Source organism: Schistocerca serialis, chromosome 4 (assembly GCF_023864345.2).
Source record: "Schistocerca serialis cubense isolate TAMUIC-IGC-003099 chromosome 4, iqSchSeri2.2, whole genome shotgun sequence".
In the NCBI taxonomy this organism is placed as follows: Eukaryota; Metazoa; Arthropoda; class Insecta; order Orthoptera; family Acrididae; genus Schistocerca; species Schistocerca serialis.
The window spans coordinates 123,877,331-124,021,509 of NC_064641.1; the positions used below are offsets into that span (position 1 = coordinate 123,877,331).

Below are 144,179 nucleotides of genomic sequence, written 5' to 3' on the forward strand. Positions count from 1 at the left end.
TTACATATTCTTTTATCGAAACTATACAGGGTGGTCCATTGATAGTGACTGGGCAAAATATCTCACGAAATAACCGTCAAACGAAAAAACTACAAAAAACGAAACTTGTCTAGCTTGAAGGGGGAACCAGATGGCGCTATAGTTGGCCCGCTAGATGGCGCTGCCGTAGGACAAACGGATATCAACTGCGTTTTTTTTTAAATAGGAACCCCCATTTTTATTACATATTCGTGTAGTACGTAAATAAATATGAATGTTTTAGTTGGACCACTTTCTTCACTTTGTGATAGATGGCGCTGTAATAGTCACAAACGTATAAGTACGTGGTATTACGCAACATTTCGCCAGTGAGGACGGTATTTGCTTCGTGATACATTACTCGTGTTAAAATGGACCGTTTACCAATTGCGAAAAAGGTCGATATCGTGTTGATGTATGGCTATTGTGATCAAAATTCCCAAACGTCGTGTACTATGTAAGCTGTTCGGTATCCTGGACGACATCATCCAAGAGTCCGAACCGTTCGCCGGATAGTTACGTTATTTAAGGGAACAGGAAGTGTTCAGCCACATGTGAAACGTCAACCACGATCTGCAACAAATGATGGGATGCCCAAGCAGGTGTTTTAGCTGCTGCCGCGGCTAATCCGTACATCAGTAGCAGACAAATTGCGCGAGAATCAGGAATCTCAAAAACGTCGGTGTTGAGAATGCTACATCAACATCGATTGCACCCGTACCATATTTCTATGCACCAGGAATTGCATGGCGACTGCTTTGAACGTCGTGTACAGTTCTGCCACTGGGCACGAGACAAATTACGGGGCGACGCCAGATTTTTTGCACGCGTTCTATTTAGCGACGAAGGGTCATTCACCAACAGCGGTAACGTAAACTGGCATAATATGCACTATTGCGCAACGGAAAATCCACGATGACTGCGATAAGTGGAACATCAGCGATCTTGCCGGGTTAATGTATGGTGCGGCATTATGAGAGGAAGAATAATTGGCCCCCATTTTATCGATGGCAATCTAAATCGTGCAATGTATGCTGATTTATTACGTAATGATCTACCGATGTTACTACAAGATGTTTCACTGCATGAAAGAATGGCAATATACTTCCAACATGATGGATGTCCCGCGCATACCTCGCGTGCGGTTGAAGCGGTATTGAATAGCATATTTCATGACAGGTGAATTGGTCATCGAAGCACCATACCATGGCCCGCACGTTCACCGGATTTGACGTCCCCGGATTTTTTCTATGGGGAAGTTGAAGGATATTTGTTATCGTGATCCACCGACAACGCCTGACAACATGCGTTAGCGCATTGTCAATGCATGTGCGAACATCGCGGAAGGCAAACTACTCGCTGTTGAGAGGAATGTCGTTACACGTATTGCCAAAGGCATTGAGGTTGACGGACATCATTTTGAGCATTTATTGCATTAATGTGGTATTTGCAGGTAATCACGCTGTAACAGCATGCGTTCTCAGAAATGATAAGTTCACAAAGATACATGTATCACATTGGAACAACCGAAATAAAATGTTCAAACGTACCTACGTTCTGTATTTTAATTTAAAAAACCTACCTGTTGCGAACCGTTCGTCTAAAATTGTGAGCCATATGTTTATGACTATTACAGTGCCATCTATTACAAAGCGAAAAAAGTGGTTCAACCAAACCATTCATATTTCTTTACGTACTACGCGAATATGTAATAAAAATGGGGGTTCCTATTTTTTAATAAAACACAGTTGATATCCGTTTGACCTATGGCAGCGCCATCTAGCGGGCCAACCATAGCGCCGTCTGGTTTCCCCCTTCAAGCTAGACAAGTTACGTTCTTTGTAGTTTTTTCATTTGACGCTTATTTCGTGAGATATTTGGCCCGACCACGATCAATAGACCTTCCTGTATAAGCACAGTATACAATATTTCATTATTTGTTGCCATTCTGATAGAATCCTAATTATCTTCAAGTCAACATATCCAATGTAACTCAGAATCGGTGGGATCTAACGAAGAAAGTTTGCTACATGTGATATATACGGTACCATTCACATGTCAATTTTTTGGTGATATTAGCTAAACTAACCCATCCCCAATTATCTCTCCAGCTTGTGGCAACATTTAACAGACGGTTCATTTTCAATCATGCCACCTTACTTACCTCCAAAATCAGTTATATCAAATGACGTATGACAGGAAATCTTCTCAATTTGGGGCAATTCTCATGCTGCAGTACGGGATCTCCCAGGCACCAAACTGCAATAGTTCATCTACTTTTCACCACCAGAGTCAACTGGACCGTGCACTTTGATATTTTCGACGCACGTTATTTGACATTCCACAAATGGACATTATGTTTGGTACAATACTGATACGAAATGTCAATATTTTTGTGTCGGTATCCATACCTGGTACAAGTTTACAACAAGAAGCGACACCGCAAAGACAGTAAACAGTTCAACCATAAATTCAATTTCAGTACGTGTGTTGGCAGGAGAGCCAACACCGGTTATGATAGGAAGCCGAAAGGCACGCGTTTTAGCTCACGTAGGCTGGCATGAGGTCTGGAACAGGACAAGGAATTTACACTTTATAAAAATGGACGTAGCTGGTGGAATACTTAACTTTAATCCATAAATGGTGAACGTCGCTCTTGACGATACATCTTTTACAGTATCAATAGTAACTGGTAATGGCGCCTTGCTAGGTCGTAGCAAATGACGTAGCTGAAGGCTATGCTAACTATCGTCTCGGCAAATGAGAGCGTATTTTGTCAGTGAACCATCGCTAGCAAAGTCGGTTGTACAACTGGGGCGAGTGCTAGGAAGTCTCTCTAGACCTGCCGTGTGGCGGCGCTCGGTCTGCAATCACTGATAGTGGCGACACGCGGGTCCGACGTATACTAACGGACCGCGGCCGATTTAAAGGCTACCACCTAGCAAGTGTGGTGTCTGGCGGTGACACCACAAATACATTCTTGAGCAACATTGTTGTGTTTTTCCTAGAGGCACGTAAATTGTTCATTCTTATAAACATTAGAATTGAATATTGGAATTTTGAGCTGATTTCCCATGCTTGCAGAAAAATGATGGATTATGGATGGCGCCACCTTTTTCCGGGTACAAAAATTATTGTTTTTTTTTTTTTGTCCCCCAAACATGTTTTGCCACAGTTGTGGCATACTCATTGGGTTTTTTAATTATTTTCCTTAAATATATACATAATGTCTATGTATGTATCTCAGGAAAATAATTTAAAAAACCACTAAGGATGCCGCAACTGCGCTGAAATATATTTGGGTGATAAAACAGAACAATAATTTGTGTACTTGCGGAAAAGCGGACCCATCCTCAATTCATTATCATTAAAAGAATGAAGTGTTGTGTCGTAAATAAACGTCAAAAACAAACATGTAAAAAATTAAATAAAATCTTAAAAATCGCGTCATTCTTGAAGAATTAAATACAATATGCTACCTACATGACGAAAAGTGCTAATTATATGAATTCATGATGTCTGTTCTTTCAGACATGTCCGAAAGAACAAACACCATGCCGAATCCAAGCTGTGAAACATATTATGTAAACTGAAGGAGGAGGGGGAAGAAAGGAAAGGAAAAATTGTGCGAATACACAATTACATCTGACCTCCTGCAGGAATCTCAAAGTAGAGCAGTGAGCATGCAGGATGTGGACAAGGACCACGGATAAGTAGCGCTACGTGGGAATGTGGGAGGGACGAGACAGTCCACACAGTTGTGGTAAACACTGTGGCTGGGTGGCGCAGGGGCTAACGCGTCTGTCAGTTTAGCAGGAGATCCCAGGTTCGAATCACGGTCTGGCACACATTTTCACTTGTCGCCGCTGATGCCACTCAAAGTCCTGATGCAACTGATGTCAATAATCCCTTCCCTTTCAATTTCTTTCTCTATTCTCCTTCAGTTTATAGAAAAGTACTAAATTAAATAACATTTCTACAGCCAAAAGATTTATGATTTTAGCAGTGGTGCCCAGTGATAATGTGCTAATGCGCTACAACACACTAAAAATATTGCACTAAAATTATAAGATTTCCAATGCAAGCTGGAAATGTCTCTAAAATTGCACCACTTCTCGTCGAATGCTAGCTGGAAATGCACTAAAATTACGACAGTTCTCTTCATATGAGTGCTGGTCTGCAGATAACATGGACGAAAACGTGTTTTGTAACGCTGTCTCAAATGGTTCAAATGGCTCTGAGCACTATGGGGCTTAACTTCTGAGATCATCAGTCCCCTAGAACTTAGAACTACTTAAACCTAACTAACTTAAGGACATGACACACATCCATTCCCGAGGCAGGATTCGAACCTGCGACCGTAACGGTCGCGCGGTTCCAGACTGAAGCGCCTAGAACCGCTCGGCCACTCCGGCCGGCTAACGCTGTCTCCGTGATAACTAGAAACCAGTGTCAAGTTCTGAGATGATGGTAAGTCACAGTGTGATCAACTCGGAGAGGGGACGTAGCTGTCCGTTTTCGGCTGCGCGTGCTCTAATGTGACATCATCTTTGCGGGCACCGAAGATGCTACGTTGCTCACAGCACCAGGTCAGTATTGAGCAAACGTAGAGTATGAGGGATTTTACAGAAATAGCTGCCATAGTCCAGTGGTCAAGTGCATGAATGGCAATTCTTCAGGTAGGATTTGATTCCTGCTGCAATCATCATTTTTTAAAATTTTATTCTTCGCAACACTAAACTACTAACTATAAAATTTAACCCTTTGACTGTTACAGACATGCTCTCTACATTCTGTGCTGAAAGCAACTTTGTCGTCGCTGTACTGATCGCCCAATGCTGTCACCTGTGCTGAGAAGCTGCGTTCCAGCGGATATGAAATACTTACCATTCGATTTTAAGGAAACTATTCGGTGAAAAAATACGATTTTTGATCATCTTACAGTCTGATATCTTTGTTCGATAAAGGACTGAATTTGTCATATCTTTCATAATTACTATGCTGCATCAAGTTAAGTAAAGCATAGTACGAAATTTTCAAGAATTTGTAGAGGTGGAAAGCCATTGCGGTAACTTTGTGGACGGCTGGTTTTAGCCGCACTTTGAGAGTATAAAATTTAAATAAGGTATAGAAGTTTATTTAAAACTTAGAGCAGAACAATATCTCATTATGGTGTCCAGTAAGTGGTTTTATACACTGAAGAGCCAAAGAAACTGCTACTCCTGCCTAATATCGTGTAGGGCCCCCAACAGAATGCAGTAGTGCTGCAACATGGCATGGACTGGACTAATGTCTGAAGTAGTGCTGGAGGGAACTGACACCATGAATCCTCCAGGGTTGTCCATAAATCCACAAGAGTACGAGGGAGTGGAGATCTTTCCTGGTCAGCATGCTGCAAGGCATCCCAGACATGCTCAGCCGGCCGGAGTGGCCGTGCGGTTCTAGGCGCTACAAAAAATGGTTCAAATGGCTCTGAGCACTACGGGACTTAACATCTGAGGTCATCAGTCCCCTAGAACTACTTAAACCTAGCTAACCTAAGGACATCACACACATCCATGCCCGAGGCAGGATTCGAACCTGTGACCATAGCGGTCGTGCGGTTCCAGATTGAAGCGCCTAGAACCGCTCGGCCACACCGGCTGGAGCCGAGCGACCGCCACGGTCGCAGGTTGGAATCCTGCCTCGGGCATGGATGTGTGTGATGTCCTTAGGTTAGTTAGGTTTAATTAGTTCTAAGTTCTAGGCGACTAATGACCTCAGAAGTTAAGTCGCATAGTGCTCAGAGCCATTTGAACCATTTTGAGACATGCTCAATAATGCTCATGTGTGGGGAGTTTGGCGGCCAGCGGAAGAGTTTAAACTCATAGGAGTGTTCCTGGAGCCACTCTGTAGCAATTCTGGACGTGTAGGGGTCGCATGTCCTGCTGGCATTGCCCAAGTTGTCGGAAAGCACTGTGGACATGAATGGATTCAGATAATCACACAGGATGCTTACGAACGTGTCACCAGTCAGAGTCGTATCTACACGTATCAGGGGTCCCATATCACTCCATCTGCACGCGCCCCACACCGTGACAGAGCCTCCAACAGGTTGAACAGGCCCCGGCTGACATGCAGGATCCATCGATTGATGTGGTTGTCTCTATACCTGTACACTTCCATCCGCTCGACGCAATTTGAAACCAGACTCGTCACACCAGGCAACATGTTTCCAGTCATCAACAGTCCAACGTTGGTGTTGAAGGGCCCAGGCGAGGAGTAAAGCTTTGTGTCGTGTAGTCATCAAGGGTACACTCGTAGGCCTTCGGCTCCGGAAGCCCATACCGATGGTGTTTCGTTGAATGGTTCTCACGCTGACACTTCTTGATGGCCCATCATTGAAATCTGCTACAATTTGTGGAAGGGTTGCACTTCTGCAACGTTGAACGATTCTCTTCAGTCGCCGTTGGTTTGCAGGATCTTTTTCCGGTCGCATCGATGTCGGTGATTTAATGTTTTACCGAATTCCTGATATTCACGGTACATCCCTGGAGTGGTCGTATGGGAAAATCTCCACTTCTCTTCCTCGGAGATGCTGTGTCCCATCGCTCGTGCGCCGACTATGACACCATGTTCAAAGTCACTTAAATCCTGATAACCTGCCAATGTGGCAGCATTAACCCACCTAACAACTGCGCGAGACACTTGTACAACATAGGCATTGGCGACCGTAGCGCCGTACTCTGCCGCCTGTTCACATATCTTGCCTATACCAGTTCCTTCGGCGCTTCAGTGTACACCCGGCAGACGGCCACGTTGTGATGCGCCATTTCCATTCCTGTCCACCGCGAATCATACCGTCACAACAATCGTCATGTTTTCAAGATTTTGGAACGAGGTTTTTTGCAAATGATAGCGCACAAAGAGGCAAGTATGCTATATGATAAATAGTCGAAGATTTTTTATTCAGCGAGATATGGTACTAACGCAAGCATTGCAGTGAGCGTGTCTGCAGGATGGGATGTGTAAACACGTCAGTAGTACTTAAGTTCTCTGAAGATTTGCGCTTAGAGTATGATGGGCTTTCGAGCAGTGGTTCATGTTTGAGTGCCAAATCCCAGCGGTAGAGTGCACGGACTGCCAATTCATTAGCTTGAGTTTGATTCGTGCAACTACCATTGCGGTTTCTTTCTTTTTTCATTATTCCTCTCAATGTTAAACGAGTATTATCGAAATTTAAATATATTCAAACTGTCCAATTTATATAATCAAAATTAATATACTCCATTTCGTTGCGATAACTACCCTCATAATTCAAATAGCTGTAGGCCACCAACTGTAGCACATTTTTTTAAATTTTGCAGAAGCCGCCATTGCGTTTTAGTACCTGTATGAAATGCGCAGCAAGGAAAGAAAGATGACATGTCATCAAACTGCAGGAATTACTAATAAGCTATGATAAAATTAAATGAAGCTCCCAACCGACGGAGTGATAAAACTACTACACATATATGCAGTCCCGTTAAGAAGGATGAGAAGATGAAGAGCTCCATCTGAGAAATGTTGCTTTCCTAGGTAACGAAAAGATCACCCTCCCAGTTCCGACAGCACTATCTGTGCACATCTTCATAAACCTCAAATGACTATTGGTGTACAAAACCACACTCAACAAACTATACCTTCAAAATTCGAGTACTGGTTAATAAACGTCAGGCGCCAGTTTTAAGCAGTGGATTGTGTTGATTCCTTTTCATTTGCTGAAGGGGTACCTTATTTACCGTTTGGCCACTGATGAGTACTTGGCGGCAGCCACACATTGAGTAATGTTGTACGGCAGCCTTCGTTTAGTCGATTTCACAATCACTACTGCACCTAAGCACCACATTTGAGCATGAACCTCTCTACAGTGAGCTTTCACGAAGCTCTGCTCACCGGTACGGTGTAAGAAACAATGCTTCCGCTATTGAATGACGTCATCTCTCAAATTTTTTGTAGTTAACAGTGATATGTAAGTGAGCAGTGGTACAAGAATGCGGTTTACTTGGAGTTTTGTGCCTAGTAAATAGAGAGAAAAATGACTGATATTCGTTAAGTATTTTGTACATCGTAAATGAATTAAAACTGAAAATGAAAGTGAGGGACTCGAGAAATAAACTACCCGCAATGACGTGTCAAAGAAAAGGGTTAATCAGACTCAAATATCTCTTTTTAAAAACCGACTAATTGAAGTCGTAGAGAAAAACCAGACCTAGCCAGTACTTAAGATGCCTTCAGGTGCATTGATGGAAAGGATGGTAGTCACCTGGTCAATATTTATGATGTCTGAATTTAATTGAATCAATGGCGTCCTAATAAATATTATAGTTTCAAGACTGATGCAGATAGTATAAAGAGAACATTTCGATCGGACTTGCTGTCGTTATATCCATGCTTGGTTCATTGATGCCATACGCTCATTTACATTTTTTCTAATGCCGTTAAAGGTGCACTTTTTAAGGTTTGTGTGTCTACTATGCAATGCAATCATCAAGGCGCATTCATAAGCTGGCCATTTACAAATTTCAAAAAGTTTAACGTATCTGCAAAAATGCTTATGACTGCTGAATGGCATAAAGTAATTTTGTTAATGTTGTGATAAGCAAAGAATTACTCGTCCATCAGAATCTTATGAAACTGGTTCAAACTAACAGCGCATCGCTGAAATCAGTTGTTTCTTTCATATTGCTCTGCCCAGTTACACGGCTTGCTTTTAACAGAAAAACCTATTTCAAATGCTGTTTTTGATTATTTATTGCAGTTTCGAGTATAGACGAGTGAAAAAACAGTGCAGAAACTCATTGAAAGTGCCACCCATATTTCTCATAGAACCCGCTGTGTCGTCCGAACAGCCAGGGCAAAACTACTACAGGCACAAAGATGCGAGCTGGTGACAGTGCCATAGGGACTTGCCACTTCTTCGAGCTCCACCAGGGCCACGGGCAGCGCTGAGGATGAAGATATCGACTTCGCCTTGACCAATTGCCGGCCGAGTACAATCCACCAATGACCGGATAATGGACAGAAACCCACAAATAGATTAGGATTAAGATTTTCGGTGTAACCATGAAAACATTGAACCAAGAAATGAAACATGCATTGATCCACAGTTTGTAGAACACGTAAAAACATATACAGGGTGAAAAGTATTTAAACCGACAAACTCTGGAAGGTTGTAGGGGACATCAAAACAAATATTTTTCCCTAATGTCATGTTTTCCTATGAGGAGTATTTAAACCGGTGGAAGCCGTATTACGCTCTTCAGTTGTTAGATGGCGTATCACGCTCTTCAGTTGTAGGCAACTGCTGTCCACCAGTGTAGTAGTGCATTGTGTCTGTTTACTAATGCAGCGATACACCTGGAGTGAGTACACTGATATGCTTGGTGCGTACTACGTAGCGCACCACATCGGACGAGCTGCACAGCGGGTTTATCAGCAACAATATCCTAATCGCCGTATCCCGCATCATGCGACCTTTGCTGCTGTGTACCAACGTCTGCGTGAGACCGGGTCATTTAGCAGGTTACCTGGACAGGGACACTGTCGCACGGTAAGAACGCTGCAATTTTAGGAAGCTGTCTTGCAGCATGTGGAGCGGGATCCTTCAATCAGCACTCGTGCAATTGCACGTAACATGGGGACGAATCAGACGAATGTAAGAACAGCCCTTCGAGAGCAATTGTTACGTCCATTTCACTTACAGCATGTCCACAACCTGGAACCAGTTGATTATCCACACAGAGCACAGTTTTCGCAGTGGTACCTGGGACTCTGTGAATTGCATCCTACATTTCCATCCTCTGTGTTGTTTACCGATGAAGTAACGTTCGGGCGTGATGGAGTCTTCAACATGCACAATTCGCATGTTTGGAGTGAGGATAACCCACATGCCACGGTTACTAGCGCTCATCAAGTGCGGTTCTTCGTTAATGTGTGGGTCAGTGTTGTTGGGAACTGTTTAACTGGGTCGTATCTGCTACCTAGGCCATTAAATGCAGGCACTATTACAATTTTCTCACCAGAGCATTGGCAGAATTCCTGGAAAACGTCCCGTTCCCTAAAAGACAACGCATGTGGTTCCAACATGATGGGGCGGCGGCACATTTCAGTCGTCGTGTGCGTCGATTCCTGGACCGACAGTTCCCAGAAACGTGGATTGGCAGAGATGGTCCTGTACCATGGCCTGCTCGATCCCCAGATGTGTCCCCTCTGGACTTTTTAGTTGGTTTAATTAATTAGTCGCTAAAGAAATCATCCTCTACCGGTTTAAATACTCCTCATAGGGAAAAATGACATTAGGGAAAAATATTTGTTTTGATGTCCCCTACAACCTCCCAGAGTTTGTCGGAGTAAATACTTTTCGCCCTGTAGAAAAATATACCAGAAGATAATAGCAAAGGCGAAGCAGCTATTTAATGAAAGTCTTATCAAGAAGTCTGATAACAAATCTAAACTACGAGTATATGGAAAATTGTAAAAAATGAAACTAATAGTATTCGTGAAGATGAAGAAATAGCACTCAAGAACAGTGAAAACCATAACATAGACAAAAATAAAATAGCAGATTACATTAATGACCACTGTTTAAATGTATCACACACACTAAATTTAAATTACAAAAAAATAATAGACATTCCAAGGGTTGATTGTAACATTAACATACCCCCAGCAAATGAACAAGACGTAATTAGGATGATTAGGGGCCTGAAGCCTAAAACGGTAGCAGGTGTAGATGAAGTACATATTTATAATGGCTCCAGTGCGGATTGCAAAACCAATAGCTCACATTGCAAATCTATCATTTAGTGGAGGTGTGTTTCCTCAGCAGCTAAAGCTCTCAAAAGTGATACCACTCTTTAAAAATGGAGACAGAAATAAAACAAAAAACTACTGTCCCATATCACTTCTTTCTACTTTCTCCAAAATATTTGAGAAACTAATGAAATTAAGAGTCACTAGTTACCTCAACAAAAATAAACTTTGAAACTGCAATCAACATGGTTTTTATGCAAAACACAGCACAGAAGCTATAGTTGCAGACTACATTCAAGAAATTATAAAAAATCTGGAAAACAACAAAAGTGTAATAGGAACGAATTTAGATCTGCCCAAAGTATCTTATTCTGTCTGTCATGAAATCCTCCTTGATAAGTTGGAAGCAATAGGTATTAGAGGACCAGCAAAAATGTGGTTTCAGTCTTATCTCAAGAACACATCTCATATCATAGAGCTCACCACTGTTAGTCTGAATCAAAAAATAAGGCTAGTTTCAGAAGCAAAAGAAGTAACCATAGGTGTCCCACAGGGAAGCACCTTAGGTCCACTCTTTCTGCTCTGTGTGAATGATTTGCATTTACCACAGATTAAAGGAAAACTTATGTTGTTTGCTGATGATGTTGTTGTTGTTGTCTTCAGTCCTGAGACTGGTTTGATGCATGTCTCCATGCTACTCTATCCTGTGCAAACTTTTTCGTCTCCCAGTACTTACTGCAACCTACATCCTTCTGAATCTGTTTAGTGTATTCATCTCTTGGTCTCCCTCTACGATTTTTACCCTCCACGCTGCCCTCCAATGCTAAATTTGTGATCCCTTGATGCCTCAGAACATGTCCTACCAACCGGTCCCTTCTTCTTGTCAAGTTGTGCCACAAACTCCTCTTCTCCCCAATTCTATTCAATACCTCCTCATAAGTTATGTGATCTACCCATCTAAACTTCAGCATTCTTCTGTAGCACCACATTTCGAAAGCTTCTATTCTCTTCTTGTCCAAACTATTTAGCGTCCATGTTTCACTTCCATACATGGCTACACTTCATACAAATACTTTCAGAAACGACTTCCTGACACTTAAATCTATACTCGATGTTAACGAATTTCTCTTCTTCAGAAACGCTTTCCTTGCCATTGCCAGTCTACATTTTATATCCTCTCTACTTCGACCATCATCAGTTATTTTGCTCCCCAAATAGCAAAACTCCTTTACTACTTTAATTGTCTCATTTCCTAATCTAATTCCCTCAGCATCACCCGACTTAATTCCACTACATTCCATTATCCTTGTTTTGCTTTTGTTGATGTTCATCTTATATCCTCCTTTCAAGACACTATCCATTCCGTTCAACTGCTCTTTCAAGTCCTTTGCTGTCTCTGACAGAATTACAACCTTAAAGTTTTAATTTCTTCTCCATGGACTTTAATATCTACTCCGAATTTTTCTTTTGTTTCCTTTACTGCTTGCTCAATATACAGATTGAATAACGTCGGGGAGAGGCTACAACCCTGTCTCACTCCTTTCCCAACCACTGCTTCCCTTTCGTGCCCCTCGACTCTTATAACTTCCATCTGGCTTTTGTACAAAATGTAAAAAGCCCTTCGCTCCCATGATTTTACCCCTGCCACCTTTAGAATTTGAAAAAGAGTATTCCAGTCAACATTGTCAAAAGCTTTTTCTAAGTCCACAAATGCTAGAAATGTAGGTTTGCCTTTCCTTAATCTATTTTCCAAGATAAGTCATAGGGTTACTATTGCCTCACGTGTTCCAAAATTTCTGCGGAATCCAAACTGATCTTCGCCGAGGTCGGCTTCTACCAGTTTTTCCATTCGTCTGTAAAGAATTCGCGTTAGTATTTTGCAGCTGTGACTTATTAAACTGATAGTTCTGTACTTTTCACATCTGTCAACAACTGCTTTCTTTGGGATTAGAATTATTATATTCTTCTTGAAGTCTGAGGGTATTTCGCCTGTCTCATACATCTTTCTCACCAGATGGTAGAGTTTTGTCAGGACTGGCTCTCCCAAGCTCGTCAGTAGTTCCAATGGAATGTTGTCTACTCCCGGGGCCTTGTTTCGACTCAGGTCTTTCAATGCTCTGTCAAACTCTTCACGCAGTATCGTATCTCCCATTTCATCTTCATCTACATCCTCTTCCATTTCCATAATATTGCCCTCAAGTACATCGGCCTTGTATAGTCCTTCTATATACTCCTTCCACCTTTCTGCTTTCCCTTCTTTGCTTAGAACTGGGGTTCCATCTGAGCTCTTGATATTCATATAAGTGGTTCTCTTCTCTCCAAAGGTCTCTTTAATTTTCCTGTAGGCAGTATCTGTCTTACCCCTAGTGAGACAAGCCTCTACATCCTTACATTTGTCCTCTAGCCATCCCTGCTTAGCCATTTTGCACTTCCTGTCGATCTCATTTTTGAGACGTTTGTATTCCCTTTTCCCTGCTTCATTTACTGCGTTTTTATATTTTATCCTTTCATCAATTAAATTCAATATTTCTTCTGTTACCCAAGGATTTCTACTAGCCCTCGTCTTTTTACCTACTTGATCCTCTGCTGCCTTCACTACTTCATCCCTCAGAGCTACCCATTCTTCTTCTACTGTATTTCTTTCCCCCATTCCTGTCAATTGTTCCTTTATGCTCTCCCTGAAACTCTGTACAACCTCTGGTTCTTTCAGTTTATCCAGGTCCCATATGCTTAAATTCCTACCTTTTTGCAGTTTCTTCAGTTTTAATCTACAGTTCATAACCAACAGACTGTGGTCAGAGTCCACATCTGCCCCTGGAAATGTCTTACAATTTAAAACCTGGTTCCTAAATCTCTGTCTTACCATTATATAATCTATCTGATACCTTCTAGTATCTCCAGGATTCTTCCATGTATACAACCTTCTCTTATGATTCTTGAACCAAGTGTTAGCTCTGATTAAGTTATGATCCATGCAAAATTCTACCAGACGGCTTCCTCTTTCATTTCTCTCCCCCAATCCATATTCACCCACTATGTTTCCTTCTCTCCCTTTTCCTACTCTCGAATTCCAGTCACCCATGACTATTAAATTTTCGTCTCCCTTCACTACCTGAATAATTTCTTTTATCTCATCATACATTTCATCAATTTCTTCATCATCTGCAGAGCTAGTTGGCATATAAACCTGTACTACTGTAGTAGGCATGGGCTTCATGTCTATCTTGGCCACAATAATGCGTTCACTATGCTGTTGGTAGTAGCTTACCCGCACTCCTATATTTTTATTCATTATTAAACCTACTCCTGCATTACCCCTATTTGATTTTGTATTTATAACCCTGTATTCACCTGACCAAAAGTCTTGTTCCTCCTGCCACCGAACTTCACTAATTCCTACTATATCTATCTTCAACCTATCCATTTCCCATTTTCAATTTTCTAACCTATCTGCCCGATTAAGGGATCTGACATTCCACGCTCCGATCTGTAGAACGCCAGTTTTCTTTCTCCTGATAACGACGTCCTCTTCAGTAGTCCCCACCCGGACATCCGAATGGGGGACTATTTTACCTCCGGAATATTTTACCCAAGAGGACGCCATCATCATTTAACCATACAGTAAAGCTGCACACCGTCGGGAAAAATTGTGGCTGTAGTTTCCCCTTGCTTTCAGCCATTCGCAGTACCAGCACAGCAAGGCCGTTTTGGTTAGTGTTGCAAGGCCAGATCAGTCAATCATCCAACATCCCTGCAACTACTGAAAAGGCTGCTGCCCCTCTTCAGGAACCACACGTTTGTCTGGCCTCTCAACAGATACCCCTCTGTTGAGGTTTCACCTACGGTACGGCCATCTGCATCGCTGAGGCACGCAAGCCTCCCCACCAACGGCAAGGTCCATGGTTCATGGGGGTAGGTTGCTGATGATACAAACCTAATAGTGAGTGACGTAAAAAGCTCATTACATATTACTTCAAATAACACCTTGAAAAGTACTTAGACTTTGTTCTGTGCTAACAAACTTTCACTAAATGCAAAGAAAACAAATTACCTGCAGTTTGGTAAAATAATTCAGGATGATGACATTACTCTAGGCTTGGATGATAGTCAAATAGAGAGAGTGCAGTTTGCAAAAGTACTGGGTCTCCATATAGATGAAGCTTTAAATTGAAAGAAACCTTGTTGGATACCTTTCACACAAACTTAATTAAGCCTGCTTTGCCTTGAGAGCTATTGCAAATGTCTGCACTTCTGAGGGCATCAGAGTGGCATACTTTGGATATTTTCTTTGTGTTGCTTCATATGGGTTAAAGTTCTGGGCCAGCTCAAAATCTAATTTAAAAGAAATTGTTACCCTACAAAAACGGCCTGTTCAAATAATTACACACAGCTCACTGTAGATCACTGTTCCAGAAACTAGGAATTCTCACTATACATACTCAGTTGTGTACTTGTAACCAAAGCGAACCTACGCAATCTCCACACAAATGCAGACTGTCTCAATTTTAACACTAGGAACAAGAATGGTCTGCATGTAGAATATACAAAAAGAACACGAACTCAGAAGCATGTAAGCTATGTTGGAGTTAACCTTCACGCGCTCGCGCGGGCGGTGAAGTGACCGCCTTTTTGCAATTTCGCGCCATACTTACTCCACAAAGGTAACGAGGCGACGGGAGAGTCATGTATTCTCTAGTTGCACCTTTTGCCGACAGATGCTGCACAAAGTTCGTCCAAGTCGCACCTCTGCCTCTCAGGACAAGTTCAAATAGGTCCGAACACGTTCGGCGGTCAGTTTACCGCCTTGCGAGCGCTTACGGCACTTACAAACACGGTCAGTTTACCGCCTTACTAGCGCTTACGGCACTTACAAAAACGGTCCGTTACCGCCTTGCGAGTGCTTACGAGACTTTGTTCTACTCGTCTGCTTCCGAATGAAAGTATTTATTTCTGTAATTCCCCTATAATTCCTCAATTTTATAGACTCTTCCAATTCTCTAGTGAATGTGCATTACTTTCTATAAATTTTGCCATTCACAAATTCTGTTTTTCTTTCTACTTTAGCACTTCGTCATTCTAAGAAATTTCTGTTGGCAAAAGTAACAATAATTTTTATTTTTTAAAGGGAACGATGACATACGTAGAATCTTGGCTGAATTGGAGAGAGAGGAAGCAGAGGGGAAAGGCCATGAGGAATCCCTAGAAGATGACGTTTCCGATGACCCAGAGGAAAAACCAGCCAATGTGAAACTCGACTGGAAAGTTTTCAGTGTATAACAACTCCCGAAATGGAAGAAGGGATCGTAAGGTACACGAATATTTATATTGAAAGGAAAAAATTGGCACGTCAAGCACTGGAAGAAGGAAGCAGTTAACTCTGAAGTACGTGAAAGGGATTATAAGCTGACAACAACGGCTGAAATGCTAGCATTGTTTGGTGCTCTGTTTTTGATTGCGGTCAAAAGAGGAAACCGTGCAAATTTCTCTGAATATTTCAATAGCAATGGAAGAGGTCTGACAATTTTGCGAGCCAATTTCAGCCTAAATAGATTAGTATTTTTGCTACGAGCTATAAGATTTGATGACCTAAACACGAGACTGGAACGTCAAGCAACGGACGAACTTGCTCCTATACGAGAAATTTTGTCTTCTTTCATTACTAACAGCCAAAAATCATTCAGTTTAGAGGAATTTGTCACTGTTGATGAGATGTTGATTGCGTTTAGAGGACGATGTTCATTCATCCGGTACATGTCTCAAAAACCAGCCAAATACGGGTTGAAAATGTATGCATTGTGTGATGCACGCACTTTTTATACATATAATTTAGAAGTGTACTACGAAAACAAGTACCAGGCCCTAACGTACTCTCCAACAAACCATACGACTTGGTCGCTAGATTGGTTGAATGCATAGAAGGAACAAATAGAAATGTAACAACTGATAATTATTTTTCAAGTTACCCGTTGGCTGAATACCTCCTTAGCAAAGACCTCACTTTTTTAGGTACAATGAGAAAAAATAAAAAGGAAATTCCCCAGAATTTGTGACAGTAAATGTAAATGCAGTGGCACAAGACTACATGTTTGGTTGTCAAGATGACAAAACTTTGATTTCTAAGATTACAAAAAAACAAAAAGGAAAGCTGTAGTAGTGCTCTCCACAATGCATGATGCAGACATCATTGATGAAGATACCAAAAAACCTGTACAAATCATAGACTATAGGCCTAATTCAACCAAAGGTGGAGTTGATACTGTAGACCTCATGTGCTCCACAATTTCAACATAAAGAAGAACACTTGACTTGGCAGGAATAAATTCGTTGCGCATTTTTCAATTGAACACAGGTAATACGAAAGAAAAAACGAGAAGACAATTCTTACATGCGTTATCTTTGGAACTGGTGAGCGAAAACCTGAAAGAAAGAGCTAAACTGAAGCATTTACCGGAAGATTTGTTAGTAGTTTTGGAAAATTACAGAGAGAGTGACGTAGTTTATCCAGCTGAGGAATATGTTATTTGTGTGGCTCAAAAAGGAATATAAAAAGAAAGCGAGAATACGGTGAATGTAGAAGAAACTTCTGTCTACGACATTCAACCACGACAAACAGCAATAGTTGTTGTCAGCCTCAAAACGAAAATGAAATCGATACAGACTGATCAGCATTTTTCATCTGACAGAAATGTTTGTGACGTTTTCAACCAAAATTCTTTTTTCAAAGCAAAATTAGCTTTTCTTGTGACGAGTTAAGACAGTGAATAATTATAGTCTCAAGTGTTACATTATATAATCCCAAAACATGACAATTAAAAAAATGATTTTATATTTCATTTAGGTATTTGGCTTCCTTTTTGTATTCCATTGTATAATTTATTGTTAAATAAATAATTTTGATTACAAATGTGTTTGCAATATTGTGTGAGATATCCTATGTCGATATTTTATGGAAATATGATCTTTAAAAACGGAAAACCTCAAGAGATTAAAGAAAACTCAAAGGGCGGTCGGCCGACCGCCCGCGAGAGCGCTCGCGTGACTATTTCTAGCGCGAGCGCGTGAAGGTTAAACTTTATAATGCTCTACCACAACACATTAAAGATTTAAAAGGTGTTATAAAATTTAGATTAGGACTTAAAAATACTTACTTGAAAAATGTTACTATTCAGTAAATGAATTTTATGAAGATCAAGGTCAAGAAATGGAAAACTAATCATCACAATAAATGTAATGGACTTGTTTGTTAAAAGTTTTGAGATGCCTTTATTTTGTTTATGAATTATATATTCCTTCAAAACTCCGACACTTTACTCTCTATATTATTATTAATTATTTTTAAAACTTGCAGCATCTTCAAATAGAATGTAAATTTACTGTTAATTTTATATAATCTCATTCCTGTAACAGACTAGGAAATTAATCACCACAAAAGAGGACGTACAATTATATGTTAATTGCTGTGAGAAGTTTTATGTTTTGTATTTATTATGTTGCAGTTTATAGGACTTTAGCCTATTATCTATAGTTTATTTTGTATGGATTCTATTTGTGGTAGTGATTAAATTTAACCTGATGTATCATTTGACAGAATGTAAATTTACTGTTTTATTTTTGTATGCAATTCAGTTTTGTTCTGCATTTTTAACCTATTTTTGCTCATGACAAGTCCATTATCGCTTGTACGATGGAATGGATGCTAAATAAATAAATAAATAGAAGAGCAACTCTCTCCTACTTGGTTATAGACCATCGTCCGGGGCTGACTTAGACAGGGACATTGTTTAGTGAACTCTTAGAAGTGAACAGATGGTTGTTGTAAATTGCATTTGTTATGTACTGTGAAGTTTACCTATGATTATTTGCACTCAGCCATTGAGGGCCTTTTTTGTGTTATGTTACAAGCAGTATTGCAGATTTCATTATTCAACAAGTCATAAAGTAAGTAAACATTTTAACTCATTTGTGTGACTTTGTTACTAAATTGTTGGAGTGTTGTGGAACCTTTGTTCTCCTATCCTACTACCTGACCCTGTGGCGTAGCTGTGCAATAGTGGTAGGGAGAAATTGTCTTAGCAGTGCACTGCAACAGAAACCGTTTCACAAACTCAGCCTTCTGTAACGACAATGGCAGCACGGCCTCCACAGCAGTAGCAAAAGACTTTACAAAACTGGCAACAAGGGTTTACAAAAGAATCCAAAATAATTTAGATTCTGAAACAAACTGTACAGTTTTAAGTTATACACATGCTGTGTATGAGCTGGAACAATATGTAGTTACCCCATAAATCAATTTGAAAATCAATTTTAAACCTTGCAGTACTGTAGTGGTTCAGAAGTACAGAATGCAGGAAATGTTATCCATACATAATGTTTAGTGACAGGAAATGCATAAATGGAGAGGACAGAGCTTACAATGGGCAAACAAAAAATAGCATAATTGGTGGAAGAATGTAAAAAGAGGCATTACTATAATCATACTGCTAGCTTGTTTATAACATTGACCATGTAAAAAGTGCAGTGTACAAACCAAGATCAGAAAATAATGAGCAGATAACACTGCCCTCAAAATTTCTAAACCACATGTCTGGTGAAAATATTTTGCCCCTACTGATACGAAAATCTGTGAGGTTCAGTGTTAAACAACATAATGCAAACAATGATGCCTTAAGCTTTATGAGCAAACTCAGCTGTTATTTATTGCCCACTCTGCCATGTGACTGGGAAGTCTTGAAAGACAGTGTGGGGTCAGATTATTGTTCATTCCGATCACTTTAACAGAAAACTTGTCTCCTAGATAACTGTGACAAGACTAATTGAGAATGTTGTCTTCACACCTCACTGGATGGATGGGATAGGACTGGTTTTGGACAATAAAACAGCTTCCCCAACTATTTCACATAGAGCTGTCACTGCCCCTAGCAATAACAGCCTCCAACATAGTGGAATATGCATTCTCTCAGGCTATTGCTTTAAGACAGACAACATAACAAAAATTTGGGCAACAGTCCACAAAAAAATGTTTCCCAAATCTAAACACTATGATAATATTCATGAAACAGTGCAAGGCATGAGAGCCATTCTGTGCTTCACTGGCAGGCACCACTACTGTGAAGTAGATTGTTAAAAAGTTTAGAAATGAAAAGTGTAGTCACAATAAAGGAGATAGAGCCACAAGCCGCATAGCAGGTTTTTCTTACAGAATTGTCCAGCCCATCTGTTACCTGTCAATCAGTTGCACTTGATCCCACATTGAAGAATCACTTTCTTTGCAACCCTTTAACAAGGGAAGAATTTCAATGGCTAATCAAGGAAACCTCTAATCATGGACCTTTAATGAACATTGCAAGACAAACATCAACGGGCAGTCCTCTGCCAAATATCACATACCACATAAATGTCCTGACACAGAAAATTCTCTATCATCAATATGGCTAAGCACATCAGACAAATCTCTTCGGTATGCCAAGCATAGTCTAGATCATGCAATCAAGTTACCTCCCCCCCACACCCCACCCCCAACTATTAAGCTGCCTGCCAGCTGGTTCATACAAAATGGACTACCAGTATCACCTTTCAAATCACAAGTAGTTGCATTTACTCTCAGACGTGTAGAGATGCTGCTGGGAGATCACAAAATATCAGTACCCTTAACTGCACAATTACTGGGACAAACCTAAGGCTCATGACAGCAGAGATATGCTTCCAAGAATAAAATAAGTGATAACTGCTCTCCCCGTATTAGACAGTGCTCCCACCACAATGACCAATGGTGTGACCACAGCTGGAATATGATATGCTAGGCTTTTTTCAATAGACTCAAATCAGCACTCATGTACGTAATTAGATAAGACGCAGGACTGTTGCACTGGTGTCTGTTTTGGAACACTACCTTGAACACTGAGCAATGCTCCGCTCTTGGAAGCAGCAAAATGCATCTTCATATTTGTTGCCTCCTCTTTACTCAAAAAATTATCTTTGCAGAGACTCCAGCCACAACTGTTTAGAAATTAACTAAGCTTTAAGAACTTCCTTCGACAATAAAATAAAATAATAATAATAATGTGCACTGCTGAATGGTAACATCTACGTAACAGAACACTTATGTACTACTCATTTTCCTGACAAATCAGCACTTCAAAATACCTATTTTTCTGTTACTCACTTTATGCAATGGGTGAAACATAAAATATTAACAAAATATTCAGGATAACTGTGTATATGTACTGACCAGATATGTACCATTAAAATGTACACTAACAAATTGAAAATAACTGCTCAACAATATGTTCTTTTGTCCTGATCTCCATGAAGAATGGTCGTTCTCCCTGCCTTAGAATCCATAAGTGTCTGTCCCCGAGGCAATGTCCATCTTTCAGACTCTACAGTTCATCAGACCACTTGGACAAAACAGGTTGCGATCATATCTGACTCATTAATTGTATCATCTGCACTTGGCAACCCAGCAATATGGAAGGACAATAATGTCTGTCTTGTGAACATAACATGAATGATATTCACATTTCAGCTGTATGGGACTCGATTGCAGCAAAGCCTCCAACAAAATGAGTATGTAGACCTCCTCAAAAAGGAACCAACACTCAGTGGACACTTAGCTCAATTTCAGTGCATCTATATCGACATTCTACAAGGCACCTGACAGTGTGTGACAGAAGGAACTTCTGGTACCACAAACTGATTCCCCCTTACTTGCTCCATTCAAGAATGATACTTGGGAAGAATGATTGTCAATAATCCTCTGTATTAGCTCTAAATCTTGTAAGTAGTCTTACTTGGGATAGTCTGTCTATCTTCAAGAGACTTCCAGTTCAGTTCCTTCAGTATCTCTATGACAATCTCCCACGGATTAAACAAACCTGTAACCATTCATGCTGTCCTCCTCTGTATACAGTCAATATCCCCTGTTAGTCCCACCTGGTACAGGTCCACAAACTTGGGCAGTTTTCCAGAATGGGTTGCATGAGTGATTTGCAAGTAATCTCCTTTGTAGACTGATTGCATTTTCCTGGTATTCTACCAATAAACTGAAATCTACCACATGCTTTACCCACTACTGAGACTATGTGATCTTTCTATTTGATATCTGTACGAAGTGTGGTACTCTTATATTTGTGGGAGTTGCCCAATTCCAACTGCGACTAACTGATATTACAGTCATATGATACTAGGGTTTTTTTTTTTTTTTTACAGTGTATGTTTTCACATTTCTGAACATTCAAAGCAAGTTGTCAGTCTTTGTATGACTTTGAAATATTATCAGGATCTGACTGAATATTTAAGCAGCTTCTTTCAGACAGTACTTCACTATAGATAAATGTGTCATCTGCAAAAATTTTGAGGTTGCTGTTAATCGAGATAAGGGTGGTATTGTGGGCCCCTCCAGTTAATTTGCCCCCCCCCCCCCCCCCTCCGCCCCCTAAATATCTAATAAACAATGTGGTACATTCTGTTGGTGAATGCATAAGTTACTAGCACTAGTTCATAGTTTTGCCTGTAGAGTGCCCTAACGCAGTAGATAGTTTTGCCAGCAAACAATGAGGTTATCATCTTTTCACCACTAACAAAAACTTTGTGGGGTAGGCATTTGTAGCAATATTACTATAGTTATACCTATGAAAGTACTCATTATGATATTTTCCTTCTATTGCACATGTGTCAAATATTATGTTCCACTATTAATATTGTAATTTATGCTTAAACTTAGATGATGAGTTACTCTACACAGACATTGCAGTGTTGATATTATGAGCCCCTTCTGTACTGGCAATAAGAGCCCTCAAAACAGAAGGGGCCCCAACTATAATTACACAGAGCTTCTGTTCAATTTGTGTTGCCGATTCCCCGTAAAGAGTTAATGTGTGGGAGAAAACAAAAATTAGAAACATGCAATAAACAAGACATAGTAACAGCTTTACAGGCACCATCACAGAAAAGACTGGGCCTAAAAAAGGGAGCAAAGTCATTTTCTGTGCCTAGAGTAACCCTACAAAGGCTCTTTCATCTTGACTTGCTTCAGAGCAGCAGTTAGTTGAAAAATTGAAAGGAAGCCAATTTTGTCTGCTGATGTGGAAGATGAACTTGTTAAATATTTAATTATAATAAAATCTAAATTCTATGGCTTTACAAGAGATGAGGTGCAGCATTTAGCTTTCCAGTTATGTGAGAAGAATGGAATCTCACATCCATTTAGTAGTGAAGTTGCAGGACTGGTTTGGTTTAACAATTTTATGAATTGCCATAAAGATATTCTGTCTACCTTAAAACCTCCAGCAACTTCACTTTCTCGTGCTAATGGTTCCACTAAGGAAGTGATAAACACATTTTTTAACATTCTGGAGGCTGACCTTGATAAACACAAGTATCCACCTGATTGTATGTGGATGAAACAGGCAATCCATAGTACACAGCAAGGTTCCTCAAGTGATTGGCCTTAGAGGCAGATGGCAGGTTGGTGCTTTAAGTGCTGCTGAAAGAGGAAGTCTCATTACTGTTGTGTGTTTTATGAGTGCTGAGGAACATTTATCCCGCCACTGGTGATTTTCCTGAGGAAAAACATGGTTGAGATTTTAATTAAAGGGGCTCCACCTGGTGCCATTGGAAGATGCTGTCTGTTTGAGTGAATTCAAGGACCTCTATTTACAGACTTAATCAAATACTTTATTAAGAAGTCCAAGCCCACAGCAGAAGGTCCTGTCCTCATTCTTGATGGCCATAAAACACACACACACACACACACACACACACACACACACACACAAAATATTGAGGTTGTTGATCTCGCATGGGATAATCACATTGCCATCATAAGCCTTCCCCTCATACAACCAATAAAATGCAATTCTTAGACAAGATATTTATGGACTCATTGAAACACCACTACAGTAAAAATATTCGACAATGTATGCGCCACAATGAGAAGCCACTTGGGTGACATGACATTTCAGAACTTTTCACAAGGCTTGCCTAATGTGTCAGATTGTAACAATTGCTGCCAGTGGCTTCAGAGTGACAAGAATTTAACCCTTCAACTGACTGGTTTTTGGTGAAGTCAGTTTTGTTTCCTCTGGGAGCAACATGGCACCGTTAGATCTACAAAGTTTCCAACACAACAGAGGAATGCTTTCTCCAAATGACAGAATTACTGTCGAATCTTCTGATGATAAGAAATCCACAAATTCCACTGTCAGCCCCTGATATAATTCCAACCAGAATATTTTGTCATGTTCTAGGGATATAGAAGAAATTGGTCCCTCTGGACACTCTACATCAATGAAACGTAAAGTATCTGTTCACCAGCTGACATTCACTCCATTCCAATGCCCAAACAAAAAATGACAAACAAATGCCCTGAGTCTGTAAAAGCTGCCTTAATAACATCATCTCTACATAAACCACTGTTAGTTACTGCAGAACAGAAGAGAGCAGAGAAATAATGCAAGAAGAAATTCAAAGAAGAAACACAGAAGAGGAAACAAAATGATGTGAAAGAATGTAGGAAGGAGAGTGTAAGAGGAAGGATGTCTCCCATAAAAAAAAAAGGAAGAAGAAGAAGGAGAGATTGTCACAGAGTCCTGCAAGAGAAAATTACTGCTGAGCCCCCAAAGATTCTAATGAGGAGTCATGTCATTCAGACAGATAGATAGGGGCGAGTCCAGTCCTGAAGCTGCATTTGGTGTCTGTGATGACACTGCTTGCCTCTTTTGTGATGCGATATATACAGAGTACTCTGGTGGCAAACTGTGGGTGCAGCATATGCTCTGTGAAATGTGGGCCCACAATGAGTGCACAACCAGTGCACTGGTTGTGAGACTGACACTCGTGTGTGTGATTTCTGTAAGTAGATAAAGTGTTTTTCTAAACACTGAAGCTGTATAATCTCGAGAAACAGGATTTTTTAGATAAAATTAAATATGACGATGATCTCTGAGTATAGGATCGAACCCGAATTTCCCGCTTATGGTGAGCGCCTTACCATTTCTTCTTCTTCTTTTTTTTTCTTTTTCATGTTGTTCATTGTACTTGGTCATAGCGGACGTCGCATAATATCCACTGAAGTTCATTGTTGATCCTTGCACTCAGTTTTTTTACTAGAAAGACCAACTAGGTCTCTGACCGAACACACAAAGTTACCATGCTGGCAACCATTTGGCTATTCGGGCACGACTCACGGCCACACTCAAACTTCCATATGTCGTCAACCATATGTCTATGATCTGTACTCACACACCCATTATGTGAATTCCCATACAGATTAGACGTGCTTGAAAGTTGCATGCCCGGTATCAACAGATAAATACAACATTGCAGCACCAGCGTTATTCTGATGACGGTGACTCCGGTGACCACAGCCATTACTAAACACATCAGATGAATTTGCAGCTGCGAATAATGACAACCATCAGCTGTAGAATGGAATGACGACAATGAAAATTTGTGCCAGACCAGGACTTGAACCCAGATTTCCCGCTTATCGCAAGCGGTCACCTAACCATTTGGCTATTCGTGCACGACTCACAGCCAGATCCAAACTTCCATATGTCGTCAACCATACATCTACGATCCGTATTCGCACGTCCATTATGTGTATTCCTCTACAGATCAGACGTTGTGCTTGAAAGTCGCATGCCCAGTATCGTCAGATAAATGCAATATTCACAATTTCGAATTCATCTGATGTGTTTAGTAATAGCTGTGGACACAACAGTGCATCGTCATCAGAATAACACCAGCGCTGCAATATCATATTTATCTGCCGACACCAAGCATGCATCTTTCAAGCACAATGTCTGATCTGTACGGGAATACACATAATGGATGTGCAAGTACAGATCTTAGACATTTGGTGATGACATATCGGAGTTTGGGTCTGGCCATGAGTCATGCACGGATAGCCAAATGGTAAATGGGAAATCCGGGTTTGAGTCCCAGTCCGACATAAATTTTCATTGTCTTCATTCCATTCTAGAGCTGATGGTAGTAATTATTTACAGTTGCAAATTCATCTGATGTGTTTAGCAATGGCTGTGATCGCCGCAGCGGATCGTCATTTGAATAATGCCGGCACTGCAATATCGCCTTCATCTATTGTCTGCAAGGTCAGTAACATAAAACATGAATAGCAAGGGTCTCCATACACTTCCTGATGCACACTTGAAGTTACTTCTACTTTTGATGATGACTCTCCATCCAAGATATGCTATGTCCCTACCAAAAATTCCTCAAACCAGTTACAAATTTCGATTGTTACCCCATGTGATTATACTTTTGACAATAAGTATAGATGAGGTACTAAGTCAAACACTTTTCAAAAATCACAGTAAGTCATGTGAGAAAAGTGTGAGTAGGGATTTGCATTATCAGTGTTTTTGGAACCCATGCTGGTTGGTGTGGAGGAGGTCATTCTGTATGAGATACTTCATTATATTATCTGCAAGAAAGTCTTGAATCCAATCACAGATCTGGTCCAATACTCAGTAAACTGCTTTTTTTTCCATTAAAATGCAATGCCAGAGTGTGTCAGGTACCTTCCCGAAGTCAAGGAACATGTCATCAACCTGAGCAGCAGTGCCTATAGCACTGTGGACCTCATGGATGAAAAGAGCAAGTTAAATTTTACAAGATCTCTATGTGTGAAGACAACACAGATTTTTACAGATGAGATCTGCTTTCTCCAAAAACGTCATACTACATTAGCATGAAGAATGTTCCCTAATTCTGCAACAGACAGACGTCAGTGATATAGCCCTACAGTTATGTGCATCTACCCTACAACCCAACTTGAAAATGGAAATAACCTGTGCTTTTTCAGTTGCTAGGTACCCTTTGTTGCTCTACTGGCCTACGATAAACCTCTGGTAGAAGTGGAGAAAGTTCCTTTGTGTAACATCTGTAAGATCTTAGTGGTATCTTGTCTGGTCCAGATGCCTTTCCACTGCTAAGTGATAGTAGTTGTTTTTCTATTTCATGATCATTTATCTCAATATCTGCCATTTTGGTGTTCATGGGATGATTGAATGCGGGGATCATATTAAGGACTTTTGTGATGAAACAATTTTGGAAGACCAAATTCAGTATTACAGCTTTCTCTCTGTCATCTTCAGTTTCAATGCCAGTATGGTCATTAAGTGACTGAATACATAATTTCAAACTGCTTACTGAATTAAACTGAAGAGGGTCTTTCCTGTTCCTTCCTCAGAACATACATCCACATCACCATCTTCAACACTGAATAATGACTGTTGAGTACTAAGAAACTTATATCCAGTCACTGTTGCTAAGCAAAAACATTTTACTATCTTTTTAACAGTCCTTATAGTATCTCCAGTCATAGATGCTACCATAGCCTATGTTCACTGATATCCTTCTCGACGTTAACTGATTCAACAAGTACAGGTTTTGCTGTTACTAGGAGGTCTGAGTCATTGTTCTCACAAGTTATCTGTCAACTCATACTAATTTTCGGACAAGACATTCAGAATAATGTCACATGACTCTTGCAAGATAAAGTCTCCCACCATTACAATAGCATGACCAATAAACTTATTCATGAAATTCTGCAAATACTCCCTGAAGCACTGTGTCACTACAGCGGTCTGTAAAATGCTTAGTTTCACAGAGATTATTTCACACTCAGAACCTCTATTAGACTCACTAGAGCTTATTGAATTCTTTACTGCAATAAATAGGCCACCACAACTGATGTCTAAACTATCCTTACAATAAATATTCCAATCTGAATTTAGGATTTCGTTGCTGTTTCCAGTTTCACTGTACATTTTGTTCCTAGTACTACCTGGATATTATTACCTAATAAGTGATATTAATTCTGTAATTTACCATGGATCCTTCTGCAGTTTACTGATATCTTCTCTATTTCCAGTCTGCAGGGAAAAACATTCTTTGAGAATAATCTGCCTCATTTATCTTCGATTTTGACAGATAGTTCATCAATTCCAAAGGGACGCACTGATTCCAAGGAGATGTGTGAACCACATGTATCCCACTACGCTAGTATCCACTTCCTGTATGCAGTGCACACCTGACTTATTAAAGGTGCCCTCAATTCTCCATGTGACAGAGGAGATCAAGACCCCTCCCACCCCCCCCCCCCCCCCCCCCTTCCCAACAAGATCATAGTTTGCTTTCAGCAAGATACCTGACATGTGCGAAGCATCACATCTAGCAGGTAACTTCTGCAACAGACTAAGCCTCTACCTCCCACCCATCATCCACCCTTCCTTCCATCTCCCCATCTTCCTCCTCTCACTAACTCTACCTCACACAACCCGTAATAACCTTAGTTGGACTTCAGTCTCTGGACAATGTAGCTGTAGTGCGCTCTCTCAAGAAGCTATGCTGACTGAATAACATTTATTTAACTGAAGCTGACTAACTATCTTCAATAGTTTCATGTTCTCATTCTAAATTGTATCAAGACTACTTCATGTGTACACAGGGTATGGCAGTAAAAGATGACAACATTTATTTTCGCAATACTATCATTTTATTTAAGAAGTCTTTGGCACAGATAAAGTATGTGTACATCTAACAGAAAACAACATCAAAAATACACAATTTTTCTAAGTCAAACTTCTAACATCCAGCAGCTAAGTTACTCACTGAAGAGATCATGAACCAAGAGAAATGGGAAAATACGCACATAACATTACAATTACACAATATATTTAATGATACATAGTAGGCAATTTTACGTTTTAAAAAAGCAGTCTCTCATTTTTCTCGCAGTTTAAATCATCGTCACACATATACAATAATCCATTTATACCCTACATAACACTGGAAAAAGTATCTTACAAATCTAAATTAACATCTTTAGAGCTCCTTCAGCATTACAAATCTGTTATTAAAAAATCTGCATTCTGATTCCAAAAACGAATTTTTTTAGTTGGATTCTCTTTACCCATCATAAAAAATGTTGTTCCTTCAACCTTTGATCTATATACAAAAGAAAAATAGTTATTTCCTCATAAAACGACAAAATATTTCTATTCTCTCAATATAATCTGCATATTTTAAAATTTGCATAATATTACTGCCAGTTTCTTGTGAAATTAATGGCGGCACTGATAACACAGAAAAAAATAATCTAGTCACATTTTTCCCACATTACCATCTTCCCTAAATAACTTATATATTTGAAAAACTAATTTCGTAAGTCAGTCCTCAAAACTCATACAGGAAATACTTTAGTGGCAGTCTTAATAGTCCACTATATATAGCAACAATCAGTCTTAGAACTACTTTGCAGCAAAGAATCTTGTCACGTGATGGAATGTTTGACTGTATTTGTAACAATACTTTAAAACTCTCACCGACAGTTACTGATACTGTCAGCACTTTAATATAGCACAATCTGTGCTAAGGTACACGATATCATTCTTCCTTTTAACACCTTGTTCACATTATTTCATACTTCTCACTAAAATCTAAACATGTGTCAACATTATCAGACACAAGAAAAATTGTGCAAAGGTTTGCAATCACAGTTAGTTTCCATTTCTGAACAACTGTAAATGAAATTGCAAACAAAAGAAACAGTTTGTACAACTGAGTAGAAACAAAGTCAAGAAAATTACTTTTTGAGTCACTAAAAGCTAGTTTACACTTAAAAATATAAAGTAAAATTTTAAATTCTGCAACTATCCCTTTCTTTCAATCTTTCAGCAAGATAATATGTAAAAAGGGAAAAAATGGATACAATGTATAAGATGGTTAAGCTGGTAAATAGCTGCAACTATAATTAAAACAAAACAAAAAATTAAATGACAAGGAATGGGGAAAACATGGGAAAAATATACATAGAAGAGAGGAAAGTAGTAAGAAAATATGCAGATAAAATCAAGAGACAAATATAGCTGAGAGTGATACCATGAAAAGACATACAGAAATGAGTCAGTTTAAAATTATACAGCTGAAGGTAAACAGACCTAGACAAAAAAAGATGAATTTGTGATGTTAATACTCAGACTGTCCACTGATTATTAAGATTTTTCATCATTATAGAGAGCTAAGGGTGACATGGTAGTGAGATCATTTGAATGTTGCTGTGTCTATTAACTCTTAACTATTTAATTATGGCCGAACCACTACAGAATGTAAGCAGATATCTCATGTGAGTGTCTTTGGTGATCTATTTAATGTCAACAACATTGATTCTATTGGTAATGCAAGAGGATATTTTGCAAAAGACAATGTCACACTGCTTTGAAACAATGAGAAGGAAGGGCAGGAGAGTAATGTCGCAGAAAATGATGTGAGAAGTTAACGTTGGAAATATGTTAAACAGTCCATCTTTTGCTGAATCATCTGCACTGAGACAGAAGAGTCTCAACTCAAGTTATGATAGGATAAGAATTACAACTCAATCAATATGCCATGTTTTGCCCATGGGATCCGGTACCAAGAATGAAGAACATAATTATGTTTGTGATTTTAAGATACCCCTGACCTTACTGAATGTCAACTTTATCCTTATTTTAGACATAAATTAATATCAGAATGTTCACTTATAATAAATTAGCTAGAGCCATATGTTTCATAGATAACAAAGACACTAATTCAAAGGACCTTTTCAATCTTCCTCTAAGGATAAACATGAACCACCACTCATAATGCTTATGATTAGTACTAGTGATGCTGAAAACAAAAGCGGCATTGAGAGTGATGTGAGGGGCAATGGTATAACCATGAGTCTTAGAAGCTGATGCTCTATAAGCACCAGTCACATTGTCAAGTGTCATCTGCATTATCAATGCCAACTCATATTAATCACGTCAGCTAAATAGCAAAGTACCAATGTGGAATTAATCATTAATGCCACTAGTAGATAATCTATGGGACTAAGTCTATGCTTGACAGACACATTGTTTTAGGATTTGATGCAACACTAATTCGTAATACCAGATACCATGCAGGAATTTCTCAGCTTATGGTGAAACATACTGCTGGTAATGGCTCACACTTACTAACAATAACTGTAGATCTTTAACCAAACATGTTTGCCCCTACCAGCATATGAGACTGTGTGTCAGGACATTCATGTAACAGGCAAAGTGAATGGTAGAAACCAATACTTAGATTCTCTACTTATAGGTCAGTTTGTTTTAATGTACCACAGGAAGTTTTGTTATAATTTTCACATGTTGGGTAAAGTGTTTTAGATTTGTTTACTTCCATTTAATTACTGTGTAACAGTAGAAGTTAATTTGACAATACTGTCTGCAATTTTATAATATTATTTGTTAAAAAATGAAATACTGATTTGTAGATTTGGGTTCATGCAGATTCAGTGAAGTAAATAAAAACAAATGTTATCAACATACTGTTACAGAAGGGAATTAACTTCCTTGAGGACTGCTGAAACATAATCAACCAGGACAGGGCTTACAGGCAAGCAGATGACTATAGAGAGAAAGGATTTCTAAATTTCCAAAATAGTTCCTTCCTCACAAGGAACAGGCAGATAAAAAACATGAAAAACTGTATAATGTGATGTGTAGAAAGTTGTTCCAAATACCTCATCAGGAGAGACATGAGGTGCAGCACTTACCTCACTGACTTTAACAAAGTACTATTTATTTATACAAGATGCTAAGGAACAGGGGCATGAATGTTTCTCCCTAAAAATGAAAATCAAGTCAGGTGAAAGAACAATTTGCATTCCTCTGCTAGCGCATCATGCAAATTAGATTAGAAATTTTAACTGTGGGCAAAGTGCGCAACCTAAAACCTGAAAAGAGGGACTTCCACAGATGAAGGAGGTCCATTTAGAACTCAGTGAGTTCCTCAGAAATGTTATCATGACCTATAACAGCCTATAAAGTAATTACACTGGGTGAGAAGTATGGAAATTATTTATGCATGCTATAAGCAAACTGTAGTCAACAAACACCAGTCATCTATCTTTTTTTCTTTATGCATCTTCATATAAATCTTTCACGAACTACCATGTTATTATTGAAGTCTGATAATACTGCAACATGGTTAGAATAAACATCTCTCCCACTGCATTGAGCTATGAAGGCCTATGCTGAAATATGACTCAAATAAACAACCTTGCCACAGCAACAGCTACTAAAAGCTGACTTCTTCCCATACTTCACAGTATGTCTCATAACCAGCCGAACTTGTGCAGCAAAGAGCTAAGAGGCTGACTAATACACTGTGTCTGAGCAGTCCATTTATTTCACAGTTTGGGTTAATTATGAGTAGTAAATAACATAATCTACACAGTTAGCCATTAGCACCATAAAACAACATATAGTTTTGATAATGGTGGGGAGCACTGCAGTTAATTTACTGGGCTGTTCAAATGAAGCTGCATTAAAAAGAAGTAGAGAATATATGACAGCAAAGAGACAGCTAAATAGCACAGATGATAAGGCACCCAAATGTTAAAAATCTATATAATGATGATTATATATACACACCTAAAAATAATCCAGCAATACAAAATATGCAACAAACAGCCTCTGCTGCATAACTGAGAGTGCCTTATGAGGGAAAGGGGGGGGGGGGGGGGGGGAGAGAGAGAGAGAGAGAGAGGGGGGGGGGCAGGGGGGGGGAGGTGGATTCACTGAACAGATACACTTAGTGAGTGGCCCAAAACCACCACAATGTAATTAGCCATCAACAAGCAAGCTATATATTCTCAGTAACTTCATCTACTGGTACAGCTATCAACAAAACAACATATCATCACAGTATAATTTCCTAAATAATTCGATGCTGACAGTTTGAGAAACTTTTGCATATTGAAGGGGGTGGGGGGGGGGGGGGGGAAATCACACACAGTTTGACATGAATAATAATCCCTAGAGTGCAGTACTTAAAATGAGGAAGTAAGGGAGAATTACACTACCTACTGAAAGGGATGAATAGTCTTCTAAGTACAGAATATGTACTGAAATTAAGATGGATGAAAGTACTAAGAAGAAGCACAAATTAGACTCGCAACAAACTTTCAATCAAAATTTTGGATCACGAATAGAAAAAGTAAAAGAATTCTGACATCTTAGGAGCAAGTAATACATGATGGATGAAGCAATGAGGACATAAGAAGCTAACTAGCACAGGCAAAGAGAGCATTCCTTGCCAAAATATGTCTACTGGTACAAAACAATGGCCTTAATTTGAAACAGAAATATTCAAGAAAGTATGTCAGAAACACACCACTGTATGGATGTGAATCATGGAATGTCAGTAAACAGGAAGAGAAGAGAATCTAAGCATCTGAGATGTTGAGGATGGAGTGATCAGAAATGAGGTAGGTTTTCCACGGAATTGAGGGAAAAGCAACATGCAGAAAACACCAACAGAATAGATAGAATGATACGGCACGTATTAACACACCAGGAAATAATTTCCATGGAACTGGAGGTAGTAGCAGAGGCCAAAAATTGTAGGAACAGGGAGAGATTAGAATACACACAACAAATAATTGAGAATGTGGCTTGTAAGTGCTATTTTGAGATGGAGAAACTGACACGGGAGAGGAAATCATGTTGGGCTACATCAAACCAGTCCAAAGATAGATAAAAAAAGAGGAAGAAGCATTACACAAAGGAAAAAGGAGAGACAAGAATGAAAAATTTGCTAACAAGTATAAAATTATTCTAAAAAAAGACATTATTAACACTGTTACTTTCATTAATTCCTCAAATATAAGACTTCATTACTAATGCCAATATTTCATAATTTATCACAATCAAAATGCAATTTAATATGTCATGGCTTATTATTCAAGTGGTCACTGGCTTATTGGACAAGTAGTAAGCTAGGATTTCTTCAAAAAATTGACCACCATGTTTAACAAAAACGAAAACATCCAGAAAGTATAGATCACACATGAAAATGAAAAAGGATAGCATTATAAATATTTCTATTTACCAAATTTGGCAAAATTAATTTAAAATCAGAAAAAACAATAAAAAAATGTAAAAAGAAAACACAAAATGTGAGTGACAATACATCACTAGCAAGAATTTTAAAAACCAAAAGAAAGGAACTTTTATAACAAGAGCAAGAGATGAGCTCTAATGACAGAACTATGGTAAGATAAATAAATTTTAAAGAAAAGAGGTAAATAAGAAAAGCTTAGAAGTGTAATACAGAGAGCTGAATGACAACCTTAAATTTTGTGGGTGATTCAGTCTACAGATTTAAGACCTGATCATGAGTCATAAAAACAGTATTTCTGTTAGTAAATTCCATACGCCCACCACAGCTGGTGGATAAGCAGTTATTACTTAAAGGAACACTCCACAAAGTCATTATCACAAAATCAGGTGTGGCACATTTTCTTGATACACCTGCATCTCTGAAACATGAGTTCAGTACCAAGGAGTTTAAGGTACACACAGAAACGTCTGTTGTACACTGTTGTCACAGGTCAGCTATGCTGTTGAAAGCACCACTGTTTGGATGACTCAAATTGAAACTGCAGGGTGGCTACAGGATAATCATTTCAAGCGAAACTTTTCAGGCATTTCTACAATGAGTTACAACATTTCTGCATCCACACAAAGAGTCAACATTACCTAAAGTTACTCATCAGCTTTCGAATTATTTTTGTGACTTCTGGCCAGTTTTCAATGACAGGTTTCAAGTATTTCATTTTATAGCAGCAATGGAACTGCTTCAAACAGTTAATCACTGCACAAACAGAAATATGCGAGCATTACACATAGAAAGAATTTGTCTCAAAAATACATAGCTAAAAACACAGATTGTTACATGTATAAACATCTCTTCCTAATGTCTGTGTCTGAGCAGTCCATTTATTTCACAGTTTGGGTTAATTATGAGTAGTAAATAACATAATCTACACAGTTAGTTTAATTAATAACCAAAACTTTACGTACTGGAAGTCCTACCATCTTATAAATGTTGTTTGGTACAGAATTTATGCATCAAAACTCTATGACAACACCAAAATGACTGCAATTTCAATTCAATTATAAAAATATACATACTGGTCTAGGCTACTGACCTGATATGTTGGTCTATGTCCTTATAAATTTTGATGGACATTTTGTAATGTAACGCAATAATTCAGTGAATGCGACACATTACTATGTTTTTAAAAAGAAAAAAAAATAGGTGTATATTACTTACAGAAAATACCAAAAACCAATAACTAATTATACTAAGCCCAGAAACTGTCACAAGGTTGCACATATGTTTTCACAGCTGAAATGTTTCGGTCTTGGCAAATGGTCAAAGGCCAGTTTTAATTGTGCATTACATCACAATACCTAAGTACATAATGGGTTTCAGCCACAGGTGTTTCAATACTCGATGGAGATCCTCTTATACAAAATGAGTAAATTGCAGTAGGCTAGGGTAATTGACTAGATTTTCTTTTATCAACAGAGATACTGAAATAAGTGCCCACATTTACGCACTTGGGGGGAGGGGGATACAACTAATTACACCATCATAAATACCTGCTATACAGTAACTGCAACAATAATTGCATACACCATTGCTTAGAATGACAAAAGTCTTTATGGACCTACAGGCCACACACGACAGGTGTGATATGTCATTATTTGGACAATTTTTTGGCAGGATAGAGCAGTCTGAAAATCGCATCAACGTATTCTCGGTCATGAAATCACGTGGCCAATTTCATCAACACAGGGAAGTTGCACTGCCACATTTACATACACAAATTTTGCTTTTTCCTCAGAACTCGCGAACACACAAGCAAACATTGTCCTTTATGTGTTGTCTTCTGCCTCATCATCTTTAGCAGACTTCAGATCGCGGGACAGTGGCTTAACACCGGCAGCTGATAGACGGTCATCCGAGTCGACAATTGATGGAGGAAGACTGACATCAGGAGGTGACAGGTGCTGTGGGGCCTTTATCTCAAAAGGAGCACCCGTGACCTTCTCTGCTTCTACCGCAACATCTGTGTAGCTTCTCATGTGTTGGGGAGCCCCAGTTACACTGCTGATTCCCAACTCTGAGACAGATCTCAGATTAAAATCTCTTGTTACCATATCACTTGACAATACAAGATTACTAGAGTTATCTGCTACCTTCCTTACTACTTCCTCTTCCATTTCTGGTGACTTTATACTCAAAATCTTGTTATCTTTTACAACAGATTCTCTGGACGGATCTTTCGGAACAGAGACATCCTCCACCACTGCAGGCTTTGCACTGTTTTCTGTCGCACTAAGTAATGTGGAAGAATTGTCCCTTTTGTTGGGAGCAATGTGAGGCAGATACATTGAAGACCCATTGTTTTCTGGCTGCTTTACACTGGCTTCTGCCAACACTGTGCCGCCTGACTGTTGAAGATGAGAGCTGGCTGCTTTCTCTGCAATGTCGCAGTTCCCTTCTTCAGCGGCCGCCTCCGTCTCCCGTTTCTCCCTAGCGTGTGCCTCTGCTACTTGCTCTTGTGGTGAGCCAGCTTCTTCTTGTGTCTGTTTTCCTGCACTGTCCTTTTTGCCTGATTTAACATTGCCCTTCAAGCGATCCAAAAGTACAGTGCCTGATGAAACTTCTGCAACACAAATTTAATGCCACACAATACAATACATCTGAAAGTTAAGAGTCTCTTTAACAAAAGTGAACTAGTAATACATAACATAAAAAAACAACTCTATTAATACAAATATAATGAAACAGCAAATTAGTTATTGTCTTACTACTTAGAAAGGAACCAGGGACGAGGGGGTGGGGGGTGGAGCAACGGTAACGCATTTAAATAGCATAAATATCATGAAGGTTAAGAGTTGTTCAAATGTTCTGCTTTATATCAAATATGGCAAATTTTCTTTTGAGTGTTAAGTTTTACACGAGTAAAGTGGAAGGCATCATTTCTCATACGTCATAAAATTCCAACACAATATTGAGAGAGACTCATAAAAACCACTTCATCTGCATCATACATTTAGGTAACAGAAGTAATTGGATAGTAATATGCACTTTAGACATAGCGGTAGTAACCCATACACAAGGTATAAAAGGGCAGTGCACTGGCAGAGTTAGACGCATGGGGCATTCCATTTCAGAAATCGTTAAGGAATTCGAGGAGATACAAACAAAGTGTCAAGAGTGTGTCGAGAATACCAAATTTCGGGCATTAACTCTCACCACGGACAATGCAGTGACTGGCAGCCTTCACTTAACGACCGAGAATATCAGTGTTACGTACAGTTTTGAGCACTAACAGACAAGCCACATTGCATGAAATAATCACAAAATTCAACGTGGGATGTAAGACGAACATATCCATTAGGACAGTGCAGTGAAATCTGGCATTAATGGGCTATGGCAGCAGACAACCAACATGTGTGCCTTTGCTAACAGCATGACATCACCTGCAATGCCTCTGCTGGGCTCGTGACCATACCGATTGACCCTAGATGACTGAAAAACTGTGGCCTGGTCAGATGAGTCCTGGAGTCCTGATTTTAGTTGGTAAGAGCTGAGGGAAGGGTTCGAGTGTGGTGCAGAACCCATGAAGCTATAGATCCAAGTTGTCAACAAGGCACTGTGCAATCTGGTGGTGGCTCCACAATGGAGTGGGCTGTGTTTACATGGAACAGACTGGATCCGCTCGATGTTTGGCTACTTACAAACCATTTGCAGCCATTCATCGACATCATGTAATTATGGATGACAATTTGCCATGTCACCAGACCGCAACTATTCATCACTTGTTTGAAGAACGTTCTGGACAATTTGAGTTATTGGTAAGGCCACCAAGATTGCGAAACATGAATCCCAGCAAAAATTTATGGTAATTAATTGAGAGGTCAGTTCGTGCACATTATGCTGCAATGGCAACACTTTCACAATTGTGGATGGCTATTGAGGCAACATAGCTCAATATTTCTGCTACATTGAGATGCTGCGCTATGTCAGGCAGAAGCAGATTCAACAAGATATTAGGAGGTATCCCACACCTTTTGTCACCTCTGTGCTTATTGTCTCCTATTTTCAACTGGTCTCATTCACAGGGTGTCAGTTAAGCAAATATAAAACATCAATGATAGTGCTACGTAGATGTACGATGTGCACCCCAAAAATACAATACAATACCGTCTTGCAGGAAGTAAGTATGTTCATCAATTCAGACAGGACCGAACTAATGCTGGAAACACACACTGCCTCAGTATGTGGAAGCAATTGTGCTTTCACCCACAGTTGCAATCCACATAAAAATGCTCAAAGTGTGGTTTCACTATGCGTCCAGATTTTAAAGATGTTATCAATGGGTGGAGACCAAACCATTAACATTAGTAGTGTGGAAACAGTTAAACTAGGTTCAAACATGCATTCCCAATATCTTTAACAATTGCCAGAAATCAAGCTACTCATCCAGAATATGAGTGAGGCTGATGAAGATGTTACAGTAGTATGCCATGAATTTGGGAATGTAGCCTAAGCAAAATGACACTTGAGGAATTAGATAAGGCAATATAAATGTGAAACAGATCAATAATAAGGCATCTGGGGATGGCAGCATGTTTCCGAAACATGCAGGTGATGACATAATTAGTAAATACTGACTGACATGGTAGACTCTTTTCATTAATCTTTACCATGTGACTATTAAATACAAAACATTATCAAATGAAACAAAAACTTCAGTCAGTCTACAAATTCTTCCTTTTGTATCACATTGCCAGTTTTCTGTTACCGGTCTTAAACCTTACTAGTTCATCTTCAGAGTTACAGTATTTACGTGTGGAATACACTTCACACAATTTGGCACTGTGGACAGAAACATTGCTAGCACTGTGGTCAGGAACATTGCTGTGTGGATAGAAATCACATCTGTGCTGCACTGGACGCGGTTTTAACAAGCACATACCATTATAATCATCATCCTAAACACTGAAATACAGGTAAAGTAGGCTCAAGCTTACCAATTCGTATTTTCTAGAACTCATGGCAAGCAGGTTACTAATTTTCTTCTAAGAAATTATTTGCAAAATGACGTACATGTCATTTGACATAGCACATTACCCAAAGCGAACTTTTATGGCTCCACAATACAAAGCTAGTTACTCTAAAGTAGATACCCTAAAATACCCAAAATACCAGCTGAAATTGAAATGCTGCTTTTTGTTCACTAATCGTACAAAAGTGGGGGAAGGAGGGTCTATTTTCGTCAAAATTCGCAGCTATTTATTTGTTTCTAAATGATTAGACACACAAATTTGAAAGGTTGTCATGCTAAATGAGTGAAGACAAAGGCTTAGTTCTTTGAAATTAGCAGTTTAAAAAGTGCTGAGTGGGAACTTGTTGCCTGAAATGTTTTCTTTGCAACAACTTCAACATCTTTTTGTCCCAAAACAGCCTTTGTTTTTTCATCTGGCTGTGTTTAAGCTTTCAAAAATGATTGTTAGCAGACCATTTTCCTGCCAGCAAAGTGAATGCATCTCTGATTTAAGGTGTTTCTGAACAATATTTGTTATATCCCGCTCAATTCAATGATTACAAAATCTGCGAACTATTAATTTCAACATTTCATTGTCATTCATAGACATGTGACCCATGCTTGACCATGCTACAGACAGGAACTGACTGCATGGTAACTCTGTTTTGATGTTATGGGAAGAACTTAGGCACAGTGAAAAAATGTTACAGATTCTGTTTTCCAATCACTATGGTGCAGAGAGTGGGCACTATAAGCTATAGTGGATGGTTGTTTTTGGGGAAGGAGACCAGACAGCGTGGTCATCGGTCTCATCGGATTAGGGAAGGATGGGGAAGGAAGTCGACCGTGCCCTTTCAGAGGAACCATCCCGGCATTTGCCTGGAGTGATTTAGGGAAATCACGGAAAACCTAAATCAGGATGGCCGGACGCGGGATTGAACCGTCGTCCTCCCGAATGCGAGTCCAGTGTCTAACCACTGCCCACCTCGCTCGGTAAGCTATAGTGGCAGATGGCTGAGAGTGTAAGTAAACTTGAATTTTGACTGACACATGGGAGACAAGCAGTGCAGGGAAACAAGTCACAAGGATTGCCGATCTCTTCTGGTGTTGTAATGGTTGTAAATTTGTGACGGATTGCGATTAATCGCTTAACTTATTTCAAAATAAGAACAGAAAACAGCATGCAATGCCGAACATAAAGCATTCGGGAACAGCTGCTGCACAACTGCTTGTTGAGGTTAGCAGATTATTGTTGAACAATGTAGTTCAAGCCCAACCTTTAGTGGTATTCGATCCAATCGCAGTTCAAAAGATACACCACGTATTTTGCCACATAAAAGTGTTCCCATTGTAACGTCTTTTGAGTTTTAGCTAAAGACAAACATACATGTTTTTTGTAAGTGGCATACTATGTTGCATTATGCAGTCTGTATTTTAAATAGACTATTTCTGTATTTTAAATAGACCATTCAACCGGCATGGCAGAAGCATTGCACCAGATCACAGAGTACATTAAGATATTGTTGCATTTGTACACTTTTTTTTTTACAAACTGTTTATAATGCACATTATCTTTCCAAATTGGGCTTCGCCACATGATGTACAATACCAGAACTGGAAACTGGTTAAATTTTCGATATTTATATGCAGAAAACAAAGCCATTTCAAACTATATCTGATAAAATAGTTCATCTGGATACAATTTGTTGTGAAATAGTGAGTATTACGTAATTTCACGTTTTCGCATTTTAAGGCAAGCTCTCTTACTGAGTCCCCCTTGGAATCTTTCCAAATTTAATACTTTCCTTCTGATAATATTTGTTTCTGGGTCTAATGTTTTAATGTTGCGTTATTTCTAAATATTTTTCAGGTTCTTGTTAATTTATTTTCTCCCCGAGATACTGGAAGAACTCTTCTGTCAGCCTAATGTCATTCACACTGCATAAAATATCCAAAAAATATCAGTGTAGAAAATGACAGATTGCTACTTACCATAAACAAGACATGGTAAGTTGCAGAATGGCACAATTTAAAAACACTCGCACAACTTTTGGCAACAGCCTTCATCACCAAAAGAGAAACCATTCATACATACAATCAACCACACTTTGCATACACATGACTGCTAACTCTGGAAGCTTGAGCCAGAATGCAAATATTACGTGTGATGCAAGCAACATTCTGGAGGGGTTGCGACGGGGAAGGGTAGTAGTGTATGGTATGTGTGTGTGTGTGTGTGTGTGTGTGTGTGTGCGCGTGTGTGTGTGTGTGTGTGGAGCGGGGTGGGGAGGGGGCGGGCTGTGTGGCAGTGACTTCCATCCCCTCTGTCCTAGTAGTAGGTAGTAGTGTATGGTATGTGTGTGTGTGTGTGTGTGCGTGTGTGTGTGTGTGTGTGTGTGTGTGTGTGGAGCGGGGGGGTGGTGGTGGGGTGGGGAGGGGGCGGGCTGTGTGGCAGTGACTTCCATCCCCTCTGTCCTATCTTCTCCTCGCCACCCTCTTCGTTTGCCGCCCTCTGCCAATGTGCACCCGCCCGTCTTTCCCTGCTCCTCTCCTTTTTTTCCCCATCTCCCTGCACCACTATCTCATGAAACTGCATGTGCTATCATTATAGCCCTCACAAAAAGAGAGCAAAAATGGATTCCAGAAGTTACAGATAGGGGGAGATTGAACAATTTAAAAGGAGCTGTACAAACAACTGAATCTTACGGTCCCACTACAATCATTCATAGCTTATCTGCACACCGTGGCAACACGCCATAAGGGAAAAAACTACAACCTAACAATTTTACAATATTCCAATGCACCTGGGAGAAGCGTAATAAAATGAAGGCTGCCTGGTGCCACTATGATGAGGAAAGTACTGTCACTTTTCACTGGGAGTGGTCCTGCACTCAGTTGACTGACAAACATTGGTAATGCATGACACAAATGCATCCAGAAGTGCTATGTACAATTTATCTCTCACCTGCACCACACACACAGTTATTTAATTTAGAGGAGTATCTGAAGTTTCACGCAGAGGTGCTATGTACAATTTATCTCTTACCTGCACCACGCAGTTATTTAATTTAGAGGAGTATCTGAAGTTTCAGGCAGTCCTCCTTCAGAAGTGCTCTATCCAAAAGCTGAAATATTTCTAGCATTCTCTTTCACTGTGCCTGTATGTGGTGAGTAGCACCCTACCCTTTCTGTATTATTGTTATTCCGTCCTGTACTTTCCGGTGTTTACTTAAGAAGTCAAAATTTTAAAGGTGTTTTTTTTTTTTTTTTTTTGGAGCAGAAACTTAAGAATATATTAAAAAATTAAGAATGCAAAATTTCCTCATGGTTAAGAGCCATGGAACTGGAACACTCGAACCCTATGTGTGAACTAGTGAGTGGGTTTAGTTATTAGCTGACAGCTATAACCTGCTCACCTGCTGCATTCTTCTGGACAACGCTATCGGCAGGCAAAGGTCGCACCGCCTTCCTGCTGTACACAATGTCTGCCAAAGACGGCACCTGCACTCCCCCTGGATGCGCGCTTGGAATCTGGGGTGACTTCTCCTCCTCGTTATGTTTCGCTGCTCCAGCACTTCCCTGTTTCTGTCCTTCACCCTGTGCCTTTGCCACAACTACTTTCGATTTAGTCTCTAGACTTTTTTGATTTGCTGTGTTTCGATTGACAGCTCCTGCCTGTGCAATTCCACTTTCTGCTGCTATCTGTTTTGGTGCATTTATAGCACTGGCTTGCGAGGGCTTAACAACATTGAGAGCCTGCTGGTTTGGGGTTTTCACTGATTCTGCTGGCAGTGGGTTTGCTATGGATTGTGCAGCTTTATTGTTTAATTCTACTTCATGCAAAGTACGTTTCATACCAACATCTACAGATTTCACCATATTTGACTGAGCATTAGATTCCTTAATTGTTTCATCTGCGGATGGCTTACTCTTTTTACTTAGTTTTTCAGTAATATTCTTGGTTTGATCTTTTGGAGAGTTACCTTCGCCCTGCAACAGAAAGTACAATCAGATATTAGCCATAAACTACATCAAAAATAAATTCTTTTGAGAAAACTACAAAATTATCAGACATAATCGTTGACTAGTATTTACCATCAGGGGGCAATATTTCAGTATTTCCAAAAGGCACAAACACAAAGTCTTTAAAAAGCAGAGAGAGAGAGGGGGGGAAAGAGAGAGAGAAGGTTCTAACACACATACCTTAAGAGCTATGCTCATCTTTACTACTATGAAACCAGTACACACAGCTCTTACAGAAAGCACTTTAGAGCTCATGTTTATGTTTACTGATTTTTTCCCCCTTGTTTTGGTTCATACTACCACTTATCAAAAAATAGAAAGCAAACAGCTTGCTGCAAAAGATAAACAAATGCTCATAGCTCTTTTAGAGCCCATGTTTACTGAACATTTTTGTCTTGTTCTGGTCCATACTACCAAGTCACAAAATGTGGAATACTTTCTTTTAGCACCCTGTATAAATGTATGACACTGACCTTGCTTTGGATCTGTATTTTGGCACTTTACCACTGGTCCACACAAATTACCACTATACTGATTTATAGTAGTGTTTATAATAACTGTACCCATTTAAATTGGAAAGAGATTCACTAGTCTGAAAAAAATCTGCTGCGTCCTCATTTCTAGTAGAGAGCGACTGTTTTATCTCTCGCTGGTAGCTTAATATGTAGTTGACTGCACAGGTGATTTCTTTAAAGAACATTGGTAGCTATGCCTGTAACAGGTAAGGCTTGTTTACAGTGAACTTCTACTTTCCATACAGCTTTACAGAAAACACTGCTATTTGCCATGTAGCTAATATAAATCTTTGCATTTAGCTGATAATATAATTTATAAAAGGAATTCCTAATGAGGTAAGTTTTTTATTTCCTTCTGAATCAGTAGGGGTTAACAATTTCTTGTTCTGTGTTAGACAGGAACCTAATTAGTACCTTTGCACTAGAGTAGAGAAGTCCACTCAGAAAATTAAACAATCACAAGTCTGGTTTTATTATCAATAAAAAATCCATCAACAAGCAATATTTAGGAAACACAACATCTTTAAAGAAGTTTCTGCATGATTTTCAGTTAGCTAATTTACAAAACATTCTTAATATTTGCTTCTACTGAATTGGCACTTTGTTTTAGGTACACTGCCCCAAAAGATAATTTCATCAGGCAACAGGGAGCCTATACCTTCATATTTGGGTCAACTTCTAACAGCAAAACAGGCTGAAATGTTCTTGATTAGTTTATTTGTGTTGATTCTATTTTAACTTCTTCTCCAGCTGGGCTGCAGGTATTTGTAGACACAGTGGCTCATTTAGTCTATGATCATTAACATTTACTTCCCAAGCTCGCACAACGTTTTTGCTTCTTTGAAATTGCTCGTCTTTGTGAGATTTAGACTTAAAGTGTTTCCTGTGATGCAATTATAAGCTTATTTAGCTACCCCTTGAGATGTGTCTGGTGAGGGCGAGTTTGGAACCTTGATTAGTATGCTTGTGTCATCAGTTTTTGAACTGTCATTTAAAGTCACTGGAAGATCATTTGTAAGTTAAGAACAAGACTGGACCCAATACTGATACTTGAGAGACCCTAACTGCTACACACCACCATTCTTAGAATGATAATTACATTCCTGTGATACAAATACTATCTATCAAGGTGGTTTTCAATATGAAGGTAAGACCCAATTCATGCATGAGCATGTAATTTATGGCATAAAACTTTAGTCTGACAAGTAGAATTTTGTGATCCAAACAATCAAAGTCTTTGCCAAAGACAGAGAATATTTCAACAGGACTTTTTTTTCTCATTTAGTTCTACCACAACTTTATTTGTGGGGTCTAGTATGACCTTCTCTGCAAAGAAATTCTGTGTTCACTTATCGCCATCTCCATCATTTTCGCATCCCTGTAGGGATCAAAAATGGGACTGAAATACAGTGCAACAATACCAGAACACAGATTTCAGAATTTCAGGCATCATCATGTTATGAATCTTGTACAATCAATGAGTGACTCAACACACAATTTCAACCTGTTAACTGATATTGCTTGTGATCAAATGAATAAATAAAATTCTTCTTTCAAACTCACCGAATGATGATTACATAGTCAGCTTTAGATTGAAATGTCCTGGCAGATTAAAACAGTGCGCAGCACTTGGATTCATACCCATACCTTGTCGTTTTCAAATAATGCTGAGCTATCAATCAGCAGCATAATATCCCACACTCAAACTTTAAATATGCCTATTTCTCTCTCCTATTTCCCAAGCTTCTCAGAAATTCTTCTGTATAGCTAATGGAACTAGCACTCCTGGACGAAATGAGAGCACAGAGAAACAGTTTAACTACAGCCTAAGGGGTTATTTCTAGAACGAATCTTTATCCTGCAATTGACTCTATGAGGAAAATTCAAATCTGTGCACTCAGAGCTGGGTTAAAAGTTTGTTCTGGATGCCTTTAGGTTAATTCTGATTAACACCTCCAATGTAGCACCTAGGGTTTGTGACATCAATATGAGATGTGCCAACAAAGTTATGATACAGTGCAGCTCCTACTGCACACTCATAGAATGAAGTTGAAATTGGAATGCAGTTCGCCTTGATACCACCAGAACTGCATCGCACTCTAGCATTGTCATCTTGGCTGACTTAAAAGTCAAGCAGGACATTGTAACCTCAAATCCCTTGAGCAATTAAGAAATAACAATTAACAATTTTTTTAATGTTAATGAAGGTGCTTTTTAACGGTAGAAACAGAATGAGAGTTTCACTCTGCAGTGGAGTGTGTGCTGATATGAAACTTCCTGGCAGATTAAAACTGTGTGCCAGACCGAGACTCGAACTCGGGACCTTTGCCTTTTGTGGGCAAGTTCTCTACCACCTGAGCTACCCAAGCATGACTCGCACCCTGTCCTCACAGCTTTACTTCCACCAGTACCTCGTCTCCTACTTTCCAAACTTCACAGAAGCTTTCCTGCGAACATTTCTGGAAATATCCCCCAGGCTGTGGCTAAGCCATGTCTCCGCAATATCCTTTCTTCTAGGAGTGCTAGTTCTGCAAGGTTCTCAGGTGAGCTTCTGTGAAGTTTGGAAAATAGGGGACAAGGTACTGGTGGAAATAAAGCTGTGAGCATGGGTCATGAGTCGTGCTTGGATAGCTCAGGCTTGCATGCGAAAGGCAAAGGTCCCGAGTTCGAGTCTCGGTCCGGCGCACAGTTTTAATCCTCCAGGAAGTTTCATATCAGCGCACACTCTGCTGCAGAGTGAAAATCTCATTCTGCATACGAGGTGTGATCAAAAAGTAGAGGTAATTTTTAATTTTGCAGGCTTTATACAACTGATTTTCATTTTTTTGTTTATGATGGTACACATGTTCCTGATTTAAGTTTGCATTTTCAGCTGTTTTGAATATTTAGTTTATTGTTAACAGTAGAAAGGGTTATACATGTTTTCAACTACTCAGCAAATTTTTACTTTCAAAAAAGATGGACCAAAGAATTTGCATTAAATTTTGCTTGAAAAATGGAATAACGTGCAGAATAGCATTCGAAATAGACTGTGGCTTTTGGCAAATCTACTATGAGTAAGACAAGAGTTTATGAGTGGTATTAATGTTTTAAGGAGGGTTACAATGACACTGAAGACGACGACCACCCTGAACACCCTAGCACATCAATTACTGATGACAATGTGGAAAAAGTAAAGAAAATAGCTCTGGAAAATGACTGAATGAACATCAGAGAGGTTTCTGACTATGTCAGGATATCCTCTGGCTCATGCCAAGCAATTTTTTTCGCATGAAACATGTAGCATCAAAGTTTGATCTGAAAATGTTGAATTTTGACCAAAAACGACATGGAATAGACATCATTCAGGAATTTCTAAATGAAGATGACAAAATCAAGAACTCCTTTAGAAGGTTATAAGAGGTTACAAAACATGGTTATACAGGTATGACATTGAAACCAAGGCCCAATCATCCAAATGAAAACTGCTGAAGAGCCAAGATTGAAAAGATAAAAAATTGACAAGTTGGATCACATGTGAAGGTTCTTCCCACTGTTTTCTTCAATTATAAAGGGATAGTGCATCATGAGTCCCTGCCTTATGGTCATACAGCCAATAAGTAATAGTACCTGAAAGTTATGTGCTGTTTGCATGAAGCAGTCACAAGAAAACTACTAAAATTGTGTCAAAACAACTCATTGAAATTTCATCACATAAACACTCCTGTTCACACATCAATGCTCGTTCATGATTTCTTGGCGAAAAACAAAACAGTTATGTTGCCTCAGCCCCCACATTACTGGACATGCCCCCCCCCCCCCGCCCCCCCCCCCCCCCCCCCCGGTTACTTCTTTCTATTCCCAATACAAGACAACCATGAAAGGACATCTTTTTGCCACCACAGATGAGATAAATACAGAATCGCTGAAGGAGCTGAACACCTTAATGAAAAGTGAGTTCCACAAGTGCTTCCAAGATTAGAAAAAGTTCTGGCACAAGTGTATTATAACTGAGGGGTTTATTTTGAAGGGGACAAAACTGATGTGATGCATAAATAAAGATTATTTAAGAGAAACAAAAATTCCCCTTGCTTTCTCATCACACTTCACATGCAATAGTGTACAGATAGGAAAGAGAATATGTTGAAGGGGAAAAGAGTTAATTTTTACTTTGCTGACAATAAATCACGCATCTGACACCAGTGTTACTACTTGATCGGCATGCCCCACACACAGCAGACACCACTGGTACGCACCGCGGCTTGCAGCTTCTCATGCTGCTGCTTCATCTCGTGCAGGATGTGCTTCTGCTCACGCAGCAGCTGCTCTTGTTCCTGCTTGTGGCGAGCCAATGTCTCCAGCAGCTCCGCCTCCTTCCGCTCCTTCTCCGAGTCAGCCTGCCTCTGCGCCTCCGCCAGCTCGCTGTCCTCCTTGCGGATGGCGTCCTCCGCCACTCGCTGCCGTTGTGGACTTTCCTCATGTTTATCCTGCACCTTTACTGCAGCTTCTGCCCGCACCTGCCCCTGTCCTGGGTCTCCAGCTACCGCTACTGCTTCTGCCTATAAATTGAAATTTGTTAACAAAAATGATTTACAATGAGAATCAAATACCAGCTCTTCAGAGCTAAGAAATGCCAAGACTTTACTATCTAGACTTTATGTTAATTTTTAAATGAAGACCACTATGGAGAAATGGGCATAAGTCCATGCAAATAAATTTTGCACTAGGTCTATTTCCAATAAATTTGTCACAGAAATTAATACATCAATAACCTACTTTTAGTTTCGATAGTACACAGATATGTGAGTAATTGTACATCCTTTAGTTGTTATCTGAGCATTTTTATAATAAATATGAATCATGGTGGAAACTAGCTAAAATGATCCTATTCAGGAGCCAAAGAGGTAAAATCAAACTACATGAACAAAAACACATCTTCTTCATGATAGGGTATTAAATATTTATAAAAATATGAAAATAATTAATTTTCTTGCTTACCACAAATCGCTTAAAATTATTTAGTATTTTGAAAGTCTGGATGAGCTAAGTGTAGAGATGGTGAGGGCAGCAGGAAAGGTGGGGATACAATGGCTATATCGAGCAATGAAAATTGTGTGGAGAGAGAAGATGATCGCACGAAACTGGAAGAAGTGAAATAGAAAAGAGTGAAAGAACTATCGGGGGATAACATTGATGAGTCATTGTGCAAAGATTTTTGAGAAAATTTTGGAAGCACGAATTCGGACAAAATTAGGAGGGATGAGAGAAGTGCAACATGGCTTCAGAACAGGAAGGTCCAAGGCAGATCTAATTTTTGCTGTAAGACAACTGCACGAACAGCCCTATGAATATGGAATAGATCTACTAATGAACTTCCTCGACATCGAAAAAGCATATGATAGTGTAGGTAGGATCAAAGTGTGGAGAGCCCTGGAGAACAGAGGAGTAGCAAAATAGATTATTTGGAGGATAAGGAAATGTACTATAGAAGTGTGAGCCATGTGAAAGTGGGAGGACAGAGATCAGCTTAGATTGAACAGAAGAATGGTTGCAGCAGGAAAGTGCATTTTCACCATTACTCTTCATTGTAGTGATGGATGATATAATGAGTACAATAGCACAAGTAACTGGTGAAAGGAAGATGAAAGCTATGGTGTTTGCAGATGATCTGATGATTTGGGGGAATAAGGAGGAGGAAGTACAAGAGCAGTTGGACGTATAGGAATGAACAGTACAAGAATAACGGATGCAACAAGAATGAAGGAGAGAGGAACAACTGGAATAACAATTGGTGGGGAACGTTTGAGGAGAGTGGAGAGTTTCAAGTACTTAGGAAGCCTGATACAGGAGGATGGAAAAAACGACAGAGAAATAAACGAGCAGGTGAGAAAAGCAGAAGCATTTCGAAAGAGTGTCAGAAGCCTGATATGGAGCAAGGATGTACCCCAAATCAGTAAAAAGGTTATATACCGGTCATACTATGTCCCGATCCTGACGTATGCACCTGAAACCTGGGTTATGAAAGGAAGAAAGAAAAGCAAAGTACACGCTAGTGAGATGAAATTCTTGAGGAACAGTATTGGATTGACAAAGATAGACAGGTTAAGAAATGAGAGGATCAGAGAGTTAATGAAGGTGGAACCATTACAGGAGGAGATAGAGAAATCAAGGCTGATACGGTATGGACATGTTAAGCAAATGGAGGAGGATACACAAGATGAAACTGGAAGGAAAGAGGCCAAAAGGAAGACCGAGAGACAGATGGCCGAAAGGAGTGGAGGAATGCGTCTAGAAGAAAAGAAAAGACTGGACTAAGATGAAGATGGAGAGATGGCGGCAAGACAGAAGACAATGGAAAGGCCTATGTTCCAAACAGACATGGCCAGAGGCTGGAAATTGTCCAAGATGTTGAGTATTTTGAAAGTCACAATACATGATCATATAGTACTGAAGAGAATACATCATTTACATGGTGGTGGCACATAATAGTTTTGGGCTTTGGAGGGGCAAATCTGTAAGTCAATGAGCTTATCTTGAGAATCTGAATAATAAGCACTCTCTGTTGAGCCTAATAAAATGGCGGTAGCAATCAGAAAACACTGGAAGTGTATGATTCTTACTTTGGTATGCATTCTGAGGAAGTAACATTCTCCTTTTTAGATTATTTCATCAGTTTCTTCCTGAGACTTCTGATTCTTTGTTGTTATTAGAGAAGCTATCTGTGGTCCAAAACAAAATAACAAACACAAAGTAACTGAGCATATCATTTAAGATTACACAATGGAAACTCCACGTTGGAATATCAACTATATCAGGAAAAGGGAAGATTGCTAGTCACCATAAGGATGACCCATTGAGTTCCAGACAGGCACAACAAAAAGACTGTTACACATTATAGCTTTCTTGGACACATGAGATGTACTTGCTCATGTGAATGTGTGAATGTGTGTGTGTGTGTGTGTGTGTGTGTGTTTTCTTTGTCAGGAAAGCATTGGCCAAAAGCTATACAATGTAATAGTCTTTTTCACAGTGCCTCTATTGTGGCTAGCAATCTTATCCTTTTCCTACAATTGGGACAGAAATGAGAGTGAAACAGTTGCCTGTCTAACTATGTTCAGTTTGCCCAACTCAAATTAAAAAAGATTCCGCTGTTGGTATGATGCTGTGTCACAGTTATGAACGTATGTCTTTATTCTTCCGTTTTGCCAGCACACATGTATTAAAACAGTCATATTATCTGTTACTTGACACTTTCATCGCTGAAGCATTTGTGCACTGTAATACACAGAACTTAAGCTCCACAAATGTAGCATAAAAAGAGTCTGACATATAAGTAGCCTCACCTCCTTTTTCTCTCCTGGTCTTCACACAGCCTTCTCACTACTTAAAATTTTGTATATTCTTGTCTTTTTCTGTGATGTTAACATAGTTATGTTTCATATTATAACAGAGTGCACATGTGGAGAAGAGAAAAACATTCCCAGATTCTTCCAGGTTAAAAATACACTATATGCTGTGTGAAAGTACATTTTTTTCCATGTTAAGTGACAATGTACTTTCCCTTGTAGCTGTAATACTTATCAATGCTAAAGGTTTGATACACCAGCAGAGAACTTCTTGACACTTTAGGAAATTAAACCCATCAAAACCCAATGCAAACCCAGCAAAACCCAATGCATTTTGGAAAGATCATTGTTGTGCAGCAACATGTACACCACATATTTTTGTATCATGAAAGTCTACATACGAATTCCACCAAATACAGCATGGTAGCTTCAGAAGCACTGAAATCGAAATTGCACTGTGTGATGCACTTTTGTCAGCCAATTGTAGCTAAGTCATGTGATCTTCCCAACCAATGACAGCACATATTCAGAATACAGGATGGTGCAGTCAGCCAATAGCAACATCACTGTTAAGTAGCGCGAACACACAAATAGGAAAAGTTAATGGTTTAAATTAATATACAAACAGTATAGCTACAAGAAAAGCTAAGCTTTTACATATAATATTGATCTTTTTTTTAGCATGTGTTACCCTTTAAGATATATCAAAAACAAATGTGCCTGTATAATAAAGCATGTAAATTTCTGGTTAAGAATTATGAATTATTTAGGAACAAAGGAGATGACTCTCCGAAAGACTGAACCATTGCGTCATCAACAGATACACTGTACCTGAACTGAATTATGATTCTGGGTAATTTTCATCATGAATGCATACAATGAGTATCTGATGGAGGAATATATCTACGACTACATAATACTTCGCAAGCCACTGTACAGTGCATGGCAGAGGATACTTTGTATCAATGCTAGTTGTTAGCCACTTGTGGCTGCAGCAATGGATAAACAGTTTCTCATATACATCTGTACAAAACCATAATCCACCTTATACTGTGGCAGCAGAATCATTCTACAGTCCATCGCAATGTTAGCTCTTTCAATTTTCCCAACGCCAGTCCACAAAAGATCATTTTCTTCTCTCCAACATTTCCCATCTAAGCTCACAGAGTATTTCCATAACAGTCTCACACAGATTGAATTGACCAGTAAACTATCCAGCAGCACTTCCCTGAACTGTTTCGAAGTCTTCCTTTAATTCAACCTGGTGTGGAACACAGACACACTAGGAGTAGGCCTACTCAAGAATGGGTCACACAAGCATTCTGTACATCACGTAGTTCCAGCTCAAGAGCTCACCCATGGGTGGCAGTCGGCAAAGCTATGCAAACAGTTGGTGGATGGGCAGCCAAACAACCAAGCCATAGCCTATGTGACCGTACTAGCCTGGCAGGGGTGGCCAAGTGGCTCAAACATGTGCAGAATGTGCACAATAGGGTCACTTGGCTATCTGGTGGGCTAATGGGCACCATGCCACATGGGCCGGCTTTGGAACAGCCTACTGTACATGATCTTCTTCATACACTTTCCTCGAACTATTCAAACAAACTGAAGTCCACAATTTACATTTCCTGCAATTCACTTTGTGTGTTCATTCTACACTACATCATTTCGCAACATTACACACAGATAGTTACCTAATGTGACTGACTCATGCAGTATGTGATAAATATTATATTTGAACAATAAGGAATGTTTCTCCTACCCATCCTATATGTATGATGAAAAGGAAAAAAGACAATGGTCATAAATACCAAGCTTACCTGGAAAGTAAAGATAAAAATCACAGAAAATATTTCTGATGGATCATAGTTCCGCATTTATTTCATTTACGTGGTCAACTTAAAAAGCACTCAATCAGCACAGATGTCCATACATCCTGTAAGATTTTTTATGCCAACACCTTAAATGTGTCCTACTTGACTTCTCAACCAAGTTTACAATCTTACCTCATGACCACCACCACCACCACCATACGCAAAAGTTTTCCACCAACATCCTTCCTCAACATAAGAAAAGATGCAATCTATTCGGTGTGTTATTTGGATATCAGAATGGATGCACAAAATGTCCCACCCATACCATTGCAATTGATCCTAGGTGGCACTATGGAGACAAAGTAAATAAAATCACGGTGCACAATTCCAGTTGCCACAATCTGTCAACAAAATGTTGCATTTTGGATTTTTTTGTGTAGAGCTCAAAAAACACTGTGGTTATTTTTCCTGTTGTTCAAAAATGTTCCTGCAATATTACTAAAAACATCGCCACCATTCAATTCCATTTTTATGGATCTATATCTCAACTGGTAAACACAGAACCCTTACAGGATTACTTTAAAAATCTATCTGCCTGCCCCCTTTACTGCCCCTTTTACTCAGGAACAGGTAGAGGCATCAATTTGAAATTTATGTCGAATACCAAGGTCTAGGGTCATTTAGGGTGTAAAAAATTATGCTTCTATGTCAATGCAATTAAAAGATACAGCCATTTATGTCAATTATCTTGATACTAGCAAACCTACTCATAAAACAACTATACTTAAACTATCTAATACATAATTTAGTTTTTACGAAACCCGGAGTGAGTGTCCTACTTACACTTGTCCATTTCTATCTTTCTTTTCTTTTTTCCAAAACATGTCATCATTACAGCTTTGAGGAAGTGTAGTTATTTCAAAGGATCACGACTCTTCCCTTTGTTTTATGTGTCTACATCATCTACATCTACATTGATACTCCGCAAGCCACCCAACGGTGTGTGGCGGAGGACACTTTACGTGCCACTGTCATTACCTCCCTTTCCTGTTCCAGTCGCGTATGGTTCGCGGGAAGAACGACTGTCTGAAAGCCTCCGTGCGCGCTCTAATCTCTCTAATTTTACATTCGTGATCTCCTCGGGAGGTATAAGTAGGGGGAAGCAATATATTCGATACCTCATCCAGAAACGCACCCTCTCGAAACCTGGCGAGCAAGCTACACCGCGATGCAGAGCGCCTCTCTTGCAGAGTCTGCCACTTGAGTTTATTAAACATCTCCGTAACGCTATCACGGTTACCAAATAACCCGGTGACGAAACGCGCCGCTCTTCTTTGGATCTTTTCTATCTCCTCCGTCAACCCGACCTGGTACGGATCCCACACTGATGAGCAATACTCAAGTATAGGTCGAACGAGTGTTTTGTAAGCCACCTCCTTTGTTGATGGACTACATTTTCTAAGCACTCTCCCAATGAATCTCAACCTGGTACCCGCCTTACCAACAATTAATTTTATATGATCATTCCACTTCAAATCGTTCCGTACGCATACTCCCAGATATTTTACAGAAGTAACTGCTACCAGTGTTTGTTCCGCTATCATATAATCATACAATAAAGGATCCTTCTTTCTATGTATTCGCAATACATTACATTTGTCTATGTTAAGGGTCAGTTGCCACTCCCTGCACCAAGTGCCTATCCGCTGCAGATCTTCCTGTATTTCGCTACAATTTTGTAATGCAGCAACTTCTCTGTATACTACAGCATCATCCGCGAAAAGCCGCATGGAACTTCCGACACTATCTACTAAGTCATTTATATATATTGTGAAAAGCAATGGTCCCATAACACTCCCCTGTGGCACGCCAGAGGTTACTTTAACATCTGTAGACGTCTCTCCATTGATAACAACATGCTGTGTTCTGTTTGCTAAAAACTCTTCAATCCAGCCACACAGCTGGTCTGATATTCCGTAGGCTCTTACTTTGTTTATCAGGCGACAGTGCGGAACTGTATCGAACGCCTTCCGGAAGTCAAGAAAAATAGCATCTACCTGGGAGCCTGTATCTAATATTTTCTGGGTCTCATGAACAAATAAGGCGAGTTGGGTCTCACACGATCGCTGTTTCCGGAATCCATGTTGATTCCTACATAGTAGATTCTGGGTTTCCAGAAATGACATGATACGCGAGCAAAAAACATGTTCTAAAATTCTACAAGAGATCGACGTAAGAGATATAGGTCTATAGTTTTGCGCATCTGCTCGACGACCCTTCTTGAAGACTGGGACTATCTGTGCTCTTTTCCAATCATTTGGAACCCTCCGTTCCTCTAGAGACTTGTGGTACACGGCTGTTAGAAGGGGGGCAAGTTCTTTCGCGTACTCTGTGTAGAATCGAATTGGTATCCCGTCAGGTCCAGTGGACTTTCCTCTATTGAGTGATTCCAGTTGCTTTTCTATTCCTTGGACACTTATTTCGATGTCAGCCATTTTTCCATTTGTGCGAGGATTTAGAGAAGGAACTGCAGTGCGGTCTTCCTCTGTGAAACAGCTTTGGAAAAAGGTGTTTAGTATTTCAGCTTTACGTGTGTCATCCTCTGTTTCAATGCCATCATCATCCCGTAGTGTCTGGATATGCTGTTTCGAGCCACTTACTGATTTAACGTAAGACCAGAACTTCCTAGGATTTTCTGTCAAGTCGGTACATAGAATTTTACTTTCGAATTCAATGAACGCTTCACGCATAGCCCTCCTTACGCTAACTTTGACATCGTTTAGCTTCTGTTTGTCTGAGAGGTTTTGGCTGCGTTTAAACTTGGAGTGGAGCTCTCTTTGCTTTCGCAGTAGTTTCCTAACTTTGTTGTTGTACCACGGTGGGTTTTTCCCGTCCCTCACAGTTTTACTCGGCACGTACCTGTCTAAAACGCATTTTACGATTGCCTTGAACTTTTGCCATAAACACTCAACATTGTCAGTGTCGGAACAGAAATTTTCGTTTTGATCTGTTAGGTAGTCTGAAATCTGCCTTCTATTACTCTTGCTAAACAGATAAACCTTCCTCCCTTTTTTTATATTCCTATTAACTTCCATATTCAGGGATGCTGCAACGGCCTTATGATCACTGATTCCCTGTTCTGTACATACAGAGTCGAAAAGTTCGGGTCTGTTTGTTATCAGTAGGTCCAAGATATTATCTCCACGAGTCGGTTCTCTGTTTAATTGCTCGAGGTAATTTTCGGGTAGTGCACTCAGTACAATGTCACTCGATGCTCTGTCCCTACCACCCGTCCTAAACATCTGAGTGTCCCAGTCTATATCTGGTAAATTGAAATCTCCACCTAAGACTATAACATGCTGAGAAAATTTATGTGAAATGTATTCCAAATTTTCTCTCAGTTGTTCTGCCACTAATGCTGCTGAGTCAGGAGGTCGGTAAAAGGAGCCAATTATTAACCTAGTTCGGTTGTTTAGTGTAACCTCCACCCATAATAATTCACAGGAACTATCCACTTCTACTTCACTACAGGATAAACTACTACTAACAGCGACGAACACTCCACCACCGGTTGCATGCAATCTATCCTTTCTAAACACCGTCTGTACCTTTGTAAAAATTTCGGCAGAATTTATCTCTGGCTTAAGCCAGCTTTCTGTACCTATAACGATTTCAGCTTCGGTGCTTTCTATCAGCGCTTGAAGTTCCGGTACTTTACCAACGCAGCTTCGACAGTTGACAATTACAATACCGATTGCTGCTTGGTCCCCACATGTCCTGACTTTGCCCCGCACCCGTTGAGGCTGTTGCCCTTTCTGTACTTGCCCAAGGCCATCTAACCTAAAAAACCGCCCAGCCCACGCCACACAACCCCTGCTACCCGTGTAGCCGCTTGTTGCGTGTAGTGGACTCCTGACCTATCCAGCGGAACCCGAAACCCCACCACCCTATGGCGCAAGTCGAGGAATCTGCAGCCCACACGGTCGCAGAACCGTCTCAGCCTCTGATTCAGACCCTCCACTCGGCTCTGTACCAAAGGTCCGCAGTCAGTCCTGTCGACGATGCTGCAGATGGTGAGCTCTGCTTTCATCCCGCTAGCGAGACTGGCAGTCTTCACCAAATCAGATAGCCGCCGGAAGCCAGAGAGGATTTCCTCGGATCCATAGCGACACACATCATTGGTGCCGACATGAGTGACCACCTGCAGATGGGTGCACCCTGTACCCTTCATGGCATCCGGAAGGACCCTTTCCACATCTGGAATGACTCCCCCCGGTATGCACACGGAGTGCACATTGGTTTTCTTCCCCTCTCTTGCTGCCATTTCCCTAAGGGGCCCCATTACGCGCCTGACGTTGGAGCTCCCAACTACCAGTAAGCCCACCCTCTGCGACTGCCCGGATCTTGCAGACTGAGGGGCAACCTCTGGAACAGGACAAGCAGCCATGTCAGGCCGAAGATCAGTATCAGCCTGAGACAGAGCCTGAAACCGGTTCGTCAGACAAACTGGAGAGGCTTTCCGTTCAGCCCTCCGGAATGTCTTTCGCCCCCTGCCACACCTTGAAACGACCTCCCACTCTACCACAGGTGAGGGATCAGCCTCAATGCGGGCAGTATCCCGGGCAACCACAGTCGTAGTCCGATCAGGGGATGCGTGGGACGAGCTGGCCGTCCCCGACAAACCCCCATCCGGACCCCCACAGTGATGCCCATTGGCAACAGCCTCAAGCTGTGTGACCGAAGCCAACACTGCCTGAAGCTGGGAGCGAAGGGATGCCAACTCAGCCTGCATCCGAACACAGCAGTTGCAGTCCCTATCCATGCTAAAAACTGTTTTGCAAAGAACGTCTGAACTAATCTACAGAGAGCGCAAACAAATCGACAAAATTTAAACGGTTATTAAAATACAAGATTGCCTAGTAAATGCAGTAATGCTGCTACTTGCGCACTGCTGACACTGCTCGGCGGTGGAAGGAGATATACTCTAAGACAAAAAAGAATGACACACCATCGACGAATTATCCCAATGAGATGCAAACTGGTAGACGTGATGTACATGCAGAAAGGCAAATTAATACAATTTCAGGAAAGTTTGACGATTTGAGCAAGTCAATAACACTTTAGTCTACCTCTGGCCCTTATGCAAGCAGTTATCGACCTGAGATTGATTGACATCATTTTTGGATGTCCTCCTGAGAGACATCGTGCCAAATTGTTTGACTGGTTCATTAGATCATCAAAATCATGAGCTGGTGGGAAGGTCATGCCCATAATGCTGCAAACGTTTTCAACTGAGGAGAGATCCGGTGGCCTTACTGGCCAAGGTAGGGTTTGGCAGGTATGTAGAGAAGCAGCAGAAACTCTCCCCATGTGCAGCCGGGTGTTATTTGCTGAAATGTAAGCCCAGGATGGTTTGTTATGAAGGGCAACAAAACAGGACACAGAATATTGTCAACATTCTGCCGTGCAATAAGGGTGGCATGGATGTCAGCCAAATTGGTCCTGCTATGAAAAGAAATTACACCCCAGACCAACACTCCTGGCTGTCGGGCTGGCATCCCTCTGCTGTCCAAGATATCTCCAGACACACTTTCAGCCTGGAATCTCACTGACTGGAGTACAATTGTGTTCAGTGATGAGCCCTGTTTAGACCTGAGCCCCAATGGCCAGCAAAGACATTGCTCCATGTTCTGCCAATATAACACTGTCTTCAGTTCAACTTCAACACAACATTTTCTATATGATCGGTTCCATTTCTAATTGTACCTAACTGTAATCCCCAGACAGAATGTAAATAATTTAAGAGTACTTGTGCTTTTCTGAGCTACGCAAATGGGATATATCCTTGCTTCAACTTCTTGCTCACACTATGCTTGTTTGCCCTCTTCTACGACTGTTGCTGTGTAGTTCAAGTTCATTACCAGGTAGTACTGACAGAGGACATTCAAAAAGCTCAACAATGAGTAGTTCATTACACGCTATTAGTACAAAAGGGAGAGTGTGTCACGGATATGATAAGCATGTTGAGATGGTGTGACCTTTCTTTCTGCGTGCACCACTCGACTATAGCATTGCACATGACGCATCATCATGTGTTGGGATAGTTGGGATCAGGGTAGGTTGCAGATGGGATGGTGTGCATATCACAAGATATGCTTACCCAAACACAGAATTTACGTGTAAATTCTGGGACTACTTGACCTTCTGCCACCTCGAACACACGATATTTTAAAGATATGTGAGAGAGAGAGCCTATTTACTGCACAAAACATGTCAGTGTGTGTAGGATTACCGTTTATCGCGGGAAGGCAGGAGCTGCGTCAGACGAGCAGCACCGACAAGTGTTTGCCAGTCGCACCTTGGAAGTTGTATTAAAAGGACAAGAAGTGTCTGTGCATTATTCTGTGGTTTTTAGTACTGTGATTATTGTAAAAAAAGACAAACGAACAATTAACTGCTCAATGGAGTATGGCAGATGCCTAAAGTCATGTTCTCCTAATTCTTTTGAGCAATGTGTTGTAAAATTAGCACATCACCAAAACACAGGTTATCTATTTTCTTCCTTCTTCAGTTTACTGCAATTTAATAATTTCAGAAAGTCAACATTTTATTTTAGTGTCCAACTTGATTCCTTGAATCAGGTGTCCATTTTGCAGTGTATAATATACATTTTGTAATTTTTTTTTTTTTTTTTTTTGTATTTAATTTAATTTTGATAGTATAGTCATGAGTTAAAAAGTTGTTTAGCAATTTATTTATTTATTTATTTATTTATTTATTTTCATGATTATTTTTGCAATGAATGTTTTTACTGATTTTTTTAAAAGTAATCATCAATAAGATGAGTAAGAATAGTTGTTTTTCACAAAGTCTTACGAAAGTCTGTTAAACTGAGTAGTTGTTCCGCACTGAGTTGTTTCTATAACAACTTCTACTTTTTTTTCAAATTTTTCCATTTCTATAACAACCTTCCTGTCTTTTTTAAAAGTATTATTAACATCTTTAAATGAGGTAGGTTATGCATCAGTGGGATGAAGACAACACTTGCACAAAAGTTGCCCAGTGCAAATCCAATGTTTACTTCATCACCATCACTCATCACAACAAAACTACTGAATGCAAGCATAGCTGCGCGTAACAGCTAGTCTGTAATAAAACCACTTTGCAGTAATAAGTGGATATCACATTTTAAAAGAGATTAGTCACAAAAGTTTACAAAGATACAGCAATTCAAAATTATAGCAGAACTGATCTTCGAGTCAGTTGTGCTGGGACCACCGTAAGCATCAGACACAATAGAGTTGAAGGGTGGCCTACTTCAGAGTTGGATCAAATAACTGAAATGTTTAACTTCAGACAGTTCGGTCTTTAATACGTGCGCAAGTCCAGTGTAGGATCTTGTATGGCTTTTGAGCACTGCAATGATGATGATGATTCTGGGTATTTTGTGATTTACAATGGATCAGTACAGGATGCAATGCAGAATAAAAATATTGTGCACAAAAAAGTAATATATTATGCACTGTCGAAAAACTGCTTATCAGTCAAAGACATACATGAAAGTCATTTGAGAACAACAACATGTCCCAGAACAACGAAACAGATGTCACACAGTAAGTGGCAAGAATAGGGTAACATGGCAGTTTCAGCAGAAAGTGTTGAGAAGTACATGTAATAACTGTGGTAGGTACCAGGAACATTAGATACGGCATACATTCTCCTCGCGGGTCACACTCGCGCAGTGATACCTGAACGCGCGAGGTATTATAACGAGTGTACAGACCTCCAATTAGTCAGTCTGCATCAGTCTGCATTAGTCTGTACCAGTCTGCAGTCAAGTTTCAGTCTGCGCCTAATAAGATTATCATATTCCAGTACATAGTCATGAAGATAAATGAATAGTCACTTTGTCAAGTATCAGAGATCTGTGAGAATAAGATTAACGTACCAAGACCAAAGGAACTTCAGACTGTCAATTGCAAACAGCATCCAGAACCAAGTTAAGTTATTTCTATGCTTTTTATTATTTTAATAAATGTGTGTGAAAATTAATCAAGTTCTGCTTAAAGTTGGTCACCGTCAATCTGCTACTCTAAGCGTACAAGTGGCATTTCTATCATCTGACCTAACGGCAGAAGATAAACATGCCACAATAAGACCACGAGACATATTACTGACACTTGCCTATTTCGCTAGAGCGACAAGTCAAATAATCTGATGGTGTGTGTACCGAAGGTCTTACAGTACACACACTTCACTATCGAAGACAGCTAGTTTTCACTGTGGTGAAACAATTGCATGAAATTCCAAGCCACAATTTTCTCCTCCAAGTATCAAAATACTTTGTTTCCTTCCATTTACAGATGGGGAAATGATAATCATGATAAAATAAGACAGATCAGTATTCACACAGAATGATTTGAGTTGTTCTTATTCCTACACATTATTCAAAAGTGGAATGGTAAAGATATAGTTTAAAAGCGGGTTTGTACATCCTCTGCCAAGCATTTAAGTGCTAACTGCAAACAAACATGCATACTAATAAGGAATAATGAAAATTAGCCAAGTCCTTCTCACAGGAACCAATCTGGCATTAGCCTAAAGCAATTTAGGGAAATCACGGAAAACCTTACTGGGTAACTAATGTCTTTTGCCTGCCCAATAAAGCAAGAGCATTATTGGGAGGCATCAAAGATTACCTCGGTTTGCGCAAGGCAGACCTATATCAGGTTATTCGTCAATGTGAAAAGGCACATTGGAGAAACAGTGCACACCATCGAAGTTCTTTGTTGAGAACACCCGAGGCACACATGACTTACATATCTCCTGCCCAGACTTCCAAATACTGGGACAACATCATTAGAGAGGCCACAGAAATTCCCACCAGGGTTGATCTCATCAACTGAAATTGTGGCTATAATCTTAGCAAGGATTGGGATCCAGCAATGAGTTTAATTAAGAAGACTGCCGACAAACAAAATGATCTGGCGACTACGGCTGACAGAGCACCTGCATCAAAGCAACCACAGACACCAACACTACCGTGTCTGCGACTGCCGACACACAACTGTGGGCATGGACTGCAGTAAGAATGGTTCACGAGAGGGGGGGGGGGGGGGGGGGCTATAAGTCGGTCGGTGCCCTCAGGAGCTCAAGGAGCTCAGTTCATCAGTGCACCTGACAATGGCGACAGTCTGATCCCCAAAATATTGTGCCTGTCAGACCCTGTGAATTGCCAGTACACCAGTGGACTGTTCAATCGGCAAATATGCAGGGAGAAACTGAAGAATCACATTTAAAATTTTGTTCTCTGAAATGTAAACTCAGTGTTTTACAACTGCATAACCTCACTCAGTGTAAATTTAAGGCATTTGGCTTATCCGCCAGCACGCAATACCTTTGGCGGTTCCTCAACTGCTGCTGCTGGTGCCACATCCATGTGGACAGCTGCCACTGGCGCGGCTTCCTCTTTTGGCGCTCCAGCTGTCACTGCCTTCAGAGGCGCTGCAACCGGCACCTCTGCCGGTGCAGCAGGTGGCTCGACGGGCACCGGAGGCTCCTGGCGGGCTCCGGGCACTGGCGGCTCCCGGCGCACTTCAGCCGCTGGAGGTCCTGCCTCAACAGCCGCCTGCTTCGCATCTGGAACCACCAGCTCCTCGGGAGGTTTCTTATTGTTGACAGCAGCTGCCGGATCCACAGCAGCCTGTGCCTTTGCCAGTGTGTCTGCCACCTCACCTGCAACTGATCAGTCATTGAAAATAACAAATATGTAACAGCCAATAGTACACAATTTTGTTAACCCTATACAGGAATCTATATTAAGTATTGATCAATTTGTTAGTGCTCCACTGCAAGTTAACTTTGTGGTGATGGATTTCATACATTGCAGAGCTTTAGGAAGTAATAAAATTTAATTGCGAGTAGCGGTTAGTTTTCTTTCTTAGTTACCAAGCTCAACATTAAATTTATGCTGTTTCTCTCTCTCTCTCTCTCTCTTTCTCAATGCAATGTCAGAAGACAGTGTTAATGATTGATGGTCACACATAATGCTATGATCTTGTCTTATTTACTGGCTATTAGAGTATGCTTGGAAGGAAAGTTTGTGGCTAAGTATTACATTTCTGGTTCAATCTGTCCTATAATTGTGCCTGTCTGCAACCTGACATGTCTTTTTTACTGTAAGTAGCAATCCTACATTGCAGACAGAGAATTTTGTTATAGGTAATACAGACCACAAGGTTATTGCACGAGCTCTTCGAATGGCACTTCCATTGTACTATTAAATTGACTGGGAGACAAAAACACATCAAGGGTGCCCATCCGACCTGTCCCTTAAGTACAAGGGGGCTTGTGGGACCTCCCAGAACATCCCCATCTGCTGACTTTAACTGGTTGCCTGCCTGTCTGTCTGTCTTTCTGTCTTTGCTGGTGACCAAGGGCCCTCTTTTATATACACAATACAGGCCCTTAAATTGAAATGTATTACACATCATCAATTATTTTGCACCTTCCAAATCTGTGATATGTATAACACATACTTCATTATTTTTTGTATTCTTTCCAAACATGAGATGGCTTGCAAATTAATGAAACAATTTTCTGGAGTAGAGCAGACAAATATGACACTGAAATTTACAAAATTTCAAGCTTACAGAATAGAACATTTCTTCCTCTAGAGCTATGAGGCGAGATGAGAGGGATAATGTGTAAAATGTTGGAGAAGGATGCGAGAGACACAAAATTTGTGCAGAACTCTTATGTATTAGAGACATAAGTATAGTTTACAATGAAATGAAATCTGCCAATATCTCCCTCCACCGCCCCCTCCCCCTTTCCTCTTCTATTACCTATTAGTATATTGTCAGTAACAATGAGAATGGAAGATTGGTGTCCCATCAATGAGGATGTCATTTACAGACTGGGCAAAACACTAGACTGGGGAATGATGTGGAGGGCAACCGGTAGTGTATCTTTCAAAGGAACCATCCTTGCATTTGCTATATTCCGTTAATAGAAACCATGGAGAGCCAATATCTGGATGGCTGTGCAAGCCCTTGAAACACTCTCGTCCCAACAAGAGTCCCACATCTTAACCATTGTGCCTCCTAACTTGGGCACCATCAGTTTATTGCAGTCTAATATTTGTATAAAATATTTCAGAGGCTAGACATGTTGAAATGCATCAGTCACTAAGAAAACGTGTATTACAAGAACACATACACTCTAATTATGCTGATAAATAATTTGCTAAATTACAGTAATCTTTTACTCATTGTGCGATTTCTTCTTTTGTAAAGTGGATTTCCTATAAAAAAATTTGAGTGTTTTTGGGTGTTTTATGTCGCTAATTATGTAGCTTAGTATTTTGTATCTTTCCTTTCCATACCTCATGATTATCTGATCTCATCACATCATCTTTTCAATAGTTTTCAAAATGACTGAACATCGAAATTAATAATACACAGTTCAGAAATCAATTTTTATATAATCTTGTACTAGTCCTTATTCACAGTCTAGGAACATGTCCATGTACTTTAATCAGTGTAACTTGTTTTTACACCAAATATTGAAACAATTTTTTGTTAATTTTTTTTCAGTGTTATTGAAAATGACTGATACATCAAAATTAGTTATGTCAGTGAATTATTTTATGCAAGCATTTGATTCCAATAAATCTTATTGTTAACCATGATATACAATCTTGTGTGTCCGCACTGTGCTTGAATCTGATCACTAACTTAATTTTCCTAATCCACATGCCTCTGGTCCCCCTATGCCTTAAGTTCACACATTCTGGCAAGAATGCTGCATCCCACGTTGTAGTTCCTCTGTTCTCACACCTAAGGGGATGCTAAAAGATGCATTACACTTCTATAAGGACTTGCACAGCAAAATGGCAACAAATGCTTGCAGAAGATAAGAAAATATGAAAGGACCAGGACTGTTCAGGGATTAAGTGAGAAAGACATTAATTATACTGACACAGGTGATACAGCAGACTAATGGGTAAAGGGGGGGGGGGGATTTCCCTTTTATCCTCATTCACTGGTCCCACTCTTTCTCTTTTAACTTCACTCTCTGGATAACTTCCCAGCTTAAACCAACATGAGTCCCATTTCGAGAAAACTTCCTTTTCTTCTTCCATATGAAGGAACACTTGCTCCATAGTTTAATTTGAACTTAGTCACATCTGCTTAAGGTTGTCTACATTTTATTATGTGTGATTGTTATGTTGACAGTATGACACTTTCAAGTACAATCAATTTGTGCTGTTGCACAGTGTAACTTTATGAGCTACTGGTAGTACAAACTATAGCTATTACATTATATTTTACAAAACAAGAAAAACTACTAATATTACAGATATAATAGTTCCACACATTGTTGCTTGCATGCTCTCTGCTGGTAAGTTGATGTATTTACAGCATTACTTTAATTGTTGCTTTATTTTGGAGTTTCTTTACAGACATTAATCCAAATTATGACACCCATTATTAGTCATGATCATCAAGTGCACAGGATAGATTTCTGAGCAGTCCACCGCACATAGTAACAACTTCAGAGGAGTATTGTAGAAAAACAGCATAGATCAAGAAATGCTGAAAGCCTACAAAACAGGTGAGATGTTTATTAATCTGAAACCAACAATCACATCTCACTGAAACTCTTCAGGTGCATACTATTTGGCATATGCAATCTAATCGTGGTGCACTGAAAGTAAACAAGCATGAGAGACACTAACAAAACCATAAGGTTTTAAACTGAAATGTCCCAGAGGGCTATGCGCTGATGATGCATCTATCCAGGCACGACTCACTAACTGCCCTCATAAATTCACTTCCATCAGTACATCTCTGCTACTTTCTAAACTTCACGGAAGCTCTCCTGCATTCCTTGCTGGACTAGCATTCCTGCAAGAAATGGCATTTTGGAGAAATACGTTGAGGGCCATCAGATCGCTCACAGGGGCAGACGCATGTTGTCAGCTACCTGCAAAGGGGCATTATTTTACTGCATTAAAGCCTCATTCTGTAGCATGCACACAGCCTTTCTCACTGACAATGGCACATCATTAAACCTACATCTTTATCATTGTTCCGCAATTTACATCTAAGTGGTTGGCAGAATGTTTAGAGAACCACTTTCAGACTATTTCTCGACCATTCCACTCTCAAACAATACGCGGAGAAAACGAACATCTGAATCTTTCTGTGCAAATTCCAATTTCTCTTAGTTTATTACAATGGGCATTTCTGCCTACAACAAAATCTTTTCCCATTCACATTGTAGGACTGTCGGTATTTTTAAAAATATCAGGAATCCGATAAATCAATATGTAAAAAAATATTATTATCGTCAACCGATGTATCGAAAAAGGTATCAATATATCAATATACTGACGGAAAAAATATCAACCTAACTGCCTACAGAAATATAACCTGCACATCTAAATATACTGCTGGTTTTAGAGCTGTAAATTTAATTACTGATTAATAATCAGATATTCTGTACATCAACAAGCTAGCAGCCTGTGTCTCCCTCTCAGGGCAAGAATTGAAAGGAAAACAATGCATGCCCACACTTGGCAATAACCACTTAGCCAACAATGGTAACTTCATGTACGTGGCACGGTAAAAGATGGGTCTGTCGTTAGGTTTTGTCACATATCGAAATTGTCTGGAACACCTTATGTCGACTTCCTTGTTTTTACATTTCTGCCATTGCCAGTGACCTAGCTGTTGTAGCGTCAAAATTGTGTACTTAAGCTAAATGTTGCAGTTTCTGTTGGTAGTGGCGAGTGCCGATTACGTCAGCATTTTGCCTCACTCATCTCCACCCACCGTAAAGACCAGTCTTGTCATTTAGATTTGTGTCCATTTTTTCAGTAGCTGTTTTTGAAAAATGTTAATGTGAAGAAACATTAAAAGCAGCTTTTTTTTTAAAAAAAAAAAAAAATGGAACTGGATTGCTATTTCTTCACCACCTAAGTATGACCTGTCTGCCCATCCCTGCCCACCTCTATTCAAATGCACTTGAGGCCTAGGGGCTTGTTAGCAGAATCAGTCTTTGACCTGGCAGTGGAGTGTACATAGTTACACGACATTAAGGATGTGTCCTACATGAGCAACAGTCCTACGTGAGCGACAGAAGCGAGACAGCTTCAGGCGACAAAACACAACCGCAGATGTAGTTAAGGAAGTGTCCTACGTGAGCGACATCTGTATTGCAGCCAACTGACAACGTTTGAATTCAAATGTGTTTGAATCTTGCCGCTGCAGCATGTGCGACAGAGAGCGACAGCCACATGTCTTCTCGGCAAAGCAGTGGAGTGGATGCAACGGCAACTATGAATTACTTAACATCCGATTTTAAGAAAACTATTCGGTAAAAAAATTTGATTCTTCCTCAACCTATAGCTTGATATCTTTAAAAGAAAAAGGTCTGAATTTATTTTTGTTATTCGTCATAGTTACTGTGCTGCGCGAAGTTGAGTACATGGCTGCACAAAATTTGTAAGAATTTGCAGAGGTAAAATCACACTGTGTAGACTTTCCATATAGTTCATTTAAGGCCATACGTTATTGCATATGAAATGTAACCAATATATCTAAATTGTATTTAAAGTTTGAGACTGGAATGATATCTCTTTTAATTCTTGAGGTATTGGTTGTTATATCTGCGGATAGGTTGCTTGCGGTGCATCCAAACCTTTCCTGCGCTTCAGGAATCAAGGGTCGTAAAAATTGTCGTATCTCATGAAAGGTTCAAGATATCAAAACGACGAATTTTGGAAATGACAGCACGCAGAAAGGACTATTTTATCATATGATTAACACTTGATACATTTTTGTAAATGCGTGAGCAGAGCGAAACAAGACTCCCTATAACTTACACCATGAGGTTTTGTCCAAATTTTCATAGTCAAACGAAGGGAGAGAAACAGGTAAACGGGGTATCAAAGCGACCAGCTTGAGGTCTAGTTTGGCATGAAAATATTTAACTGCTTGAAAGTAATCAGGGTAATTAATGAAAACTTAATTAATAAGCTGAGGAAAAATTGAAATATTTCACGAAAAGCTGCTGCCAAGCTATGTAAATGAAGTGTCAAAAATTTCATCTGTTCAAGACCTACCTATTTTGCACATAAAAAGATACACTGGTGTGGTATTTAAATGTCAATAAGGCTTCCTTCGAATCAAGTACGTTAGGAAGGCAAACGAGGAGTCAGTAAGATCATGCTTTCTGAATAAAACTTGAAATTAAAAAATGAAAGAAATCAGTCAAATATTTTATGAAATGATTTGTGTAAAAGAACTAAGTAGATCGGAGAAATGTTCTACGTGCCTTTGAATGATGCTCAAAACATGAACAAAAAATGAGTTGCACCAAACTTACAGACCATTTAGAGTAATTGAAACGCTTAGCCTCAACACTGACTGCTGATGAATTACGTTCGCAACATCAAATATCTGTAAAATTTCATGGTTCATTGTAATTTATTAAGAATTAAATGTGTGTGATATACTGGGATTGGTGTGAAGATCAAGTTCTTTGGCAAGACCTTAAAAATATACTCAGTGATGCAGCGTAAACAGTATACATAAAACTTAGTATACAGAATTGTAACTGAGTCAGTAAAAAAGTAAGAATGACCCGGAATCGAACCCAGAAGCTTTTCCCAAAACTTCTCATGAACTGCATACACTACCCCTACACCACAGCTAGCTTTTGTTCATTGGTAACAATCTGTGTACTTATATTTGTATTTAGCATAGTTAGCCATGTAGTAGTCATTCCTCCGCATTTATTGGCTGTTAAAAGTTCTTGTTCATGTAAAAAACATTTGTATTTAATGTATTGATGAGATAGTCGAATGCTCCTCTGCTCATTCACGTGTATTCGAAGATTCTTCCCTTTGTAAATTTCATGCACAGCATTCCTTTTCACTTTATTTTCTTAAGTAAACCTAATTCTGTAGCCTTACTCTCCAGCTACAGTATTCTACAGGTTAGGGATGCTGATTTATAGTAACAGCTGGTTTGCTCTAACCAGCCATCTTGTAGCACGACACGGTCACTCGCACGCAGTACACCCAAGTTTTTCGCCCGATGCTGCTGCTTGTGGAGTGTCACGTATCCAGAAGTTGCTCACTTCTGTTGCTCACGTAGGACACAGCCTAAGACTCTGCCTCAACCAGCGATTTCTAGTAGTGGCGACAGAAAAATCTGTTGCAGAAAATCTGGAAGCTAAACCCACAGTGATAAATAAGTCATTAAATTAAATGAATTTCCCAACAGATATCATTGAAACTTCTTGTGTGATCACTCTTTTGCTTCGAGTGAGAAGTAAACAACACAAACATCATTATTGGGTTCATCCAACAAAAAATCAAAGATTGTTGAAAGGGCAGACCTACTCTAAAAGAAACTCATTCATGAAACAATGTGTGTGCAACCACAGAATAAGTCATGCTCAAAGGCTGCTGGAATGTACTTTTGACATTTTGGCCAATAACTGGCACACCTTTCACCATCCAAACAAAGTTAGCAGACGACACTGCAAAATCATGTTGTGTAGTTCATAACTTTGTCAGAAGAAAAGATGGGAGTGTCTGCTGGAAGGAGTCTCTTGTCTTGGTTACGGGCTGACTTTTTAGGTACTGAAGTGAGAGACTATTTTGCAAATTACTTCAGTTCACCTACGGCTTGGCACTACAACAGCCTCTAACCAGTGGGACATGAATTCATTCATTAGATAACAAATATAAAATAACAATGCTCTTAATAGCAACATATGAATTATTGTAACTATACATGTCTTCTTTATTTTGGGTTGCAATATTTTTTATAACAACAAATTTGTTTATTTATTTAAACTTACCTTTAGTTTTCTTATCTTTTGTTGTCAGTTCATTTCTGTTATGAATCATTTGTGTACAACCTTCAGCCCACAGTTCATTCTTGAAATTAGTATCATTAAATTCTTTTAATTGTTTGTTGTAAAGATCTGGTCTCTTCTTAGTTTTAATAAGTAACTCCGTAGCAGTCACTGTTAATATACGTTCATCACATCCAGTAGATTCCTTGTCAGACATTTTAAAAAAGCAAAAATAGCGGAAAAATCAGGAAAGATGATGAACAAAACAGTACAAGCCAGCTTCAAGACATGACTACATTATCACAAGTGGGTGATTGTCTGTGCCTGATCACGCGACTCATTCAGCAAAGTGATAGTCACATTGCAGCTAAAACAGGACATGTTGTAACTTTTTAATCACTAAGATTGCTTAGCTGCAAGTGTGTGCACTTGCATTGGAAACAAAGACTTACATTATTGTGACTGAAAAATTACACAACTAGAAATTGCTAGTGGAGAGCAAACCTAATTCTTGAAAAGATATGTGAAAAATTGATGTTTCTGATCGTAATACAAGTTTCTAACAAAGTAGAGTACTTATTTCCACAGACCTGTAACCACTTTCAACCTGCACTCCATAACTGATATAACCAAAGACAACATGCAGGTCCCAGTTCCAGAAGAAACTTGATAAAAGGAAGGGATCAGTTGATAGGACACATTCAGGGACATCAAAAACTCGTCAATTTAATAATGTAGGGGAGGGGGGGGGGGGAGAGGGAGGGAGGGGGGGGAGGGAGAGGGAGTAGTAGTAGTAGTAGTAGTAGTAGTAGTAGTAGAAGGGGGGGGGGGGACACAGGAAGACAAAGTGTACAGAGATATCAAGGTACAAATACAGTAAAGAGGTTCAAAAGGATGCAGGATGCGTAAGTTATTCAAAGGTGAGAGATTTGCACATAGTGTAGTAGTGAGGAGAGCTATATCAAACCTGTCTTTAGACTGAACATCTCAGCAGCAGCAGCAAGGTTAGCAGCAGCCATTATTAGTAAAAATCTTAGTGAGTTTCAAGAAAGATTAAAAATATAAATAAGTCATGTAAATTAGTATTAAAATAATAAAAACACAGAAATAAACTCACTATTTTTGCCAAGAAGCTTATTTTTGATAACTCCAGATTGTCCTTCATGAAGAAGTTTCCCTGACTCCAGTGGCACATCCAACTTGGTCGAAGCTGCCTCTGATGCTGAATACAATGTAGCATAGGTACCAAGAAAGAGAATAAGCACCCCTGTAAACAGTACTGCCTGAAAACCACAGCATTCACAATTAAAATCTGTAAAAGGCAAATCAGTCAAACATGTACCATCATCAAGTAATCTGCATCTCCATTTACAATACGAAATGCAACAAAAGCTGAAATTGTTCAAGTAGGCACAGTTTTAGGATTCTGTTAAAATTTTTACAACTACTCAAGCGACCTTATTCATGGAAACGGTGAGAGCAATGCTAACTAGCTGCTGTTATAGAAAGGGTGAATAACAGAACCACATTTCATCATTAAGGATTCAGTCAAAACCCTATGACTGGTGTTTACTGATAACCAGAATTTCCAGTAATGATATTTTTGCTTTTATTTAAGAAGACCACCACTTTTAATGTGAGAAAAATGCCATTCATTCGAAGTAACAGTAGCCAGTTACCACTGTTCTCACAATAAGATGACATGCTTGTTGTAAATTATTTAATTGTTTCCCATACATCACACTGCATTCCCACCTTCCTCCCCTTTGTCTCCATCCCTTATTCCTGGTAATCACATTCACCAGCCTCTATATTTTTGTCCATATACCATAGTATTGTGAATCAGTGTTCACTTTATGCACTTTTTTCATTTTTATATTAATGAACTTTTAATCTTTGAATACAATTTAATATAAAAAACTTTAACTAATATCTGATTATATTGTGTAGCACAATATGTTTAGGTCAGTCAAACAGTGGGATTAAGGAGTTATACCCATGTGTTTACAGTCTAAAACATTCAGTACATCATTACATACTATTTCTTCTTTTCTAACCATACAACATTGAAGTATCACAATTATGTGTTCCTCTTATGAATAAATAATCTTCAAATCATCCTATACCTTTGCAAATAATAGCCATCGTGCAACTACAGGCTCTCATTGGTGTGTGGACTGTCTAGTCAGTCTTAAGTTGTCTGATAATGTCCAAGAAAGCTGAAATATACCTCACAATAAAATATAAATAGCTATTGTGGAACATCAATATCATGCATTTCAGTTTTTAATATAGCTAAGTAATAATGGCATATTCTATTTGGAAACCAAAGTTAGTCTCCCTGAAATTGGCATGCAGATTCTTTTCTCTTATACTCAGTAATTCAAAATTGATACCTCCATTTATGAAGATGATTATGTCATAATATATTTAAAAACAAAGATGATGTGACTTACCGTACGAAAGCGCTGGCAGGTCGATAGAAACACAAACAGGCACATACATACACACAAAATTCAAGCTTTCGCAACAAACTCGCGCACACACACACACATATCCACCACACATATACAGACACAAGCAAGATGTCTGCTTGTGTCTGTATATGTGTGGATGGATATGTGTGTGTGTGCGAGTGTATACCCGTCCTTTTTCCCCCTAAGGTAAGTCTTTCCGCTCCCGGGATTGGAATGACCCCTTACCCTCTCCCTTAAAACCCACTTCCTTTCGTCTTTCTCTCTCCTTCCCTCTTTCCTGATGAGGCAACAGTTTGTTGTGAAAGCTTGAATTTTGTGTGTATGTATGTGTCTGTCTGTGTTTCTATCGACCTGCCAGCGCTTTCGTATGGTAAGTCACAGCATCTTTGTTTTTAAATATATTTTTCCCACGTGGAATGTTTCCCTCTATTATATTGATTATGTCATAACATATACTCAATGGCTGCTTTTACTGTAGTTCAAGCATTGCTGTTTTATATATTTAGATTTTCTTTTTCTGTTTTATGAATGACACATAAACATGGTGGCATTACAAACGTAAGTTAAATTACAGCTGTGATGCAGCTTTAGTAGTCACCAGTAACAGTACAGCTATAAGAGAAAGGACAAATGGGAGACACATGACACTACATGCAAAAACAAGCGAGAAACTACACAAGAATCAAATGTGGTCAGTTGCTCAATACAAACAGAGAAATGTACAAACTGATGGCCTCACAAAAAGCATAAACACTACTGCTTGTTTTTTGTTTGTAATAAACCTAAAGAAGTTCCTGTGGTGAATGTTGGGCAGCAAATATAATGAATGCTAAGTAGCAGTATAAATACCTTAGGCTTCACTCAATGTTGCTACGCAAAGAGGCTAAGCAGCTGACAGGTCTGTGACAACATGCAAAAGTACGTATAATTTCACATTTCGGCACAATGGCCTGGAAAAAGTGCCAGCTGTGCGAATAAGAGTTCGTTACAGAAGAGAGTCTGGCAGCTGTGTATCATCCTTCATCTTGTGGGCTCTTATCGATGCTCCTAGAAGCTTCTCTAAGATTCAGGAACACATGTGAAAGTGAGACTGCCTTCAAATAGCAACTGAGTTTGTTTTCAACTAGGGAGGGGGGAATGGAATATAAAATAAGTGCTTTCATGCATAGTACCAATAAGGATACCAGAACAAGAGCAGTAGCAACAGCTAGTCATCAGCAGTGAACAACAGTCATCATCAGAAGCCATTGCCACCATCGCAAAATGAAGTTTTGATTGCCAACAAGTAACAACAGATTAAGTTCAGTCCATAGTGCTTGATAATGCTTGACATCCATCTATCCACAAGAGGAGGTGGAGATTCCCACTTGCCTCTAAATGTTATTTAGAATTACAAGGTTGAGTACATGGGTGCAAACATTATCTATAACATCACCATTTGATTAAAATAAGTGGAAAAGTTAACCTCATGACACTTGTTTCCAGAGAAGTCACAGAACTGTAAATCAGTTGCAAAAACAATAAATAGATTGCAGTTCTTAGCTGAACTGTGACTTGTGCATTCTATGAGCAATCAACCAGAGAAGAGTATATGTAAGGCAGAACAGAGCACTCAACAATATGCATTCAGGAATCATGGCAGGCAAGGGAACAGATAGCAACTCCCTTCTGATTAATTATGAAATTGCTTTTGTTACCCAACATTTTCATTCTTAAGTCTTTCTTAACCTTGTCATCAACAGTAGATGAGAAAACTTTCTCCTTCTCATTCATTACACTCTGCTTTGGTAGTTAAATCAGCCTAAAGCTGCTCAATCTTGACCTATATCAAGATGCAGTTATGGATGATCACTACACCCCATAGGCAATACCAGTTGTTATGAATGTTTCACTACTACAACAACTAATAATAATGAAATGAAATGAGCGTATGGCATTGTTGACCAGGAGGCCCCATGCGGGGGAGTTCGGCTGCCGTATTGCAAGTCCTTTTTTTAGTTGACGCCACTTCAGCAACTTGCGGGTCAATGATGATGAAATGGTGATGAAGGACACACAACACCCAGGCCCCTGTGTGGACACTAATAATAATGATTTGGTGTGGCTCTACGGCCTGGAGCAAATCTTTCTATTGGACACCACTTCGGTGTCTTGCATGTCCTTAATCTATTCCGGTTATCCAACCGGGAAAAGAGGATCTACAGTTCAACATGGAATTCGAACCATATGTCATTTCTGGAGACTCTTCACATCATGGAGAGATGAAGGTTACGTTAAAATACAGACCAAAAAATCTGTTGTCTGATCAGGATTCAATCCCATGACCTCTCGGTTTGCAGACAAGCACCTCATCACTAGACTACCAGGTCAGACATTTCACTTACTATTCTGCACACCGAACAGTGAACAAGACGAATTAGTTATCACAGAGAACTGTCATCAAGGGACTGTGACATAGAACGGAGGTCACTGAATCCATGCTAGGAGGAGACTATAATGTTATGGTCAGATAGGGATGTCTTCCAGACTCTTTAGACTGTCAACTGTTTATAATTGTCATTAATAGACAAATAGTGTATTTACAATTGAGAAAAATAAGCCTCATATCTGTTCGAGTGTGTGGTTTGGTATTTGAGATGTTTGTTTCCTAGATCTGTATATTCCATGTTAGAAAATTAATGTTGAGAATTACATGCCTATGGCAGAAACACTGAATTCAGCCTATTGGCAGCAAACAAGACAATATGTATGTGGACTTCACACACAATGCTGCATTACCCCATTTAGCCTAACTGAGCACCTGAAATAAGTCAAGTTGACAGCCCTGCAAGAAGGTTTTTTTTTTAGACCCACTGGATTTTTCCCTTTCAGAATACCTTTTGCAAAAATAATACTCCACAAAACATCATTTGAATCCACTGGCATCCAAGATTATGAAGGATTGATAGCTAATCTTCAAATGAAGCACTTGTGAAACTGAATTCTCAACATCCAGTGACATATGGCACTGTACAACACTATTGTTTATTTTGAGAGATGTATATGGGACCTGAAGATGGCGTAGTGGAATGCCGAAACTGGTAGTTGACAAAATTAAATAAAACAAAATTGCAGAATTTCACTGATATTGACAATTAATCGTAGCTCATGTCATGAGGTCTCCCCAGCCAGTGACAGCAGATATCACTGTTAAGTAGTGCGAACACACAAATAGGAAAAGTCAATGGTTTAAATTAATATGCAAATAGTATGGCTACAAGCAAAGCTAAGATTTCACACATAATATTGGTCCTTTTTACATGTGTTACCCTTTAGGATATATCAAACACAAATATGCTAGTAAAATTTTACATAATGAAGAAATGGCTGGTCTTCTGGGCCCAAAATTTTTCTAAGTGGCTGAGCCTCAAAGTGTTAAGTTTTGAACGCGAGGCAAACGATCTGCTATTTAAGAAAATCATCGGACCTTCTCACACATAATGTAATTCATCTTGTGTAAAAGGAAATTTACTTTGAAAGCAACACTTCTCAAACCATCATTTGCAATACTTCCCAACGACCTGTTACAAACAAGTCCATTTGAACAGTTATCAGGGTGACAGAAAACAGGTGTTACTGTGCAAGCATAACTACAGTAATGTAGGAAGCCCGTGCTTGGTGTTTTCTCTGTTCATATGCCTTTCGTCGCATTTTCGTTCGGAACTTTGTGTGTAGTGGGGCATCACGTGACCATGTGCAGCACTGCAGCATGTTGTTTGGAGGGGATTTACAGAGTTAGTGCACTTAGGGCAATTATTTTATCATATCCTATATGGATAAAGAGTGCAAAATAAGAAAGCAGTCCTTGAATAATATTCATTTCGAAACTAGACTATACACCTCAAGGTACCTTAATATTTTCCCTTGTGGTGGCTTTAATATAGATCTTTTTTCATTCATGCTCTGCAGTACTGTTTTCTAACATTTCCTATCAGGTTTACATCCACACAGCACTGCAAAAAGCTAGTAAGCACGAATACAAATTTCCTACAAAAAAAAAAAAAAAAAAAAAAAAAAAAAAAAAAAAAAAAAAAAAAAAAAAAAAAAAAAAAACCTGTTGTTTGTATATGCCAGAACTAAGGGCATTAAAAATATAAGTTTTTCACGACTTTTTCAAATGGTATAAAAAATCAACAAGGTTTCTGTGAAGCCAAGAAACTGTATAACTGGCAGTTTATATTCTAATCCAGGGTAAATATAAAGCCTTGTGGGGAGTTATAATGATACAACACAGTGTGCCGCCAGTCTATAATTTAACAAAGAATGACACATTGTAAATTTAAGACTAAACAACACAAATTCAGAAATAACGTCAAGCCTACAGGAGATAGCAGACAAGTTTTGAATTATGTCTTGTGATAAAAAAACATTGTGTTTCATGAAAGGTAGATTCGTAATACCAGTACTGTATTATCTCAGGCTTAGTTTCCTATTACGGCAGTATGCCATACATGCCACAAGATGAAAATGTGCACTTGAAATTCTACCAACAGTTGAAACATGCCAGTAGGTGGAATGAAACACTTCGTTTCAAATAAATTGACTGTCTGTGCAGAAAGGATTAATAAAAACCACGTTTCTTCAGCAAGCCAACAAAACTAACTTCATTGTTCTGCACGATGATTAGCTTGAGTGTCAAAAATTTGGAAATAAAATAAAATCGTAAGACTGAAACTAACAACATATTTTAGTCCTCTGTAGTTAACAGCCACATTTCAAGTAGCCAGAAGTGGGAGAAGGCGCTGCTCACACGTGACTTCAGCTCTGCGCTTTCTGTGAGCCCACTGGCAACTGATCAAGCAAAACTAATGTAAACACCTGTGATATCACGCTCATCAAAAGCAGTTTGTTGTTACGAAGCACTGCATAGTTTTCGTCATAAAGCCTCTGACACATTTTGTTGTAGGCAGATGCTTGAGTGTGCACTGTGTTTTGTTGTTGTAAATGACACACTTTCTTTGCAATTTAAGTTTTATTTTGGTGTTTTTCTCTTGTTTATGTTTTATTGTGACAATATTATTCTGCAGTAGTGGGCTTCTATAAAATTCTTTGTTAAAATATCAGTTTTTACTAGTCAACATTAAAAAAATTTAACTGAAAACTGAAACAATGAAAAATTCTCCTGGATGAAAAAGTTCCCAGGTTTTCTCCCAGATTTCCCGGAGCATACACACCTGTCAATCCAGTCACAAATTTCACTTGGATACACGATATGATTGTATAAGGGCCGTTCAAAAAGAAACGAGCCAGAGGCATAATTACAGAAACCAGTACCTGTATGTTAGAAGTATTGACACTGGCTGTTGAGACAACTGTCCCACTGTGACACAAGGTGGTGAATGGTTGTCTCATAAAATTCCCAGGGCTGCGATGTTAACCAGTTCCGCACGCACAGCTGGATGTAGTCATCCGAGGTGAATCATGTACCCTTCAAAGCCTTTTTAAGGGAACCAAAAATGACATAATCACAGGGAGAGAGGTCCGGACTGTACAGAGAGTGGCTGAGAACCTCCCATTTGAATTTCTGCAGGAGCACCACGACTGTGTTGGCCGTACGAGGCTTTGCATTGTCATGGAGCAGAATGACCCCACAGGTGAGATTGCCCAGTCGTTTTGATTTGATCGCTTGGTGAAGGGTGGTCAAGGTTTGCATGTAATGCTGGGCATTCACTGTTGTCCTGAGCTGCAGCAAGAGAATCACAAGGGGGCCAACTTGGTCAAAGAAGAACATCAGCATAACCTTTCCTGAAGTCGTGTGGATGGCCTTGGCTTTTGTTGGTGGTGGTGACCCTGGATGCTTCCACTGGAGACTTTGTCGTTTTTATTCTGGTTCGAAGTGATGACACCATGACTCATCTCCAGCCAGCCCTTCTTGAGCATAGTGTTGCATATGATCAAGACAGTGGGCCGTTCAACATGTTTTCTGGTGTGGTTGAAGATTGTGGGGCACCCATTGGGCACACACTTTGCATATGTGCAGTCGTTCCTTCATTATTGTGTGAACACTTCCGATGCTCAATCCAACCACGGCGGCTATGGTTTTCACTGTCACTCGACAGTCCTGGGTAATGAGTGCATCCACCAGCTGGACAATGTCATCGGCAAGGAAGTGTGGTTCTCCAGACCGTGTATCATCGACTAATGACACCCATCCTTCCCTGAAGCACTTGTGCCATGCCTTGACCCTTGCAAGGGACATGCAGTGTTCACTGTACACTTGTAACACTCGTCAATGAATGTCTGTTCTTCCTACTCCTTCCGGTGTCAGAAAACGAACAGCACCTCTTTGCTCTTCTGTTGATGCCTCCATGTCTCTGTTCGCAATGCAACTGGCAGCGTTGGACGATTGATGCACGTTGCTGCTAGCTCTCTATAGTCATGTGACATGCACACGTGCCCTCTGGTGATGAGCTGTGAACTTCCACGCTCTAGTCAGAACCACACCTCATTTCACAAGCCATGATATTACCCTCCTGTCATCGGTTTGCACATTCCAGAGTCCGGCTCATTTCTTTTTGAATGCCCCTTATACTTTTAACAGTAAGCGTAGGTGTGGTACAGAGTCAAATGCCTTTCAAAAATAAATAACTACTGCATCTATATGACTGCCTCAATCCAAAACTTTCAGTACATAATGTGAGGAAAGTGTGAGCTGGGTTTTACACATAGATGTTTTTGGAATTCATGTTAGTTGTCATGGGGAAGGTCATTCTGTTCGAGATGCCTCATTATGTTTAAGCTCAGAATTTTTTCTAAGATTCTACAACAAATCGATGTCAAGGATACTGGACAGTAGTTTTGTGGCTCACTTCCGTTATTCTTCTTGCAAACGAGTGTGATCTGTGCTTTCTTCCAACTACTGGACAAGGTTTCTTGTTTGAGGGATCTATGACAGATTATAGTTTGAATAGCGGCTAACACAGCCACAAATCCAGTGTAGAATATGACAGGGATTCCATTGCAGGGTGTATATGACCCGGGACAACCAGGAAATCCAGGAAAAACATGGGAATTTTTTCATTCGGGAGAAAACCGGGAGACACCCGGGAATTTTTTGGAATTCTGGGAATTTTTCATTGTTTTAGTTTTCAGTTAAATTTTTGTAATTTTGACTGGTAAGAACTGATTCCCTTGCAAAGAATGTTACTGTATCCTGCTACTGGAGAATGATACTGCAACAATAAAATGTAAACGAGAGGAAAAAAAAAAACTTTATTAGCAAAGGAAATGCACCATTACCGTGCACGCACAAGCATCTGCAAATAGCAAAAATATGTCAAAGGCTGTAGGGTGAAGACAATAAACTGCTTGCTATGAGTGTGACATCACAACTGTTCACATTAGGTTCGTTTGGCCAGTTGCCAGTGGGCTCATGCGCATGCGCAATTGACTTGTGTATGAGCAGTACCTTCTCCCGCTTCCCGCTACGTGAAGTGTGGCTGTTAGCTGTAACGGCAGTAGCAGCAAGCAGCCAGATGCAAATGAGAAAAATTTTTCTCGCGCACCCTAGCTGCCAGATTCACGCATGCACAGAGTTGCCTGAACTATAGTGGGGAGGGGTTAGTCTCCACGTGACCCATGTTTGCGTTAAGTTATCTTCTGCCATGTATGGCATTATGCCATAATAAAGAACCAAAAATGAGATTGTACAGTACTGGTACTCCAAGAAAATTTACATCCCAAAAACCACACTAAAACAGCTTGATATCAGATGAGACCTACTTCATTGTGAATCTGGAAAAAACCAATGTGCACTTCAAGCCGAATTATGCATTTTAGTATAGTTTAAGGAATTCCAGTGCTCTGCGGAGTATCCTCTGATGCCCTGTTTCTTTTATGGTGTAATGTAAGCTCTCTTAGTGCTTTATACATATAAAAATGCGGGTTTCCTACACCACTACAGCTGCACACGCACAATAATGCCCATTTTCTGGTGCTTTATGGCAACTACTACATCAAACCTATTTCTAACCATCTCCGGATAGTATTGTGAACAGTGGTTCAAAAAGCATTACTTTCAAAATAACTTTCTTTTCACGAAAGATGAATTACGTTATGTCTGGGAAAGTAGGATGAATTTCTAAATCACAGAGCGTTTAAAACTGAACACTTTCAAGACCAGCCACTTACAAGAATTTCGAGCCCAGAAGACCAGACACAAAAAAAAATCAATATTACATGTGAAAGCTTAGCTTCCATTGCAACTTGTTAATCTTAGAGACCAATATTATATGTGAAAGCTTAGCTTTTCTTGTAGCTATACTACGTACATTAATGTAAACCGTTAACTTTTCCTCTTTGTGTGTTCACGCTACATAACCAGTGATCTTGCTATTGGCTGACTATAACACATGTCCTATTTTCTGAATATCTGCTGTCATAGGTTGGCGAGATCACATGGCATGAGATATGATTGAATTACAAAAGGACATAGCAATCACGGTTTCAATGCTCCGGAAACTAACGCGCTGTGTTTGGTGCAATCCGAATTTATACTTTCGTAATACGAAAATATGCAGCATATATGCTGCTGCAAATCAAAGGTCTGTCCAAAACTTCTCTTCCTTTTTTTTTTTTTTTTTTCATTAAAAGTCTTTCCAAAACTTCTCTCCCCTGTCTTCTCTTTTTCTTCCGGGAAGTTCTATGCAAGTGTATAAAATGTTAACCATTCAAAGGATTGATAAGTTCTACCATTCCGAGGGAAAATCTACGGAAAACCTACTGTCACTCATCACAGAAAAAGTGTATTTTCACCTGGGAAAAAGCATATTTTTTAAATGGGATATCCGGGAAAAATCGGGGAATTTTTTTCCTTGTCCCCATACACACCCTGCATGGGGTCCTGGAGCTTCAACTACACTAACACTTATTTCACTCACGTTTCCAGTGGTACAAGGATTAAATTGGGACAGTTCTCCTAAATTTTCCCTAGTAGGGATTATTTGAAAATAGGTTTAAGCATTTCAGCTTTTGCTTTGCTACCCTCAATTTCAGTTCCTGTCATTTCCTAGGGATTAGACACCAACTTTGGTGCCACTAGCCGTCTTTACATATTGACTGCCCACCACTAATAAAACTGCAATTTCCACAATTGATTTCTGGATGATTTAAGTCTCCACCAATGATTACAGTATGATTGGGAAACTTATAAGCAGTGAACTGAGATTTTCTTTTTGGTCACATCAGGAGAAGAGTCTGATGGGCGATAGAAGGCTCCAGTTATTATTTTATGTCACACCTGATACTGGGTGTTGCCCAAACAACCTCATGTGCAGCTTCAATTTCTTTCTCATCGGATCTGAGTGTCTTGTCTACTGAAACAATTACACCACCTCCGTTTCCTATTAGCATATCCTTTCAATATAGTTAAATTTTCCCCAAAAGTCTCACTGCTATCAATGTCAGGTTTCAAAAAGCTTCCTGTGCTTTGGGTTATGTGAGCTTCCCTGCATTTCTGGAGCATTTTTAACTCTGGTACTTCATTGTGAATGCTTTGACAGTTAACCAATAAGGGTTTAATACTCGTCACCTCTTGGAAGCATTTCTTTCTATTTTACGCTGATACTTCTGTGTTTCCTACAACTCTTGTTATCTGGATTGGATGCAGAGTCCCCTAATATAAAAAATCCTTGTATGCACCTCACACACAGTCAGTTACCTAAGTAGCAGCCTCCGATGTGTACTGCACACCTGACCCGTTTGTGGTGACCCTACCATTCTCAACCCTACGGTGCAACTCCAGGAAGTCACAGCCTAGATTGACACAGAACCTTCGCAGTCTCTGTTTCAGTCCTTCCCCTCAACTCAGAAACAAGAAGCCATGACAAATTCTGGGTGTAATGCTGCAAACTGTGAGCTTCATTAAATCTCCGTGCAGAAAGTTGGACTTCTCAACCTTCTCCGCCAGTTGCTGGAATGACCCAAGAATGACCTCGGAGACCAGACGACAGGCATCATTTGTTCCAATGTGTGCCACAATCTGCAGCTGGTTGCACCCTGTTCCCTCAATAGCTGCCAGAACAGCCTTTTCAACATGTTGAATGAGTTCCCCAGGCATACACACTGAGTGCACTTAAGTTTCCTTTCCCGTCTCTTGCTGCCATTTCCATAAGGGAAACCATTGTTCATCCGAACTGCCGATGATTAATAGACCCTTACCCTTTTTCGTTTGTCTCCTCTTGACATCAGACAGAACAGGTGAAGTGAGTCCCACTGTCTCAGTTTCACTTAAAGAGTGCACCTCAAACTTGGTTAAGGGGATTAGTATAATACCCCGAATCCTCCCTACTCCCAATCCACCCTGTTCAGGGCGCCTAGGCCTACCACTGAAATGGTACTCACAGTCAAATGGATGAATAAAGACAGATTCTATACTTCCTGCAGCAGGGACAGGATCCACAGGTGAGGATAGTACTTGAGGTACCTTTGGTACTGATATCACAGGTACATGGAACTCAAGGTGATTTGCAGCCACATACAAATGTCAACCAACTCATCCCATTTTCAAGAACAGCACTCACTGTGAGGCTGCCTTTTGGCTCATGCAATGTACACACATCAGAAAATTTTTTTGCATCACCTCAGCTCCGAGAGTTTTGGAACCTGTACAGAAAATTGGAACAGAGATCAACATAAACACCATTTCTGCCCTTTTTATTGCTCATGAAAACCACACATTGCATGTTGTACAATCATACAGCGAGACCTTCAGAGATGGTGGTCCAGATTGCTGTAAACACCGGTACCTCTAATACCCAGTAGCACGTCCTCTAGCAATGATGCATGCCTGTATTTGTTGTGGCATATTATCTACAAGTTAATCAAGGCAGTGTCGTTCCAGATTGTCCCACTAATCAATGGTGATTTGGCATAGATCCCTCAGAGTGGTTAGTGGGTCACATCGTCCACAAACAGCCCTTTACAATCTATCCCAGCCATGTTCAATAGAGTTCATGTCTGGAGAACATGCTGGCCTCTCTAGTCGAGCGATGTTGTTATCCTGAAGGAAGTCATTCACAAGAAGTACACGATGGGGGCACGAAATGTCATCCATGGAGACAAATGCCTCACCAATATGCTACCAATATGGTTGCACTATCGGTCGGAGTATGGCACTCATGTATCGTACAGCCATTACGGCACCTTCCAGGACCACCAGCAGCGTATGTCGGCCCCACATAATGCCACCCCAAAACAGCAGGGAACCTCCACCTTGCTGCACTCGCTGGACAGTGTGTCTACAGCATTCACCCTGACTGGGTTGCCTCCAAACACGTCTCCGATAATTGTCTGGTTGAAGGCATGTGCAACACTCATCGGTGATGAGAACGTGATGCCAATCCTGAGCAGTCCATTCGGCATGTTGTTGGGCCCATCTGTACCACGCTGCATGGTGACGTGGGTGCAAAGACTGACCTCGCCATGGACGTCGGGAGTGAAGTTGCGCACATTGCAGCCTATTGCGCACAGTTTGAGTCGTAACACTACTTCCTGTTACTGCACGAAAAGCATTATTCAACATGGCGGTGTTGCTTTCAGAGTTCCTCTGAGGCATAATCCGTAGGTAGTGGTCATCCACTGCAGTAGTAGCCCTTGGGCGGCCTGAGCGAGGTAGGTCATTGACAGTTCCAGTCTCTCTGTATCTCCTCCATGTCCGAACAACGTCTCTTTGGTTCACTCCGAGACGCCTGAACATGACCCTTGTTGAGAGCCCTTCCTGGCACAAAGTAACAATGCGGACGCGATCGAACTGCGGTATTAACCGTCTAGACATGGTTGAACTACAGACAACACGAGCCGTGTACCTCTTTCCTGGTGGAATGACTGCAACTGATCGGCTGTCAGATCCCCTCCGTCTAATAGGCGCTGCTCATGCATGGTTGTCTACATCTTTGGGTGGGTTTAGTGACATCTCTGAAAAGTCCAAGGGACTGTGTCTTGTGATACAATATCCACAGTCAATGTCTATCTTCACGAGTTCTGGGAACCGGGGTGATGCAAAACTTTTTTTGATGTATGTGTTGCAGGTCAATGAACAAGTAACTTTGAACTAAGCCTACTGATTACCTTTTAATCCGTTCAGCTAAAAAATTACTAATTCCCTGTAAGAATTGAACCAAATACACAAAACATCTGTCAACTCAACAGAAAAACCTGTGGTACAAATTACTAGTTTGGTTAGTCAATCATGATAAATGATATATCTAAAAAAAAGATTCATCATCAACATTAAAGAGCAACACAAATGAAGAAAAGAAGAAGAATAACACAAGAAAAAATAAATGTGTGCCCCCTAGTGAAATGTACTCACAATTAGAGAATTAAAATTTTACATCTGTACCACTGATCAGCCTCAGTGTGGTTTCCATACAGATCTTCACAACTATTTATAGAAATATTTCCTATTCACAAAGTTACACACAGAAGCACAATATCTCCCCTTGCCATACAGCTAATTACTACAGATTAATCCACTCGTACATGCAACATAGGATTGAGCTTTGGAGTGGGGCATCTGCAGTTTAGGCTGATACAGTATACAGGCTCCAGAAGAGGGAAGTTAAGAGTAAATGCCACTGTATGTGAATATCAATTCTGTAGGGACTATTTTACTGGTTATAATTCACTAACTGTGAACACTGAGCATGTTTGTAAAATAATTATGTTCATAAAAGAGAAAATAGCATAATGCACCATATAGCGGAGACACTGAGTTGCAGATACGCATAACAAAATGACTGTCACAAATACAGCTTTCAGGTCTTCGTCAAAAATAGACCACACACACACACACACACACACACACACACACACACACACACACAAGACTGCCACACTGTGGCAGTGCGGCTTCAGTTGCATGACTGCAATCACGTGAGTGTGGGTTGTGTATGCGTGAGTGTTTGCATGTGCGTGCATACACGCACTTGTGTGTGTGTGTGTGTGTGTGTGTGTGTGTCTTCTGTTTTTGATGAAGGCCTTATAGGCTGAAAGCTTTATTTATGACAGTCTTTTTGTTGTGCCTATCTGCGACTCAGCATCTCCGCTAGATGGTGAGTGGCAACTTTCCTTTTCATAATATTGTTTGAAAATAGCATAACATACATATTCATCATCATGAGACATAAAGCAGTGATAATTATCACATGAGGAAAAAAAAAAGAAATAAGAAACTTTTTAGTGGAAGTAAGTTACTACAGGTTTCCGAAAACTGTAAAGCGCTATATGGAAATATTTTTTTGGCTTTCATGGGCAAACGTTTTAACATCTGAGCCATTCAGGCATGGCTCACAACCCACCCTTACAGCTTCACTTCTGCCATTATTATTGTGAAGACAAGTGGTAATATGTAAGTAATAGCATTTTGTGTGCATAATCAAATTTTGTTAGTATTAACATACCTGTGCTGCAAGTCTTTCACTGGAAGCCTTTGGTGAAACTCTGATGAAGGCAGCAGCAGGAAAGATCACACAGATGAGAACACCTATTGTTGATCCAACAAGTCCCAACACAAGTTCTATGTTAGGGATAAGAAGTCCAACACCAAGTGACGCACCGACTAGAAAAATTGTGATCCATTTGAATCGATTTTCTGGAATATGACTGCTAGCACCCTCATGGTATACTATGGCCTACAAAATAGTGAAATTACAAGAGTGTTACACAATATGAAAGAGCATAATTAAGTGAAAATAACATTACTTTGTTTCCTCCACACTTAAAATAGCCAATATCAACAATTAATAGTGATATAACAGTAACTATACACTTGCCCCATAGTTTCCATAAGTTTCATAATACTATAAACAACACATACAAGAACAGAAGAGGAATGAACAAATACCTTGTAAAACATGAGAAGAAAAACTTTAAAGAAATGTTGTATACCTGTGGTGAGTTGCAAACAGATATACGAATGTCAAAGGGAGGAATGTTAAGAGCTCACCCTCCTATTGATATCATGGCTTTTACAGATGACAGCACTAGCAAAGTGGAATAAAGATAGGAAAGGAAATCACCTATAAATCATTTAAGGGAACCAATCCCACATTCCTATGAGGTGATTAAGAGAAATCATGAAAAACGTAAATCTGAATGCATTGTGCAAATATTAAAAATTTCCTTCAACATGTATCAATACTTTAAATCCTAATCAAAGACAATGTCTGGCACATTTTAAAGTGTAATTTCAATCAGTAGCAATAGCTGGCTGTTTTATAGATATATTCTACACCATACCTCCTAAATATATGTGCAAACTATCAATTCTTGTATAAGACGTACATTAATTTAAGTGTGATGTTTATTACATATTCAAAATGTGCTGATGATTTCATTAAACATACCCTTTCATTCAGTAACATGTAGATGGTATACATTACACAGGAGGTTTCTCAAAACAATTCAATATTTAGAATTTGAAAAAAGGACTACAGAGTGGTGGGAGGAGGAGAGGGAGGAAAAGGGAGGAAGGAAGAAAGAGGGGTAGGGGGGAAGGCTATATGGTTATCACATACTGCAGATTACGAGAAGCTACTGCAATGTTACTGCACAGTATTGAAAAACATCTTATTTTCATTCATTAATTATACAAATACTAACCCTGCGAAACAGTAAAGAATAGAGGCTGGCACGACAAGGGAAGATGACAAGTGGGAAGCTTACAGCCACTGACAGGACAAATCCCAATTTGAAAATCTCACTTGAAGTCGTAGGCGCAAAACTCATAAGTATGTTACCTGTAAGAAAAGGATAAAAAAAATCTTAAATGTACGTATCTTATGAAAAATAACATTAAAGCTAGGACCTTCATTCAGTTAAAATATGCATTTTAAATGTTTTAAGGTTTTGAAATTAAGTGCACATGAGTAGAAAACATTACAAACAGAATTCCTTTGTAAACAGTCTTTTGGTTCTAAATATTTATAATATGGATAGAGAAAAACCTATTCATGAACTGATAGCAGATTAAAACATGTAGAGAGGCATAAAACTCTAGCTTTTGGGATCAGCAGCTCCTTTATCTGGCCAAAGAGACGAAAAATGTTTCTCTCCTATCCTCTGTGGTAATCCTCCTCCGACTCGGGGTCATGGGTGACTAAATCCTGTGACATTTCTTATATTCTTAAGCCTCACCAGTCTTTCTTCCTCTAACTCCTTCTTCTTTACTGCTAAAATAATAGTTTCCTGATTCCAAAAGATAGCAACTTTATGCCTTTCTGTAAGTTTCAAACTGCTGGCACTTGGTGAGTAGCTTTGTCTCTTTCCACATCATAAACATTCACAATGTCTTTAATACTCAGCAGAACCACAAATTTACAAATGGTCAAAAAAATAAAAAAATAATCTCACAAACTCACCTGTAAAATTCTGGGTACAAAATGCAACATACCCAAAGAAGCCAACACAAATGTAGACTCCGGTGCACATATTGATGGCAGCCTTTATAACATCATTCATGCGGTCCAGTGAAGCATTATAAAGAGATTCATAAATTTCAAATAGTTGCCTGCAAGTGAAAGGCAAATATTTCTTTAGTGAGTAGTTGAGTGATGTATAACAAAATAAACAAACAACTCTGAGGTAAACTTAAGTTATTTTGCAGAAACCATGTGAAAATGTTATTTAAGGCTTTTAAAATGTTTCATCTATGTTAAGTAGGGGAATTAAGCATACTTATTGATAGTTTGAAACACTACGAGTGCATCCTATATACTATCTCCACATCAGCATTATGATACAAATACTGCCTTGTCTGCTATTTTTATTGTTGTTTCACTTATTTAATCAATACTTGACTGCATGAAAGAGGACAACTTAGAAAGAAATACATATAACATTAAAAACAAACTTCCAAAAACCATGCTACAAGAATGAAACACTGGACTTTAAAGCAGGAACATGAAGTAGCTTTTGGTTCATAGTAAGAACTTGTATAAAAGTCAGATAAAGGTATGAAGCAAGAGTCATTAAAGTAGTTAGAAAGTAATTACTAAAAATTAGCCGACTAACCAGACAGGAATAAAAATAAAGGAAGGAGTAATGGTAACCATTCATCATATGGTTGAGGCAACGAGCTGTCGACATGCCCATAACCATGATTTAAATTGTCACTAAGTTTTCAGACAGTGTCGTCCTTTAGAGCTAACAAACTAACAAAAATACAGCTACACTGTCTCAGCACTGCAGAAGGTGCTCATCAGACTCTAGTGACAGATGCTATGAGGTTGGTGTTGTGCATCAGGGAGAGATTTATTGCTAAAAGTTGAAGAATGTACACACCAAAAAGATCAAGCAACATGCTACTTTCCCCTACAGACACATAATGGTCATGATGGTACAATCAGAGATGCCTGAGTTCACATAGATTTTTATCTGACGATTAATATTCATGCAGACCATTTGTGAACATAACACGAGAGGAAGTAAATGACAGGATACAGTAAGTAGTCTCTGTCACATATCATAAGGCAAAACTACGTAACAGAGATGTAAATGTAGATCCTATTTCCTCAACCATTTCAGCTGGGAACTCCCCATTTGCACCCCCCACAGATTTAGTGGTAAGATGGCCCTGTGCACTTAAGAAATGCAATATCGACAGAAATTGAACATCAGTTGTGCCTTGGTTAAGTGGTTATGATGTTGGACTGTAAACTGGACGAGTTATTTCAAAACTCGCTCGTGGTTTTTATTCATTTTTTTTTAATTTTTTTTTTTTCCTCATAACATTACAAACTGTCTGTCCGGTCCCTGAAACATTTGTTCCCTTTCTGTAGCCTTGGCAGTGTTATACTGTACACTGATATATGAGCCTTATGGTAAGAATAGATTACCATAACAAGTAAATGTGAAAAATAGGGAGAGCAGGTGAGATACCACCTAGACATGTCACAGAAATGAAAAACACAAATACATGGGTGTGAACTCCATTACAACAAAGGAAATCAAGAGTCAAAACTTCCAAAATGGAATGCACCTTCAAAAACGTTAAAAACATATGTTTTGACACAGAAACTGTGTGACTGTGAAACTGTTACATTCATTTGTTCCAGCTTATGTGGGTGTGATCACATTCATACAAACACCTAAATTGGGCAAGAAGTCATATCTCACTCACTTACCAGTCATACAAATTAGATGCAGTGATACGAGATTCCTATCATACGACTCACAGACTGTCACTAATGCCATGTATGACACACCAGATGCGTTTTCCAGAGAAGGGTTTGGTTGGCTTGTCGCCTAGCGTCATCAAATGTTTGTGGTTCCCATTTGAAAGCCACTTCCTTTCGGCTGTGACAGGGTAGTTGTGCAGAATCAACTGTCATTATAGGTTCCTACCTTACACCTCACTGTTGCAAACTGATGTTGCACTATGACACAGACACCAATTTCAATACAGCAAAAAAATGGCACGAGGGAGATCTGAACACAGCTAACCAAAAATCTGAATACAGAAAACAGTGGAGAAAAAAGAAGAAAGAACTGGCAAGAGGGAGGTTTGAACATGGCTCGCCGCTTCGCAGTCCAACACCGTGACCACTTAAACAAGACGCCATTGCTGTTTCAGGCTGCTCTACAGTGCACTTGTAGTTCTTGGACAGTTCACTGTTTCTATTTTGCTTTTTTGTTCACAGTCCAGTACACCTTCTTCCTGTATCCATGCTTGATCTGAGTTCAGTTTTTGGCAGGCTGTCCACTGGGCTCTCTTGGCACTAAATCCCACAGAGGTGTAACAGGGAGTTTCCCTTGTTACAATGGTAGGCACATTATATTAATAGGAATCCCAGAAGATGGTCCAGAGCTGAGGTATAAACTTAACTGTACACAACCTCCCCACTCCAGCCTTTCAACAAAAGAATACTAAAGATAATATTAATTGAGGAATTTCAAATTTAATTCAGGACTTCAAGAATTCTACAAGTTTTTCATACAATATTTTTGAAGCTTTTATAAGAACACAATATGCGTAACTGTTTGACTGCAAATGATCTAAGAAACAGAACACAGCAAGATTTTAAAATACGGATACAAAGTGAACTCACTCACGTTTGGCAGGACAGTGCCATAGAGAATATAGGAATGCACTGCATGATCCCAGATGGCCGCCAGAGATGGACTTTCTCCATCCAGTCTCCAGCCAACAAGTGAGGCAGTGCTTCAACAACAACCTATAGTAACAATTAAGTGGTTAAGTAATAGGTAACTACAAATAGTAAACACTGAGCATAAGTTACAGTAATTGCATACATAATATAATGGAAGGGCAAATTTGACAGACCCATAGGAAAATATGGTTCTCTGAAAGACTCAGCAAGGATTCATTTCACACCACTTCTTCCACATATCCTATCTAGCAAACAACAGACTTAGGTGTACACCTTTAGTCACTCCTTGAGGGAATTCCGAAAGGCATCTCACACAATACCATACTGTTGGCTGATAAAAAAGACGTGAACATCTAAAGTAACACAGTAGATACATAAATGGCTTGAAAACCTCAAGACTAACTGAATGCAGTAGTTTCTGCTACACTGCCTGACAGAGAAAGTGAAGCAACGAGAAGACATTATCTGATGTCACTGTAACTTCATACACATATGCACCATCGGCCGGTGAGTAAATGATTTGCAGTCCACCAGGATTGGCAAACAAGCACAAGAGTTCATTAGTGTTTTTTGTGTTTAGTGTTGTTACCAGGCCTGGAGGGGTTTATAAGTGGCATGAACAGCATCAGATATTTAGTGATCACTGTGAAGGACACGGAAATGCCACATACTCGTGTGAGACAGCACTTCTTAGCAACTGACACAAGTTTGAAAGAGGCCTCATTGTGGGTCTCCATTTGGCTGGCTTGTTGAATCATGCAATATTCAGATTTGGAAAGTGTTTGGATGTAACAGTGGCTAATGGCAACATGAGGGCAGGCACACTTCTCAGCTACGTTCCGGTCAACCACGTCTGACCACCATAAGGGAGGATAGCCACACTGTGCACCGAGCACATTGTAACCACTTCACATCTGCACCTGCTATTGGATTCCTTGATACATTCTGTGTCATTCTGCACCATTGGTTGGACACAAGAAACAGTCAGACTAAGAAATTACTGTCCCATGCATAGGCTGCCATTAACACTGCAACACACCAGCTGCATTTGGAGCAGTGCTGTGACCAGGAAGCACAGACTGCTTATTAACAGTGTCACACTGTTTTCAATTAATTGCAGTTCTGTACTATCCTGGATGACCATCGTCAGCAGGTGTGGCAGCAACCTGGGGAGATGTCTCACTCTTCCAACATTTAGGAGGGACACCACAATTTTACTCCTGGTGTCATGGTATGGGGAGTCACTGGGTTTAACTTCATGGCAGGTAGTGACACAGGGAACTCTGATAGTACAATGGCAAGTAATGGACATCCTAATATGCTGTCTTTCATGGTGCCATTTTTTGAACTGTCTGCATGATGTTGAGGTAATCCCATGGCTAGCACAATCCCCGTATCTGTCCCCAACAGAATATGTGTGGGACCAGCTTGTGTTTAACTCTGCTGCAGCGTCAGTATCCAGGATGTCAACATCCAGTTACAGTTGTGATCAAGCTTGCCTCCGAAGAGGAAACAACAGCTTTATGAGATGCTTCCCAAACAAATAGTTGATGCATCCAGGCCAGAGGGGGTGCAACATCATACTAGTACGTGGGCTCATACTGCCAAGTTCTTTGTTAATTTGACCCGATTTTGTAATCACTGAAATAATGTCACATACTCTCTTAAACTGTGAAATTCCTTTTGTTTTCTCCTCCCCTTCTGGGTGCTTCACTTTTTTGTCAGGCAGTGTAGATGGCCAACAATCAAAGGAACTAAAAATAGAATTAAAAAGCAAGGATGGAGTTTAACATCGTGTTGACAATGGGGATTTTTGAGTACAAGCTCGGATTAGGAAAGGAAACTGACCATGCACTTTTAACGGGACCATTCGATATTTGCCTTAAGCAATCTAGGGAAACTGGAGAATATCAAATCAGAGTGGCTGGATGGGGATTTTAACTGCCATCCTCTCAAATACATGTCCTATATCTTCTCACTGCATCATCTCCAACAGTAACCTAAGTGAGCACTACTTAAGTGTAAAAAGTCCAGTAATGCACTGAATCTCAATACATGGTTTATAAGACAGTGGCAGTTGTACTCACAGATTTTTCAGTAATGATGCTGCTTTCTACTGGAGAGTGTCATCACTGGATGACTATACAAAACAACATAAACAGCTTTTTTACTTCATATTAAACAGCAGCTGTTTTTAATGTGGAAAAATGCAAGTTATGGTCCATAAACAATAGAACAAACTTGATAGTAACCAATTGCTAAATTAGTGGTAAATTTCAGGAATCTATCACATTGTTTAAACATTTTGAAATGATTAAATGAAGTGGTACGAAGCAGAAAGAACATGTAAAATCAGTAGTAGGTAAAGCAAACAGAAGACATAGATTTGAAGAAAGCCTCCTGGGAAAACAAGCCACATCTGTTAACAAAACTTCATACATGACATTAGTGCGGAAAATTACAGAGCACTGCTCTAGCCTTTCTAGTCCGCAGCAAACAGGTATGACAGCATATGAACAAATTCAGGATCAAACACATCAGCAATATAGAGGTGTAACAGAGATGGTCAGAGAACTAAACAGAAATTTTTAAACACTTCCACACAAACCAAACGAGTAAATTTACAAAACAGTGACAGTGATACAAGATAAACAGTGCAACAAATTTTCTATTTGCATAAAATGTCACACAAAGGAATCTTCTTACTACGTAATCATTACCTGAATGCAGTATATAGATATTTTTCCCTTGCTAAAACTACATACAGGACAGAGCAGAGAGTGGCTACTCTTGGTATGATGTACCTTCCTCCACGCACAGCACAGCAGCTGGCTACATAAATCCTCAGCAAGTCATTGTACAGTTCATACTGGAAGCATGAGAAAACTTTGTTACAAAGCATCATGTTGTAGCTGTTCTGTTTCAATGTACATGTCAACACATTCACTTCTGTGTGACACCACTCTTTGTTTGCAGGTAGCTTGGTGAGATTTACAATGAATGTGAGCCCCTGAATCATTCACATACAGACAGGAATGTGATTCATCTTAGCAGATAACATTTGGGGTGCCCTTCATGGGCTGCTGTTGGTGGCTTTTCATCCTCTGCAAACTTTCTGTGGGAAGGAGGAAACATGGATCTCTCCATCGCATATGAAACAAATTCCTCCACAGTATTCATTGAAAAACAGGATGGGAGGCATCAGTGCTGAAGCCTACAGGCATTTTTAACTCAAAGGGACAACAGTTTTCAGTGCTCTCTCAAATTCTGTTCACAGTATCATATTTTCCATATCATCTTCACCCACTTCCTCTCCCATTCTATAATACTGTCTTCAACTTCATTTCCCTTATATTGCCCTTCTATAAATTCCTTCCACATTTCAGCTTTCCCTTCTTTGCTTAGTACTGGTTTGCCATCTGAGCTCTTGATATTACTTAAGCTGCTGCTCTTTTCTCCACAGGCTTCTCCAGTGTTCCTATAGGCGTTGTCTACCTTTACTCTAGTTATGAATACTTTTACAGCCTTGGATTCTCCTCTAGCGATTCCCGTTTAGCATTTTTGCTCTTTCATCAATCTCATTTTTTAGACATCTGTATTCCCTTTCACCTGCTTCACTTGCTACATTTTCATACTATCTCCTTTCATCAAATACATTCATTATCTCCTGTGTTATGCGACGATTTCTACTATGTCTTGTGTTGTTACGCATTTGTTCCACTGCTGCCTTCATATTTCATTTCTCAACTTTACCCATTCATATTCTGCTAGATTTTCTTCTGTTTCAGTCAAATGTCGCCTAGTGCTCCCTCTGAAACTTTCAATAACCTCTGTTCTTTTAACTTATCCAGGTCTGATTTCATTAATTTCCTACCTTTCTGCAATTTCTTAAGTTTTAACTTATATTTCAAAACCAATAATTTATGGTCAGAGTCCGTGTCTGTTCCTGGAAATGTCTTACAGTTTAAAATCTGGTTTCAAAATCTCTGCCTTACCACTGTAAAATCAATCTGAAACCTTCCAATGTCTTTATATCTCTTCCGCGTGTGCGACCTTCTTACATGATTCTTGAACCCAGTGTTATCAATGATTAAATTATGTTCTGTGCAAAATTCTAACCTGTTGGTTCCACTTTCATTCCTTTCCCCTGTCCATATTCACCTAAAGTTTTTCCTTCTCTTCCTTTTCCTACTATCAAATTCCAGTCCCCCATCATGATTACATTTTCGTCTCCCTTAACTATCTGTATAATTTCCTTCATCTCGTCACACATTCTTTCAATTTCTTGATCACCCACACACCTAGCTGGCATATAAACTTGCACTACTGTGGTTGGTGTTGGCTTCATGTCTATCTTGGCTACAATAAAGTGTTCACTATGCTGTTCAGAGTAGCTTATTCGCACTCCTTTTTTCTAATTCATTATCAGACCTGCTACTGTGTTACTCCTGCACCAGAAGCCCTGTCCCCATGCCACCACTATTCTCACTATACCTAACTTCCACTTATCCACTTCCCTTATTATTGAGTCTTCTAGCTAGTCTACCCAATTAAGAAATCTACCATTGCACACAGGAGGCTACTTTTGTTTTTCCTGATGACAACAGCGAATGCCATCAATGTCATCATCTTTTAAACATGCAGTACAGCAGTATGTCCTCAGGAAAAAACAATATCTGCAGTTTCCCCTTGCTTTCAGAACTTCACAATACCAACATAGCAAGGCCTTGTTAGCTGATGTTACAAGACCACATCAGTCAGTCATCTAATCTGTTGCCTCTGTAGCTGCTGAACAGGCGGCTGACCCTCTACAAGAACAATGGATTAGTCAGGCATCTCCACAAGTACTCCTTTGTTGTGGATGCACCTATGATATGGTTAACTGTACAGATGAGGCACATAAGTCCCACCCCTCGGCAATGTCCATGGTTCATGGAGGATGCAGCAATACAACATCCAAAATCCATTACTTAATTCACTAGAAGAGCTTCAGTATAATGGAAGTAATAGTTCTATTTTGCCACACTATTAGTTTACACTGCCACAAGGCATACAACACAGGGAATGGACAATGGTCTAGACTTCCTGTACAGTTGCCTCCCTCCACCCCATTCCAGGCAAAAAAACAAGAACAAGAAGTTCAGCTTTGAAAAGCCAAGCAACTATGTTTTTTCTTCACACAGCTGAAATCCTCTGCAGCAATATTGTAAACAGTGCTGTAATTCAAAAGCTCACCAAGACTCATCTCAGCACTTAAGGGTCTTCTTGAAATCACATGCCAAGTCATTTTCAATACAAACCTGCTTTCCTCTCCACCTATCAACACATAAAGCTGCTCTGCACACAGCATGGTTGGTTAAAGCATAGGATTACTGCCTACATCTTATTAGAACATTCTATGGATAACTGCCCCAACCCTCACTCCATGAACTATGGACCTTGGCATTGGTGGGGAAGCTTGCGTGCCTCAGCGATATAGATAGCCATACCGTAGGTACAACCACAACTGAGGGGTATCTGTTGAGAGGCCAGACAAACGTGTGGTTCCTGAAGATCGGTAGCAGTTTTTTCCGTAGTTGCAGGGGCAAAGGTCTGTATGACTTATTGAACTGGCCTTGTAACATCAACCAAAACAGCACTGCTGTACTGGCACTGCAAATGGCTCAAAGCAAGGGGAAACTACAGCTGTAATTTCTCCTGAGCGCATGCAGCTTTACTGTATGGTTAAATGATGATAGTGTCCTCTTGGGTAAAATATTCCCAAGGTAAAATAGTCCCCCAATCGGATCTCCAGCCGGGGACTGCTCAGCAGGGCATCAGGAGAAACAAACTGGTGTTCTACACATTGGAGTGTGGAATGTCAGATCCCTTAATCAAGCAGGTAGATTAGAAAATTTAAAAAGGGAAATGGATAGGTGAAAGCTAGATATAGTGGGAATTAGTGAAGTTTGGTGGCAGGAGGAACAAGACTTCCAGTCAGATGAATACAGGGTTATAAACACAAAATCAAATAAGGGTAATTCAGGAGTAGGTTTAATAATGAATAAAAAAAATAGGAACACAGATAAGCTACTGCAAACAGAATGGTGAACGCATTACTGTAGCCAAAACAGACACAAAGCTGATGCTTACCACAGTAGTACAAGTTTATATTCCAATTAGCTCCGCAGATGATGAAGAGACCGAAGAAATGTATGGTGAGATAAAAGAAATTATTCTGATAGTTAAGGCACACAAAAAATTTAACAGTAATGGGGACTGGAATTCGATTGCAGGAAAAGGAAGAGAAGGAAAAGTAGTAGGTGAATATGGACTGGGGGTAATGAATGAAAGAGGAAGCCACCTGGTAGAATTTTGCACAGAGCATAACTTCATCATAGCTAACACTTGGTTTAAGAATCGTGAAGGAAGGCTGTATACATGGAAGAGACCTGGAGACCCCGGAAGGTTTCAGACTGGTTATATACTGGTAAGACAGAGATTTAGGAACCAGGTTTTAAATGGTAAGACATTTCCAGGGGCAGAAGTGGACTCTGACCTCAATTTATTGGTTATGAACTGTAGATTAAAACTGAAGAAGCTGCAAAAAGATAGGAAGGAATTTAAGGAGATGGAACCTGGATAAACTGAAAGAACCAGAGGTTGTAGAGAGTTTCAGAGGGAGCATTAGGAAACAATTGACAAGAAAATGGAAAAGGAATACAGTAGAAGAAGAACAGGTAGCTCTGAGAGATGAAACAGTAAAGACAGCATAGGATCAAGTAGGTAAAAGGATGAGGGCTAGTGGAAATCCCTGGGCAACACAAAAGATATTGAATTTTATTGATGAACAGAGAAAATATAAAAATGTAGTAAATGAAGCAGGTGAAAAGGAATACAAATGTCTCAAAAATGAGTTCGACAGGAAGTGCAAAATGGCTAAGCTGGAATGGCTAGAGGAAAAATGTAAGGATGTAGAATCATATATCACAAGAGGTAAGACAGATGCTGCCTAAAGTATAATTAAAGAGACCTTTGGAGAAAAGATAATCACCTGAATGAATATCAAGAGCTCAGATGGAAAACCAGCCCTAAGCAAAGATGGGAAAGGTGAAAAATGGAAAGAGTCTACAGAAGGGCAAGGTACTTGAGGGCAATATTATCCAAATGGAAGAGGTTGTAGATGAAGATGAAATAGGAGATATGACATTGCATGAAGAATTTGACAGAGCACTGAAAGACCTAAGTCGAAACAAGGCCCCAGGAGTAGACAACATTCCATTAGAACTACTGATAGCCTAAAACTCTTCCATCTTGTGAACAAGATTTATGAGACGGGCGAAACAACCTTAGACTTCAAGAAGAATGTAATAATTCCAAGCAGGTGCTGACAAGTGTGAAAATTACAGAACTATCAGTTTCATAATTAATGGTTGAAAAATACTAACATAAATTCTTTACAGACGAATGGAAAAACTGGTAGAAGCCGACCTTAGGGAAGATCAGTTTGTATTCCGTAGAAATATAGGAACACGTGAGGCAATACTGACGTATGACTTATTGTAGAAGATAGGTTAAGGGAAGGTAAACCTACATTTCTTCCATTTGTAGACTTAGAGAAGTCTTTTGACAACGTTGACAGGAATACTTTCTTTCATATTCTGAAGGCGGCAGGTGCGAAACACAGAAAATGAAAGCTTATTTACAATTTATACAGAAATCAGATGGCTGTTATAAAAGTCGATGGACACAAAAGGGAAGTAGTAGTTGAGGAGGGATTGACACAGGGTTGAAGCCTATCCCCATTGTTATTCAATTTGTATAATGAGCAAGTAGTGAAGGTAATAAAATAAACTTTGGAGTAGGGATTAAAATCCAGGGAGAAGAAATAAAAACATTGAGGTTTGCTGACAACACTGTAATTCTGTCAGAGACAGCAAAGGGCTTGGAAGAGCAGCTGAACAGAATGGGCAGTGTCTTGAAAAGGAATGTATTTGAATTAAATCAGGTGATGCTGAAGACATCTGACTAGGAAACGAGACACTTAACGTAGTATATGAGTTTTGCTATTTGGGCAACACAATAACTGGTGTTGCAAAAAGTAGAGATAATATAAATTGTAGATTGACAATGGCAAGATGGGTGTTTCCTTAGAAAAGAAATTTATTAACAACAAGTATAGATTTAATTGTTAGGAAATTTTTTCTGAAGGTATTTGTCTGAAGTGTAGCAATCTGAAACATGGACGATAAAGCGTTTAGACAAGAAGAGAACAGAAGTTTTTGAAGTGTGGTGCTACAGAAGAATGCTGAAGATTAGATCGGTAGATCATGCAATGAATGAGGAGGTACTGAAGAGAGCTGTGGAGAAAAGAAATTTATGGCACAACTGGACTGAAAGACGGGTGATAGGATGCATCAAGGGATCACCAACTTGGTATTGGAGGGAAGTGTAGAGGGTAAAAACTGCAGAGGGAGAGCAAGAGATGAATACAGTAAGCAGATTCAGAAGGATGGAAGTTGCAGTAGTTACTCGGAGACAAAGATGCTTGCACAGGATAGAGTAGCATGGAGAACTGCATCAAACCAGTGTTTGGACTGAAGGCCACCAACACAACAACAACAACAACAACAACAACAACCTGGATAACTGAATTAAGCATAGTGAAAGGAGGATGTACCTTACTGTTTATTCAATGAGGCTATTCAGTTAACACATTAAGATAAATTACTTGGATGAAATTTCAAGACGGTAAAACATATGTGATCTGATCATTACTTAACATTAACATACCTTACTGTGCATGTCACTCACCTTCAAAACCAAACATACATAAAACCCAATTGTTGCCATGGAAATAGCTGAAAGACTGTCAACGTTTCTTAGCAGTCCAAGAGGCAGTACCACAAAGAGAGCCAGACCTGGGCACAGAAGCATAAAGATACAAACTGTTTTCAGTAGATTGAGCTAATGACAGCATGCTTGACTGTAAAGTGGAGTACCTGAATCATAAATATGATAACAGGCACCAACATACTATATATTACTAACTAACTAATAATGTATGGAAAGTTCTGGTTGAGAATTATGAATTATTGAATAATAAAGGAGACAACTCACCGAAAGGCAGAAGCACTGTGTCGTTGATAGGTACACAAACAAAAGGTACAGAGCTTTCCTACCTTTTGGAATGAACTTCCTTTCTCAAGCTTGTAGGGAAAAAACACAAACACACACACACACACACACACACACACACACACACACACACACACACGTCTCCCTACATTGAGCTCAGTCAGCTGCCAGCTCTTTCCTAGCCCATGAGGAGTGTACTGGCATGTGGCATGAGGTGGGGGTGCAGGGTGGGGTGGGGTGGGGGATGGAGAGAGGCAGGGAGGGGGTAAGGGGGGAGGGAGGAGTACCTAGCAGCTTGGGGGAATTGGGGAGCTGTCTGTGGGCTAGCTAGGGATGCAGGTAGAGGGGGTAGATAGCAAGTTACCTTAGGTTTAGGCCAGGGAGGTTATGGCAGCGAAAGATATGGTGTGATGATAGCTCCCATCTGCGCAGACTAGAAAAGCTGGTGGTGGTCGGGAGGATCAAGATGGCATGGGTTGTGAAGCAGCCATTGAAATCTCACATGTTGTGCTCTGCTGCATGTTGGGCCACCAGATGATCCACCTAGTTCTTGGCAACAGTTTAGCAGTGGCCATTCATTCTAGTTGACAGCTGGTTGGTTGTCATACCAATGTAAAACAATGTCCAGTAGTTGCAGCAGAGTTGGTATATAACATGGCTGCTTTCACAGGTGGCCTGGGGTCTGGTGGGGCAGGATAAGGTTGTGACAGAACTGGAGTAGATGGTACTGGGTGGGTGGATTGGACAGGTCTTGCATCTGGATCTTCCAGAAGGCTATGATCGCTGTGGCATGGGACTGGGAGTGGGAATGGCAAAGGGGTGGATTAGGATATTGTGGGGATTGTGGGGGCGGCAGAACACCACTCTGCAAGGGGCTAGAAGTAACTTGGGTAGGATGTCTATCATTTCAGGGCATGGTGATAGATAGTCAAAGCCCTGATGAAGGATGTGGTTCAGTCTTTCCACTCCCAGGTTGTATTGGGTGACAAGGGGGAGGCACTTCTTTGTGGTTGGTTCTTGGGATGGATGTCAAGATCAGGTGTGTGGAGATATGGCATGGGAGATATGTTTGTATATTAGGTCTGGAGGGTATTGCCTGTCTGCAAAGGCCTTTGTGAGGCTTTCAGCATACTGGCCGAGGGAGCTCTCATCACTGCAGATGTGTCTTCCACAGGTGGCCAGACTGTACAGGAGGGGGTTGAAGTGGTGGCAGTTATCAAAGTGCAGGTACTGTTGGTGATTGGTCGGTTTGATGTGGACCGAAATGTGGATGGAGCCATGTGAGAGTAGATCGACACCTAGGAAGGTGGCACGATAGGTAGATGAGGACCAGGTGAAATGAATGGGAGAGAAAGTGTTGAGATTGTGGAGGAATCAGGATAAGATGTTCTGGCCTTGGGTCCAGATTATGAAGATGTCATCAATAAACCTGAAGCAGAGCAGGGGTTTGGGGTTTCGGGAAGCTAGGAATGTTTTCTTCACGTGGCCCATGAAGAGGTTGGCGTAGGAGGGTGCCATGTGGGCGGCCATGGCTGTGCCACGAGCTTGTTTGTATACCTTCGCTTCAGAGGTGAAGTAGTTATGGGTTAGGATGCAGTTGGTTAAATGCATGAGGAATGAAGTGGTGCGTTTGGAATCTGCAAGGCGTTGGGAGAGGTAGTGTTCAATCACAGCAAGGTCATGGGCATGAGGGATGTTGGTGTATAAGGAGGTTGCATGAAGAGTGATGTGTAGGAACCGAGGAGGTAAGGTTGTGGCGATGTTGGGGAGCCAGTGCAGGTGGATGGTATCTTTAATGGTGGAGGCAAGGTTTGGAAAATTGATTGCAGATGTTGGTCAACAAGGGACGAAATTCTTTCAATGCGGGCACAGTAACCAGCCACGATGGGGCATCTAGGATCGTAAGGTTTGTGGATTTTGGGGAGCATGTAGAAAATGGGTGTGTGGGCTGTTGTTGGGGTGAGTAGGGAGATAGATTCAGGCTCTGGGAAGGACCTAACGATTTCAGCAGGTATTGGAGGTTGTTGGACTCCTGGGAGGGGGTCACTTTGGCAGAGCTTGTAGGTGGAGGTGTCGAACAACCCCTCAGCCGGGTAATCCCTCCAGTTCATTACAACAGTGGTGGAACCTTTGTCTGCCGGGAGGATATTAAGGTCAGGATCCATTTTTACGTTGCGTAAGACAGTCCTTTCTTCTGCTGAAAGGTTGTTATTGTTGGGGAGAGACCTGGGGAAGGATGGTCAGGCCAGGTTGGAAATCAGGAATTCCTGGAAGGTGAGCAAGGGATGGTTCTGAAGAAGCATGGGAGGGTCACAGTTGGATGGTAGTAAGAGTTCGGACAGGAAGAGTTCAGTGTTAGGATTAGATAGGCTTTAGTTGGAGGGGTTGGTGGTAAAGAGTTGTAGATCTTTCATTAAGTCGAGCATGGTTAAATCTGCGAGTAGGGCTAAATGTGCAGCCTTTGGATAGAAATTAAACTGTCGTGGGGCTGAAGATTTTGGTGGAGAGGTTAACAACAATGTTCTGGGATTGTTTGGGTTCTGGATTTTGCGGAGTGTTGGTAGATGGCTTTGGAGGATGTGGTAAGTTGAAAAGGTCAGCTAGGCACGGTCTCGGTGCTGTGAGGGGTTGATGAGGAGGAACACCTGGGGTTGGATGATGGTGTCCCAAGGTGGGAGTAGGATTTCAACAGAGTGAATAACATGTGGAGGTGGTGTTTAGAATGTTCTTCTAGATGTTGGAGTGTCAGGATTTCAATTTGGGTGATGAAGTATAGGTAGTGGGGACTGCATGGTAACAATATTTTGCGGATGGAGTGGAGGTGGTTCAGGGATGGCTGTGCTATGGAGATGTGTTTTTGTAGAATCAGGTTTTTGAGGGAATGGGGCTGGCGGAATCTGAAAAGCTGAAGGTCATAGTGGAAGGAGAGGTGCAATCCAGAATTAGGGATTTTTATGGTTAGGCAATTGACCAGGGGAGGGGGGGGGGGGGGGGGGGGGGAGATTGCATGACTCAGGCAGCAATTGGCTCTGAGCACTATGGGACTTAACATCTATGGTCATCAGTCCCCTAGAACTTAGAACTACTTAAACCTAACTAACCTAAGGACAGCACACAACACCCAGTCATCACGAGGCAGAGAAACAGGCAGCATTTAAGGAACAGGATATGGGACAGGGTTTTGGCTAGGGGTAGGGAAACTTTTCTGAACTGATGCAGATAAATAGAGCAGGGGTCCAGGGTCCACTGCGTTGGGGGAGAGGAGAGGGTGGGTGGGGGGGGGGGGGGGGATGGCACTGGGGAAGGAAATGGTGCTGAAGTGGTGGGTAAAGGTTTCAAGCCATTGCAGGGGGAGCTGAATAACGTTGACAGGTGTAAGGAGTGAAAGAAATTGTGTTGGGGGCACAGGTCAGTATTGTGACAGGTATATCTGGCCACACATGATATATTGTCATGTGCGCAAAATAAATTCAATAGCACATGATTTATCGTCACGCATAAGAGATAAAAAGAAAACAAGAACAGGCAGATTGGGAGCGATATGTGAGAGAGGGAAGGATTTTGTGTTGCTAGAACTGTGTGATGCTGTTATCGGGAGTCACATGGCACGTGGAGTTGTGTGCGTGGCTGTCGTAATGGGTTGTGTGCATGGCTGTCATAATGGACGCAACCGTAACTGCAGGGTGTAACGAAAGTCATGTGCAACCACTTGTATTGTGGCAGTTACAGAGTGTGTCATAGTGACAAGAGCGAAGAAATGTAAGAGAAAGAAATGGACAGACAATAGAAGGCATCTAAATAAAGGAGACAGTAACGAAGGATGGACAACATGAGATTTGGATGGAAGTGAGCCACTAGATGGTATAATAATGTACAGAAAGTGCTGGTTGAGAATTATGAATTATTTAAAAATAAAAGAGACAACTCACAGAAAGACACTAGTGTTGCATTGTCGGTATGTAGACAAACAAAAAGTACTGAGCATTGCTAACTTTCAGAATGAAACACACTTAGATGCACATACTTGTTTCCCCACATTGTGCTCAGTCAACTGCTAGCTCTTTCCTGGCCCACCATCAGCTTTTCTGAGCTGCACAGATGGGACCTATCCTTACAGCACAGCCTTCACTCCCATAACCTCCCTGACCTAAACCTATAACAACACACTGCTTCTCTCAAATAGTGTGTGTGTGTGGGGGGGGGGGCACCGTCCTCTGCCCCAGTATCCCTGCCCAATTCATGTCAGCTGTGTGCTGCTACCTTAGTCTGTGAAATCACATGTCCAGCTTTCTGCCACCTGCCCCCTCTACCTGCAGCCCTAGCTAGCCCACAGACAGCTCCCCACTCTCCCTGGAGCTGCTAGACACTTCCCCCCCCACCACCCCTTCCTTGCCTCCTGCCTCTCTCCATCCATCGCCCCACCCCAGCCTGCACCCCACTACACTCACTGTGGGCCAGGAAAGAGCTGGCAGTTGACTGAGCACAATGTAGGGAGACACGTGTGTGTGTGTGTGTGTGTGTGTGTGTGTGTGTGTGTGCGCGCGCGCGCGTGCTACATGTGTGTGTGTGTGTGTGTGTGTGTGTGTGTGTGTGTGTGCGCGCGCGCGCGCGAGCGCGTGCTTTTCCTACAAGTTTGAAAACAGGAAGTTCATTCCGAAAGCCTCCTTTATTCTTAAATAATTCGTAACTAACTAACTAACACATTAGTGCCCAAATAAGCTTCCACCAACAGCATGGATAACTACTTGACGAAACATTATGTCTAGCATTTTCAATAAATAAACTGTAGATTTTAAGAACATATAGTAAAAGTAGTCACTGCTGTTAGTTTGGTAGTATCATTTCAGGACTCTGTTTCTGGTTTGTTTTCTTGCTAATTCGTCTTCTTGCATCTTTTCAACAACCGCTTGCCTCGAGTCATCTCACCATCATCAAGGCTGCTTCGAGGCATGATGAAGATACTACAAACACTCTAGAATTCACAAAGTGACAAGCTGTAGGTAATCTACAGTTATCTCCCAGAAATAGTTTCCTAGTGACTTGGATTACAATAGCATACCATAAGTATTTGTGAGTTTCATGAACCACAACTCTGACCTCTGGCTATGATGCGGAACATGTCATTTAATTTACAAATGTAATGCACTTTCTCGGTGAAAAACATGGCAACATGTTGATCACCCAATGTTTCTCAGAGTGTTCCAAACATTTGGAAACAGTTCAAGGTAAAGATAAAGTGTGTATGGTGGGTATATATGACCCTCAAACACCAGGTCTGAAAGTGTTGCACCAGCCATATGCGGCCATGCATTATTATTCTGTAAAAGAACACCTGCAGACCACAATCCATGTTGTTTCAATATGACTGCAGGTCGAATTGTTTCAATGTGACTACATGTCGAACTCCTAGTTGACACCTTTTCCTCCCTAAAGACAGTCAGCTCACCTGTCTTCACAAATTTAAATAGTTGTGTTAACTAATTGACAACGAGAAACTGAGTCAAAGGCTTTGCAGAATTCAAGAAACTAGTGTCAGCCTGTCTGTCAGTCTCAGTGTTATAACTTCAAGTTGAACAAATATATTTCAAGGAAGATGCAATACATGAAAGTCACAGATCAAGTAAACAGAGTGTACACTTTAACAGTCAAATCATAACTGAGTCCAAGTCTAGCGGCCGCTGGCTGGCTGCTTAGGTGGCGCTGCTGCTGCGTGGCTGGCAGACAGCGTCGCATGTAGAGGAGGCGCGTAACTGCGCGGCGGCACTTTGAAAGATCGGCGAGTCACAACACTCAGCCACCTACTAGACACTTCGAATGGAAGAAACTGCTCTGCATTACCACTCCTTACAGAATCAAAGCTGGTGCTTATAAAGGAGGTGCATAATCTCAAATGGAGTGCTGATACAGTCCCAATCACAGTTTATCATAGTTTTCAAGGTTTGCTGTGTTATAATCATTCCACTTCTGGATCCAGCAATATGCTGGAATTTCCTATAAGATTTGATACATCAAGTGCACCATTCTGCAGAGCAGGAGGTAAGCTTGACTCAATAGAAGTCATGTTCCAGATTTAGCGCAGCCAGTACAAAGCAAGCAAGATAAGGCTGAAGCATGGAGGACAGATAAACAGAGGAAAGACACTTTATGATAACATTATGGAAAGAGAAAATGAAACGCATGAGAGAATTTCACAAAACAATAAATGGTGTAAGTTGAACCTGGAGGAGACATTATTCCTTCAGAATTATTTTGATCCTTTGGACAATCAAACACTGCAAAACTCTTCCACCCAGTATGCAAGCTATATGTGAAATGAAACGCAAAATATCCTCCAATTACAAGAAGAATGTCGTAACCCCAATACCAAGAAAGGCAGGTACAGCAGGTATATTAACAAACCTTTAGTTTAGTAATTCATGGGTGTAAAATGGTAAACTGAATTATCTACAGACGAAAAACGAGGGAAGATCAGCCTCAGCTCCAGGGAAATGTAAGAATATATGAAGCAATATCACTTACATTGAAATATAGGCAGAGAAAAAGTTAAATCCACAATTATAGCATTTGTAGATTATGTTAAAGATTTTGGCACTGCTAACTGGAATACACTCTTTGGGTTACAATACTACCAAGGATAAAATACAGGCAGCAAAAGATTATTTACAATTTGTACAAAAATCAAACTGTATTTGTACGCGTCAAAGGACATGAAAAAGTGGTAGTGCTTGAGTATGGAGTGATAGAGTTGTAGCCCAAACCCATGTCACCTAACATATACAATGAGAAAGCAGTAAAGGGATTAAAGAATAAATTTCAAAAACAAATTCAAGTTCATGGAGAAAAAATAATTCTGTCAGAGACGGCAACAAATCTGGAGATCCATTGAATGAAATGAATGGCATTTTGAAGAAAGAATGTGTGTGTGTGTGTGTGTGTGTGTGTGTGTGTGTGTGTGTGTGTGTGTGTGAGAGAGAGAGAGAGAGAGAGAGAGAGAGAGAGAGAGCTCTGCATGAAAGGGGCTGCAGTGACCAAAATTAAAGTTCCTGTTTCAATTCTAAATCATATTTCTCCACTTAAGAGCCATTCATTCTTATGGTGCTCTTGTTGAAAACAACTCAATCAGTTTACTGGAGTAGGTAGAATACAGCACACCTGGTTAGTGCCAGTTTGGTAAAATCTCTTTGTGTCAGGGGCTGCTCAGTTTCACCAGGAATCGTCAGCACATATTTTGTCATGTTCCCCATGACATGATCTATCACTCCTTTATGTTTCATGCAAAGACTTTAAAACATGTTGTACATACTCATATATTAGGAAACATCTACACCTATACTCTGCAAACCACCATGAGGGGCATGGCAGAAGATACAGCCTATTGTACCAGTTACTAGGATTTCTTCCTGTTCCATTCACATAGGGAGCACAGGAAAAATGATTGATTGAATGCCTGTGTGTGTGTGCAGTAATTATTCTTATCTTACCTTCAAGATCGCTTTGTGAGCAATACGAAGGAGGTTGTATGTATTCCAACAGTAATCATTTAAAGCCAGTTCTTAAAACTTTCTTGGGATAGTTTATGTCTGCCTTAAAGAGTCTTCCAGTTCAATTCCTCCAGTATCTCTGTGACACACTCCCATGGATTAAACCAGTCTGTGACCATTCGTGCCGCCCTTCTTTTTACATATTCAATATCCCCTGTTAGTCCTATCTGATATGGACCCCACACACTCGAATAATATTCTAGAACCAGTTGAATGCGTGATTTGTACGAATCTCCTTTGTATATTGACTGCAATCCCCCTGTATTCTACCAATAAACTGAAGTCTACCACCTGCTTCACTCACAACTGAACTTACGTGATCATTCCATTTCATATCCCTACAAAGTGTTACACCCACGTATTTGTATGAATTGGACGATTTCAACAGTGACTCACTGATATTACAGTCATCGGACACTAGGGTTTTTTTGTTTTGTGAAGTGCAAAATGTTATATTTCTGAACATTTAGAGCAAGTTGCCAATCTTTACACCACTCTGAAATCTTATCAAGATCTGACTGAATATTTATGTGGCTTCTTCCAAATATTACTTCATTATAGATAATAACTGCATCACGCACCATGCACTGTCTGCAAGGTCATTAACATACAAAATGAACAGCAAGGGTCCCAACACACTTGCCTGGGGGACACCCGAAGTTACTTCTACATCTGATGATGATTCTCCATTCCAGATAACATGTTGTGTCCTCCCTGCCAAAAAGTCCTCAATCTAGTCACAAATTTCACTTGATATCTCATATGATCATACTTTTGACAATGTGTATAGGTGTGGTACTGTTTTAAATGCTTTTGGGAAATCAAGAATACAGCATCTATCTGATTACATTGATCCAAAGCTTTCAGTATGTCATGTGAGAAAACTGCGAGTTTGCTTTCAGATGATCAATGTTTTCGAAATCCCAGCTGGTTGGCATTGAGAAGGTCATTCTGTTCAAGATACCTCATTATGTTTGAGCTCATAATATGCTCTAAGACTCTATAGCAAATCGATGTTTTGTGGATCACTTCTACTACCCTACTTGTAAGCCTGCCCAGCTAGCCACACGGTCTAACATGCCGCTTCCTGAGTGGGAAAGCATGCAGGTTCCCGGCACGAATCTGCCCGGTGGATTAGGTTCGAGGTCCGGTGTGCCGGCCAGCCTGTGGATGGTTTTTAAGGCGGTTTTCCATCTACCTTGGCGAATGCAGCCTGGTTCCCCTTATTCCACCTCAGCTACACTATGTCGGCGATTGCCACACAAACACTGACTGTCTCCATGTATGCGTACACCATTATTACTCTACCACACAAACATTTGGGATTCCATTCGTCTGTATGAGACATTCCCCCGGCGGTTCACTGGGGGCCGAACCGCACAATAACACTGGGTTCGGTATGTGGAGGTGCGGGGGGGGGGATCCTGCTGTGGGCTTGTGAACCACTGGGGGCTACAACCACTGGGGGCTACAGCAGGACACACACACACACACACACACACACACACACACACACACACACACACACACACACACACACCTTCTTGTAGACAGGTGTGACCTGTGCCTTTTTCCAAGAACTGGGCATGGTTTTTGTTTGAGGGATCTACGATAGATTATAGTTAGAAGAGGGGCTAACTCAGCTGCAAATTCAGTAAAGAATCTGACAGAGATTACATTGGGGCCTGGAACTTTGTTCAGTTTTAATGATTTCAGCTGTTTCTCAACACCGCTGACACTAACACGTACTTCATTCATCTTTTCAGCAGTATGGGGATTAAATTGTGGCAATTCTCCTGCCTTTTCCTTCGTAAAGAAACATTGAAACAGAGTTAAACATTTCATCTTTTGCACTGCTACCTTCAGTTTCAGTTTCTGTCTCATTCATTAGGGACTGGAAACTAATTTTGGTGCCGCTAACAGTCTTTATATAAGACCAGAGTTTCTTTGGGTTCTGTGAAAGGTCACTTGACAACATTGTGCTACAGTAGTCATTGAATGCATCACGCATCGCTCTCTTGACAGCAAAATGTGTTTCATTTGGCATCTTTCTATCTATAGCTGTGGACTTTGTTTTACACCTATTATGCAGTAGTCTCTGTTTCTTTAGAAGTTTCTGTACATTCTAGTTTGGTGTGGTGATCACCATCAAACCTGTCTTAAAAATGATGACAACCTATACATTTTTATGGTTGAATCACAACCACAACCACAATCACCACTAGGTGGGAAGCATCTTTAACATAGGTGTTTCTAGTAGCATGTGTCAGCAATTATTTGCAGCAGCTTGTGAGGAAACAGTTTTGGTTCTCAAAGCTCAGTCCATAATGGACCCAGTGGGACTGAAGGAAGACATCAAAGCAATCCAGAGGCAGGCTGCTGGATTTGTTACTGATAGGTTCAAACGACATCTAAGTGTTAACAGAGATGTTTCGAGAATTCAAATGGGAATCCCTGGAGGGAAGACGATGTTGTTTTCAAGAAACATACGTCACGCATAAAGACCACAAAGATAAAATAACAAGAAATTTTGGCTCATACAGAGGCATGCAGACAGTCATTTTTCTCCTGCTCTATTTGTGTGTGGAACAGGAAAGAAATGACAAGTAGCGGTACAGGGTATCCTCTGCCACACACCATATGGGGCTTGCGGAGTAACTATGTAGATGTAGAATTGTTAAGTGCGTAAAGTGAAGCAAATCATCACACTGAAGCAAAGTTATGCCATCTGAACAGACAAACAAAAGAAATTTTCTCGTATATAATGCAGAATTGTTCAGGATATGTGGGCTGGAAGCTATGCTACGACACAAAGTAATTAATGTTAACTTGTCTTTTGAGGTGTGATTACTTACCAACAAGAACAGAGGATCTCAGTCTGGATGAGTCATCAACTCCTAGTGTCTTTGCAACAATTGCAGGTCCCAAGTCACCAACCACCACAAAGAAAGCAATACATGTGCCCATCAGAAAACCTATAATGCAGAGCTCAACCAAAAATTTTCCTGTGGGTCCATATGCGTGGAAGGCTGAAAAAAGTCAATGTCAAAGAACAGATATATTTTGGCGACGTAGAAAAAATAGCGCAGAAACATAATGTCATAACATATGTAAAACTAGTTTATTATTTACTGATAAAACCATAGCTACCACTGACTTTTATCCCCCAAGCAAAAATTAAAGTAACTCAGATAATAGAACATATATCGTATCATATTCACTCTGGTTCATTTATATGCGGGGTTATTAAAAAAAAGACCGTGCAAAAGTAAGCTGATTTAATTTGTACATGACCTAAAAAGTATACTTGATAGAAGACGTTCATGAGTTTGTCATATGTATAAAGAGTAATAACTGATGAAACAATCAAACAGATAGAGGTGCCACATAGGATCACACAGCAGATGTCTGCATGGTAATTTACTTCTTACTGGATGTGTCCCATCACACTGTAAGCACACCACATACACTCACACTTAACTGTAGCAGGCTGATGTACCTTTTCTTTCTCCAATGGCAGCTGCTCAGCTGATGCGAGTCTTGGACATTGATGTTTTGTGGAATGACAACACAAGCTTTGGAGTTCAGCACATATTAGCATTGTAAGAGGAGAGTCAGCACTGTGCATATCGTGTTAAATATGTGATACTCGTATCACTAGAGTAGTAAGTGTCACACAATATTTCCATTTTGGTGAAGATTAATGCCCTACTAATATATTGTGAAGTGTAAAGTATTGCAACTGCATAAAGGAGAGAGATTTTATTGGAATTATTTTAAGATTTTGTTGAAATACATGTAGCAAATGATATTGAAGCAGGTTGTTGAGCATAGAACATTGTGACCATGACAAATTTCATATCAATTAATCTGAAATAGCAGCTACACTGACACATTTGCATACTACCAGTAATGGAGTAAACTGATGTGGAAGACAAAGACGTCGTTTTAAAACAAAGTGTGCGACATTTTTCGGAAAAAGTAAAATTGTTTTTTGTACAATGAACCTGGAATAATCAAATTTAGCTTACACGCTTTCTTTCATTTCAGTCTTCTAATAATTTAGTCCAATGTTTTATTCTGGGGTTTTAAGCATAATCCTGTTTGTCTATGGCACATGATACTTTGTTAGGCATTATTACCCATAACGGATGTAAGCTCTCTTTATCAACAAATAACCCAACTCGTAATTTTTGATAAACAGTATGTCATTTCTGGGATGGGGCTTACAATATCACCAGTTATCTCCTCCATTTTGCATGAGAAACAATTTTTCAATTTATCTATGGCTTGTAGTAAAGACAAAACAAACAGTATCACTGACAGCTCCTAACAAAAAGAAATTGCTTGGTGTTCAATCAGATAATGGTACAAGTCAGAACAGCACTGGGGCATCCACCATTGCTGACAGGGGTAATCCACTGCTCTAGAAGGCATGAATTCAGGCTTCATGAACCTTAAATAAGCAAATGGATAAGCTTACACGGAATGACTTGAGGAATAAACGCTGTCACAGAAAGGGATGAAGATTACAGTTTACAATCTAGTCTATGATGAGACCATTATGTTTATTGTGTTTCACTTAGGAGACACGAGACTAGCAGTCAACTAGCAATCAACACGATATATTAATTTAAGGTATGCATGGAACATATAGGCCTACTTACCTAAAAATTCGAAGTTCCTCCTCCTGGCCATTATTGCTGCTTTAAGGAGGTAGTGACAAGCGTAACGTGACAGCATACTACTTAGCAGAAGCATAACTATTGACAAAATTATTCCGCACTGCAAGGAAAAGAATTGCCATTTTATTTCATTTTTCATTTTGGGCGGTAAAGTTTTCCACAAACTGATTAAATATCTCACCTGTTTGAAACAGAAAGGCATTGCTAGGACACTAACGCCAATAATACTGTTGGCTAGCGTCATCGTTATGCCCATACTGGAAGTCATTTTTAATATCTTTTTGAGAACCCCACAACTACTTAATACAACTTTAACAATAAACTTCCTCGTAGATGCGCACAAGCAAGATTTTTGACAGCTTGGGGGTTATGTGTACAGTTCTCATTCAAACTTCTATTTGCAATATCACAGTTACAATGACCAACCGGCCTCACTTATGGTTTCACATAATGCACTGGGAAAAAAGTATACAAAAACGTTGCCACATCACAAATTGCAAGCAATACAATACGAAGAAGGTCACAACACGTTCTGCTACTCTGTCATTTCGTTGTGTTGTGGTCGGAGTACCAACAAATGCATAAACAAATATACTTTAAGTGGCATCTTACTACTCTTAATCCGTGCTCCACGCCACCCCGTCTCGCGTTAACCCCGTCCGTTGCCATGACAATTTCATTAGGCTGTCTGCAACAAGTTACCATTCGTATTTTGTTTCAACCGATGAGTGGCTTGAATTTGGTGCGTATTGTGTCTACAGTGTTGGCTGCCGTGAGTATGTCCGGGAGTTGCAGTCATTTGCACAATTTAAAGCGATAAACAAAAAACGCACCGATTAAGCTTTAATCGGTAGGTGTGAAACGGTTTATATTATCATTATCGTACATATTAACTTACAAATCCTGTCAGTACTGACAACTACGTTGTTATTGCGCGTATTTTTTTATTTATGATTTGAGTCAATAAAATTCGGCGAAAATTCAATGTATCTACAGGTTATGTGTACATCACTCTTGACAATGGAAACACACCAACAGTTCAGGTAATATACCGAACGTGTATATATTGTCGCTTATTCGCTTTGTAGAATATTGATCAGTAAATGTTTTCTTGAATCAACTAGTTATTAGCTGATTTATTTGATTATACGGACGTAATTTGCGCCCCCCCCCCCCCCCCTGTTATGCGTATTGCAATATTTATACAAATTGTAATTTTCACTTGTACCAAATTCATATGTAACAACACACAACGGAATTTCTGGGACTAATTAAATTCACATCAAATCAGAATATTTGCTTATGCCAAAATGTAACAGGGCACACACTTTTTATTGATTTTTTTTTTTTTTTTTTTTTCCCACTTTTGTGTTTTCAACTTTGCTGTGACCAGAGATGATTTAGAATTTTTGAAGGTTTAAAGTTGGATTAAAGTACTGTTGTTACTGTATTGACGGAAGATATATTTTGCTGTCGTTTAGCAACCAGTCTACCTAATGGGGATACAGTCTTATTCATTGATCTATTAGAAACACTGCTTAACATTCTTTATTTTAAAAGAGCCACTGTAGTTGTCTGTGGGGATTTCAGCATAAATCTTATGAATGAAAGTAGGCTGAAACCAGTTCCTAAATCTGTTATGTAGTTTCAATCTGTTTCCACACATATACAAACCCACAAGAATAACCTATAATACACACAGTCTTATCGGTAATATATTTTCAAATGTACGATCCACAGAAGTAGAAGTAACAAATACTGATTTGGGATTATCAGACCATAATGTTCTTATCCTCATAATTCCTTCAGTGCCACTGCAAGGAAAAAAAGTGTACTTCATGTATGAAAGAAAATTTTCCTCTGAAAACTGTGTAGAATTTACAAATATCCTAACTAGTGAGTCCTGGGGGGAAGTGCTATCCCTAACAAATACGAATGATGCATATAACACTTTTTCTTCAATTTTCATGGGATACTTTGAAATGTTCATTCCAAAGAAGCTGTCAAGAATCACGTCACAATAAAAAGCCAAGTGCTTGGATCACAGCTGGAATCAAAACTTCTTGTGGAACTCTAAAGTAAATTAAAAATTGAATACATCTACAGATCCACAGTTCATAGAAAATGTTAAGAATTACAAGAGGTTATATTGAAAAGTAATTGCCAAGGCAAAATTTATAAGTAATGACAACTTGATAAGACAGTCTTATAACAAACCGAAAGCCATATGGGGTATTGTGAAGACTGAAACAGGAAAGATATGTGAAGACCAGGATATCATTCTCAGAAACACAGAAAATGTCAATATTAGAATACAAGATTTGCCAAATTACATCAACAATTATTTCATAAATGCAACAACTTCATTAAGGTCGAAATTACTTTCCAAAAGCTGCTCATAGCATGAGGATAGATCCAATAGATAAACATGAAGTGTTCAAAGTAATAAAAAGCTTGAAACCTAAAATGTCAGCAGGAGTAGATGAGGTGCCTGTTTATATCATAACAATGACAACTGCACAAATGACAAGGGCTGTGGCATACATAGCTATCTTATCATTTAGTGAAGGAGTGTTTCTGGAAAGGTGGAAAGGATGAAAATGTCAAAAGTGAAACCATTATTCAAAAATGGCAACAAGCATAAGTTAGAAAACTATCGGCCAATATCCCTCCTTCCAGCATTTTCCAAAATAATAGAAAGTTAATGAAACACAGAGTCAACAAATATCTAAATGACCATAAATTACTAAATAGAAATCAGCATGGCTTCCAGGCAGGTAAAAATACAGAAACAGTACTAATGTGCTACACTGAAGAAATAATCAAAAATCTAGAAAAATACAAGCGCATAGTAGGAATAAATTTAGATCCCTCCAAAGCACTGTCAATCATGGCATTCTTTTAGAAAAACTGGAAGCATTAGGTATTCTTGGGGCAGGGAAAAAGTGGTTTGAAGCATACCTACAAAACAGAACACAGATTGTAGGACTGATGTCAGATTACTCCAAACACAAAATAAATTTAGTATCAGATGAAAAAAAAAAAAAAAAAAAAAAAGTGGAAATAGGAGTGCCACAAGGCAGTATTCTAGGTCCCCTATTGATCCTTATAAATGACTTTCACACCTCAGATGGAGCAGCAAAGGCCATACTGTTCACAGATGACACTAGTCTGATAAGAGGTGCACCAAAGCAAATGCTGCAAACAACTACTGATCAAGTAATAATGAATGTCCACACTTAGTTCAGTGCAAACCTGTTGACAATGCAAATAAAACAAATTATATGCAGTTTGGGAAAAAATATGTCAAAATGTAAATCTTAATCTGTTGTTGGGTGACAAGGCTATAGACAGGGTGGCATCAACAAAATTTCTGGGGATTCATGTAGATGAAAATCTTAATTTTAATGACCATGTAATGAAACTTATGCACAAACTTAACTCAGCCTGTTCTGCTCTTAAAATTATTGCAAATGTTTGTACTGCAGAGGATGCCAGGATGGCATATTTTGGCTATCTTCAGTCTCTTGCAACCTACTGAATAATATTTTGGGGTTCCACCACTTGCCATCTAAAACAAATCTTTCTGTTACAGAAGAGGGCTATACAAATAATAACACACAGTCATCCGCAGAAACAATGCAAACCCTTATTCAACAAGTTTAACATTCTAAAAATACCATAAACGTGTTTCATTTGTTAGGGCCTACCTTGCAGATTTTCAGACAAATGTCAACTTGCATAACTACAATACTCGAAATAGAACAGCACTCCATACTCAGCGAACAAAAAGCACACGCACAGACAAAGGCATGTGAGCCACATTGGTGCAAAACTCTACAACTTACTGCCAGCCAACATCATAAAGCTAGAAGATGAAAACAAATTTAAAGTAGAATATAAAGAATTTCTACTTGAACAGTGTTTTTACTCAGTAAATGACTAGACCAATAAATAATTCCGATAATGTTTATATTAAGGCAAAATTGAAAACACTGTCTTTCATCCCTCAAAGTTTCTATTAATTTTATATACCTTATGGACAGCTGCTGAGTGTGGTAAAATCTGTACTGAAATGTTGTAGTGAATATAATGGCTTCCTGTTTAGGGAAGACAAAAGTAAAGCCTTAGGGCAAACAGACTATGCAGTTACAATACTTCTAGTATACATGTATAAAAAGTTGTATTACTGTGTCTTGTATGAGGGTAATCTCAAAAGTAAGGTCTCCTATTTTTTTTATAAGTACGGGACACTGTTTGTGTGGCAGTTGGTCACACTGTTATGAAGAGTGCTTCACGCGCTGTATGTAAATATGCGCACGCTGCGCTGAGGTGCTCAGCCTTGGCTTGGCAGCTGTTGAGAATGGAGCTCCTGGTGGATGTTACCGCCAAGTGCGAATTGCGTGCAGTTATTTGGTTTTTGAACGCAAAGGGTACTGGGACCACAATTAATGCTGACAGGTACTGTGAGACTCTGAAAAACTCAAACGGACAATTCAGAACCAGAGAAGAGGAATGTTGAGCAAGGGCGTACACATTCTCCATGACAACGCTCGCCCACACATTGCTCGGCAAACCGTTGATCTCCTGCAACAGTTTCAGTGGAACATAATCACCCCCACCCCTCCCCACCCTATAGTCCTGACTTGGCGCCCAGTGACTATCACCTGTTCCCTAAGTTAAAAGAACATTTGGCCAGAAAGCAATTCAGCTCTGACAACGAGGTGAAAGAAGAGGTTCACGACTTTCTCTACAGCATGGCATACAAAAACTGCCACAGCATGTACAAAAATGCATCGACAGAAATGGTTATTATGTCGAAAAATAGCTAAATGTTCAAGCTGTAAACTGATGTAAACCATTGTAGAAATAAACAGGTCTATGTACTTATAAAAGAAATAGGAGACGTTACTTTTGGGATTACCTTTGTATGGCCAAGTATTATTCTTTGTACATTTTTTTGTACAATTTTGTATGTATTATTCTTTGTACTACTTAATGTAAAAAATTGTATGCTCCTTTTGCTCAAATTGTTTCCCATAAATTTACATGAACTTTTGGACAACACCCATACAATATTTATTGTCTACAGATGGATAAATAAATAAATAAAATATTTAACCACCCACCCCCTTTGCATGGTTCAATATTGCGTGGTTTATTAGTAGTAGTGTCACTACTGAAGTTTGGCAAGAGGCACCCGACCATTTGAGTAAATGACTTCTTGATGAACACCTACACCATCAGAAACGTGTTTAATGATCAAACTGTAGAACCGTGGTGAATCTATAGTTTTTTATTGTTTATTTAGTTTTTGTATAGATGTAATTTTTGTGAAGAAAACTATGTCTTGATAGGGGTATGAGAGGGGAGGAAGGTTAACAGAATTTTTTTGCTGAATACACATTAGTCATTGCAAACACAATTTTTGAGAATTTCTTGAGAAGGGAAGTACATGGAAGATGCCAGGGGATGTGGCAAGATATGAGATGTCATTTTGATAAAATAAAGATTTAGAAATGAAGTTCAACATTGCAAAAGCTAACTGGGTGTTGACATTGATAGCAACCGTAAATTAGTAATAATGAAGTTCCAGTTGAAGTTAAAGACAAAGCAGCTGAAATGTTCTAAACTATACAAGTTGGAAAGAAGCATAAATTCACCCTATTTTGGAAGCATATGTCACAAAAGATAGAGTGATGTTGCAAGGAATTATTGGTGTTGAGGATCAATGGAAAAGTCTTGTGAGAGCTATTGTAAATGCTGCTGAAAAAGTAAGCTTACTAATATTAAAGCACAAAATTTGCATCACAGTTTTACAATAAACTGATGCCAATGGAATACTCCTGTAGTTTGATATGTGAGTCATATGACATTTATTGATAATGATGTGGTATACTTTTAATTCCATGCAATGTTTTGCTGCTTTATTTGTCCCTGCTTACCAGCAGAATGTTGAGCAATGTTGGTTCTCTCGCACACATTAAAAACCTGGTTTTAATCTCTCTAGTTTCTTAGCAGCTTTAGAAACCAGTTTGTGTAGTTTAATGTGCAGCATCAGCTTGCCAGACAGGGAGGTGAACCAATCCTGCATTGAGAACGTGCAGCAGATTGATGGCGGCAAGTATTGACCACTGACCGGCTGGAATGTGGCTTCTAGGCAGTTTTGTATGCATGTTTAGGCAAATGCTTAGCTGGTCCTACATCCCTACTACAGAAAATACAATAAACAACCAGTTAAAAATATCACAAAACAAAGTTTACATGATTCACAGACTGATGGTGCACAGGACCTCCTGTCCTTAGTTTAAGTGAAGGCTGTGATGACAAGCCACAAAGTTAAATTAAATAAATATTCCCAATCAAGAAAACTTTTGACCACGTATGACAGAATAAATGCTAGGACAGGGAGAGCAACTGTAGAATTTAATGCAAACAGGTTTATTAATGCTGAATGCAATTTAACAGAGAACTCATCAGATCTGCTGTGGCACACTGTGTCTGTGGGCTTTAACGTGTATCAGTTTCAAACATTTGTATCTCATCTCATAGGAAATAGAAGTACAACTGTAATTAGCAGATGAATTATGAAAATCTGAATTCAGAACTCCCAACAGCTGAACAGATTATTTTGCTCCTTTGGCTGATCACGTACACAACCACAATTTCATTGAATGTTACCAAGTGGGGCACTGGGTGACATAATGGGTTCACATTTGGTCAAATCCCTATCTAGCCATCCAGATTTAGAGTTCCCCTGGTTTACCTAAGCCATACAACACATTCTGGGATGGATCTGTCTGAATGGCTGTGGAAGGTTTGTTACCTCATCATTGTCTAATCTGAACTTGTGCTCAACCTCTAATGTCATCCTCACCAAACTTGACTTTAAGCAGTAATCTTCCTTACTTCTCTAATTGAGTTGGTGATCCCTGTGTAGCTAAGAGGTTCTTCCACAGCATATTGGCCAAGTTAAAGCAGGCCATGGTTCAGACATTGAAGTAGTATCTGAAAGGTGCACAGCTAATCACACCGTCCAGCCATCGCAATGTAGGTTTACCATTGTTGCCCTGGCCAACAGCCTTGCCGCAGTGGTAACCCCAGTTCCCATCAGATCACACGAAGGTAAGTGCTGTCAGGCCGAGCTTGCTTTTCTGTGGGTGGCCACCTCGGTCTGTCAAGCGCTGTTAAGTGGTGTGCACCCAGACCACGTGAGGCCAATTGAGGAAATACTTGATTGAGAAGTAGCAGCTCTAGTCACAAAGACTGACAACAGCCGGAAGAGCAGTGTGCTGGCATGCCCCTCCATATCTTCTTCGAGTAATGCCTATCGGCTGAGGGCTGAGGATGACACAGCAGCCGGTTGGTTCCGTTGGGCCTTGGAGGCCTGTGTGGACAGAGAGAGAGAGAGAGAGAGAGAGAGAGAGAGAGAGAGAGTGAGTGAGTGATGGAACAAGGAGGGAGGAAGAGGGAGAGATTATTGTCCTAAATCTTCATTGGTAAATTATTTTGGAATTGGCCCTTTATCAAGAGTTTCCACAAGCTTGCGTGATTAAGATAGTGCTTGATCACTGATTTTACTTTATTTGAAAAGATAACTTTTCCAGTTTTATAACTATAGTTATATATATATATACCTGTGTGTGTGTGTAAAGCCAAAACTGATTACTTGCAGGTAGACTTAAAGGTGCCCAAGCCTGTGAATTCTACAGTTTCTTTAGATGATAGGGTTACCATTCTCCTCCTAAGGTCAAAGCGGCCTCATGATCTGTGACTCACTTAATTTTGATATGATTAATTCCTTTTTAAAAAAAGAAGAAGAAGAATACAGATGAAGGGAAATTGCAGAAACATTTCATTCTCAGTTTAAATATGTTTTCACTGATTTAATTGTTTCTGACAGGACTTCAATTTTTATCAGTCAGTACATTTTGAGAAAAGAAAAAAAACTGTACTGATACTGAATGTAGTCAGATTCTTTTTTGGCTGAAAATCTTGCCAGTTTCTAGCTTCACTTTAACAAGCAAGTTATTAAACTATTAGAACTCGTGGCATTTCCCCTTCACTGGTGTTATAAAATCATGATTTTTAAAGCCATTTGAAAATTCTGTACTGGTCACATATGTAAGACCCATACCAAATAGGACTATCAGGGGATGTAGAATGTATAAAAAGAAGAACAACACATACAGTCACAGGTTTGTTTGACCCATGTGAGAATGTCACTGAGATTTTTGAAAAACTTGAACTGGTAGACGCAAAGCCTACTTAAAGTGTTTCAAGGACCACCATTAAATGAAGAATCTAGAAATATATCGTAACCTACTATGGATCACTCCTGTGAGGGCTGTGAAAACTGCACTAGACTACTTGCAACATGCACAATGACATCATTTAAGTTGTCATTCTTCCTGCTCTCCACACATGAATGGAATGGGAAGAAGCACTGTTAAGTGAGCCAGTGGAAAGTACCGCCCATTGTGCATTTCACAGTGGTTTACAGAGTATAGGTGTAGTTATAGATGCAAGACTCTGAATTAGATTGTTGTTATTGTCATTATTATTATTATTGCTACTGCTATTATTTTATACTTGGATTTATTTTAAAATTCAAATAATGGTCATGAGACAGTAAACTCTGTGCATGTGAATTCAAGATACAGGAAACAGTTTTTGCGTGAAAAATCCTAAAGTTTTTGGGAAATTTTTAAATGTTTCTCACTTAAAGCAATGAATCAATGTGTTTACTAATTTTGTTGTTGAATTTAGTTGTCTTACTTTCCCTAGCACCATCATTATGTTGTTCCTGATTCAGTTTCTTTAATGTGCATTCCAATCTCCTACTTTTTTATATGTACATTTTACAAAATTCACAACCATGTATTTATCTGCACTAATTTTTTGCATGTTTTTCTGTTGCAGACATTTTTCCCTGTAGATGGCCTCATCCTGTTTTGTAATACATAGAATGGTAGCATTTGCAAATGCTTCTGTGTATTAATTATGTGGGTTTGCCTGGATATTTCTTAATGCCAATGGTAGGCACAGTAATAGAAGTGTGGCAGACTCCATAATTTATTTCCTGTAGATTTACTATACAAATGCCTTCATACTCAGAGGCTCTTATTAAGGTAAATGATCACAGGAAATGCTGTACTGCTTCAACAGGAAACTGAAGTTAAATGGCTCCATTTGGTGATGGCGCCATTTGGTGATGAAGGAAGTGTTGCTTCAGCATGATTTCATGCCAGTACAGTCATTTGGAGGTGTTGCATTATGAACTGCTGTTGCTACCCCCTATTCCCCTGACCTTGTTCTCATGAAATTTGATTGATTACAAACATTAAAAATGTGGTCATTGTCAAAACATAAGTCTATTCTAGAGCCCTTGACATTTCCTGTTTCTTTAAGGGGACGAGGTTAAAAGTGATCGGGGTTTGGGAAAATATGTATCTGTAAAATGGGACTGTGTTGAAAAATAATTTGTTTATGAAGGAAATTGCATCTTCATTCCTAACACAGATACTTACTGAACCACCCTCATGTATCATCCATGGCATACTTCTATTCTCTGATACCTTTTGGAAACATCAAACCACATTTAGTGTATTTGATGCACATATTGTAGCATGCATCATACCCCCATTTTTTGTAGTTGGCTGCATTTACAACTTAAATTCAAGATATGTTTCCAAACATTGTAGATAAATTTGATTTCTTTTAAAATAATTTATTTATTGCAGTAATGAATACTGGTACATATTTTTTATCTGTATCTTAACATCCGAGGTTTACAGAAATTAATCTAACAGTTGTGATAGAGAAGGCAAATCATTCTCCATTTGCAGCTATCACTCTCTTCCTTATCATAGTCAGTTGATTATTAGCAATATTATTGTGCCAAAGAAAATATTAACGATCTCTGTAATTGTCTTTTTAGACTCTTTCCATGACACTGTTGATGGTGTTGATGTTGGGAAGTTATTTAGAGGGACACTCCAAAGACCATATTAACTTACAAATTGCAATATGACATTTAATTCTAGAAATAACTCATTTTCTCATCATTTGCATAGCTTGTACGTCCACATCCATACAGCTTGCATGTAAACACCAACACCATCCTAGAAACAGGAAATTAAAAAAAAGAGTTCTGCTGCCATTACAGGTTGAATTACGCCCACACTGCCCACATTGTTGCATGTTACAGTCCTTTACCAGTTTGTACATAGTTGAAACCTCGATCCTTGCACCTAATGCTTATTGCAGAAACCTGTAGGTATCAGTATAAATAGTTTATGAGTAAAATTCACAACTCACATGATACAAAGAGTGTTCAAAAAGTTTTGTACAGTCGTCTCTAATTTTTTATTTTTTGCAGAAGGAGTATGCAATTTTTTGTGAACTTACTTGGAACATTTAACTATACATTGAGCCTACTCAATGTAGCCTCCATCAGCTGTGATGCATCTGGCCCAACGTTCTTTCCATGATGTAAATGCACTTTGGTAAAATCCTGGGGATTGGCTTTTACAGTATCGCTTGACACAGGAAATAAGGTCTTTCTCACAATCAAATGTTTTACCATACAGGTGGGCCTTCAGACGACCAAAGAGGTAAAAATCAGATGGAGCCAAGTCCGGACTGTAGAGGGGATGGGGTTTGACATTGTCACGGTGCAATCTGATGAGCTGACCCTGAAGCTGTGGTCTGTGGGTCTTAATGGCACGTCGCAGTTTGTCCAGTGACAAACAGTAATGGTCCTGGTTAATTGTGGAGCCAGATTCCAAAAAGTCAATGAAAATGACACCACACTGATCCTAGAAGGAGGAGGCCATCACCTTTTGGCTTGCTGTTCATGAAAGTCTTCATTTCTTCTTCCGAGGGGAACCTGGATGACGTCACTCCATGGATTGGGTTTTGCTCTCAGGTTTGGACAAAAACAACCATGTTTCATCTTGGGTAATGATGCCATCAAAACATCGCCAGTCTTGAAGAGGAACTCCATCATTGACCAGTGTCGCAACCTGACATCCACTTCATGGCCCATTGTGGCTCACCTGTAAATAAAAGAAAATACTTTTGTATACCAACTTATAGCTAAATGTTCCAAGTATGTTCACAAAAAATTTCATTCTCCTGCTGCAAAAAATAAAAAAATTAGAGACGACTGTGCAAAACTTTTTGAATGTCCTTTCTACTAGAGGCACTGAGTCATCAATTGGAACTTAAACAAGATGGAAAACTCTGATACCTTTGAGACAAAATTTTGTTTAAGTTGGGGGGGGGGGGGGGGGGAGGAGAGATCCTCCATCCCTGCTCTACATGTAATTTGACATGATCACAAATAATCTGTCGGTATTGAATGACTCGTGAATAAAGTAGCAAGGGCACAGAGTCATCTGAACTGGAATCAGTAGCCATGATGTGTACTGTTTGTCATGCTTGCTTAGTTTGTCACTAATAAATCAAGTCTTGTCATTGGTTAACATGGAATGAGTGAAGCACAGTTCACAGGGTAAACATCCCTATCTGATATTAAAATACATGTCTGGTGAATACATAAGCACGTTAAGTGCCCTACTGTTTCTCCCTTTGTCCATTTTATGAGAAAGAACATTTCAAAGACTTGAAGCTGACAAACATTGTATCTCCCATCTTACAGTCACTTGGATGAATAGTGAGAGCCAGCTCTTGGTGTTATTAAATTGTCATGATTTGGGATCTGAATCCCTTGTAAAAATCCTTACATTTTTCTATTCTATTAATAAATCTTAACTTCACAGTGTTTTGAATAAAAATAAAGATATCTTACACTGAAGCACCAAAGAAACTGGTATAGGCAAGAATACTCAAATACACAGATATGTAAATGGGCAGAATATGACGCTGTGGTCGGTAACTCCTGTACAAGACAAGTGTCTGGCATAGTTGTTAGATCACTTACTGCTGCTGCAATGGCAGGTTATCAAGATTTAAGTGAGTTTGAACATGGTGTTATAGTCGGCACATGAGCGATGGGACACACCATTCCCAAGGTAGTGATCAAGTGGGGATTTTCCCGTACAACCATTCCACAAGTGTATCGTGAATATCAGGAATCCAGTAAAGCATCAAATCTCCGACATCGCTGTGGCCAGAAAAAGATCCTGCAAGAATGGGTCCAATGACGACTGAAGAGAATTGTTCAATGTGACAGAAGTGTAACCCTTCCACAAATTGCTGCAGATATCAGTGCTGGACCATCAACAAGTGTCAGCGTGCGAACCATCCAACGAAACATCATCAATATGGGCTTTCAGAATCAAAGGCCCTCCGTGTACCCTTGATGACTGCATGACACAAAGCTTTGCATCTTGCCTGGGCCTGTCAACACTGACACTGGACTGTTGATGACTGGAAATATGTTGCCTGATCGTACAAGTCTTGTTTCAAATTGTATCAAGAATTGCTATAGAATGTCTCCAGGAACATTCTTTTGAGTGCAAACAGTTCCACTGTCCACCAAAATCCCCAGACATGAACAGTATTGAGCATATTGGGTTGCTTTCCAATTTGCTGTTCAGAAGAGATCTCCACCTTCTCGTACTCTTACAGATTTATGGACAGCCCTACAGGATTCATGGTGTCAAATCCCTCCAGCACTACTTCAGACATTAGCAGAGTCCATGCCATGTTGTGTTGTGGCACTTCTGCATCCTCGCAGGGGCCCTACACAGTATTAGGCAGCTGTGCCAGTTTCTTTGGCTCTTCAGTGTATATTGGGTTAATAAACTAATGCAAGCCTGTTCAACACAGTAAGTAATGTAAAAGATGGAACTAAAATTTGAATCCACAATGCAAATAAAACGTATTACACCCTGCCAAAAATCTTTAAAAGCAGAAATACCTATCAGCAAACCCAAATGTGCACCTGTTACTTATACAACCAGTTCTAACACATACGTGTGAAAACTGGACTCGACAAAAAGATGAGGTCTTTGGGAGGTTAGAAAGGGAAATGATCTACAACATATGTAAGTAGTTAAATGCTGTGTCAGTGTATAATGGTGAAACTGGAAGGAAAAAAAGAACCTAACATTGTAGCAAAGCAATTAAGTACATCCTACCCTACCTTCACCTAATCATATCCTATTTTGTATATGTATATGTACGATGTCTGTTCGAAACATTCCAGAACATTCATAATTTTGTGCCAATGGTGTGTTGGAGCAAAATGTGGTTGGCATCCCTGCACACACCTGTGTTTAATGTGTAACTACTGTAAGTTTCATTGTTGTATACCTGTTAGTTACTGTTCAGTGCTGTTTTGAGTAGAATATTGTATCACACAGTTTGCGAATTTTGAGATTGCAGAGTTAAGAGGAGCAATTTGTCTGCATTAAATTTTGCATGAAACTCAAGGAAACCTGTACAGACACACACCAAATGATGCAGGAAGCCGACGGTGTTGAGTGCTTAGACCATACTCGATGTTACGAATGGTTCATGTGGTTTAAAAATGGCCGGACAAAAGCTAAAGATTATCCTTCAGGATGCCCTTCAACATGTACCGACAATGCTTGTAACAGGAACATCATTGAAATTGTGTGTGCCAATTGAAGATTGACTGTCTGAGATATTGCAGGAGAATGTAACATTTCAGTTGGGTTATGTCATGAAATCCTGACACAGCATCTTGGAATGCATCGTGTTACTGTCAGGTTCATCCCATGGCTCGTGAGTCAAGACCAGAAAGACCTTTGCCTTGCAGTCTGTGAAGAGCTTTTGGATCCCACAAATGAGAACGAGATGTTCCTTAAGAGAATCATAACTGGTGATGAGACATGGGTCTTCAGTTATGGTGGTGAAACCAAGGTTCAGCATTCACAATGGGTTGGGAAAGGTTTTCCAAGACCAAGAAAAGCTTGTCACATCAGGTCAAATGTCAAAACCATGCTGATAATTTTCTTTGGCTTTGAAGAATTTGTTCATCATGAATTCATACCACAGGGACAAACTGGTAATTGCTGGTACTATTGGGTCGTGTTGCAGTGCCAGCAACAAAATATGAGAAGGAAACAGCCTGAAATGTGACACGACAATTCACGGTTCTTGCATCACAGTAACGCACCCACACATTGGTGTGCGACTATTGCACAAAAAACAAAATCACTGTGTGCCTCATCCTCCGTACTCTCCAGACCTGGCCTGTGCGGAACTTTTTTTTATTTCTAAAGTTGAAAGTTCCTTTGAAAGGACAAAGATTTGCAACGATAAACGAGATAAAAGAAAATCCACACGTGACGCTTCACATGCTCCAGCAAGAGCATGCCAAGATTACTTCAGGAAGTGGAAACAGCATTGGGCGCAGTGTGTCATTTGTGGAGGAGAGTATTTCGAAGGAGACCATGTTCAACGAATAAAAGGTAAGCCTAGGAAAATGTTGTGTGCAAAGTTCTGAAATTTTTTGAACAGACCTCGTATGCATCTGCTATTTCTGTTATGTATTAAATGTGTGCTATATTGTTGTGCCAAATGGTTGAACGACAAATAAATAAATAAAATAAACAGATTCATCAAGACAGTGCTAGAAGAATACTCACCACAGGTAGGCCAAGAATAAGAAGAAGTTTAGATAATGTGGACGAGAACAAACATATTTGAAAGTTACTTTTTAGGAAGGCTATTGTAATAATATTCAACTTGTGCTAAAATATTGTTAAGGCAGCAGCAAATAGCTTACAAGTCTTTTATGTGTTTTATGATAGAAATTGCAATAAAATTAAGAAGTGGAAGAGTTCTGAGATAAAACAGTTCCAGGAATGTAGCGAAGAAAACGGTCAGCAGAAGAGAGGAGACAAAAAAGTGAACAGATATAATGGAATATAGGAGAAGGCATAAAGATAACTTAGCAGCTTACAGGTGGCCCTTGGCTTGCCTGTAACAAAAAATAGCAAAACAAGAATAAGAATGTACAGAAAATAATATAATGTGATTGCAACACAAAATCTTACATGAATGGAATGTGACTGTAAAATTCCAATGAATACTTTCCTCAGTTTGCTTCAATTAATCCAATGGAAATAGTATTTTAGTCCAAGTTCATTGTCATTCACAGCAAAAAAAAAAAAATTAAAAAAATGAACTGTGCCCACACCACCATTTGCATCTTTTAGAGCAGAAGAACTGTACAATCATCTGATGAGGATTGGCTTTTGGCGGAAGCCACTCCCATTGAGTTTCTAGACTACAGTCAGTTTTAACGTGCTTACCAACACACGTGACACTGTTTGGTCTCTAGCTAAAACAGTTTCGTAATGTAGAAATGTGTTTATGTGTTATGTCTGGTGCTGCTTTTTGTTTAGAAGCATGTTAGACACTTTTAATGCCAAAAGAATGCTTTTCTTGTAGCATAAAAATGTTGTCCCAAGCTAACTTAAAACTAGAGATCTCAGCAGGATATCACAGCTACAGCTGTAATTTGCAAATCTCTCTGTCAGAAACTACTGCATTGTGTTTGTACAAAATGGTGCTGTATCTTCATGAAATAACTGAAATACTTAAAAGATTGTAGAAAAACTTTTTTCAGATAATATTACCTCATCCAGTCTCCCCTGTGAAACTGAAAACTTAATTTCAGCATGAATTTGTAGTGACACATGAACATTTATGCCAGACCAGGATATTGTGTCTTCTTTAGTTTCATCTTCATTCACTTTATCACAGTGCATTTAATTCATTTCATGAATTTTGCAGTTTGTTTGTACCAATGCTGATCAGCACTTTAAATATGGTTGTGATTTTGAATGCACCAAATTTGGTGTATTTAAGTATATGAGGCATGTTAAGAAAGTAAGTATACTGTGACCATAATGGGATGTGGTTTTTATTGTTGGCGACACCAGCGTTAGAGGCGGTTTCTATGACCTGAGCAAACAGTACAGGAGCAATAGTAAGTAAACTCATGTTGGGTCCAGTTGTGTGAAAGATGTCAGTGAGAAATCTTATGATGTGTGAGCCACATGCTGTGATGCACTTCCTTCCTGTGTAAGGAGTAACGCTTGCCAACATTGTTTCATGAATCAAAAAAGTTTACAGTGAATGTGCTACAAACAGAATGACTGTGTTTAAACGGTGTATCGAGTTTAGTGGAGGTAGAACAAATGTTCATGATGAAGAGAGGAGTGAAAGACGTTCCATTTTGACTGATGTGGGAAAAAAAAAGGAAACTGTTTGTGAAGATTGTTGTTTAACATTGGATGACATTTCTGCGATGTTTACACAATTCTCCAAAACTCTTTTGTATGAGACACTAACAGAAATGCTGTTTAACTGGAAACTATGCACAAGATGGGTCCCGAAACAGCTGACAGAGCAGCACATGAAAACTCAAGTCGGTAGTGCCAGTGCATTTCCTGAGCGACTTGAATTGGAAAGTGAGGATTTTCTGAGCTGTGTTGAGACTGGAGATGAAATGTCGGCAGCTCGTTACACAGCCGAGGCAATAAAACAGTCATCATACCAGTTCCCCGCCTGCTAAAAAATTCAAAACCACAGATTCGGACAAAAAAAATCAGGGCCACAGTGGTTTGTGATCAAAAAGACATTAGTTTGGTCGAATTTCTGCCTCAGGGGCAGACCATCAATGCACAGTGATGTTGTGAGACCCTAAAAAACTCAAAAGCAGCATTCAAAACTAAAGGATGGGAATACTGATAAGGGGAGTGTGCTTAGTGGATAACAACGACTGTCATCACACAGCCTTAGCTACCAAGTTGCTCTTGGAATCATTTGGGTGGGATGTTTTGATCCTCCCCCATATTCCCATGACTTTGCACCTTCAGATTATCATCTTTTCACCTTCCTGAAGGCATACAAATGAAATTAAATTTTCAGCCAACAAGCAGGTGCTGAAGGAGGTTCGAAAATGGAGGAAGCAGCTGCCAGGAGAGTTCATTGAGGAGGGCATAAAGAAGCAATAACACTATTACTGGCGTTCACTTGCATGTGCTACACTGTTTCCAAACAACGGAACTTACAAGCTTGCCACAAGGAAGCCAAGTATAACACTACCACTGCAATTTGCCTAAATACGACTTAAACGCACAGTATGTATTACCCTCTGGAAGGAATTTTAAAAGTTTGACCATGTGTTACCTAACAGACAGAGGGAATCGAACATGAAGTTCATAATAGTAGCAGTTGGTAGATAACAGAAAGACTAAAATTTTGTAAGTTTTACAGTAACAGAATTCCGGTAAATAAATATTAAATGGTCGCCAGTCTAATGTGGAAACATCATTTTTAATGAAAGGAGTAAATTCATGGTTCGAACACAAAGTTCAGCAGTATTTGAATTATTATTGCAAATTAAATCCCACAAACACTCTGGTTCATACTGTTACATACAGTTCTAACCTCTCGAATCTGATGAAGTGGTGGCGAGCACGTGTGGCTACCTGGTCTCTCCTTTGGCAGTAATATGCTCTCTTTAGTTCTTCTGGGTGATGTGAATATCATTTTTATAGAGCCATTTCCAATGCGAGAGCACCATTTTACAGCCACAATTACACCCACAGGCCATTCCATCTCAATTTAGATACTGAACGCCTCGCTCGGCACCTGCGCTGTTGACTGATCATCTGCTGGCTGCTGACTGCCTACTGTGCTCTCTCGCTTACCACCCCTTTGGCAGTAATATGCTCTCTTTAGTTCTTCTTGGTGATGTGAATATCATTTTTAGAGCAATTTTCCAATGCGAGAGCACCATTTTACAGCCACAATTACACCTGAAGCCATTCCATCTCAAATTAGATACTTAACGCCTCACTCGGCACCTGTGCTCTTGACTGATCAGCTGCTGGCTACTGACTGCCTACTGTGCTCTCTCGCTTACCACCCAGATTGAGCGCCATTTCCACCTTCTAGCTCGCGCCACACCTCTTCTGTAGCAGAGGGGAATCACTAAGTCTTTTATATTATACAATACAAAATCCCTAAGTATGAACCAGTTTTTACATTGCAGATTTTCATACATAAACAAACATATTTAATAAAATTCCATTATTTAAGCACACAGTTATAATTCAACAAAACATATTTCACTAAACTCCACTTCCTTACAGTAATGCAAAGACATTAAGCAGTAAATAGTAAACACTTTACACTTCACATAATAAATTACACTGTATAAACTACTCACTATCAATCATGGTGTTACACAGCTTATGGCACAGCTTACTATATGCATTGAACGGCATTGTGATTATGTGGAAAATAGTCAACAGGTGTATCTACATCTCCATGTACATCTACATAGGTACTCTGCAAGTCACCATACAGTGCATGGTAGAGGGTACCCTGTACCACTACTAGTCATTTTCTTTCGTGTTCCACTTGCAGGTAGAACAAGGGAAATAATTTCTCATATCTTATCTTCTTGGCACTTTCACGCAACGTATGTTGTCGGCAGTAGAATCGTTTGACAGTCAGTTTCAAAACCGGAATCTCTAAATTTTCTCAATAGTGTTTCCAGAAAAACATTGCCTTCCCTTCAGGATTCCCATCTGATTACTTGAAGCATCTCTGTAACACTCACGTGTTGTTCAAATCTATCAGTAACAAATATAGCAGCCCACCTCTGAATTGCTTCAATGTCTTCCTGCAATCTGACCTGGTAAGGATCTCAAACACTCTAGCAGTACTCAAGAATAGGTCGCACCAGCTTCCTATATGTGGTCTTCTTTACAGGTGAACCACTCTTTCCTAAAATTCTTTCCAATAAACTGAAGTCCAACATTCGCCTTCCCTACGACAGTACTCACATGCTCGTTCCATTTCATATCACTTTGAAACATTACACTCAGGTATTTAAATGACTTGACTGTGTCAAGCAGGACAGTAGTAATGCTATATCCAAACATTAAAGTTTGTTCTTCGTACTCTTCCGCATTAACTCAGGTTTTTCCACATTTAGAGCTAGCTGATATTCATCATAACAATTGGAAATTTTGTCTTAAGTTGTCTTGTATTTTCCTACAGTCACTCAACTTTGACATCTTACTATACATCACAACATCATGAGCAAACGACCGTAGATTGCTGCCCATCCTGTCTGCAAAATCATTTATGAACATACAGAACAACAGCAGTCATATCGCACTTCCCTGGGGCACTTCTGATGATACCCTTGTCTCTGATGAACACTCGCCATTGAGAACAACATACTGAGTTCTATTGTTTAAGAAGTCTTTGAGCCACTCACATATCTGTGAACTTATTCTATGTGTAAATCTAGAAATATTGAAATCTGTCTGTTGCCCTTCACTCATAGTTTGTAGTATATCATGTGAGAATAGGGCGATGCTTTTTTAAACTATGCTGATTTGAGGACATGAGCTACAGTATCCTGTAATTTTTTTTTCAAATGCACTTTTCCTAAAAAAAATATAAACATTTAACTTACTGTTTGAACATGCACCATACATAGAAATTTTAGTGATTAACATAAATGAAGACAGAAGCAGGGGAACGAAATTATAATGAACATGCATGGCCTCCAAAAGCTTACGTCTTAAGTATCTCACACTCAGCTGTGGGTTATAAAATTGGGTAGATAATTTTATTTGCTCACAAGTCTGGTTGTTGCATTGGTGGTGAATGACATTTGTTTATCACATGATTGCATTAAACCCATAGTATTATTATACAGCAATTTACCACTTACTGGATTAAAATAAATTCATTTCCATAGGATATGTGAAATGTGCTTTCCCCCCCCCCCCCTCTCATTGCACACTGTTTTCAAATCATTTGAGATCTTGAATATTCTTCAGGTATTCAGCTGGGTAGCATTGTTCAGAAGGCGCAATATTTTGGCAAGCTGACTTCTTGCCCTCTTCAGGCATTCTTGATGTTTGCCATCAGAAACACTTGAAGATGGCAAGACATTGGCTTGCCAAAATATCACACTTTCTGGACAATGCCAACTGGCTGAATACCTTGTAAATATTCAAAATGTGCCCATGTTTGTAAAATCTTAAATAGCACATTTATGATTTGATGTATAGGAGACATGTCAAGTTTTACAGTAAGAACATTTTTAGGAGGAATACAAAAGTTTACATTATTGATAAATACTCGAATACTTGACTATGGTTTTCAAGACCCAAATGAAATATATAATTCACTTGTTCAAACTGACTGGCTTAAAAAGAAATGGAATGGATGTTTAGGGTATCCAGGTGACGCTACAAATAAAATAATGAGTCTACCATATAATATTGCAAGCACATAGGCAGGGTGTGATTGTGACATGATCGGAAGGCATATCAGGAGTTTAGAGATCTTGCAGCCACAGAACAGGATTCGTGCTATGACGTATTTACTATCTGGTAGTTTATGCGTGACTTATGAAGTTGGCATTGGTAAGATGAACTGTCTCAGGATTTCAAACATAAATAGTGTTAAATGACTGTGGAGTCAACTAATAGAGGGTAGGTACTGAACTTGATGAGGTACTCGTTAAACTCTCATATCATCTCTCCCATCAACAGTTCAGTATAAATCTTAGGAACAATGGATTCTGGTATAAAAAATATATACAACAGAATATGTATTGCACTCACATATGAAGTTTTCAACCATTCTGTAAGAAACAACAAGGCTTTCACAAGAAGCAGTCTGTCAAATACAGCTTTCTCTTCTTGTTTTAAGTAGTCTTTAATATTCCAATAGCTTTCACACTAAGACCGTAAGTGTATTTTCAACTCTCATATATCCTGCATAATGGCTATAGGATACTTTAATTTACTTAGAGCTAAACAGCCTATTTTTTTAATACAGCATATCAACAGAATATAGTGCAGTAAACTTAAGAATAGTTTGACAAGAAATAGACCCTGGAATCTAAGGAAGTTTGTGTTATTGAGAACTTCCCCAACCACAGAATTCCATTCATGGGTTTTTATTGTGGCATTGCATGCTACAAATTTGAATTTTATTGGGCATAATATGTATAGCGTAGCATTTTTCTGCACACCTTATCTGTGGAGCAACTCACACTATCAGTGTATTGTAACACTGAAATTCAGGTTGACACGGCATGTACTCAATACCAGAAAACACACCTTTCCATTTATGTCAGTATCAGACAGTCTCTTCCAAAGTGTACTGTCATATATCTGAACAGTGCAAACAACAGATTCATGTTATTTTACATCATTCTTTGGGGGGAAGAATCACTTCAGAAATCTGTTGCTAACATATCACTAAAGAAAAGTTCTGTATACACTGAAATGGACTGATATTGCAGAGAAAGGTATGTCTTTCACTTATTACAATATTGTAATAAAAAGGAAATCTGAAGCAGAGTTATAGCATTTTGCAATTTGTATGCGTAATCTGAATAAGTGTGTGTACTAAAGTTTTAAAAAAAATGGAGACAAAGATGAAGACTTGTATCATATTCCACAACAGTTATTGAGAGGCTTACTGTTCAGAGGTATTTTATTGGTATAAACTGTCTATTCAATAATTATGAGCAATTAAAATATTGTGTAGAGTACTAAACCTATTCAGAGATTTTGGAACTGCTCTATTCATTAACCAGTGCATTTACTCTACTCCTTATTGTATTTACAACTAATAATAGGAATCACTTTATGGTGAACTTGAGTTTACACAACAACAGTATAAGATTTCATCCATATTTCACTTTTGTGAATGGCATTCAGAGTCTGTTAGATTTGTGTTACGGTCTTCAATTAGCTGTCAGCAAGCTCTAAAGCCAGAAATGGGGGATAGTTGCAGTCTTGAAAGAAAGTAAATCACAATTATCTATATTTAGTCACTCATACAATTTAACCAAAGTGTCTTTGCTAAGATGATGAAAAGTAATGTATTATACTGACTATAAGGTGCTATGGTCTATAAGATGCACTGTAATTTTTAAGCAATTTTTTTAAATAACATTTTTATTATTAGATTTCAAAACCAGACTAAAACAAATTCTTTATAAAATCGAACTTATCTTTAAAAATCCCTGAAAATCACCATCATAACTTTCTCCTCGTCGTCGTCGTCCTCCTCCTCCTCCTCTTCATTCTCATCATTGTCCTCTTCATGTATGAGATGGTCTTCACTGCCATCAGGAGAGTTACCTATGCCACACTTGAAAGATTTAACTGTAATGTCTTCTCTAATTTTTCAAATGACTACTAAACTGATCTAGCACAAGAAGAGAACTCTTTCTTTATAAAGCACTTTTCCTTCTCTCCCACAGTCTGTTAACCCATAATTTAATATCAGCCATTTCCATCCAACACTTGTCTTGTACATGTACACCACCACTTGCCGGTATTTCAGAAGGTTTTGGCATTATTTTGCACTTGAAAATGATCATTGGATTAAGTTAAGTACCATCAGCACAACATGAAGAGACAGCAGTGTAGTACATTTTTTGATGTCCACTTGTTTTTATAGTTAAAACTTCAGCACCTTTCATGGCAACAGTTCTGTTATTCGCCACATCAAATGCCAGAGGAGTTGTCCATATTCACTATTTGGCTTACTTCCACATTGGTTTTCTTTCGATGTTGAATAATAAAGCTATGAAAGTATTCTTGTTATACTCTTGTGGCATTTTCTGAGATATTTTGGTTTTGGTTCACATGCTAAACCCCTAATGCTACATAAACTTGTAGCAACAACCAACTCCTCACTTGAAGCCCATTAAGTTCCATAGTAGCACTATCTTCTGAGCATGTATTTGAATCATTTTTGTATTAATTCCAGTGCAATTTTTATGGTGACCTTTAATCTATGTTAATACATCATCTTATAGTTTTGGCTGTTTTGCATTCTGTCCTCTATTTGCATATTTAGTCTTCCTCAGTTTTTTTCAGTTGGTGGAGGACCAAAATGCTGCTCAGCTGCTCTGGTTTCATGGTCTTATGGTTGTGCTATTACTTTCAGTTTATAGCACGCAATGTATAAATACCTTTTATTTTTTCCATTACTAAACTAGTTACTAACAAAAATATTGTACTGTTCTGGATAACACAAATCAGTTTCAATTCAAGTTCATTGGCGCCATAGACTGCAGTGACGCATCATGGGCTACACAGTGTTCTGGGCTTGTGATAGTGGGGCAGGAGGGAGACAGTGTTAGCAAGCTTATGAATCCCAACAATTCATGTTCATCAATTGATGCACTGCTGCTGCTACTTGAATCCAGTGTTGCGAGACAGAGGAAGATTTCCCTTGGCAATGAATAAATGGTCTTAAGACTGGCAGGATCAGACAGTGGACATTTTTATATTAATTTGAGTACAAGAGGCACCTGAATTTTGGAGGCAATTTTTCAAAAAAAAAAGTGCATCTTACTGTCTGTAAAATATGATAACAATTTTCTTTGTAAATCTTTATTGGTGAAGCTTTTATAGAACTGCTATGCTTTGTTAAATATCAGTGTAGTGCTATTAACATTAAGAAAGATGTAGTAAACAAACAGTATGTACTCAGTATAAATGAGGGAGCACCAGCTCCCCCTTCCCCTCCACCCCCTTTCCCTTCCGTTCCCTTCTTGGTAATTTTGGTCACTCTTTATGTGATACATGTAACCACAACAAAATTATAATACCTTAATGATAATACCTTAGTACATAATTAGTTTTTATTTTTCTTATTCCACAGCCATGAAAGCTTTTCTTCATGATGGACTCTAAAGATCATGTACACTCATGCATGATTGAAATACACACACTTATCTAGTTGCATGTAGCACCCGTTTTTCCTTATTCTGACATATACATATTGTTGCATGGTAATCAATAGACATGAGAGCACCAAGGTATCTATACATTCATGTATGCTCAAGTGGCAGCCACAGATTGCGGGGAATGGTCAGAGCTGGTATCTCATTCTGTGGGTTCTCAGACATTCTCAGTATGATTGAGATCAAGTGACCTCGGGGATCACACTGGCACGATGTCATCTGTGGATTGCTCTTTGAATTACTCTGACACAATTCAGCTGTGATGGGGTGGTGCGTTCCCTGCAGGGTGCTGTAGAGAAGTAAATAGGTACATTTAATTTGACAGTAGCTGAATGGGTATTTCACCAGTGAGACATGATGACAGATGTAGCAGCAATCCCAATTCCTCTTGTGCAGTTCCCCCCCCCCCCCCCCCCCCCCCATACACACACGAAAATACCTCCACCACAGTGTTTCTCAGCCTTTCTGGACCATAACCTCTGAACAAAGTTAGATGTCAGTGAAGGCCCTGTAAGGAGTTTTTACCACGTAACACTGGAAGAAAGTAAATAATCGATCTAATTTTAAAATTGTGAAATATAAAGATAAAAAGTCAATGTTTAAATAAAGCAAACTCACATGTGTTTGTGAGTGTTTTATTAAATAAAGAAGCAACCATTACGTGAGACAGTTGGTACGGCTGATTTCTAACACTTTATTTATATTCAATTTGGTCTCGGCTAATGCATATCATATAAAAATCTACTTTCACATCTTGAAGTTGTGATAAGTGGTTTTACTGATACTAGTGATACATTGAACACAAATGTTTTGTCAAATTGATGCTATTTCTGTGTCATAAAATCATTTTTTAGTGTATTGACATGACAGAATCCAAATAATGTACTTTGGTTTGAAATTTACTACCTGAAAATATTTCTTTATTCATTGAAAATTGTCTTAGAGCCTAGGCATTCATTTGTCCATTTTCCAAAACAGAAAGATTGTTGGTAATGCAGTTTATTGTTGACAACAAGTGCTAGTATTTTTCATATGTGCTGGCATTGTCAGTTCTAAGGACATGGAAGTATTCTCAGGTTCATTCCTTCATAGATAATCCTCCGGTTTGCAAAGAAAACTGGCAGCCTCCATTTCTGCTGTTGAAATAACATATTTCCTCTGAAACTAATCACATATATCCCTAAGGTTTGTCTATTTTGGAATAAATACAGCGTATTTCAAAAATACATTCACAAGACTGTTTCTTTTACCCTGAAGATGAAAACGTAGTGACAAATTTTAACTCACACATAGAACTACAAAGTTTTCATCATCAAAAGAAGTATCTGATTTTACAAGGGTAAATCTTTTACATGTGGCATACTTTACAGTCCTAATAAGCTGCAGATAGCAATATAAAATTTTGGCATCAGTAGTAGATATGTTTAGGCAATAAGAAACATATGTTAGGTACAACAGTATGTTTAAAATAGGTAACAAAATTTCCCAAAAATTCTCTATAACTAAGAGACTAAGACAAGGGTGTTCATTAGCTCTGACTTTAAATAAAGTATACTTAGAAGTGTCTTCCACGCGTTTTCGCTACCAAAGCATGGCGTCCTGGGTTCGATTCCTAGTGGGGTCAGGGATTTTCACCTCCCGAGATGATTGGGTGTTGTGCCTTCAACATCATTCATCCCCATTACGGTCGGAGGAAGGCAACGGCAAACCACCTCCATTAGGATCTTGCCTAGTACAGCGGTGCGGGTCTCCCGCATCGTTCCCCTACGCTCTGTCAAGAAGCATGGGACTTCGTTTCCATTCCATACTTAGAAGTACTGTAGTTTTGCAAAATTTGTTTTACTGTACACGTCAGTCATAGAAACGTGGCACTGAAATGTGGGAGCTAACCAAACAGGAGAATTCCCTTGGGATGGATTTTTTGATGACGTCACATCTCCAGACCAAAACATGTCGGAAATGAAAGAATATGGAACATTATAGGAGAAATAGACAATATTTTTATGCCATAGATTGCAAAATATTAATTTGCTATGGTTACCTCCAACCAATGGTTGATAATGATGCAACTTGAAAATGACGTGACTCTTTATGTGTACTTAAAATGACGTTACCCTTCTGTGTACTTTCAAGAGCTGGTAAGATTATGAAATTGCTGTTTTTAATGTAACTGATTATGTAAGTTTGAGAATGTATTGTGTCCTATGAACTAATTTACCATGAGGTATGCAGTACTTACTGAATGACACATTTGATAATTAAACAATGAAAACTGGAGGTTGGAATATCAACAATATTAGCAAAAGGATAGATAGCTACTCACCAGAAAGATGATCACTTGTGTTACAGCCAGGTGCAATAGAAAGACTTCTCGGTATGGATTTTTTGTCCCATTAAAAGCTCTCCCCGTACGTAGTTCAGTGTTGCACCACCCATCTAACACTCAGATACCGTGCTCCGGCACCCATTCTCCTCATTCTATTTCCACCGCAACGTGGGATTTAGTTCGTGAGTGTTCTGCCCTTGTGGACAAGATTGTGACCTGCGTCACTAATCTACTTTCAGAATACGACTCAGCGGTGCACCTCCACCAGGAGAACGATGAGCTGAAATGACGCATTGCTTACACTTACAACGAACTCGCTGCGGCCCGCACCTCACTGTTGAAACTGCAATCTGCAGTTCCTTCACCAGATTGAACTTCATCGCCAAGCATCAGTTTGAACACTCATGAGGTTAGTTCAAAAACATGCATTGCGTGTGACGATTCGCGTTCAGTGACCTCCACGCTATCCAAGTGCCCACTATGCGCAGTACCTCGTGTTTCAATCAGTGTCTCTAATAACAGTCAGACACCGATGACCACGCAGTTGAGCGCCCCACAAACTGAACATCATCACCTAATAACAGTCGCTCGCAGAGCACGACCACGCCCACGACACAGGTAGCCAATCTGCTTGATAAACATTCCCCCTCTCCCGTACACCAGCCAAGCAACTCGGCGACCATCGATGTCCCAAGGCAAAGTTAACAACAGACAGTTGCTGCGCGTCCCACTTCGCTCTGTGCTGCACGTGCAGCCCACCTCTACAAACAAGCGCACACCACATTTGCGTAATAGGCATGTGACTTTCGTGCTGCCTTTTCCGTTTCATGCTAACGGTTACACATCATCGTGCCCCACTCATCCCAAAACTCCACATCAAAACGTTACTCAGCCTTGTGTGCAGTTCTCAGTCTCTTCCGTCACTGACGGAATGACACACAAGATAATTACCACTGCCAACCCTCCTATTAGACACAAGGTTAGATGCCTCAACCCCATTAAGTTGCGCATGACCTGGCAGCAAATTAACGAACTTCTGGAGGCAGTTATCCTACAGCAATTGGTCTTCATCGATTCACCTCGTCACCAAACACGACACTTCTTTTTGAATGTGTCGTGATTACAGACGTTTAAATGCTTGCACTGTCATGGACAATTGCCCTGTGCCAAACATAAACGATTTCACTCATATGTTATCGGGCGCCACAATCTTCAGTATGATTGATTGCAAACGTGCTTATTACCAGAGTCCTGTAGCGCCGGAAGACATTCCAAAGACTGCAATCATCATGCCGCTCGGTTTGCTCCATTACAACTTCATGCCATTCGGTTTAAAGAACGCGGCACAAACATAGCAATGTTTCATTGACTCAGTCTTACGACTATTCGAGTTCTGCTTCACATACCTGGATGACTTACTCATTTTCAGAAAAATCAACTGAAGATCATTTATCCCAGGTCCTCCGGACTTTGGCATCCAACGGTGTTGAGGTCAACAAAGAAAAATTCCAATTGCGTCAGTCTTCTGTGACATTTCTGGGTTACACTGTCTCCACAGATGGAATACAGCCTCCCAAATCCCGCGTACAGGCTATCACGTCATTGCCACCCCAGCTACGTACAAAGAACTCAGACGTTTGCTAGGTAATATAAATGACTACCGCCATCGTCTACCTTCTGCCGCCACTGTGCAGGCCCCGCTGACGGACTCGATCTCTGGCAAACAAATTTTCGGCGCTAAACCAGTCCGTTGGACTGAACCCATGCTAGAGGCTTTCAGGGCACTTAAAACAGCTTTAGCTCATGCAGTCGTACTCGCCCACCCTGATCTGTCTGCCGATTTGTTCATCACTACGGATGCCAGCAACATCGTGGTCAGGGCAGTATTACAACAGAGCAAAGGTGACACAGTTTCATCACTTCATTTCTTCTCTAAAAGACTGTCTACAGCACAGAAGAAATATTCTGCTTTTGATAGAGAGCTTCTGGCGGTGTACGAGGCTGTCAAACATTTACGCACTGACATCAAGGGCCATCCTTTCTTCATTCTTATTAATCACAAACAGCTGGCGGATGCCTTCTGCAACCCACCAGAGGATCCATCCCCCCCCCCCCCCCCCCTCCCCAAGCTTTCATCACTTCGATCTGGTCTCTCAATTTGCTACAGACGTATGCTACATCAAAGGCATGGAGAAAATCTCTGCTGATTTCCAGTCGCGGATCAATGCTGTTTCAGGTATTGTCGATTTATCCGACCTCGCCACTCTACAGGCTTCAGACGAGGACACTCAGGATCTGCTCACGGACCCACAGTCTTCGCTTGTGTTTACCCTAGCATTTTGGACGAAGTGTGGTGCAACTCTTCTACGGGCATTCTGCGGCTTTGCTCCCGCCCACACTGCGCCAACAGGTATTCAACGCCTTGCTTAATCTCACCCACCCAGCGTCCGAGCCGGCAAGGAAAGATGTGAAACGGGACTATCAAACATTGGCACGCAGCTGCATTTCTTGTCAACGAAACAAAATAGGACGTTACACCTCTTCACCACTTGGCAAGTTTGACATCCCTAAGGGATGTTTCTGTCACGTACATATCGACCTTATCGGTCCCCTGCCTCTGTCGGAGGGCCACAGGTATATCCTGTCCACAATAGACCGAATGTCTTGTTGGGTGGAAGCTGTCCCCTAACTCACCATCACAGCTGAAATGTGGCCAAAGGATTCGTTTCTTCTTGGATCACTAGGTTCGGCTGCCTGTCTACCATCACAACCGACCAGGGTCGACAGTTTAAATCTGCACTTTTTACGATTCTCTGTAATCTCTGCCGGTATTAAAAAGATCCAAACGACTGCCTACCACCCACAAAGTAATGGGCTGGTGGAACGATGGCACCGCACCCTTAAAACTGCACTCAGGTGCCACGACTGTCTCTGGTCCGAGGCACTTCCTTGGGTGTTGCTGGGCCTACATTCTACATTTAAACCAGATTTACATGGGACGATTTCCAAATTCGTTTTCAGCAAAAATCACATTTTACCTGGGGAACTAATTCTCCCCCAAGATCCCCGGGATTCCCCCTCCTTCCCAGACTTTATTGGAAGGATGCATGCATCCTTTAGAAACACCTGGCTACACCCACCAGTCAGCCATTCCCCACCTGACACTTATGTGCCAACCGCACTCAGCACTTGCTCACACGTCATGCTCAGGGATGACTCTGTCAGACAACCCTTACAACCCCCTTACCATGGCCCCTTCGAAGTATTCCGGAGGGGTGAAATGACGTTCAACATTATGATAAAAGATCACCCGCAAACCGTTTCTCTACACAGGCTCAAGCCTGCCTTCGTAGACTCCAAAACCTCTCTGCTGTCCCAGTCGGACTGCCCGAGCACATGTTCTTTTGACAAACCCACTACCGAGTCCGTTCAACGTACAGTTGGGTCTCCTCTGTCCAGTGAGTCACCACCGCAGTTCGTGGGTGCCTCAGGCACGTCATCATCATCCCCATTCACAGGTTTTGAAGACATTTCAGGTACCAGAGACGCAGATGCCCCATCCTTCGTTTTGCGCTGCAACGTACCACCTGAACGCATCGATGACATGTCGATTATCCTGTTAGACAAGGGCTGGGCAGGAATCCTGCACGTGTGTGGTGCACTTGCACGTGTGCAGTTAACAGGTCTTCTGCGTGCACACGGGGGCAAACTGGCCACCCGCTTCTCTCCTCTCCCCACCATACCGTCTCTCCACTCCATTCTCTGTAATTCGTTTTGTTTCCTAACTTGCTTTATTGAATGAAGGAATAAGGTTAGTAGGAGTGCTTGAAAGAAATCATGGTCTGAAAGAGTACCTATTGCCTACAATACGTTTTATTTAATGATCACAGGTGGAGTTTACAATATGTTTAATGTCTGGAACAAAATTTCTACACACAAACGCAAACAGTTACGTAAATTTTCATCACTGATGTTTGCTCTTAACTGAGACTTATTAATTTTCATAACAGAACAAAATCTCTCACAGACATACATCGAGCGAAACATTGACATTATCTTCGCGGCTTCGCAATGGAGATGAGGAAACTCTTGCTGTTGAAAGTCGTGATAAAAGTCTATTACACATCTTCGCAAAAGGAACTTATCTCTCAGACGAGAATTACACTGTAGATCTATTAATTCAATTTGCAAATTGGGATGAATATCATCTACAGAAACAGAAAATGGTCTCAAGAACCATTCAAAAGCTTGAGATAAATGTGATATATCCCCAAATCGCTTGAGGAAGTCCTCTTTTATTGCACTAAGTACGGAAACATATTCTTTGCAGTTCTGTTCTCGCACAGTAGACAGAATAGGGAAATGCACTGCCTTCCCTAACGAGAGCTGTCATTCCCACAGCTCAAGCTTGCTAGTGAAAGCTTTCACCTTTTCAGCCATTTCACAAATTAGCTGATTTTCTCCTTGCAAACTTGTGTTCCATGCATTCATGTGTCCAGTAATTCCACTAAAAATGCAAGGTCAGCAACCAACTCTGGATCTTCTAACTTGGGGTCGTACCCTCCTTTGTCCTTTAAAAACTGATTTATTGGTATTCTCAGATTGAAAAATCTTTTGAGTACATTACCGTGGCTAAGCCAGCGGCGTTCACTGTGGTGTGATATGTCACCATACTCTTCCCCAATTTCAGTTAAATAGGTGTGAAACTGTCTATATGCAAGCCTGTGGGATCTCAAATAATTAACTGTCTGAATAACCACTTGCATGACGTCCCCCAGTTTTGCTGCATTTGCACAGAGTACTTCTTGGTGCAAAATGCAGTGGATGCTGTACAATGATTCTTCTGTACGCTTAGTAATGCAACAAATCCCATTTTTCCTCTTTCATTGCAGGTGCTCCGTCTGTTGTCACTGAGTCCAAATGTTCCCATTTTAAGCCAGTTGAATCGACAGCTTCTTGAACGGCTTTTAGGATGTCCGCACCGGTGGTCATGCTTCTTAAAGATATCATATCTAAAAAAAATCCTTTGTTATGTGCAGAGCAGTGTCCACACCGTGAACATAAATCACTAATTGCACGGTATCTGAAATATATGTGGAGTCATCAAGTGCGATGGAAAATGCAATAAAGTCCTGCACTGCACTCCTTAATTGACAATAAATGTCACCTATCATGGCATTTATACGACAACTTACAGTCCGCCGAGAAAGAATGATAGCTCGAAACTGATTTGCATTCAGTGAGCAAAGTAAATCAGTAGCATCATTGACGTACTCCTTTATAAACTCACCTTCAGCAAAAGGTTTTCCAGCTCTCGCTATATTAAGCACAGTCGTATAACTTGCACGTACCACTGGGCTATCATTGCTGTCGTCCTGAATTATTGAAAACAGTGTTCCATAAAATGTTAAATCAGTTGGATGAGAGACATGACAGAAGAAACTCGCAGATCTCTCGTGACAACAGTGACTTACGTCAGATTCATCTAGGATCGTGAGATCGCTCTTCTTAAGCTCAGTCAATTTCCCCATCCGCTCAGAATCCGACAGTAAATTGTACTCGTTCTTATGAAACTTATTATAATGGCGTTCAATAATAAACTTCTGCTGACCAGCGAGAATACTGCCACATATTAAACATTTCGAATTTTCACGTTTTTGCACAAAGAAAAAATGATTCTCCCATTCCTTTTTAAAAGATAGGAAATCTCCACTTCTCTGTTTCCTTGATTCACTCTGCATTTTCCGGTTCTTGAAATACAACATTCACTACGTAGTGGTCACTTCGCATCAGCGTCCGTATCTTAGCCTGGTACTGCGCTGCCACAACCTACCGGCTGTCGCCACTGCCCCGGTCGACGATTGCACACGTGCAGCGCTGTGTGCTCATGAGCCATGTGCAATGTTTGCCCGCCCCTGGTGTTAGATAATCGTGTGTGTGTACTGTTCACCGACAGTACAGACCCAATCCTCACCGAGGAACTCAACGTCAAGATAGTGCACAGCTTGTCCCTCCCACAAGAGTGCGATCTGTAATGTGTTCGAGCTTTCATTTCTGTGGATGGCTCAGTATGCATCGGGGAAGGCATGCTCACACGCTGTCTCCTCTCCCATACCGCTACTCCTGAGTTGGCCGACGCATCATTCCCCCCCGCTGGTTTTCGGATTACTAGTTGGACCGGTGGCCACCCGCCGCACATTCACACGCTGACCCGATGGAGATGGAGCTTCCGGTCGTCCACCTGTCACCTCACACCACCCACGCCGACACTGACACCCACATGACCCCCCCTCCCCCCCCCCCCCCCCCCCCCCTCAGGGCTCATAGGTCGTACTGCAGGGAGGGGGGTGTCTGTGTGGCGTCGATAGGTCACATCGACCACACAAATTACAATCTTCGGAACATTAACTGCTCTGACAATCCGCCATGTTTAATTCATTCTGCCTTTGTACTTCATGCAGCGTTCATATGTTTCAGTCTTTATGGTAAAATATATGTGTATATAGAAAACTTGGGAACTGTTTATTACGTATATTACGATCTGTATCCAGAATCCTGTAGACTGTTACATATTATAGTTTTCAGCCAAAGCCTTCTTCAGCAAAGAAAAACCCAACGTTCACACAAGCAAGCACACCTCACATACCCATGACCTCGATCATTGACATATCTGGAATCCAGTTGCAGCTGTTTGTGGTAGCAGTCTTGTTCATTTGAGATGTGCTTGTTTGTGTAAATATGAATGTGTGTGTGTTTTCTTTGCTGAACAAGGCTTTGGCCAAAGCTATAATGTGTAACAGTCTTTTCATTGTGCCTGTCTGCAACTCAACAGGTCAC

General features: G+C 39.9%; 1 protein-coding gene across 1 annotated transcript; it reads right to left on the reverse strand.

Annotated features, from left to right (window-relative positions):
* Nucleotides 1-35,040: 35,040 nt before the first annotated feature.
* Nucleotides 35,041-111,914, reverse strand: LOC126474940 (putative sodium-coupled neutral amino acid transporter 10). Its single transcript, XM_050102458.1, has 13 exons — nucleotides 111,440-111,914; nucleotides 111,241-111,358; nucleotides 109,429-109,602; nucleotides 98,709-98,815; nucleotides 89,857-89,978; nucleotides 87,165-87,313; nucleotides 86,407-86,543; nucleotides 85,206-85,436; nucleotides 70,407-70,572; nucleotides 61,809-62,152; nucleotides 47,508-47,810; nucleotides 42,151-42,724; nucleotides 35,041-36,346 (listed from the first exon to the last, which is right to left on the reverse strand). The coding sequence occupies exons 1-13, from the start codon at nucleotides 111,524-111,526 to the stop codon at nucleotides 35,553-35,555; spliced, it is 3,306 nt and encodes a 1,101-aa protein (XP_049958415.1). The 5' UTR covers nucleotides 111,527-111,914; the 3' UTR covers nucleotides 35,041-35,552.
* Between the last annotated feature and the right edge of the window lie 32,265 nt (nucleotides 111,915-144,179).

What these genes read in the sequence shown, in the direction of transcription:
- LOC126474940 (XM_050102458.1), bottom strand. Translation starts at nt 111,526, where the DNA reads ATGACTTCCAGTATGGGCATAACGATGACGCTAGCCAACAGTATTATT. An exon ending in GAGATCCTCTGTTCTTGTTG is followed by an intron (nt 98,816 to 109,428) that starts GTAAGTAATCAC and finishes TTCTGTGCCCAG; the next exon opens with GTCTGGCTCTCTTTGTGGTA. An exon ending in TGTCCAGAAGAATGCAGCAG is followed by an intron (nt 36,347 to 42,150) that starts GTGAGCAGGTTA and finishes TTTGTGTTGCAG; the next exon opens with AAGTTTCATCAGGCACTGTA.